Source organism: Chlorocebus sabaeus, chromosome 5, assembly GCF_047675955.1.
Source record: "Chlorocebus sabaeus isolate Y175 chromosome 5, mChlSab1.0.hap1, whole genome shotgun sequence".
Classification (NCBI taxonomy): domain Eukaryota; kingdom Metazoa; phylum Chordata; class Mammalia; order Primates; family Cercopithecidae; genus Chlorocebus; species Chlorocebus sabaeus.
The window spans coordinates 13,005,333-13,149,511 of record NC_132908.1 but is presented as its reverse complement, the minus strand read 5'-3'; the positions used below and the strand labels follow the sequence as shown (position 1 = coordinate 13,149,511).

Below are 144,179 nucleotides of genomic sequence, written 5' to 3'. Positions count from 1 at the left end.
CCATCCACCCACCCATCCATCTACCCATCTATCCAACCATCCATCCACCCATCCATCTACCCACCTATCCAACCATCCATCCATCCATCCATCCATCCACCCATCCATCTACCCATCTATCCAACCATCCATCCACCCATCCACCCACCCATCCATCCACCCATCCATCTACCCACCTATCCAACCATCCATCCATCCATCCAACCATCCATCCATCCATCCATCCACCCATCCATCTACCCACCTATCCAACCATCCATCCATCCATCCATCCATCCATCCATCCATCCACCCATCCATCTACCCATCTATCCAAGCATCCATCCAGCCATCCATCTACCCACCTATCCAACCATCCATCCATCCATCCATCCATCCATCCATCCATCCATCTACCCATCTATCCAACCATCCATCCACCCATCCACCCACCCATCCATCCACCCATCCATCTACCCACCTATCCATCCATCTACCCATCTATCCAACCATCCATCCACCCATCCACCCACCCATCCATCCACCCATCCATCTACCCACCTATCCAACCATCCATCCAACCATCCATCCATCCACCCATCCACCCACCCATCCATCCACCCATCCATCTACCCACCTATCCAACCATCCATCCATCCAGCCAGCCAGCCATCCATCCACCCATCCATCTACCCACCTATCCAACCATCCATCCATCCACCCATCCATCTACCCATCTATCCAACCATCCATCCACCCATCCACCCACCCATCCATCCACCCATCCATCTACCCATCCATCCACCCATCCATCCAACCATCCATCCACCCATCCATCCATCCACCCATCCATCTACCCACCTATCCAACCATCCATCCACCCATCCACCCACCCATCCATCCACCCATCCATCTACCCACCTATCCAACCATCCATCCATCCACCCATCCACCCACCCATCCATCCACCCATCCATCTACCCACCTATCCAACCATCCATCCATCCACCCATCCATCTACCCATCTATCCAACCATCCATCCACCCATCCACCCACCCATCCATCCACCCATCCATCTACCCATCCATCCACCCATCCATCCAACCATCCATCCATCCACCCATCCATCTACCCACCTATCCAACCATCCATCCACCCATCCACCCACCCATCCATCCACCCATCCATCTACCCACCTATCTAACCATCCATCCATCCATCCATCCATCCACCCATCCATCTACCCGCCTATCCAACCATCCATCCATCCACCCATCCACCCACCCATCCATCCACCCATCCATCTACCCACCTATCCATCCATCCATCCATCTATCCATCCATCCATCCATCCATCTACCCACCTATCCATCCATCCATCCATCCATCCATCCATCCATTCATCCAGTCAGTATTATTTCTTTTAGTTATGCCATGAACTTCAAACACTGCTTAAGAGGACCATGTTATTGTATTATCTTCCACATATTATTATTAACCTAAAATTAACACTAATAATGATTACTGTTTCTCACCTCCCAGCTTGTGCTAGATCCTTTATACTTATTTTCTAATTTAAACCTTCCAGTCAGCTCAGACTTGTTAAGTAATATATTCAAAATCTTACAATCAGTAAGTAGAAAAGCAAGCCTTGAATCCAGGTCTCTCTGCCTTTCAAAGTATTTGATGGTTTATCTCAAAGAGACCAGGAGCTTATGTTCCTTCCTGCCTTCTCAGCTTCATCCAAAAATAGCCCAGCCAGGGATTGGACAAGAATAATTAATGCATGGTCTCTCTTCTAATGAAGGGAAAGAATCCATTGCTTCGCAAAACCCTCTTGGCCCTTTATATAATAAAACACCCTCTTCCTCTGTGTACACCACTGCTCTTAGGAAGAGATACGGAACATGATGAAGGGCATGGCTTTGGAGCCATGTAGAAGTAGGTTCAAATCCCAGATCTACCATTTACTGCCTGGTAACCTCAGGCAAGTTACCAAACCTTCTAAAGTTTTTCAATAATGGAATGACAACAATGGTGTCTATCAATTAGATCCATGTTTTGACAAACATTTTTGAATACTGAACGCTGAGCTTGCCATGTGCTTGACACTGGTGATACAGCAGAGAGCATGACACACATGGTCCCTGCCTGGAGCCCATGAGCTAAGGGAAAAGGCAGATATTAATTAAATAATCATACAAATAATTAACTATACTCATAGTAAGTGCAAGAAAGGAAAAGTATGGTATGCTACAAGAGCACATTGTGAGGGTACTTGAAGAGGTGACTTTTACCCTGGGATCCAGAGAATGAGGAGTTGTTAACCAAGTCAAGAGGTGCGTGAAACACCTCCCATACAGAGAAAGCATCAGGTTTGGATGTCCAGGTGTTGAGTGTGTTTGGAAAGCCAAAGACGGTCAGTGTGGCTGGATGAGAGAAGATGGCCAGGGTCGGGGGCTGGTGAGGGTGTGGCATAGAGCAACGCTTGGACATTGGGTGAGTGCAGGAAGAAAGAGAATCTAAAGCTGGATTACAAGTTTTCATTGTACTCAAATTGCAAAAGCAATACTATCAAAGACAATGGTAATGGCTAACTTTTGTAGAGGCTTTACTATGCACTCGGCACTTTTCTAAGAGCTTTACATATATAATCTTAGGTATTTATCCTCACAACACAGCAAGATGTGCACTGCTGTTATTTTAATTGTCAAGATGAAGAATATTTAGCTGGGCAGATTTAGAAACTTCACTAAGATCACTGCTGGCCAGTTTCAGAGCAGGTGCTTGAACTCAGGCTGTTGTGGCTCCAAATTCAATTACCATGGCTTTATATTGTCTTTTTTGAAATGAAGAATCACCACAATTCCTAACACTATCTCTATGAATATTGCTTATACTTCTCTTGTTCCTTCTTCCCTCCCTCCTTTACTCCTTCTCTCTTCTTCTACTTCGACTTGTACTACTTCTATTTCTATACTTTCTACTGCAAGTTCAGCATTGCTAATCCAAAAATCCAGAATTTGCAATGCCCCAAAATTCATAACTCTTTGAATGCTGATATGAAACCGTAAGTGTAAAATTCTACATCTGGCCTCACATTATGGATCATAAGTCAAAACTTTGTTGGCCGGGCGCGGTGGCTCAGGCCTGTAATCCCAGCACTTTGGGAGGCCAAGGCGGGTAGATCACGAGGTCAGGAGATCGAGACTCTCCTGGCTGACACAGTAAAACCCTGTCTCTACTTAAAAAACAAAAAATTAGCCAGGCATGGTGGCGGGCACCTGTGGTTCCTGCTACTCAGGAGGCTGAGGCAGGAGAACGGTGTGAACCCAGGAGACGGAGCTTGCAGTGAGCCGAGATTGTGATACTGCACTCCAGCCTGGGCAATAGAGTGAGATTGAGTCTCAAATATAAATAAATATAAATAAATAAATAAATAAATAAATAAATAAATAAATAAATAAATGAGTTTTGTGTTTAGCTTTGGGTCCTATCCCCAAGATATCTTATTATATAAAGGTAAATACTCCAAACTCTGAAAAAATCTGAAATCCGGGGGCAGGGTGTAGTGGCTCATGCCTGTAATCTCAGCACTTTGGGAGGCCGAGGAAAGCAGATCACGAGGTCAGGAGATCGAGACCATCTTGGCTATCATGGTGAAATCCTGTTTCTACTAAAAATACAAAAAATTAGCCAGGCGTGATGACGCATGGCTGTATTCCCAACTACTCGGGAGGCTGACGCAGGAGAATTGCTTGAACCCGGGAGGCAGGGGTTGCAGTGGGCCGAGATCACGCCATTGCACTCTAGCCTGGGTGACAGAGTGAGACTCTGTTTCAAAAAAAAAAAAAAATCTGAAATCCAAAATATTTCTGGTCCCATGCATTTCTGATATGGGATACTCAACTTGTATTATGTCTATTATGTCTACTACATTGACCACTTCTACTATGTCTACTACTACTATTTGTCCTATTTCTGCTACGCCTACAGCTATTTACCAAGGTCATGACTTTTTCCCCAGTGCTTACAAGAGTTGAACTTTTAGTCACTGACCACGGATATAAACCTGACTTCCACACAGAAGACCTAGATGAGACATTGAGACAGAAGACATTCTCAAATTGACATTGATTAGCATAAACCTTACTAAGCTAAATACAAGGCAGTATCTTAACATGTATGTAATATGGTATTTTCAATACCAAAGTGAGAAGGGTGACTGTTTATTTTACATAGTCTTGTTCTTGTCCTATCTACCATGTCCAGTTTAAAGGTTGCTGTTCTGCAAAGCACATTATCCTTAAATCTAAAGAGCCAGAGTATTCCCAGACCTGATGTTTTCTACCCGTCTTTTCCTTCATTTTTCCAAATAGTTACAGGGCTTTAATGCTTCATTTCAAAAAGGAAAAGAAGCAGTCCATGACTTTTCTCTGTCCAAAAGCCTGTGCTGAGTACAAGACCCCGGGAGAGAGAAAATGCTGTCATAATACAATTATCTTGTGACTAGGATATTGGAAGGTGCCATTGCAGAGGTTAAATGATGTAAGATGAGTCCTTACTCTGATTCATACATATGATTTGGATATTACAAAGCATCAAAAATTCCCATTTGAGGTGGGAAAGTGGGGAACCTTTGATCCCTACTGGTTTCATAATGTATCACTTATAATAACATATATTTTGAAAGCTTTTAGAACAAAATTTTTATTAGAAATAAAAATACAAAAAATACAAATATTTTGAAAATATAAATGAAGTTAGTCTCCCTCCCACCTCATTTCCTCGTTATCCTCCCAGAAACAACCTCTATTAATGGTTTCTTGTCTATTTCTTTAATAGATTTTCTGTACATGCATAAGCATCTATATGTAAATACATCCTTAATTTTTTTTTACACAAAGGGCTAAACTAAGCACATTATGCTGCATCTTGCATTTTTTCACTTACTATTTCCATATAATTAATTCAGATCTACCTTAATCTCTTTTTTCTTACAAAAAGGTGCATACCGTCCTCTACAAAATGGGACAGTTTTGACCCACTTCAAAAATTCAACAACTTTCCTATTAATGGATATTTGGGTTGTTTTCAGTCATTCACTTTTATGAATGATGTTTCATGAACTTCTTTGTGCATGTATATCTTTCTGCATTTCTGCAAGGATAAAGGTAGGCTAAATTCCTAGTGGATCATAGGATACATACCTTACAGTTTGTACAGTAGCAGCAGAATTGCCTTCCCAGAGGCTGCGCTGGTTTACGCTGTAAACCAAGTATATCTGAGACAAGTCTCAATCAATTTAGAAAGTCTATTTTGCCAAGATTAAGGACACTTCTGTGACTCAGCCTCAGGAGGTCCTGCCAACATGTGTCCAAGGTGGTCAGGGTACGGCTTGCTTTTATGCATTCTAGGGAGACATAACACATCAGTCAATAAATGTGAGATTTACATTGCTGGCCGCGCTCGGTGGCTCATGCCTGCAATCCCAGCACTTTGGGAGGCCAAGGCGGGCAGATCACCTGAGGTCAGGAGTTCAAGACCAGCCTGGCCAACATGGCGAAACCACATGTCTACTAAAAAATACAAAAATTAGCTGGGTGTGGTGGCGGGAGCCTATTGTACCGGCTACTCAGGAAGCTGAGGCAGAGAGAATTGCTTGAACCTGGGAGGCTGAGGTTGCAGTGAGCCAAGGTCGCGCCACTGCACTCCAGCCTGGGAGACAAGTGCGAAACTCCGTCTCAAGAACAACCAAAAAAAGATTTACATTGGTTTCATCTGGAAGGGCAGGACAACTCAAGGTAGCGGGGAGGGGTGTTGGGAGGATTCCAGGACATAGGTAGATTTAAACATATTCTGATTGGCAATTCTGAAAAAGTTATTATCAGTAGAAACAATGAGGTGTTGTGGAGACCTAGGTTTTATCATGCAGATGAAGCCTCTTTGTAGCAGACTTTAGAGAGAATAGATTGTAAATGTTTCTTATCAGGCTTAAGGTCTGTGTTGGATGGGGTATAATGAGGAATGTCCAACCTCTACTTCTCATTATGGCCTGAACCAGTCTTTCAGGTCAAACTTTAGAATGCCCTGGCTGAAGCAGCAGTCCATTCAGATGGTTGCTGGGGGCCTTTCAATTTTATTTTTGGTTTACAACACATTTGCCATTTCCTCATGCTCCCACTGACATTGTGCATTATAAATATTTTAATGTTTTCCAGCCTGTTGGGTGAAACTTAGGGTCTCCTTGCTTTAATTTGCATTTTTTCATTATTGGAGAGGTTAGTCATCTTTTTAAATGTAAATGAGCCATTTGATTTTTCTCCCCCTCCCATAGCCTACTACTTGTTTATGTCCTTTGCTGAGTTTTCTACCTGGATGTTGGCCATTTTCTTATTCTTTGAAAGTCATTCAGTGAAAGAAATAGATCCTTTTTCTGTCATTAGTGTTGCAAAAGTATTATTTTTCAGCTAATTATTTTTCTTTTGGCTGGATAGAAATGTATTTATTCTGATCGATTCAAATTACCATAATAGTTTCTAAAGGATAGCTAATCCTTTGGATTTTTTTGCCTAATATCCTCTTAGTTATTTAATGAATTCATTCAACACATATGTATTGACCACTTACCATGCACCAGGCACTGTTTTTGTTGCCAGGAATCAAGAAGCGAAAAAATAATCACAAATCTTTGTCCTCTAAGAGGTAGTGAGAAAAGTGAGACAACCAAAAAGCAAGAAGAGAAAACTATTGAATTTTAGATGGTGATAAATGCTAAGGAGAAAAGAAGGCAAGTGAAGGAACAGTTACGCCAAGAGGTGGGGGTGGTGATGGTGGGTAGGTGGTGGTGAGGACTAAACTCTGACCTTTTTCTTCTCTTGCCCAGATTCCTATCTAAGCAGCCTGAGAGTCACGCCCTACAAACCATAAAGTCTCATCAGAGGGTTTTTATTTCGCCATGTATAATGTGGGTCACTTTCTTTTTTATTTTGAGGTGGAGTCTTATTCTTGTCACCCAGGCTGGAGTGCAATGGTGTGATCTCAGCTCACTGCAACCTCCACCTCCTGGGTTCAAGCGATTCTCCTGCCTCAGCCTCCTGAGTAACTGGGATTACAGGTGCCCACCAGTACGTCCAGCTAATTTTTGTATTTTTAGTAGAGACGGGGTTTTGCCATGTTGGCCAGGCTGGTCTCGAACTCCTGACCTTAGATGATCCGCCTGTCTCGGCCTCCCAGAGTGCTGGGCTTACAGGTGTGAGCCACTGTGCCAGGCCTAATGTGGCTCAGTTCTCAACCTGAGTGTGGCATAACAGCTTATGACAGATTAAGAAGGAAATATATATATATATAAAAAAAAGATATATATGTATATACACATATGTACACATATATGATACATATATGATAAAGACATATTAAGATATGTATGTGTATATATGTATTTTTAGAGATGGGGTCTCACTATGTTGCCCAGGCTGGTCTTGAACTCCTGGGCTCAAGTAATCCTCCCATCTCGGCCTCCCCAAGTGCTAGGACTACAGGCATGAGCCACCGTGCTTGGCCTGGAAATAAAAATATTTTAATGCCAAATATTTTATCTTCGTCATATCTTGAAATAGTCCTGCAAAGCTGACTGATGGGAATGGGGGTGGAATCTACCTTCTATTAGAATCCCCTTCCTTTTCTTTCCTTTTGCTGATCCAGGAGATAATCTACTCTGATAAAAAACATTTACAGGCTATTCTTTCTGAAGCCTACTGCCTGGAGGCTCCACCTGCCTGATAAAACCTTGGTCTCCACAGCCCCTTATCATAACCCAGACATTCCTTTCTATTGATTGTAGGTCTTTAGATAGCAATTTAACACTTTCAACCAATTGTCAATTAGAAAATCTTTAAATCTACCTAGGACCGAGAAGCTCCCCACTTCAGTTGTTCCATCTTTCCGAATGGAACCAATGTACATCTTACATGTGTTGACTGATGCCTTACGTCTCCCTAAAATGTATAAAGCCAAGCTGCATCCTGACCACCTTGGGCACAGGTTCTCAGGATCTCCTGAGGACTATGTGACGGGCCATTAGTCATTCACATTTGGTTCAGAAAAAAATCCCTTCAAACTATTTTATAGAATTGGACTCTTGTTGTCAACAGTGACAACTGCAAATTTTGAATTTTAAAGGCCAATCTCACTGTAAAGGTGACATCTGAGTAAAGCTCTGAATGGGGCAAGGACATGGTCCACATGATTCCCTGGAGGAAAAAGCATTTTGGAAAATAACAACAAATGATAGCAACAGCAAGGTAGCCAGGAGGAATTTAAGTCAGAGATGGGATGAGGGGGAGGGCAGCTTATTAGACATTGGGAGGTTGGTTTGGCTTTTCATCTGAATGCAATTAGGACCATAGGAAGGGTATGAACAGAGGCATGATGACTTACATTTCACAGGATCACCTGGCTACTGTGTAAATATCACACTTCAGAGGAGCACGGACAGAAGCCGGGAGACCAGGGTGTAGCCTATTGTTTAAATCCAGGTGATGGATGGTGGTGATGTAGACCAAGGATGGAGAAGATGCTGGATTCTGAATGCATTGTGAAGAAAGAACAGGATCTACTGAAGAATTGACTTGAGATATGACAGAAAGAGAGGAGCCAAGCATGCCTCCAATTTTGGTTGGAGAAATGGAAGAATGGTGTCGGCATTTAGCGAGATCGGCAAGGAACAGATTGGAAGGTGCATGATTAAAAGTTTAGTCTTGGGCCGGGCGCGGTGGCTCAAGCCTGTAATCCTAGCACTTTGGGAGGCCGAGACGGGCGGATCACGAGGTCAGGAGATCGAGACCATCCTGGCTAACATGGTGAAACCCCGTCTCTACTAAGAAATACAAAAAAAAAAAAAACTAGCCGGGCGCGGTGGCGGGCGCCTGTAGTCCCAGCTACTCGGGAGGCTGAGGCAGGAGAATGGCGTGAACCCGGGAGGCGGAGCTTGCAGTGAGCTGAGATCGGCCACTGCACTCCAGCCTGGGCGACAGAGCGAGACTCCGTCTCAAAAAAAAAAAAAAAAAAAAAAAAAGTTTAGTCTTGGAAGACAGGTTTTAAGTGCCCGTTAGACATCAAGGACAGATGTTGAATAGGCAGCTGACTATTTGGGTCAGAAGTTCAGGAGGGAATTCCAGGCTGGTGATAAAATCTGGGAGTTGTTAACTTCAAGATGCTGTTTAAGGACCTGACGATAGGTGAACAAGGAAGTAAATATAGATAGAAAAGAGAAGTGCAAGAACGGAACCCTGGGACCTTCCAAACGGTGGCAAGAAAATCGAGTGTGTGGTCTACGTGGAAAGGTGAGCAGGAAACAGCGTACCAGGCAGGGAGACCAGCATGTGAAAAGTCCCTGAAGTGGGGAAGAGCATGGTGTAAATCAAGTTTGTAAACCAATGGCTGGCAGGCTTCATCTGGCCCACTAATGTGTTTTGTTTGGTTCTATAGGATTTTTCTTTTTTTTAGTGGAATTAGTTGTCAATACTTGAAAATTGAGGCCGGGCGTGGTGGCTCACGCCTGTAATCCCAGCACTTTGGGAGGCTGAGGCAGGCAGATCACCTAAAGTCAGGAGTTCAGGACTAGCCTGGCTAACATGGTGAAACCCCGTCTCTACTAAAAAATACAAAAAATTAGCTGGGCATGGTAGCATGCATCTGCAGTCCCAGCTACTTGGGAGGCTGAGGCAGGAGAATTGAACCTGGGAGGCGGAGGTTGCAGTGAGCTGAGATCATACCACTGCACTCCAGCCGGGGTGACAGAGCAAGACTACATTTTTAAAAATCTAGATATTTTCCATCTTTCTGTCTCTCTCTCTCTCTCTGTCTCTGTCTCAGACAGGGTCTTGCTCTGTTGCCCAGGCTAGAGTTCAGTGGCATGATCATAACTCACTGCAGCCTTGAACTGCTGTGCTCAAGTGATTCCTCTGTATCAGCCTCCTGAGGAGCTGGGACTACAAGAACATGCCACCATGCTTGGCTTTTTTTTCTTTTTCTTTTTTTCTTTTTTTAGATACCGGGTCTCCCTATGTTGCCCAGGCTGGTCTCAAACTTCCGGGCCCAAGAGATCCTCCTGCCTTGGCCTCCCAAAGTCCTGGGATTATAGGTGTGAGCCACTGTGCCCAGCCTTTTTCTCTGAAATAATCAGTATAATATCGGAAATGCTGGCCTCACATTATTCACAGAGCTATGATGGGCCATTGCAAAGTAGCTCCTGCCCATTTAGAAAGCATCTTGTGGTTTGCTGCAGGAGTCTTCCCGGCCTGTCTTATTGATTTGTAGTATCAGTTGGAAAAACTATGTCCCAAAGCCTACACATTGGAACTTCTATCCCTATGTGCCCCTCCTCAGGCCACCTCAGGACAAGGTGTTGGTAAAAATGACATGCTAAAGCACCCTGTGACCTGGTGTCAGGAGGCCTGGGGTCGTGTGCTGATTCTGTGAATTATCGTGAGCCTTGAGTTAGTTCTATAGTTAAGATGACCAACTGCCCTGGCTGGCTCAGGACTTTGGGGTTTCCCAGGAAACGGGATTTTCCGGAAAATCTCTAAAATGAAAACAGAGAAAGACCCAGACAAACAGATGAGCTGATCACCCAAACTGTCCTCTTTCAACTTAACACCCACCCAATCCTTCATTTCTCAAAGTTTTAATGCCAGGCATCAAAACTCCTTGTGTCTTCCCTGAAGACACTGACATGCTCTTTAAAACTGGTTGAAGATGAAACTTGCAATAGAAAATCAAGGCTAAAATCTGAAATCAAGACTTGACAGTAATGAAAAATTACAGAAAGACTCTGATGATCCTGGTATTATTATTATAGCTATAATAGTGATAGATAAGATTAGTTGAACCCTTCCTATATGCCAGACCCTAAACTAAGCATTTTGTATGCATTATCTCACCTAACGCTCAGATGAGCCCCATGAGATAGTGTTTCATCAGCTCAGGCTGCCATAATGAAATATTACTAACTAGGTGGCTTATAAACAACAGAAATTTATTGCTTACTGTTCTAGACGCTGGAAGTCCGGTATCAGGGTGCCAGCATGATTGAGCTCCGGTGGAGGCTGTCTTCTGGGTTGTGGACCACTGACTTCTCCCTGTTTCCTCAGGACACACACTTACCCCAAATCCCCCAGGTCTAAATTCCCTGACAAAGACCTTTCCGCGTCTGAGAAGTCAGGGCCCAGCCAGCCCAGATGGCAGAGAGCAGAGAGAACAAGCAAGCTCTGTTTTGACTCTTATAAGGCACTAATCCCATTTGTGGAGGCCCCACCCTCATGATCTCATCTACTTCTAATTACCTCCCAAAGGTTCCACCTCCTAGTACCATCACATCCAGGCTAGGCTTTGACGGGAGAGACACTAACATTTGCTCCACAAGAGCTGGCAGCTATTGTTATCCCCCACAGAGATGAAGTTGGGTCTACTCGTGAAATGTTACAGAGCCAGTTAAAGACAGAGTCGGGACTCAAACCCAGGTCTGTATGTCTACAAACAGTGTCCGCACTGTTTTTTGCCATTCTAAATTGCTCCTTTCTTGACCAGGTGCAGTGGCTCACGCCTGTAATCTCAGACTTTGGGAGGCTAAGGCAGGCAGATTGCTTGGGCTCAGGAGTTTGAGCCCAGCCCGGGCAACATGGTAAAACCCCGTCTCTACAAAAAAAAAAATAGAAAAATTAGCCGGGTGTCGTGGCACATGCCTGTCTGTAGTCCCACCTACTCAGCAGCCTGAGGTGGGAGGATAGCTTGAGCCCAGAAGGCAGAGGTTGCAGTGAGCCAAGATCGTGTTGCTGCGCTCCAGCCTGGGCAACAGAGCCAGACCTTGTCTCAATCAATCAACCAATCCATTCATCAGTCAATCAATCAATCAATCAATCAATCAATCAATGTGTTGCTCTTCTCCTATGAGTGTCAGAAATCCAAACACACTTGTTTATGTGGCTGATAATTGCCTGGATTGATTGCCTGATGAACAAAGTACTTAGTCTGCAAATCCTCCAGGTCCAAATTCCCTGACAAAGACCTTTCTCTGTCTGAGAAGTCAGGGTCCGGTCAGCCCAGATGACAAGCCACCTCATTCTACTACATTCTAGTTAACTTGTGTTGTCATGAGTGGTTTAATATCCTGGCAACAGTAACCCTGGCTTTTCTTATTTTCCCCTTGTCTTCTGAAATTTGGAACCAAATGAGAAGCTGTTGGGGCTTATTATCCAAACCTCCCTCATCTACAAAGCAGAGACAGGGATCAGAGTGAGCCCACATGATGGCAGGTGCTCCCTTTAACTGGATGTAGATTTAATGAGGCCTCCGTGTGACACAGGCAATGAGAGCACGCTGTTTTCTGTTGGGCCTATGCAATGTGCTTCCCTTCTCCCGTGGTCCTGCAGTCCAGGAGAAGGAAACTGGTTCCTGCTCCCTGGAGCTGAGCTGTGAAGTAGTTCAAATGATGCTGAGTCCAGGGATGAGCCTCTGAGCTATTTTGTGGGAGTCATTGACAACTCACGCGGAAGCCAAAGTCGTGTGCAAACCTTGTCAGGCCTCTGAGCCCAAGCTAAGCCATCACATCCCCTGTGACCCGCACGGATACATCCAGATGGCCTGAAGTAACTGAAGAATCAAAAAGAAGTGAAAATGGCCTGTTCCTGTCTTAACTGATGACGTTACCTTGTGAAATTCCTTCTCCTGGCTCATCCTAGCTCAAAACCTCCCCCACTGAGCACCTTGTGACCCCCGCCCCTGCCCACCAGAGAGCTACTGCCTTTGACTGTAATATTCCATTGCCTACCCAAATCCTATAAAATGGCCCCACCCCTATCTCCCTTTGCTGACTCTCTTTTCCGACTCAGCCCGCTTGCACCCAGGTGAAATAAACACCCTTGTTGCTCACACAAAGCCTGTTTGGTGGTCTCTTCACACAGACGTGAGTGAAAAGCCTAATCAGAGATACAGAGGCATGAGAGTCCATTCTCGTTTTGGGGATTCTGACATCCCTGGAGACCCACGAACTCTGATTCAAACCCCTCTAGTGAAAAATGGGCCCTGGATGGTTTCTCCCTATTGGTGCTACCTGGATGCACCTCTCTTATTTACCCATGGCTTTGGGTCTTTGCAGCAGGCCCATGCCTGGCTCCAAATTTTCCTTCCATCACTTGGTTCTCATTCGCGTTTCAAGAAATGTCACTTTTTCAGGGAAGCCACTCCCAATTCTTAGATTATGTTTAATCCTTTTCTTGCAGGATAACACACTATAGCTGCTTCTTTTTTTTTTTTTTTTTTTTTTTTTTGAGACGGAGTCTCGCTTTGTCACCCAGGCTAGAGTGCAGTGGCCGGATCTCAGCTCACTGCAAGCTCCGCCTCCCAGGTTCACGCCATTCTCCTGCCTCAGCCTCCCACGTAGCTGGGACTACAGGTGCCCGCCACCTCGCCCGGCTAGTTTTTTGTATTTTTAGTAGAGATGGTGTTTCACCATGTTAGCCAGGATGGTCTCGATCTCTTGACCTCGTGATCCGCCCGTCTCGGCCTCCCAAAGTGCTGGGATTACAAGCTGCTTCTTCTTAATACCCTTCCCAATAGTTAATTTGTTTAATGTCTCTCTCTTAATAGCCTAGAAAATTTTATCAAAGAATACTTTTCAAAAAGTGAAAACCATGACTCCTATGCAAATATAAATTGAACACATGCCAAGATTTTATTTCATTCTTTAGTGAAAGAATCGGTACAATGGTGAAACTTGTTCAAAGAGCAGTTTGAAGAACTGGGTATTTATAGGCATTTTGTAAAGAAGAATATTAGGATAAGATTGCTAGGTTAGATACAAAACTGGGCAATGTCCTACAGAGAAGTAAAAGTGTACCTGTAGAGCCGTCTTTTCTACTTCACAGGACTCTACAAGAAGAAACATAACTTCATAGTATTTGGTTTCTAATCATAGACTAAATAGCAAAGCCAATGCAGATATATTTTCTAAGAGAGTTAAATAATCCTTGAGTGAACGGGACTATTAGGCAATGGCCAGGCATGATATTGAGGGTCATGCTGTGTTTTTTGGCCTTATTTCTAAATTCTGGATAATTTTTTTTTTTTTTTTTTTTAAAGACAGTCTCGCTCTTGTTGCCCAGGCTGGAGTGCAGTGGCGCTATCTTGGCTCACCGCAACCTCCACCTCCCCAGTTCAAGTGATTCTCCTGCCTCAGCCTCCCGAGTAGCTGGGATTACAGGCACCTGCCACTATGACTGGCTTATTTTGTATTTTTAGTAGAGACGGGGGTTTCTCCATGTTGGTCAGACTGGTCTCGAACTCCTGACCTCAGGTGATCCACCCGCCTCGGCCTCCCAAAGTGCTGGGATTACAGGCGTGAGCCACCATGCCCGGCCAATTTTGGATAATTTTTTTTTTTTATTGGTCATTTTGTTTCAGGTAGATAGGCAGAGGGGCTCTCCCCACACCCACTAGGAGTGTCAGGTGATGGTTCAATGATGATCACGTTGCCTCTCTAAAAATGATAATTCAGAAGCCCACCAGGGCGCCAGGGAGAGGCCATTTCCTGATGATCCACAGCTATTAACATTAAAGCATTAATTGAACGCAGATGTCAAGAAGAAAAACATCCGGGCATACACACTAAGAGACAAAACGGTGAACTATGACGTTCCAGTGACACTCCCCCAGAAACAGGGAAGAAAGCCTCAGATGGGGGCGTGCATAAAACTTCCTAAACACACCGCGTGTGCTCAGTTCCCGAGTGGAAGGAGGACACTGCGCATGCGGGAAGCCCACCCTCCTGGAAGAATCACGGGAAAGGCGAGCTTATGAAGTCCGAATATCAAGGTGAGACAACCTTCTTTTCTCCTTCACCTTCATGTGCCCGCTTGGGGCTCTTCCAAGTGTACCTTCCTTTCTTTCCTGTTCTAAAGCCTTTTTAAATAAACTTCTATTCCTGCTCTGAAACTTGCCTCGGTCTCTTTTTCTGCTTTATGTCCCTCAGTTGAATTCTTTCTTCTGAGGATGCACGAACTGAAATTGCTGCACATCCGCATGGATACGCTGCTGGTAACTCAGGGTAACCTGGATCTCTTCCACCACTGACGATGTGGTCAGGGTCTTTTCTAAGATGCGGCTCTAGCATCTAACCCAGCGCTTGGCATAGAACTTTTGCTGTGATCAGGATCTAGTAGAGAAGTTGTCAACTAGTTACTGAAATCAAAGAATACTATGTAGCAAATGAACTTGAAGCCCAATTTTTTAAAAATTGAATTGAATGAATCAGGTGTGACTCAGGTTTATTTTCTTTTATATATGACATACCATTAAGGTTTCCCCTTTGAACTTTGTTTTTCTCCTTATACCAATGCATGGTGCTGTTTTCATCACCTGTCCATCTCTCCAAAACTAAGTGGGTTTCCTGCAATTCAATTCACTTCTGATACAAACGTCCTGGCATTGGTGTCATACTCCACTGGTTTCAGGGCATGGTCCCAGAAACTGCCCCTACTTCAGACACCAGTTGCAAGCATCAGGACTCCAGTTACACACACTTCTGTCCAACTACAAATTCAGGGGTTCCCTCAACCCCCCATCAGGTTTGAAAATTTGCTAGAACAACTCACAGAAAGTAAGACAATATTTTACGTACTATTGCCAGTTTATTATAAAAATACAACTCGTCAGGTGCGGTGGCTCATGTCTGTAATCCCAGCACTTTGGGAGGCCGAGGTGGGTGGATCACGAGGTCAGGAGATCGAGACCATCCTGGCTAACATGGTGAAACCCTGTCTCTACTAAAAAAAAAAAAAAAAAAAAAAAAAAAAAAAAATAATTAGCCGGGCGTCATGGTGTGTGACTGTTGTCCCAGCTACCTGGGAGGCAGAGGCAGGAGAATCACTTGAACCTGGGAGGCAGAGGTTGCAGTGAGCCTAGACTGCGCCACTGCACTCCAGCCTGGGCGACAGAGTGAGACTCTGTCTAAAAAAAAAGAAAAAGAAAGATACAACTCAGGAACAGACAAATGGAAGAGATGCATAGGTCAGGATATGGTTGGCGGGGGGCACACAGCCTCCACACCCTCCCCAGGTGCGCCACCCTCCCAGCACCTGAATGTGTTACCCGTCAAGAAGCTCTCCGATGGGCAGTTGTGGTGGCTCATGCCTATAATCCCAGCACCTTGGGAGGCTGAGGCAAGTGGATCACCTGAGGTCAGGAGTTCTGAGACCAGCCTGGCACACATGGCAAAACCACGTCTCTACTAAAAATACGAAATGAGCCGGGCACGGTGGCAGACACATGTAATCCCAGCTACTCGGAAGCCTGAGGCAGGAGAATCACTTGAACCCAGGAGGTGGAGGTTGCAGTCACCCAAGATCATACCACTGCACTCCAGACTGTGCAACAGGGCGAGACTTCGTCTCAAAAAAAAAAAAAAAAGAAAAAAAGCTCTCTGGAACCATGTGGTTGAAGAGGTCTAATGGAGGTCTTCTTATGTAGACATGATGATTAAATCATTGGCCAAGGGCAGTTAATTCAATGTCAGCACCTCTTCCCTCCCTGGGAGTTGGGGCCTGAGGCTGAACATTCCAAGCTTCCAATTATTAAGGTTGGTGCAGAAGTAATTGTGGTTTTCACCAATAAAAATAATGGACTAGCCCCACCCTAAAGCTGTCTGGGAACAGTAGTCACCTCATTGGAAACAAAGATGCTCCTACCACCCTAAAAAGGTTTCAGGAGCCCTGTGCCAGGATCTGGAATAATGATCAAGTATCTTTCTATGACACCACACCCTTTTTCTTGATAAACTTTGGAGGCTTCACCATTAAACTGGTGCCTACTCCCTCACTAGTAGTGCTCTGTCTTCTGCATACACTATAGTTTAATGCTGTAGAGATCAGCATTAAACAATGCAGTAAAGCTTTTCTCTTCTTATTTGTGACCTAGTAGTTTTCATTGGCATGGTTGACTAAGATAGCACAGCAAATATTTATCATTTTTATCTACTCAACAACCATTCTTCCTTCTCCTGGCAGCAAATGCTGCATTTTCCTCTGGGTAACCACATCTCCTCTATTTTTAGTCCATGTGATTCAGGAAGGTTTTTTTTTTTTTTTTTTTTTCCAGATGGGGTCTCGCGCTGTCACCAGGCTGGAGTGCAGTGGTGCAATCTCGGCTCCCTGCAACCCCTGCCTCCTGGGTTCAAGCAATTCTCGTGCCTCATCCTCCCGAGTAGCTGGGATTACAGGCGTGCACCACCACGCCCAGCTAATTTTTGTGTTTTTAGTAGAGACGGGGTTTCACCATGTTGACCAGGATAGACCTCGTGACCTGCCAGCCTCAGACTCCCAAAGTGTTGGGATTACAGGCGTGAAGCACCAGGCCCGGCCCCAGGAAGGTTTTATTCCATTCTCACCTTCAGCAGTAGCCAAGAATTCAGGCACAGACTATCAGAGCACAATATCCCCCTGGACTCCTAGATTTAGGGTTGGGCATGTGATTTGACTTGGGCCTATCAAAGCCTTACCCAGGACTTTGGCTGGTGCTACCAAGAAACAGCTTTTGTTTTTTCTTACAGGGATGCTCTGCTTTTAATAATATAAACCTGAAGGGTTTGGCGGCCATCTTTGCTGTCTAGTGGCCTGAGAATGAGGCTATTGAATGCTGGCTCCTCAAAACAACCTGCTAATAAGACCAAGTTGAGTTGAGTTTTACCATGAGAAGAAAGAGTACTACCTCGATAGAGTCGTAGTAACGTCTCAGAAGAGGAAGGACAAAATAGAGATATTTATTGAGATTTTGGAGTCTGATGTAAAGTGGGACTTTGATGTTACAACTTAGAATTGGTAAGGATTGCAATATAGTAGTTAAGGATTGGTACACACAGGGAAATGAGAGATATGAGATGAGCAATTCTTAGAGTCTTGGCTATAAATCATTGTTTAATGCTGTCCATTGGAGAATTGATAGGTCTTTCATAAAGTTCCTTGAATGAACAATCAAGTTATTTGAGACTTTGATCTTGCTGGGCAAGTGTTTCCTGGAACAGTAAAATTATGTTGATGAAAACGGTAGAATAGTAAGTTCATGTTAATGTACACAGTAAGCTGTGAGTGTAGATAACTTTAGTACTTAAAGTCAATATAGTGGAAAGCAGAAAGAAGAAAGAAACAGATTCCTGTTGGCATCATTTGAATTTCTGAATCCAGACATACTGTAGCCAGAATGAGGGAGACTGAATCATTCCTTCTCTAATACACAATGTGTATATGAATTACACATTGATTGGGCGTGGTGGCTGTAAGCCCAGCACTGTGGGAGGCCGTAAGCCCAGCACTTTGGGAGTCTGAGGTGGGAGGATCATCTGAGGTCAGGAGTTCAAGACCAGCCTGGGCAACATGGTGAAACTCCGTCTCTACTAAAAATACAAAAATTATCCAGGCACGGTGGCGGACACCTGTAATCCCAGCTACTCGGGAGACTGAGGCAGGAGAATCACTTGAACCTGGGAGGTGGAGGTTGCAGTGAGCTGAGATCATGCCACTGCATTCCAGCCTGGGCAACCAACACAAAACCCTGTCTCAAAAAAAAAAAAAAAAAAAAAGGAATTACATATTGCTCGGGCGTGGAGGCTCATGCCTGTAAGCCCAGCACTTTGCGAAGCTGAGGCAGGCAGATCACCTGAGGTTGGAGTTCAAGACCAGCCTGGCCAACATGGTAAAGCCCTGTCTCTACTAAAGATGCAAAACAATTAGTCAGTCGTGGTAGCATGTGCCTGTAGTCCCAGCTACTTGGGAGGCTGAGACAGGAGAATGGCTTGAATTCAGGAGGCAGAGGCTGCAGGGAGCCGAGATTGCACCACTGCACTCCAGCCTGGGCAACAGAGTGAGACTCCATCTGAAAAAACAAAAAAACAAAAAAACAAGAATGACACATCCGTCACCTTTTCTGTGCAACCACAGTACCTCCTAATAAATAGGATGGATTTTATTTCCGAACTCCACTGATGTGGCCCCAGTTACAAGATTCGTCGTGGCCAACAGGATGTGAGCAGGAGTGATGTTTGCTAGTTCCAAGCAGAGACCCTAAAGCATTTCCATTTCCATTTGCCCTTTTATCTCCTGTGATTAGCCATGAAATGACCCTATCCAAGTTGCCACTGTCTCTCTGGGTGGGAGCCAGACTGAAGACCCATGGAGCACTCAGAAGCAACCAGAAGTCCTGAGTCCAGCTTGGTCCAGCCAAGCCAAGGTGTCCCATGGATCTAAATGTTTGATGTTGAGAGATACACAAGGAGGTTGGTTGATACACATTAAAACACGACTAATATTTAGAGTTCACTGCTGGCGTTTTTTGGTATATGATCCAATAAATTCTCCATATTACTTAAATCAATTTGATTTGGATTTTTGTCATTTATTAACCAAAAGAGTTTTCTCTATTGATGTCTTTTTATGGCAGTGTATTGCTTTTGGCTCGCACAAGCCTCCAACACATCCCAGGTCTTTCTCATGGGAACCACAGCCAAGCCAGATCTTCTCCATTCTCTACTTGAGCAATTGATTTTTAAAAAGGTAACAGTTATCCTGGTTAATGCCCATCTTTTGGCTTGTCCCCAGTGTTCCAGTCTAGTGAGATCTTTCTCAATTGGATTCCTTCATTTTCAGGATTAGCTGTTCCACTCCGAATTTTGTCAAATACAAATTGGATCAGCCTGACCACTAGAGCTTCCTCCAAGCCCTTAATCGATGTAATGATCCTGTGGCATTGCACTAAAGACTGACTTCTAGGCTGACCACCAAGAACACAAATTATCATTACTCAGGCAGATGTTCTAGATTAAGGCCCACAAGACAGAAATATCTTTCAGTCCACATTTTGCCATCATAATGATCTCAGAGAAATCAAGAGATATTACATAGGAGTGGCCTGAAGCTAACTATGTCCTAATAATGTTTTCTAAATTTATCAGCAAGGGGGCAATCCACTTTTCAAGTCAGTGGGAGGGAATTAGTAGGTCTCCTGCCAAAAACAAACAACAAAAAACAAAAAACCTGCCCTGTTCCTGAGTTCCAGTCCTGCACATATGTCAACCATTGACCTTAAGTGAGTCACTTACAGATCTCCTCCAAATCTGTAAAGACTTCTTCAAACCCAAAGAGAAAGGCAGTTTGAAGCTTTTATTCAACGCACATTTGCTTCCTAGACTGATTCTGTACGTTTTAAAAACTGGGGGAACAAACTTCACATCACAATTTCCATAATACATTCATTAACCTAGTGATTATTTCATTGCATTGCAATTTTCCATTCAGTTGTATATTTGCTCTACTTGTCTCTGGGCTTTTTGAGAGCAAGGATTAAGTTGATGTTGTTATCAAAACAACTGACATTGTTTCTGACACACAGTAGGTACTCAGGATGTATTTGTTTGGTTGAATTAATAGAACTCATTCTGAAGCCGTGGGGTGTGTGTGTGCGTGCGTTGTGTGTGTGTTGTGTGTTGGAACAGCTAGATAGTGTTCATCATTAGCCTGAGCATTGGCTAATGTTAAATTTAAATTAAAATATGCTCTTGGGTGACTACATCTTCAATTTCATGGTTGATTCCTTTGTGATTGACTTGTTAAACTAAACTAGGAGTTGCAAACTGAAATACCTGGAGGGGCCAGGAAGGAAACAGAATAAATAGTATGATTAGGGGAAAACTGGAAAATACTCAGCAGTCTCTCAGGAATGGATACTCTGTGTTGCTAGATCTACCTTTTCAGAATTAAACAAATATATATTATTTTAAAATGTGCTTTTAAAAATGCAAACATTCATAACTTTTAGATTTTTGGTTAGAGATTGGAAACTCTGAAACATAATTTGTAAAATAGTATGTGGGCCAAATAAAATACACTCAGGTTAGATCCAACTCAGGCCATCAATGCAAGAAAGAGAGTTCAATTTGTTATACGCAAAATGATATTTTAGTTTGCAATGAACATTTAATTTACAATGAACAACCTTGAGTAATATGAAATACCGTGTTTACTGTTGAACAGTACAAGCTTAATTACACGGCTAGAGCAAGACTCTGTCTCAAAAACAAAACAATACCAAACAAAAAAACCCACAATGTAATTATGGTGCAAAATTGAGGTGCCCTGGAAGTATTTGGCAAAAGTGCTATGGGAGCCAAAGAAAGAGGGATGAGTTTCTTCTTGGACAGTCAAATAAGGCCTTACAGGGGATGTACCTTTGGGGCGTTGGATGTTGACTTAGTATTCCCCAGAGAGGAAAAAAGAAGGACATTCCCAGCCCATAAAAGTGGGCAAAGGTTATGCACCTTTTGCGTATGTGCTTTCCTCTGCTTGGCATGTCCTTTATCCTAAGTAAAATAACTCAGAAACAGCAATTCAAATGCTGCATATTCTGACTTATAAGTGGAAGCTAAATAATGAGTACACATGGATACAAAGATGAAAGAAACAGACACTGAGGACTCCAAAAGTGGGGAGGGTGGGAGTTGGCAAGGGTTGAAAAATTACCTACTGGACACAATGTGTACTATTTGTGTGATGGGTTCAATAGAAGCCCAAACCTCACCATTATGCAATATACCCACGTAACAAGCCTGCACTCGTACCTCGTGAATCTAAAATAAAAAATAAAATAATCCAAAAAAAGAAATAAAATATAAAAGACAAAATAAAATAATCTACAATAAAATGGAAAATTAACAAAAGGTGCATACATATGACAGAGAGTAGTACGTTTGCAACAGGGTAAGGTTAGAAAGGTTGGAGTGGCAGGTACGTTGGGGAGAGTGTCAGGGAGTTGGGAATAAGATGGGACCTAGATTAAAGCCCAATTTGGAAACTTGCTAGAATAAAGAAATGGACTTCATTAATTGGGTGGCAGAGAATCCCAGAAAGCTAATAAGAGACACTTGGTCAGATCTGGTTATGCTCTTTCCTCTGCCTGGAATGTGCTTAGTGAAATAACTCACAAACAGCACATCAAATTCTGCATGTTCTCACTTATAAGCGGAAGCTAAACAAGGGACATCCATGGACACAAAGACAGAAATAATAGACCCTGGGGCTCCAAAAGGGGGATAGTAGGAGTTGGTGAGGATTGAAAAATTACCTACTGGATACGATGTGCACTATTTGGGTAATGGGTTCAATGGAAGCCCAAACCTTACCATTACGCAATATAGATAAATAACATTGTCTTTGGAATCAGGCTTCCCTGGGCTGGGATCTCACCTCCACCGTTGACCAGCATGTGGGACTTTGGGCGAGCCATTTCCTTTCCCTAAGCCCTGCTTCCTCCTCTGCAAAGTGAATATGATAATCTTACATAACCCACAGATTTATTGTGAGGATTAAATAAATTAATCCATGTGGTGTGATTAGAGGATCAGGATGTAGTTGAAGCTCAATTAATAATTATTCTTTTTAGAGTGCACAGGGGTAGAAAGTGGCTTAAGATTGAAGGCAGGATGTCAGTTTTTATTGATTGATTGATTGATTGATTGATTGAAGACAGAGTCTCATTCTGTTGCCCAGGCTGGGGTGCAGTGGTGTGATCTTGGCTCACTGCAACCTCTGCCTCCTGGGTTCGAGCAATTCTCGTGCCTCAGCCTCCTGAGTAGCTGGGATTACAGGTGTGTGCCACCACACCTGGCTAATTTTTGTATTTTTAGTAGAGATGGGGTTTCACCATGTTGGCCAGGCTGGTCTTGATCTGCTGACCTCAAGTGATCCACCTACCCCAGCCTCCCAAAGTGCTGGGGTTACAGGCATGAGCCACTGCACCCGGTCAAATTCTTGTAATTTTTTTTTTTTTTAGTAGAGATGGAGTTTCACCATGCAGGCCACGCTGGTCTTGAACTCCTGACCTCAAGTGATCCACTCGCCTTGGCCTCCCAAACTGCTGGGAATACAGGTGTGGACCAGGGATGCTAGATGAAAGGAGGTAATGAAACATGACAGGAACATGATCTGGCATGGCGATTGGGTGATGGAGAGAAGATGAATTAGTTCCTACCTAAATTGAATTGACTCAAGAAGTTTAAATTCTCCAGACTCCTGGCAGCAAAAGATCCAGTTCTCCAAAAAGAGGAGCCACCCCTGGGTTTCCTACCCTTTTCATCTCTAGACAGTCCCACGGGGCAAGATTCCACCAGCTACAACCTCCTTGACAGTATGACCCCACCATGTGAGAGCATTTTGTTCAGAAAAAGTTAATTAAATGTGGATCCACCATAGGAAATTACATCTTAATCTCATTCTGCTTTCTGTTTCCCTATTCCTTTCCACAGTTTGACTTCTGTTCTGAGAAAGAGGGGTTACAAATGACCTGCTTCAAGATCCAATAACAATTTAATAGAGTTGAGATTCATTAAGACAGCGCTGATGGCGACTGAAGTATCTGGAAGAGAGAAATGGCCCAGAGGATTTCAATTCTCTACCAGTTTTCTGATCTCAATTTAGGAAGCAGAATTAAGTTCTGGAAAGCTCAGAACAGAACAAAATAATGGAACGATTGACTTTTAATCACTGGTAGAATCATGGGAAGTTGGTAGACTCCTAGCCTTATCATTTTATTCTCCCTTTTAAAAGGACGTTTCTGTGTTAGTAACAAACGGCCTGATGTGGATGCTATTTTCTTTCATTTAAAAAACATATTTGCCGGGCACAGTGGCTCACGCCTGTAATCCCAGCACTTTGGGAGGTGGAGGCGGGCAGATCACCTGAGGTCAGGAGTTTGAGACCAGCCTGACCAACATGGAGAAACCCCGTTTCTACTAAAAATACAAAATTGGTCGGGCGTGGTGGCAGATGCCTACAATCCCAGCTACTAGGGAGGCTGAGGCAGGAGAATTGCTTGAACCTGGGAGGCGGAGGTTGCGGTGAGCTGTGATGGTGCCATTGCACTCAGCCTGGGCAAACAAGAGTGAAACTCCATCTGAAAAAAAAAAACAACAACAACATACTCATGGCCTGGCATGGTGACTCACGTCTGTAATCCCAGCACTTTGGGAGGCCGAGGCAGGTAGATCACATGAGGTCAGGAGTTCAAGACCAGCCTGGCCAACATGGTAAAAACCCATCTTTACTAAAAATACAAAAATTAGCTGGGTGTGGTGGTGGGTACCTGTAATCCCAGCTACTCGGGAGGCTGAGGCAGGAGAATTGCTTGAACCTGGGAGGCAGATGTTGTAGTGAGCCGAAATCGCACCATTGCACTCCAGCCTGGGAGACAAGAGCGAAACTCCATCTCAAAATAATAATAATAATAATAGATAATAAAAAACATATTCAGAGATATTTTTAAAATATTTGCTATGTACCATGACAACGTCAGGTATCAGGAATACAAATCTAGACCAGGCAGTCATGGAGCTTACTTGTAGGGAAATTCAGACAATGAAGAAAGTACTAAGCAAATTGTGACCATTACTAAAAAAAAAAAAAAAAAACTTGGCAACTTCTTGCTTAGCTAGAGGAAATGGTTCCCAATTTGAAACCCCATTCTCAGAGTTATTTGTCTTTTTTTCCTGGATTGTAAGCACATGGGGCAGCCAGACAATTTCACGTCCATCTCTGGCCATTTTTGAAGCTGACTTAAGTTGATTAAGAGCCATGAGTTGATGACCCAAGGCTATTTCCTTTCTTTCACATCCAGGAAGTCAGTGCTCAGGAGAAGAAAAGAGAAACCTTCTTCGTTTTAATTTTTCTATGGCTAGACCAAGTTTAGTATTTTAGGACATTCCGGAAGAACTTTAATAACAGTACTAAAGGAGAGATTAGGAATGTGGGTCCTGAAGTCAGATTTCTCAGGTCCAGACAGTGGCTGTACCACTTACTAGCTGGGTGATCTTTAACCATTCCATGTCTCTGTTTCAAAATGTGATAATAGTACCTACTCCTTACGGCTGTTATGAGAATTAAATAAGATGATGATGCATATGAAGTCTCAGCAAAGTGTCTGATACATATGACACACTTAAGAACATAATATTGCAGATAAAAGGAGGCAGGAGTGTTGTATTACCAAGCTGGTTTCTGAGCAGCAGCAACTAGAAACAAGAGGTAGTCCTTTCATGTGCAGCTTGGCTAACTCCTAGCCATATGAGCCTGGGCAGTTCAATTCCCTTCTCTAAGCCCCAGGTTCCTCCTCTGAAAAGTAGGGATTAATGATGACTGTCTTTCTGGGGCTGTAGTTAGAATATAAACAAATAGGCCAGGCATGGTGGCTCACACCTGTAATCCCAGCGCTTTGGGAGGTCGAGGCAGGTGGATCATGAGGTCAGGAGTTCGAAAGCAGGCTGGACAAGATGGTGAAACCCCATCTTCAGTTAAAAAAAATGCAAAAATTAGCTGGATGTGGTGGTGCGTGCCTATAATCCCAGCTACTCAGGAGGCTGAGGCAGGAGAATCGCTTGAACCCAGGAGGCAGAGGTTGTAGTGAGCCGAGATCACGCGACTGCACTCTAGCCTGGGTGACAGAGCAAGACTCCGTCTCAAAAAATAAAAAAGAATATAAACAAATATATGTAAAACATCTAGCATAATAGTCAGTCCCTATCATGGTCCTTGATACACGGTGTCATCATCATCATCATTCTTTGATTTGGTTGTTGTTTTTGCTACTTGGCTGGCTTTTGTTATTTTGATCTGTTGTAGGCTTTGTTGCCTGGAAGCAGAGCTTGCAACAGAAAATCTCATGCCAGTGTTTTATTAAGGGCATGTGCTCTCTGGACAAATGAGTAATGCATTAAGGGAAGCAGAGGAGGCAGGACAGGAAGGGAAGTAAAGAAGTGGTTTCAGGTGAAGTTTGGACTAAGCCTGATCTCTTTGGAGCATGAATTATAGCACAGAGTTTGTCCTACCCAGAAGCCAGGTAGCTGGGCTTAATACAGCCATACCCATCAGACATGGGTTACTGGCCACTCTCAGGAGAAGGACATAATTCCCCAGGCACAACTGGGTAGAAGGCTCCTATCAATAGCAAGTGATTCTACAGAGAAGAATGCAGTAGGGTCTATGGATCAGGAGCTAGAAGATGGATGTACTGGCCTTGTGTTGAGGATCTGGGCAAGGCACTGGCAGCATCTACTGCCCTTTTTTTTTTTTTTTTTTTTTAAGCTGGAGTCTCACTCTGTTGCCCAGGCTGGAGTGCAGTCGTGCGATCTCGGCTCACTGCAACCTCTGCCTCCCAGGTTCCAGTGATTCTCTTGCCTCAGCCTCCTGAGTAGCTGGGACAACAGGCGCTCACTGCTACGCCTGGCTAATTTTTTTTATTTTCAGTACAGACGGGTTTTCACCGTGTTGCCCAGGCTGGTGACGAACTCCTGACCTCACGATCTGCCCGCCTCGGCCTCCCAACATGCTGGGATTACAGGCGTGAGCCACCGCTCCCGGCTACTGCACTCTTTCAGTACAGTCTGATTTTCTCTCGGGAGCCCCTTACCTTACTTTCAACCAGACCCCAACCCTGGAGGCTTGTGACCTGGGACCTGGACAAAGAGAGTTTGTCCCAGTTTGTCCAAGCTTCAAGATATCAGAGAGCTGATGCATATGGCGTCACGAAATTAGGAAACCGTGTTGAAGAACGAATGTTGCCTATTAGAGGGACTCTTTTAAATGTTCAGGATGCTCACAGTCTTTGCCAACTTGAATGTCCTTGGAAGCTCCAGTCTGGCTGTAAGGAGGTGATGAGAAGCTCTGCGTGTTAGAGGCAATGAAGATTTGCCCATCCACAGTCATCGGTTCAGGGATGATCATGTAACCTAATGAGAATTAGTGAGATATAAGGAAACTTTGCTAATAATATTGAGAAAGAGCTACAAAGTCATTTCTAAAAGTATTGCTAGCAATTATTAGCCAGTGGGCAACCATGGGGCCTGAGATAGAAGCCAGCCAAATAGACAGCAGACACAAGAGAAAGAGAGAAATAACGGGGTCCCCAGATAAGTCCCTGGATCAAGATGTGCCTGAAGTTTAACCTTACACTTTCAATTTTTTTCTCTTTTGCTGAATTCATTGAGCTGAGAGTTTTGGGTACCTGCAACAGAGCCCTGACTGATATTATTTCTTTTTTTTTTTGAGATGGAGTCTCATTCTGTCACCCAGGCTGGAGTGCAGTGGTGCCATCTCGGCTCACTGCAACCTCCACCTCCTGGGTTCAAGTGATTCTCTTGCCTCAGCCTCCCAAATAGCTGGGATTACAGGCACCCACCACCATGCCCAGCTAATTTTTTATTTTTAGTGGAGACGGGGTTTCACCATGTTGGCCAGACTGCTCTCGAACTCCTGACCTCAGGCGATCCACCTGCCTTGGCCTCCCAAAGTGCTGGGATTACAGAGATGAGGCACTGCACCTGGCCTAATATTATTTCCCCAAATGAACCCAGAAGCACTACATAAATGAGAAGCAGTCAATCAATGTATAGAATCATTGTTGTTATGTATATAAAGTCGTCTTTTGACTGAGTGAGCAGGGACATTCAAGCCAGTGCGGCTTTTCTAATTGGGTTTTTATTGTCTCACATAGAGAAGTACATTAGTCAGCTCCAAAGACATAATGCTGCCCCTAGCTCTAAAAAAAAATGTTTTCCAGCCGGCTTTCCCTGACAGCAGAGGTCTGGGTTCTAGCAAAGTGACCTTCAAATAAAATGGCCGTTGAAAGGCTGACAGCCCAAACCAGTCCAGAGAAAGGGATGAAATCACCGCTCAAGGAAAGGCAGGCAAAACTGGAGTGGGGTAGACAAATGGACAGCATCTTTATGGACAGAAGCTGTTCATCAACAAAATAAAATCATTGTAATCCACACAAACACACTTACTGATAAGGTGGAATGCATTGGTCTTGGTTATTATTAGGATTATGTAAAAGGTTTATTGTCTTTTCATTTACATTTCTTACTCTTTTTAAGAAAACTGTATTTTCTGTACTAATACAGTATACACTTGTGATAGACAGAGGCAGAGAAATTCTAGGCAGACAGGGGCAAGTCCCCAGCAAAACCCCATCTTCCAGCTGAAAAGGCTGAAACCTGTGGCCCAAAGTGAGAACTTCCAGCCCCGTGTACCTGCTCTCTCCCAATTGGTTCTTTCTGAATCATGTCTTTTTACCAATCGAATGTTGCCTTTTCCAGAACTACCTATGGCCTGCCCTACCCCCATCTTTTGCCTATACAGACCCCAGACTCTGTTGGCAGAGAGAGAGAGAAGCAGCTGGACAGCGAAGAGAGGCAACCTGACTTCAGAGATGGTGGTTGGATTGACAGAGAAGCGACTTGACTTCAGAGGAGAGCGATCTGCCCTTCCCGTCCCCTCTCCAGCTCCCCTGTCTTCTGAGAGCTGCTTTCGTTGCTCAATAGGTTCTTGCATTCACCATCCTTCAATTTGTCTGCATGACCTTATTCCTCCTGGGCACCAGACAAGAATTCAGGGCACACCAAGTATGGATACCCGAAAAGGCTTTCACATTGGCCCTTTGCCCTTGCTGACCGAGGGCAGCCACCCCATATGATGAGACAAAGGGCCCACTGAGCTGATCACGCACTGCTGTCTGCAGACAGCAGAGCTAAAAGAGCATTGTAACTCACCCTCTGGGGTCTTGGGGTTGCAGGCACCCGCACCTGGATGCAGCCCGTGGGGCCTGCATGGAGTTTGCTCCTGCCAGTGCGAAAGCAGCTGGCCGGTTCCCGTGCTTGTTCGCCTACACTCCCTCCCACAAGGGGTTAGGTGGGGCAGGGTGAGTAAACAGGGCACCCCATCGCGAGTCCCATGAAGAGGTCAAGAAAATATTCTGCATCACTTACGTTGCCCACTGGCCTCAAAGTGGAAGATCTCACAGCTATACACATGCAGTCACAAAAGAGACAGCTACAAAAATCTGTGGCTACAAAAAAGGTGTTTTAGTAAGCCATTAACAAATTTCCATTAGAATGAGCTTAGTTTGTAGCCTTTCCAGACAAAAGAACATCTTTCCTGTGAATCAGTTTTAAAACGTTTGTAATGCTTTTTCTCTCAGTTGAAGGATTTTTCCTGCTTAAGAATGGGGATGCCAAAGGCAATTTGGGGGGATGTTTCAAGAAATGAGCCACAGGGGGAAGACTTTTGAAGAGGGGCAGCCAAAACCAGTGGAGTGATAGATAAGAACTACATAGATAACTATATAGATAACTATATAGTTCTTATCTATGGGAGGGAGGGAGTGGGAGGGAGTGTGTAGGCGAACAAGCGCAGGAACCGGCCAACTGCTTCAGCACTGGCAGGAGCAAACTCCGTGCAGGCCCCACGGCAGTATCCACGTGGGGATGCCTGCAACCCCGAGACCCCAGAGGGTGAGTTACAATGCTCTTTCAGCTTTGCTGTCTGCAGACAGCCGTGTGTGATCAGCTCAGTCGGCCCTTTGTCTCATTACATCTCATCTATCTATATAGATAGATCTATCTGTATATCTAACTATATAGATAGCCAAGAAGGAAAAAGGAACCTGTGGATGAGCCAGTGTAGAGAGAAGAAGGGGAGGAACAAAAGGGTGAATATGGGTTCCAGTTATGTTGGGCCTGCCTGCCTGACTGATTAGAGCAAACTGGCTAACCATGGCCAGCATGTGGTACTCCAGGCGGGGGCTGGTATAGCCAAGATATATATTAATAATTTCTTCCAGCAGCATTTTCCAGAGTGCAGTTCAGGGACCCCCTACGTTAGCATGTTCTTAGACCTTACCTACTGCCACTTAATCAGCATCTCTGTGCATGGAACTGGGGTTTCGATTTTTTTTTATAACGTTATTGAGGTGTAATTTACATATGGTAACTTTACAAATTTGAAGTGTACCATTTAATGCATTTGGACATTATCATGCCTCTGTAAAATTATTGCCACAATCAAGATCATGAGCGTATACAGGACTCTCAAAAGTTGCCTTGTGTCCTTTTGTAAAGCTGCCCTCATCTCTATACCTTTCCACTTCTCCTATCCCCAGATAACTATGGATCTACTCTGTCTCTCTGTATCAGTTCATAATTTTCTAGAACGTTGTGTCCACAGATTAATTTAATATTAATATATACTCTTTTGTCTGATTTATTTCAGTTAGCATAGTTACGGTTAGCATCTATTGAAATTTACACAGATTGCTGTATAATAGCGGATAAACTTTTTTTGCTGAGGTGTCTCCCATGTTATGGACACACCACACTTTGTTTATCCCCCAGTGATAGACTTTTGGGGTGTTTACATTTTTGGGCTATTACAAATAGAGCTGCTTTGACCATTTGCATACGTATCTTTCTTTGTGTGGACATATGCTTCCACTTCTCCTTGATGAATACCTAGGAGTGGAATGTTTAAATTTTTAAGGAACTACCAAACCATGTTCCTAAGTGGTTGTTAACATTTTACATTTTCGCCAGTAGTGTATGGGAGTTCCAATTCTTCCACATCTTCACAAAAACATGGTATGGTCTGTCTTTTTAATTCCAGTCATTCTATATGAGGTTAGCGGTATCTCAGCGTGGTTTATTTGACATTTCTCCAATGACTAACAATATTGAGAAAATTGTCTAACCTTACTTAACTTTTGTATATGTTCTCTGGTGAAGTGTTTGTTCAAATATTCATATTGGGTTGTTTGTCTTCTTCTTATTGAGTGGTAGAAGTTTTTTTTTTTTACATATTCTAGATAGAAGTTCTTTGTCCTGTGTAGATACAGGCAAGTATTTTTTCCCATTTGGTGGTTTTCTCTTCATTTTCGTTGACTCGCTTTGGCATATTTGTTACAAATCAACTGACCATACCCATGAAGATCTGTTTCTGACCTGTCTTCTACTCCACTGATCTATCCTTTTGCCAATACTACACTGTGTAGATGACACTCTCTTTATAATAAGCATTGAAATCTTGTAGTGCAAGGTCTCCAACTTTATCGTTCTTTCGCAAAGTTGTTTTGGCAATTGGAGGTGCTTTGCATTTCCATATAAACTTCATTGGTGGCTGTTCAATACATACAAATAAAGTCTGCTAGGATTTTGGATGTGTGTTGACTTTATAGATCAATCTGAGAATTGACACCCTAGCAACATGGAGTTTCTCAATCCATAAACACTGTATTAGAAGAAAATCCTAAAATTGATGTGGACCCATAAGAAACCCAGAATAGCCAAAGCCATCCTTAGCAAAAAGATAGGAAAAAAAAAAAAAAACAAAAAAAACACAGTCTATCTCTCCATTTGTTTGGGTGTTCTTTAATTCCTCTAAGCAATACTTTGTGATTTTTAGTGTATAGTGCTTGGATAACTTTGGTCAAATTTATCCCTAAGTATTTTATAGTTTTGATGCTATTGTAAATACTGTTGTTTTCACAGATTTTAATTTCCATTTTTTCACTATCAGGATATAGATACAAAATAGATGTTTTAGAAATAAGTTGACCTGGCTGGGTATTGTGGCTCATGTCTGCAATCCCAGCGCTTTGGAAGACTGAGGTAGGAAGATCAGTTGAAGCTAGGAGTTTGAGACCAGCCTGGGCAACGAGCGAGACTTTTACAAAATAAAAAGAAAAAAATATTGGCCTAATATCTAGAAACCTTGTTAAATTTACCCATTAGTTCTAGTAGCTTTTTGGTAGATTCTGTAAAATTTTCCTCATAAATGTTAATGTCTGTGAATGAAGATAGTTTTATTTTTTTCTTTCCAATATGGCTGCCACCTCCTGTAATTTCTTTAGTAGATACAAGGCTATTCAAGTTTTTACTCCCCTTTGAGTGAACTTTGGTAGTCTGTGATTTTCAAAGAATTTACACATTTCATCTAAGTTGTTGACTGTGTTGTCATAAAAGTGTTCATAATATTGTTCCTTTATTACCTTTTCAACGTTTATAGGAACAAGAGTAATGTCCTCTCTCTCATTCTTGATACTGATGATTTACATATTTCTTTTTTCTGATCAATTTTACTAGAAGTTTATAATATATATATATATATTTTTTGAGAAGGAGTTTTGCTCTTGTCTCCAACTCCTGACCTCAGGCGATCCACCTGCCTCGGCCTCCCAAAGTGCTGGGGGATTACAGGCATGAGCTACCATGCCTGGCAAAGTTTATAAATTTTATTGATCTTTTCACAGAACCAACTTTTAGTTTTTTAATAATTTTTTTTCTACTTCACTGATTTGTGTACTTTTCTTTACTATGTTTCTTCTGCTTTGGTTTAGTTGGCTCTTCCTTCTCTAGTTTATTCAGGTTACAGCTGATATCATCGATTTGATATCTTCTCTTCTAATAGGTGTTTAGATCTATACATTTCTCTTCGAGCTCTCCTTTAGCTGTATTCCACAAACTTTGATATCTTTTATTTTGTTTGATTCAGTTCAAAATACTCTGTAGTTTCTTTGAGCAATTTTGTTTTAGTTAGAAGTTTGTTAGTTTTCCAAATATGTGGAGATGTTACAGGTATCTTTTTTGTTACTAATTTCTTTTCATTATACAATTTAATTCAGTTGTTATCAGATAATATACTTTTCATCAAATCTATTCATCAAAACCATCTATCTAGTTTTTATGGCCAGGGTACAGTCTATTTTGGTAAATGTTCTGTGTGTACTTGAAAAGAAGATATATTCTGCTTTTGTTGGCTGGAGTGTTCTATAAATGTCAATTTGTTCAAGTTGGTTCGAAGTGTTATTTCTCTTATTCTATTCTATATCCTTGCTGATTTTCTGTCTACATGTTTTATCAATTGTTGAGTGAGAGCTTTTGAACACATTCATTACATTTGAGCATTTCTCCTTTATGTTTTGTCAGCTTTTTATTCATGTATTTTGAAGCTTTGTTATAACCTGCATCCACGTTTAAAATTGTTATAACTTCTTATTGAATTGACTCCTTTATCACAATGAGTTTACCCTTCTTTTTCTCTGGTAATATTCTTTGTTTAATATTGTTACAGCTACTCAGGGTTTTTTTTTTTTTGGTTAGTGTTAACCTTGTATATTTTTTCATTTTTTTACTTTTATCCTGATTGAGTATATATATATATATATCTTTTTTTTTTTTTTGAGACGGAGTTTTGGTCTTGTTGCCCAGACTGGAGTGCAATGGTGTGATCTCAGCTCACCACAATCTCTGCCTTCTGGGTTCAAGCGATTCTCCTGCCTCAACCTCCCGAGTAGCTGGGATTACAGGCATACACCACCACGCCTGTCTAATTTTTGGTATTTTCAGTAGAGACGGGATCTCTCCATGTTGGTCAGGCTGGTCTCGAACTCCTGACCTCAGGTGATCCACCCGTATTAGCCTCCCAAAGTGCTGGGATTACAGGTGTGAGCCACCACACCCAGTCAAGTATTTAGATAAAGGTGAATTTTTGTAGGCAGGTTTCAGTGGGATTTTGCCTTTTTAGCCAATGTGATGATCCGTGTCTTTTAACTGGGGTACTTAACCCACTTACATTTAATATGATCATTTACATAATTGGAGTTAGATCTTCCGTATTGGTATTGGTGTCCCATTTATTTCCTCTTTTTCCTATTATTCTGCCTTCTTTTGGTTTAAATGAGTTTTATTTGTGATTCCATTTGTCTCTTTGTTAGCTTGTTAGTGACAACATTCTGGATTTCCTTTTTAATGGTGGCCTTCAGTTTATAGTATATATTCTTAATTTATCATAGCCTACCTTCAGGTAATAGTATCCCATATACCATCTCCATATAATATAAGAATCTAGGCTGGGCACAGTGGCTTATGCCTGTAATCCCAGCACTTTGGGAAGGTGAGACAGGCAGATTGCTTAAGGCCAGGAGTTCGAGACCAGCCTGGCCAACATGGTGAAACCCCGTCTCTATTAAAAAATACAAAAATTAGCTGGATGTGGTGGTGCATGCCTGTATTCCCAGCTACTCAGGAGGCTGAGGAAGGAGAATTGCTTGAATTGCTTGAACTCCAGAGGCGAAGGTTGCAACGAGCCAAAATTGCGGCACTGCACTCATCTGAGTGACAGAGCAAGACTCTGTTGCAAAAAAGAAAAAAATAAAAAAAAAACAATAATAAAAAAAGAATCTAACTATAGAATATTTCCATCTCCCTTTGTGCTACTTTTGTCATATAATTCTACATATATTATAAACCCCATAATAAATTCTCATTATTTTGTCTTTAAAGAGATTTTGAAAAATAAGAAAAGAAAAGCAAAAGATAAGAAAAATAAGAGAAAATAAATATAGAAAGATAAAGAAATAAAATAAAGATAAAGAAATATAGAAAAATAAGATCAGAAAAGCATCGGAAATGGTAAATGAGCTTTGTTCTGGGACGTAAATTTACCAGTACACAGTTTGATGCTTTCTGGGCTCACTTTTAAGTTTTGCTAAAGAGGTCCTTTAGTCCGGGGCTAAATGTATAACTGTATAGGCAAATATTTGCATATACATTTACCATTTCTGATGCTCTTCACTCTTTTGTGTAGATTCAAATTCTTCTGCTATCACTTTTATTCTGCCTAAAATAATTTTCTTTAACATTTCTTTAACTACAACATTTCTTGTAGTATGGATCTGGTAAATTTTTTCCGCCTTTGTATCTGTAAGAAGGTCTTTTATTTTTGAAATACATTTTCACTGCGTTTAGAATTCAAGGTTAACAAATTTTGTTGTTGGTGGTGTACTTTAAGAATGTTGCTGAACAGTCTTCCGGCTTGAGTTATTTCCACTAAGAAGTCTCCTGTTATTCATATCTTTGACCCTCTGTACATCTTTGTTCTGTTTCTGGTTTAATTTTTTTTTAGTTTCTCACTGGTTTTAATAATATGATAATGACATGCCATTGCATCATTTTTTTCATGATTCTTGTGTTTCGGTTTCATTATATTGCTTGATATTCTTGGTTTATAGATTTCATCAAATTTCAAACTTTTAGCTATTATTTTTTCAAATATATCTTTTTTACCCCCATTTTTCTTTTGGGATTTTAATTACACATTTTTTAGGCCATACAAATCTGTCTCTCGGTGAACTGATGCTCTGCTAATCTTCTGTCTTTTTTTCCTCTCTGATTTTATCTTGAATTGTTTCATTTCTGTCTTTAAATTAACAAATTTTTCTCTCTGCTGCATCTACATTCACTAATCGTTCCATCTAAATTCACTAATATTTTCCTCTGTTGCCCCTCTGTTGCATTCCCTCTTTTCTTTTCTAGAAGTTTGAGTTGGGTCTTTTAAAATGTCTCCTCACTTAACATATTGGAGCTTTTCTATGTGGAATATAGCAACAATAACCGTTTTGTTTTCCTTGTCTGCTTGGTCTCTTATCTGTGTCTTTTGTGGTTCTCTTTCTATTGAATAATTTTTTTTCTCATTATGGGTGATATTTTCCTACTTCTCTGTATGCCTGGAAATTTTTATCACAATCAGCCACTTTGAATTTTCCCTTGTTGGGTGCTGAATATTTTTGTAACCCTATAAATATTTTTGAGCTTTGTTCTGGGACATAAATTTACTAGTACACAGTTTGATGCTTTCTGGGCTCATTTTTAAGTTTTGCTAAAGAGGTCCTTTAGTCCAGGGCTGACATTTCTACACTATTAATATGATACCCTTTTGAGTACTCTACCTCATATCCCATGAATTATGAGGTTTTAACTCCCCAGCTTACAGAAACATAAACTATTCCTGGCTATATGTCAGCTTGGAAAACTGTTCTGAGGTTGAACTTTTGACAGGACTCCAGAGGACTTTTAGGCACATCTAGCTGGGAACTCTGTCCTTGGAAATCTGAGGATATTGACAGAAACCCAGAGGTGGTCAGGACCAGAACACTAGTTAAGAAAGTTAGTAGACTCCTAAGCTACTTTCTGATCTAAGGAGCCTCAGGTCTGTGGAAGTTGTTTGAATGCTATTTTATTCAAATAGGGGGATGAGGGTTATTTATCATGTCGTTTCCAGTAGATTTCTGTTTTAAGCCCAGGTGTTAGATAGACTTCATGAATATAGCACGTGAAGTGGCTTAGATAAGACTGCAATAAGCTATTCTTATTGCTCATACAGTCAATCCTTCCTGTTAAGCTCTTGAGGACCTGCGTTTAGATGGCCTGGGAGGCTGGAGCCACTGGACATGCAGGGACCAAAGGAAAGATTGTGAATTTAGGAATATGCCGTTATTAATACTTCCCACTGCATATTCAGCTTATGCACAGAGCGACCCCTGATCATCTGCTTCACAGTGAAGACAACCTCTTGCGAAAATGGCTAATTAACTTGCAACTGAACTACATGCTCTGTAGGCCGCAGGGTCCATTCCTAGACCTTTATTTACCCACCAAACTCAGATATCATTCTGGAACGACCAATCTGTACCCATTATCCCATTGTCTCCACAGGTCTTAATTACACAAAGACAACAGTTGATAAGGCAACTTGTCTTATTCCAATGTATTAACATTAAAAATGCATTAGAATTTTATTTGCAACTTATTAAAAATGTATTTGATCGTAAGATCCATGAAAGTAAGGATTTTGTCTGTTTTATCTACTGTTATATCTTCAGAAGCTAGAGTGGTGCTTACCGCATAGTAGATGCTTAGCTAATTGTTGTCGAATGACTGATTTTTTTAAAGTTACACAACAGCTCATGCTAATTGTTGCAAGTCAAATAACACAGAGTGATATGTAAAGAAATTCAATAATTAGTCTCCCTAAACTCCAAATTCCACTGCTCCCAAATTAGATAGCCAATGTTTACTTTTGGTATTATTTATCTTTTCTCATTTTTCACAATGCTCAGACAAAAATATGAAAAATACACATTTTCATTGTTTGTTCTCTTACTTATTTATTTCTTCTTTTCTCTTTTTTCTTTTATTCCTTTCTCCTTTCTTTGCTTTTTTATTTAATACATTAAGGAAGTATATTTATGCTGATGAATCTCAACCCTGATTGTACATTGGATTCACATGGGGGGTTTTCAAACAATTCCAGTAATTGAGCACATCAAAGACCAATTGAACCACTTTGGGCAGAGGCATTTTTCAAAGCTCTTTAGATGAGTCTGATGTATAGCCAGGGTTGAGAGCCCCTACTCTGGACCAAATATACACAGATATAACTCATCCATTTTAATACCTGCGTAATAATTCATAGTAAGGGTACACCAGGATTTATTTACCTGCTTCTGTATTCATGTTGTGCCTGATTTCTTTCCTTTATGCTCTGTAGTTTGGTGCAGATGGTTTCATTACTAAACTGTTTTCTCCAAGAGTCATACCTTTTATCATTTTATGATCTCTCATTTTGAAAAATGTATGCCTTTGGCCTTAAATTGCATTCTGTGTGATGGTACTGTTACCAATCATGCTTTCAACTGTTGCTTTTGCATTTTCCCCATGCATCTTTAGCTGTTCATTTATTCAGAAACTTTTGTTGTAACTTGTTTTGGGCATAAACAGCATATAGCTGGAATATTTAAAAAGCCGTTATCTGAAACTCTTTGCCTTCTTATAACAGTATTTGCATGTTAAAAAATAAATCCAAAAGTACCATAAAAGTCTTCAAGCCTCAAATTAATAGAATCATGGTGGGGGTTTAGGTACCACACCAGCTTGACAGGGGAGCAGGATGACCACCCCTCCCCACTCTCCCAACCCTCTCAGTTCTCTGCATATGCCACTATCATATAAGGCACTTCTTATTGCAAACGCAAATTGCAAATGTAAACTGTTTCTTTCTGAACTTTATCAGTTTTTCCCTCCTAATTTACAGGAGGCTTAAATTATTAGCACTTGTCTAAACAATGCAGTTTCCCCTGGTATCTCAGAGGAAGTGTTGCCGATGACTTTCAAATGATGTCACCTCTGAAAGCGCAAGTTCAAAGCACTCACTTCATCATGGGCCGTGTTAAGAAAGCATTTGAATAATTCAGAGTGACCCACAGCTCCAACACATTTATAGAAGTGCAAATGAAGAAGAAAATCAGAAACTTCTTCTCTTGTCTGAGGCTCTTAAAACTCTTTGTATTCCCTAGATACTTGACACGTCACATCCATAAGCATGGGAAGGGATGCAGAAGTACTCTCCTAAAGGAGCTGAAGCATCAAAATCTCTCCAGGATCTCCTTTTATCATATCCTCAGCAGCAAATTAAGTATCTGTGGGGAAATTATTAACTGCTTGCCTTATCTTTCAGGAGCTCTACACAGTAACATTTATTAAATACTTAGTGCCAGGCACTATAGTAAGCACCTGAACACATTATTTTAATCATTGCCAAAACTCTATTAGGTAAGCCCTGATAGTTTTCCATTCTATAGATGAGGAAACTGAGGCTCAGGGAAGTGACATCACTTGCCAAAGTTGACCCAGCAAGGCAGACAAGGAGCAGAGATTTCACCCCAGGTCTGCGTGAGTTCATCCCTTTACTCCCTATGATAACCTAATTCAACATGACATGAAGGACCCATCATGATCTTGAAACCGTCCCTGAGAAAACTTTATAAAATTGATGAAGTGGGTTGGATGTGGTGGCTCATGCTTGTAATTCCAGCACTTTGGGAGGCTGAGATAGATGGATCACGTGAGGTCAGAGTTCAGAGTTTGAGACCAGCCTGGCCAATATGGTGAAACTCCATCTTTAGTAAAGACACAAAAATTAGCCAGGCATGGTAGTGCACACCTGTAATCCTAGCTACTCAGGAGGCTGAGGCAGGAGAATCGTTTGAGCCCGGGAGGTGGAGGTTGCAGTGACCTGAGATCATACCACTGCACTCCAGCCTGGGTGACAGAGCCAGACTCTATCTCAAAAAGCAAATAAATAAATAAAATAAAATAATAAAATTGATTAAGTGGAAAAAACAAAATTCACCCAGGCTTGCAGCACAATCAGCAGTAATCATTAAGGCAGCTTGCCCTTTGGTCCGCTTCCTTGTAGTTGGTTACTGTTTACTATCCTTGTAGTTTATTGCTGTTGCTGTAACAGACGTTGTCACAAGATCCTTTGTTTCTTTTCTGTTCTATAGATACAAATCTAAGACATTGTAAAAAGATAAGCATTTTGCTCGAGTTTCTCCTTTAGGTTCCACTTAATAAAACTACCCACACCAGCTGGTCTGAAGGTCTCAGCAAAGAGATGACTCATAGAAGATTACAGTTTACATATCCTGATCATTTCATCCCCCTTACCCCAACCAATTGACAATTCCAATTTTCTACCTCCTTGCCCTTCATGATCCTAAAAACCCTTGCCCAGAAATTCTTGAGCAAATTGGTCTGAGACTTGAGAATTCCTTCCATTTCCTTGTTTCAGGTGGCCTTGTGATTATTAAAATTTTCTCTGCTGCAAATCCTACTGTCTCCGTGTATTGGTCTATTGCTGCATAGTGGGCTTATGAACCTGTTAGTCCTATAACAATCTGGTCCCTGCCAACTGCTCCTGTCTAATCTGGGGCCCCAGCTCCCCTTGCAACCTGTGCTCCAGCCATACCTCATGTCCCCCTAATATGCTTTGCTGTTTGACCCTCCTGTTTCCTTGCTCACACTGTTCACACTGCCTGGAAGTGACCTTTGCACTTCAGGAAGAAGTGTGTCGTGGTTCTCATGCACTTTACAGCATCCTGTGTTTCTATATCTCCATCTAAGGACAAGATAATGCAACATTTAGTATTTCTAGTAATATCATTGAGCTTCTGTTGTGTCCAAGACACTGTTGTAGGTGCGAAGGATAGTGCAACACATAAAACAGACCAAGTCCCTGCTCTTGTTGAACTTACATGAGCTTTGAGTCAGAAGGTTTAGAGTGAGGTTCTAACTCCCTTCATGATCCCCTTAAAAATCCTTGCCCAGAAATTCTTGAGCAAATGGATCTGAGACTTGAGAATTCCTTCCATTTCCTTGCTTTGTGTGGCCTTGTGATTATTAAAATTTTCTCTGCTGCAAATCCTACTGTCTCAGTGTATTGGTCTATTGATGCATAGCGGGGAGCAATGCTTTCTAACTCCCTCTAGGTTATGAGTTCTTTGAGGGCAGGGACCACATCTCACTCATCTCTGTATCCTAAACACCCAGTATTGTGCCTGGCACACAGCCGATGCTCAATAATAAATTAGATGCTCTCCCCCAAACTTTTTCTTTCTCTCCACTATGATAAAAACAACCAAATCCTTCTGATCTGTCACTTCATTCTTCAGACACATAGGAGAGGCACATTTATTTCTATCACCATATTGGCTTTCACTTATATTGTTGGCCTTCAACACTGAATTGTCTGTAACACCTGCAAAGTTGTGGGCATGCTTGGGCTTCCTCTCCAGAAATTAAGGAGACCGGCAGGGCATACATATGTTTCCCTGGAGCTGATTCCATCTGATTGCTCTGCTTCCAGAAGGTTTAATCATATGCAAATGGCAAGTGGATGGGTAGCTTCTATCAGTCCCATCTTGAGCAAAGTGGTAGCAATGAGAGTGATCCACCATTGATCCTGTGCTAGATGCCAAGCAATGGGACTTCAAGCAATGATGAGGGCATATCGAAGCATGCTGTTTCAATACTTGCAGCAGGGCTTGCAAACTCAAATGTGCAAAGGGACAAACATAAGTGAGAGAAGTAGCCCAGAGAGAGACTGTGGCAAACAGGAGAATGCGGCGTGTTTCGAGGGTGCAGCCTCCTCTCGCTCCAGCCAGCTATTACCATGTGAGGTTTCTAGTCTGTTGCTGCTAGACCTTTCGACTTTTCAGTACTACTGAGAAATCTGGATCTGTATAGAAAATCTGAGTTTTAGCGATGGCTAGTAATTCTAAATTTTTAAAAAACCATGGTCCAAATAAAACACATTCTTTGGCATGATCTGGTCTGATTTTGCCAGTTTTCAATTTCTGGTTTAGATTTTCACACAGACCTAAGGGGTAAAACCAATCTGGGTTTGAATTCTCGTTCCATCACATGTTTTCTGGGTGACCTTGGGCAGGTTGTTGACTATCTCTGAGCTTTAATTTCTTTATCTGTAAAATGGAACCTCACTCTAAACCTTCTGACTCAAAGCTCAGGTAAGTTCAACAAGAGCGGGGACTTGGTCTGTTTTATATGTTGCACTATCCTTCACACCTACAACAGTGTCTTGGACACAGCAGAGCCTGGATGATATTACTAGAAAGACTAAATGTTAAGTTATCTTGTCTTTAGTGTGACGGCTATGACAAGCAGAGCCCCAGGTAGTGTCAAAATAGGATATGAACAAAACAGCCCATTATCAGTTAGGATTCATTCCCTTGCCAATGATAGAAACCCAACTCAAAACAAAAAAAAGGACATTCACTGGCTCAGATAAGGCTCCAGACTTCAGGTATGGCTGAATCCAGGGGCTCAAAATTGTCTTTCCCATCTTTTGACTCTATTTTCCTCTGTATTGGCTTTAGTCTCAGACAGGATTGCAGTAACATGATTGCTGGCACACTGATTCTAGATTTTCCCAGGTATAAATTCCTGCCCTTTCCCATAACAGGCCCAGTTAAATTCTCATTGGCTGTTACGGGGTTACATGTGCATCCCTCACCCAATCCCTGTGGCTGGAAGAATGAGATGCTCTGATTGGCTGAGCCTGAGTCACACCCATACCTGATTCAATCGGTCCCTCCAAACCATGCAAATTTAGCGCCCAGGAGGGAATGACTCCCTAAAGGAAGAAGAGAGAATAAATGCTAGTGACAAAAGAAGTGTCTGCTCTGGAGCCCACATCTGTATACTTCAGGTCTATAAACAACCCCACGTTACCTTGCCTTTAGAGAGGTCTTGTATTTCTCCCTTCCTAGAGGTGGAGATAGCTTCAGAGGGATAGATACCAGAGCACACATCCCACCATGCAGCAAGCTCAGGGCTGCTTTGGCTCAAGGCTAATGAGGCATAGGGTATTTGCAGATCCTCTCCAGAGAGGTTGCAAAACACAAGAGAAATTTAATAGTATCATCAAGTAATCACACCACACACTGGACTTTTTCAAAAGCACTTCTTCTTTCCTTTGATCCTGTTCTGATGGATAATGCCCATGGTATTTGCTGCGACCTAAATCCCTCACAAGACTGCTGGAGAGGAAAACTGCATCGTAAGAGAACAGCGGTCCTGAATATCAAATGTAAGGGGCCAATTATTCCTCTTCCTTGAGACCCCATCCACCCGGCTTGCATATTCATAGGATCTCAAATGCAGATGAGATGGCAGCTGCTGATTAAAATCAGCTCACTTTGTTGTGGGGAGATCTGGGGACTCCGGGGAGACCTCTTGAAGCTGATCAGTGGTGAAATGTCCTCTTCAAGGGTTGTTCTGTTCCCTCCCAGTGTGGTCCTGTGGAATAATAAAAAATCTGGGTCTTTCAGCTTGGAGAAGCAGACGCTTGCCCTCTGGCTGGGTTGTGTGGGGTTTGAAAGTCTGGATATAGATTGAGTAGGGCAGAACCACATTTTATCTACTGCAGAACTGTCCTAAATTAGATCTTTCCCCTTTTCAAAGACATGGGAATGGGAATGGAATAGATATGGGGGTCTGTGGCAATTTGACTTGGAAGGTTGCTGGAACCATGGTGTTTACTCTCTGGGATGATCTAGGGCAGTGTTTCTCTAATTTTAATACACACACACCTTACCTGAATATCTTGTTAAGGCACAGATGAGGTTTTAGCAGGCTGGGATGGGGACTGAGATATTGCATTTCTTACATGCTCCCAGGTGGTGCCAACACTGATGATGTACAGGCCACTCTTTAACTACAAGGGTGTAGAGCAATGGTTTCCAAGCTTGAATGTATATTACAATCACTTGGAAAGCTTTTAAATATCAGAATGCCCAAACTACACTAAGATTAGTTAACTTAGAATCTCTGGGTGGCACCCAGGAATCAGTTTTTTTGTTTTGTTTTGTTTTGTTTTTTTTTTTTTTTTTTTTGAAACAGAGTCTTGCTCTGTCACCCAGGCTGGAGTACAATGGCACAATCTCAGCTTACTGCAACCTCTGCCTCCTGGGTTCAAGTGATTCTCCTGTCTCAGCCTCCTGAGTAGCTGGGATTACAAGCACCCCCCACCATGCCGGGGTAACTGTTGTGTTTTTAGTAGAGTCAGGGTTTCGCTGTGTTGGTCAGGCTGGTCTCAAACTCCTGACATCAAGTGATCCACCCACCTCGGCCTCCCAAAGTGCTGGGATTACAGGTATGAGCCACTGTGCCCAGCCTACAATCCATTTTTAAATATCCAGGGCCCTTGCATATAGTGTCATGATTGTTGAATGAATAAGTGAATGAAACTGAGTCATTGCAACCCCAGCATTTAACCATGCAACTGACCAATAGGAGTCATTTAACAAGTGTTCCTAAAATGAATGAATGAAGGAGTAAATGCCAAACAAAACATTAAAAAAGTGGTTATTCATACCTGGGATATGTCAAGGGGCTACTCTAGAATATAATTCACTTTCCCCCTTGCAAGCAGCCATGCCCAATTACCTACAAATACTTCCCAAAGTGAGGGTTAACATCGTACTCACTCTTGGTAAGGTATCAGGAAATTAATTGCTCTGTTTCTCAAGAGCATTTCTGTGCAATAATAATTAAAAAAATAAAATAAAAATAAAAACAACTCCATCCACCATAGCAATGATCTATTATTACTAATGAAAACAGGTGTCTTAAATGCCTTTTCACATTGAGACATGAATGGTTCATTATCATAGCAGGCTACTATCAATATCCAATTTTTAGTGGGATGTTGAGATCAAACATAATGTGGAGGATAGCGGGGACACACAAAGGGAACAGGAGTTTCCCGGATGCTACTCATTAGAAGAAATTTGCCAGAGAGGCAGAGGTTGACAAGCATTAAATAAGAAGCAGAGAGCTTCTTGGAGATGCAGAATATTGCGTAACTGAAAGAAGTATACAATATCAGTGTAGAGGAGATAAAAATCTCTTATTCCAAAACTTTTTTCATGGAGTGAAATGAGCTCAATCAAGCCATTGTATCTGAACTCGGTTTCTGTATCTGTTGAGAATCAAAGAAAGCCTAAATTTATTAGGCTACAGAAGTCCTTTTGTATAAAAGATATAGAGTTGTCATGGGGAAGTCACCGAAAAAATGGAAAAAATGGGTTAGTGTCGTGTCTGGCATGTGCCTGGAGGTCAAGATGATTCAATTCTCCTATTTCTCCCTTAAAGATCTCTTTAGCTCCCAATTTCTGTGAACTTGTGATAATAAAGGTGGATCAGGTATAATGGGTACCTAAGTACTGCATAAGTTAGAACTCTGCACTCTTCTCCCTATACTTCCTGTTGCAATGCATACTGGGAGTTAGAACTTATGAGCGGATGCAAGAGCAACTTCAAAACTTGGCTGGGATGACTCAAGACAGAGTCTTAGCCGGGCGCGGTAGTTCACGCCTGGAATCCCAGCACTTTGGGAGGCCGAGGCAGGCGGATCCCTTGAGGTCAGGAGTTTGAGACCAGCCTGGCCAACATGGTGAACCCCATCTCTACTAAAAATACAAAAATTAGCCTGGCGTGGTGGCGGGTGCCTGTAATTTCAGCTACTCGGGAGGCTGAGGCAGGAGAATCGCTTGAACCTGGGAGACGGAGGTTGCAGTGGGCCGAGACCATGCCATTGCACTCCAGCCTGAACAACAAGAATGAAACTCCGTCTCAAAATAAATAAATAAATAAATAAATAAATAAATAAATAAGACAAAGGCCCCATGTGTTCAGGGAATGAGCACATTTATTTTGGGACATTGCAGACTTGGCATGTTAGTTTTAGCTGGAAATGGTGAGATGGGATCAATATTTCCTCTAATTTTGTTTCTCAGGGATACCATACTATAGTTCCGAAGACGCAGTATGTAGCATTCATCCTACTAACAATACAGCCAGTAAAATGTTCCCCTGAACTTTGTGATTTCCACCACATGCAAGGAGCTGTTGTGCTACGAAAACTGTTCTGCTATCCTAACGCTCTTCCGCTCTTAGCTTCCATGACCTCATGCGTTTAAGGAATATCACATACTGCCTCTCTCTCCTGAGAATTTCGCAACGGAAATTGACATATTAATGCAATGAGAGTCCTATAGCAGAGAAACACGATTAACACCTTTAATATGAAAAAATGCTTTACATTCCACCAAACGAGTGTTCTGCAGAGCATGTTTTAAGAAACATTGGTTTATAGCTTTACTTTTATTTTTTGGTTTCCCTATCAAGTTTTCAGTTCTCGTGCATTTCTATGAGTATATTAATAAGAAACCTAGCTGCGGAGGGCAATTTGTTTTAAGTCCATCCAACAGTCTGGTGGATTTAGCCTTTCTTCTCCGTAGCAGGTGAGTCTGGAAGGTTTCCAATCATAGAATCCTTCTTCTGCCTCCAGTGCCAGGTTGCTAGATAAAAAAGATAAGACACCCAGTTGAATTGGAATTTCACATAAGGAATGAATCTTTCTTTTTTTTTTTTTTTGAGATAGAGTCTTACTCTGTCACCCAGGCTGGAATGCAGTGGCATGATCTTGGCTCACGGTAACCTCAGCCTCCCGGGTTCAAGAGATTCTCCAGCCTCAGCTTCCCGAGTAGCTGGGACTACAGGTGCCTGCCACCACGCCCATCTAATTTTTGTATTTTTAGTAGAGATGGGATTTCAGCGTGTTGGCGAGGTTGGTCTCAAACTCTTGGCCTCTGGTGATCTGCCTGCCTCAACCTCCCAAAATGCTGGGATTACAGGCGTGAGCCACCGTGCCCAGCCAGGAATGAATCATTTTTAGTCCATACTTATACTGCATTTTTGTTTACTAAATCAGGCCACCCTATCATTAGGGTGGATGTGCATTCCAAGGCTGGCCAGTCATAGAACCCAATTTCTCTGATTCATAATACTTGTTCCAGGGGTTTCTGCCCTAACCAAGCTAGGTTAATCGGACAATTTCCCCTGCAATTCCTGATTAGGCGCTAGAAGGAAAAAGGATTTACTTTTCATGTCACAAAGCTGCAAGACTGTTAGTCAGTGTCTGAGGACAACCACCTTCCCCTCAATGTGGAGAAAAGTTGTCTCTGGAAGGTGAGGACGAGGCCATCACCTACAGAGAAGCAAACCAGGAGTTAAAAAGAGACAGAGCTCTCACAGTCTCAATGATGTCCCTGGATCCACTCCTGCCGAAAACTAGTCCTGTCTTTAATTTGCCAGCTATACCAGCCAATACAGCTGTCTTTTCCTTTTTTTTTTTTTTTCTTAAGCTAATTTGAATTGCAACCAATATGGAAACATTATCTGGCACCTCTTTTCTGCTGTCACATTCCTACACACAATTTAACACTTATTTACCATCTACTCTATTCCAGGGCTTGTGCAAGCAATTCCCCTAGTCCACCACCTGGCACGTAGGGCCACTCATGTCACTACCTTGACCTGCATGGCACCGCAGACTCATGGAGCCAGCACTTCCTCTAGGGACTGTTCCACCCTCAGCTCCCCACATCTCACCATTCTGAAGTCTGGACCTGAGCAGAGTCCTGAAGGATCAGCACGCTTTGGCACAAACCCCAAGTAAAAGTAGAGGAAGTGATTTTGCTGTCAACCCTCTCCCTCCTGATAGCTATCAAAGGAACATGGAGAGGTTCCTGCCCACAGCTTGTTTCTCACTTAGAATGCTTCACAGTGGAGTAGCTCTCTGACAGCAGCACGAGAATGAAGTTATGGGAGTCTCTCTGGGGTATTGTAATGGATGTGGGGCCAAGTCTTCCTAGTTGGAGATGCTGCAAGTTATGTAAGAAATGCAGAGTGCCTTGTGGGAGGAGGCCACTGATTCTCTCAAAGACAGTCACTGGAAAAAACCAAACCCTTCTAATATTCTGGGACTAATAACCGTCAAAGTGTTCATTGAGTGCACATTTCTGTCCCTAGTGTACATGTGATATTCAAAAAGGTGTTAAAGCCAGGCGTGGCGGTCCACGCTTTTAATCCCAGCACTTTGGAGGCTGACTGAGACGGGTGGGTCACCTGACGTCAGGAGTTTGAGACCAACCTCGCCAACATGGTGAAAACCCACCTCTACCAAAAATACAAAAATCAGCCAGGCGTGGTGTTGGGCGCCTGTAATCCCAGCTACTTGGGAGGCTGAGGCAGGAGAGTCGCTTGAACCCTGGAGGTTAAGCTTGCAGTGAGCCGAGATTGTGCCACTGCACTCCAACCTGGGCGACGGAGAGAGATGCTGTCTCAGAAAAAAAAAAAAAAAAAGTTGTTAAGAGTAAATAACACGGAAGCAATGTTTTTGTTCTGGGACTGACATGGCACTGACATAGCCTCTTCTCTTTTCTTTTTTGCTTTTTTTTTTTTTTCTAATGTAGTGCATTTGAACAGATCTCTTTTTTCATGTATCTTATGAACCAACTGTTGTGAATTACCTGTGAGCTATTTTTGCGGATCAGGATTAGAAGTTTTTCACCTCTGTATCACTAGAACCTACCATGGAGCCTGGAGCAATAGTATTTATGGAGCAATAAATTCTTTAAAACAATTAACAATTTCTCAAATCTCTGTTCCTGTATTGGAAGTCCGTTGGAGGTGTCTGGCCTCATACGCGTATATAGTGTGGAAAACTATTGTTTCTTGGTATTCATTCCCCTCTCCCTTCTTTCTACCATCCCTGAATTTTGATAGAAGATTCTTCAGGTGCTGATACCAATATTTAGCTGCAGGATTAGAACATGTGATCCTGCTCAGCCAATCAGCAGCTTCCACCCTCTTGGCTATGGTGATTGGTTCAGGGGTGACCACATGACTTATGCCTGCGCAATTACAGTGAATCGCAGGTGAGAATCTCCAGGTGGGAATTCTGGACCATAGAAACTCTTTTCTTCTGGATGCTGTGTTGGGTAGATACTAAACCTTAGACTCCTGTACACAGTTTGCTAGTGAGAGAAGCTATCTCTAGGAGAGATTTACAGAAAAACAGAGCTGCAAAACTGCTACCCCAATGCTATTTTCAATCACTGGAGCAAACCACATCTGAAATTCTCCCTAATTCTGGACTTCTCTGTTGCACAAGTCAATGAATTCTCTCTCTTGTTTATTTTAAAGCAAGTCTGTTTATCTTTTCATTACTTGGAACATGAAGTCTTGACTGACACACAGAGCTCCTCTTTCTTCCCCATTAACTTTTTCCTGAGAGAGCTACAGCTGAAATTCAAGTCAGCCTTTCCAACTGATGTGATTGACTTTCGCTGAAGGTGCAGTCTGCCTTTTCATCTTCTAGGCATATCCCCTACCTTTTCTGTAATCCATCCTGTCAGCATTTATTGAACACCCACTCTGTTCTAAGCCCTGAATCAGATGCTCTGAGACATCCCAATAATAACAAAGATCATGTCTGTAAGGTGCTGAAAATATAGTACAATGGAGTGAGCTCTGAGCCATAGCTTAAGAAGTCCATGCTCAGCGGGATGCGGTGACTCATGCCTGTAATCCCAACATTTTGGGAGGCCGAGATGGGAGGCTTGCTTGAGACGAAGAGTTTAAAACCAGCCTGAGAAACACAGAGAGACCCTGATTCTAGAAAAAAAAAAATATAAAATTAGCCAGGCATGGTGTCACATGCCTATAACCCTAGCTACTTGGGAGACTGAGGTGGGAGGATGACCTGAGCCCAGGAGTTTGAGGCTGCAATGAGCTATGATTATGCCACTGCACTCCATTCTGGGTATTCTGGGTGACAAAGTGAGAATGTCTCTGGAAAAAAACAACAAAACTAAAAACAGAAAAAATAAAAAAAATTCATGCTTGCTTTGACCCCAGTTTGCTGTGTGATCTTGGGCTAATCACTATCTCTCTCTGGGCTTTAGCTTCATGTCTACAAAATGAGGGCAGTGGTTGACAGTTGTCTAGAATCCTTTCTAGCATTCACATCCCACATCTCTGTGTGCTAATAATTTAAATAAACTCGATACTGTGTCTGGTCAAAATAGATATTTTCAGGCTTATTTATGTCACCAATATTTGTTAAGAGTGTACTGTATTCTAGGAGCTAGAGAGAAAGTGGTGAACAAAACAGAACAACACCTACTTTCTTGGAGCTTACGTTGTGTTGGGAAAGGCAGATAATAATTATCTTTGTAAACTATACAATCGGTCTTCATTATTCCCAGACTCTGTATTTGTGAATTTGCTTACTTGCTAAAATTTATTTGTAACCCCCGAATCAATACTCACGGCACTTTCACGGTCACTCACAGACATGTACAGAGCCCTGAAAAATTGTAATCAGATGATGAAAACATTTCTAGCTTAGGGAAAACAGGGCAACACTCTGCCATATTGTTTCAGCTCTCATGTGATAAAAATATACCTTTTTTTGCAGTCTATTTAGTGCCATATTTGTCACATTTGTGTGCTCTTTCTTGGTGACTTTGCTGTTTAAAATTGTTCCCCAAGTAAGCTGTGAAAGTGCTACCTCGTGTTCCAAAGGCTGTGACATGCCTGAAGAAGGACATACGTGTGTTGGATAAGTGTTGCTCAGGAATGTGTTATTGTACTCTTGACTGTGAGCTCAGTGTTAGTGAATCAACATATGTTACATAAGATGCCCTTAAACACAAATACACAAAAAACAAGGTGATGCATTGATTGATGGATGAAAATGTTGTGGTCAGAGGCTCGCAGGAACCCAACCGTGTATTTCTCTTAGGAGCCATGGCTCAGAATTGACTAATTGGGAGTTGGTGGCGACTTTACTGAAAATAACAAGAAGTGACTATGTATAATGTCACTTTCTTGTTATTGATAAATAAGCCTGAAACTCTCTATGTTTACCAGACACAGCATCAGGCTTACCTACATTATTTGCACACAGAGATGTGGGATGCAAATGCTAGAAAGGATTTTAGAAAATTATCAACCACTGCCCTCATTTTGTAGATGGGAAGCTAAAACCCAGAGACAGATAGTGATTAGCCCAAGATCACACAGCAAACTGGGGGCAAAGCAAGCATGGATATGGTAAGAGCTGTAGAAAAATGCAAAGCAGGGAAGCAGAAAAGGAAGTTTATATTTTATTATTTTCAACTTTTAGTTTAATTTTATTTTGCTTTGGAGATAGTCTCACTCTGTCGCTCAGGCCAGAGTGCAGTGGCACAGTTACAGCTCACTGCAACCTTCAATTACCAACATCAGGTGATCGGAAGCCTGTAGTTTAAAAGGATGTCAGAAAAGTGTGTCCATGCAGAGGACAGGGCAAAAATGAAAACCCTGTGGTGGGAGTGTGCTTTTCATGTTTGAGGAACTGCCTGAGGCTGCGGTGACTGGAGAGGAGTGAGCCAGGGGGACAGTGGGAGAAGATGAGATTGATGAGATGGTGAATCTTGAATGACAGACCTGCACAGTCACATTCATCTCCTTCCTGGGTAGAGGTTGCTGGGAGTTTGAGAGGCTCTTTCTTGTTGCAAAAGTCCTTGAACTTGAGCAGTAAATTATCCTCAAAGTTCCATTAGTGCACCTTGGCGTGGTTCTCTCCTCGGACACCCTGTGCCATGTTCCTCCTGAGAAGTGGCTATAAATAACCTGAGATTCTGCTGCCATCAGGGAAACAGTGCCTGGAGTTGTCTCCCGGACACATTAATAACCACCCTTTTCTTGCCCCCAAATTAATCTTGTTATAAGGCAGCTTTGCCACGGGTGTCTTCTAATCATCGTTTAATCCCAGCACTCAAATGTCCTGTTATTCACCAGACTGAGCTTCTCCTTCATGGCCTCAGAGGGACATTGGGTTTGGTTGAAATTCCAGGCAAATACCTTTTCCAGACACATCCATCGCATGGGAATTTGCACATTGTATTTTTGGTCTAATTATCTGAATTCATCTTTATGATGGATCCATGATTATATGTAATTTGGTCAAATTTTGTGCAAAATCTCAGATTCAAAGAGAATGCAAGAGATTTGAATTCAAGTTTTTCCACGTCCTTAGGGGAGAGGAAGGAAGAGGGAATTGACACTTGTTGAAGAATATTCTGTTTATTCACTTATACTTCATTCATTATTTCAATATTTATTCAACACTTATTATGTGCCAGGCACTGTTTTAAGCGCTTGGAATAGACTAGAGTACCAAACGTTACACTCCCAAGAAAGTTACTGTCACCCCTCAGTATTGGAGGGGATTGATTCCAGGACCCCAGCAGATATCAAAATCCACAAATGCTCTAGTCCTTTATATAAAATGATGTTGTCTTTGCATGTAAACTATGCATATTCTGTATACTTTAAATCATCTCTAGATTACTTTTAAAACCTAATACAATGTAAATGCTATGCAATTCTTTTTATACTGTATTTTAAAAATTTGTATTATTTTTTGTTGTTTTATTATTGTTTTTATTTTTTATTTTTCAGAATATTTTTGATCTGTGATTGGTTGAATCTGAGGAGGGAGAACACACAGATACAAAGGGCTGATTGTTTATTCATCAGTTAAGTGAAAAGTGGAATGATACACGAGTTAAGGCATGGGACTCTGGAGTCAGACTGTGTTCAAATTCCAACTAACCCTGGCGCCTACTAGTTGTACGACCTTGGGCAAGTTATTTAACTTTCCTGTGCCTCCGTTTCATCTGTTAAATGAGAAATAATAAAAATACCCGAGTCGTCACTTACTTAGCAGAGTGACTTAATATTGAACATGTTTAGTACAAAACTGATTGATGGTGTTTGGTGAGTGAAATAAATAAACACACATCCTGAAGGAGGAATTCAGGGAGATTTAAAGGGTGGAATAGGAAATTGGCTTTATCTGGTTAAGCTAAGTGGTTTGCATAGCTCATCTCATCTATATCTGTATAATCTCAAGTTCGATCACATTTTCTGTCTTTTGCTTTTCCTAACAAATGAGGAAACTGAGAACCAGGAGTGTAAGGTTGTTGACCACCGAGCATGTAGAGTAAGATCTGAGTAGCAGAGTGAGGAACTGAACGTAGATAAGATTTGATTCTCCAAAGTCCTACCTCCCCAGGCCAAACTGCACTGTGGGGCTGGATAGTTATTTTACCTGTAAATACAAAATACGTTTCCCCTTCCCTCCACCTAAGTAACATTGGACAAAGGGCTACAGGAAGAGAACAGGGGAATATCAGTCTGTCTAACAGGTAGTCTTAAAGCTCGGTGGGGCCAATACTTACATTATGCTCCACCGTGACAAATGACCACAATGTTTGCTTGCACTTTGGGTGGAGTGGGGAACTTACTACCTCCTCAGGCAGTCCACCTTATTTGCAGACCTCTGGGCCTGTCTGAAATGCCTGTTGTGAAAGTTCTCTCTCTCTTGCTCATTTTTCAACCACTTCGATTCCTTGTTCATTCACAATTGTTTCTTCTCATGTAACCCTCATGTATCCTTTGTTTTCCTGGTATTAAAGGAACTACCAAATGTTCTCAGATTTAGGTGGAAGAGTGTGTTCTCTTTCCTCTTTTTTTGGAAAGCTCTGAGGGTGGTTATACCATCTTTATTCATTATCCAAAAACACCTCTATATGGAAGTCAGGGTTAATGTTTATAAGCCCAGAAAAAATGTTGTGTTCATGATACAGAAAAAATGTTGTGTTCATGATACAGTTTTGTACAGGTAGATGATTTTAGGGATAATAATAGTTAAAATCTATGAAGTCTTTATGATAACCAAGCACTGTACTAACAGTCTATGTAGGTTATCTGCTCACTTAATTCTCCCGACAACCCTAAAGACTTTGATTAGCTCTGATTAGTAGATGTGGAAATTAGGGCTGAGGTAAGTCAAGTTCCTCATGTAATAACATGTTCTAAGTGGTAGAGCCATCTTTTTGAACCCATGCTATCTGACTCCACTGCCCGCTTTCTTCACCATAAGACCACAGCTTCCCTGGCTCATAAAAGTTTTAATGATGTGCTATAAAAATACTGTATGGACTGTAAATTGCTACATTATTGTTAGCAAGGCTAATAGTTTGTTTCTGTGCCTAGCGACATTCTTGGCATATGATGAATACTCCATAAACATTGAATGAATGAATGAATGAATGAATGAATGAATGAATGCAGGGATGGATGGATAGATGGATGGATGAATAGCTGAGTGACCTCATGCATAGGACTGGTACAGCCTCCTGTGTGGCTTTTAAATTTTGGTTTTGAAAAAAAAGTCGCCCGAGTGGTGGCTCACGCCTGTAATCCCAGCAATTTTGGAGGCTGAGGCAGGCAGATCGTGAGGTCAGCAGTTTCAGACCAGCCTGACCAACATGGTGAAACCCCATCTCTACTAAAAATACAAAAATTAGCCTGGCGTGGCAGCACATGCCTGTAATCCCAGCTACTCAGGAGGCTGAAGCAGGAGAATCACTTGAATCCGGGAGGCAGAGGTTGCCATGAGCAGAGATTGCGCCGTTGCACTCCAGACTGAGCGACAGAGTGAGACTCCAACTCAAAAAAAAAAAAAAAGTCAATTTCCCTTATTAACCTTCAAAAGTAATATTGAATATCCAAGCCTAAGTTGTTGGAATAGGAATTTTGCAAACACCGTTGGTAACAGTAGCCTTGACTTTGGGAAACTGGGAGCAGCTTTTGGATTCCAGAAGCCTGTAATGACTCTCCTTCCCCACCATCTGCATCAACGTAACCTTGGTAATTCCCAGATCTTCTCTTAGGTGCAACCTGGGGCATTAAGAAAACAAATGTGAGGGCTCTAGTGTCAAAGAGTTTTACTGCTATTTATTTTTCATACATTTATTATAAATGGGGTACTTTAAGGAGCCAATGAGCTGTGAATCATTTACATACTCTCAGAGCTCATTCATTTTTTCATTGGCCCAGCTACGGAATGAGTGTGCGTGGGGGACATTAATTTTGCTAGAAGCAATGGCAGAGTGCATGCTGCTTCATCCTCCAGACTATTATATCTTGTAGGACCTGGTGATTCAGAGGTGGGAGGTCTGGGGAGAGGTGTAGCTGGATTTGGAACCAGTGTGCCTGTAACTACTCAAAGTTATCAATGTCCCCAGGGATAGCAGTGATGGTGTCAAGGTAAGGTCAGGAGTACAAGCATTTTAAGTGGCTGTATTCATAGGTCACCAATGCCATTTAAAGAGTTTACTTGGAACAGTTGCACCATGAGCTGAAGACGTCCCCCAAAGGAGGCTTCTAGAAGGAGGAAGATACAGTATTTTAAAGTTAGGGAGTGTTCGGGTCCCAGCTCCAGTGCTTACTTTCTTGATTTTTAAAATTCCACATCAGTGAGGATATCAGAATCTGTTCACAGAATCTGGCTGAGGTAAAGTGGTTTCATGAAAACAATATGCTTCTTCAGAATTAGTCAGAGTGGCATTCAAATATTGGCTCCGCCATTTGCCAGCTGTGAGTCCTTAGGCATAATTTTTTTTTTTACTTTCCTGAGCCTCAGTTTCCTCATCTATAAAATGGTCATGGGCGTATCTAACATTCAGGGCTGTTTGAGGACTAAAGCAATAATGCATGGAAAGCTTCTGGCATGGACATGTTTTTCAAGGTTGTGTTTCATGCTTTCCTTTAGTTCCCCTTATAGGTTACCAATGCATAATGATAAATCCTCTTGTTGTTGTTTTGAGACAGGGTCTCACTCTGGTGCCCAGGGTGGAGTGCAGTGGCATGATCTCAGCTCACTGGGCTCTGCCTCCTGGGCTCAAACAATCCTCCCACCTCAGCCTCCTGAGTAGCTGGGATCACAGCTGCACACCACTATGCCTGGCTAATTTTGGTATTTTTTGATGGGGTCTCGCCATGTCACCCAGGCTGGCCTTGAACTCCTCGACTCAAGTGATCCACCCGCCTTGGCCTCCTAAAGTGTTGGGATTACAGGCCTGAGCCACTTAGCCTGGCCGATAAATCCTGGTCTTAGTTAATACTAATTTCATACCAGATATCTGGTGTTTGAAGTTAATAGAAAGTCCAACTCAAGTTGCCTTGAATGCCAAAAGGGATTTATTGATTTGGGTAAATGAGTATTCCACAAGGAGATATGGCCTCAAATGGGATTTGATCCAAGGCACAAGGATGTTCCCCATCTCTTCTCTCCACCTTCTTCTTTTCTTCCTCACTGTGAAAGCAACGCCCCTCATGATTCAAAATGGCTGCCAGGAGCTTGCAGGGGTCCTTCGTATTTCCCACATGTTCTATTAGGTGCAACCTGGGGCATTAAGAAAACAAATGGGCTGGGTACTGTGGATCACGTCTGTAATCTCAGCACTTTGGGAGGCCAAGGTGGGTGGATCACCTGTGGTCACGAGTTCGAGACCAACCTGACCAACATGATGAAACCACGTCTCTGCTAAAAATACAAAAATTAGCTAGGTTTGGTGGCACATGCCTATAATCCCAGCTACTCAGGAGGCTGAGACAGGAGAATTGCTTGAACCTGGGAAGCGGAGGTTGCAGTGAGACAAGACTGAGCCACGGCACTCTAGCCTCTGTCTTAAAAAAAAAAAAAGAAAAGAAAAAGAAAAAGAGAAACAGAAACAAAAAAGAAAACAAATGTGAGAGCTCTTGTGTCACAGAGATTTTACTGTGATTTTTTTCATTAATTTATAACAGAGTATTTATGGCAAAAATAAATACGGACTCATAGCATATAAGTCCTCTGTTTCCTTACTCCCATGCTGTTCCCTGTAGTTATCTCAGGTAGACATGAAATATTTTTCTTTTTTTTTAAATCTCTAGCAAATAGATCTCCTATCTCACTGGCTCACATTGTATCAGTTTTGAACCAATCAGAATGGCTTCCTGGAGTATGTGGCTTGGTTTAAGCCAATCAGAGCCCACCCCTGGAGGTGAGGAAGAGACTCTGTATGTAAGAGGCAGAAGATGCCCAGCCAAACCCTTTGCTTTTATTACCATGAGGAAAAAGGAATAGATGCTAGTTAATTTTTTTTTATAGCTTTTACTTTCTCCCCAAAATAGAGTAAGCATATTCTCCCAGAACACTCATAGTTGTGGTCTTGTGCTATTTTAGAGGACCTGGTGCGTGCTAGATTTTAATAGGATTTTATTTGTAAACCTTTACAGCCATGACTGGTTTATTTTCGGTCATAATGAGATGAGGATCATCATCTGGTTTGGATTCTGATGTTTCTGGGCCTCCCCAGTTGGAAGATTTTATGCAGCCCCTGTAATAGTGGAAAATATGCTCAATTGTAAGGAGTTAATTGGCGCTAACTAAAGCACAGAGAACAATTTGGTGGTGATTCACAGGGAAAGGATGGTTAAGGTTTAACAATGAAGTCACAAGAAATTTTCTTTAGAATTCAGTTGCACGATTTTTTTTTTTTTTAAATAGCAGCTCAGTTATTCAAAATCATTGTGCCTGGCTCACAAGCCAGGAAATGCTCAAATGAAAGCATGTGTTTCGGTTCTGGAGTTCCAATGTAATCTTTTCTCTCTGCTAGGGTAGTGGCATTTTAGACCTGGTGAGCACTTAGGCTTTAAGTCACATGGATACAAGATCGAATCCCTGCTCTACCTTTTTGGTAGGTGGGCCTCCGTTCTCTCACCTGTAAAATGGAAGGGATTAGTGGTAGCTACTGCAGAGAATTGTGGTAAAACTTAAAACAGATCATGTAAAGCACAGTGCCTAGCATAGAGTGAGAGAGAGCGTTCAATAGTAGTTGCTAATATTGGAAGTGGTAATAGAAGATGGTGGAAAAATATGTGTCATCTTAGTCGAGTAATCTACCCTCTTGGCGCCTCAGTTTCTCCACTTATAGAATGGGGAAATGAATAGTCCTACTTTATGGAGTTGCTGGGAAGAGCAAGTGAATTAAAACATATCATTCAATGCTTGGCACATAGCAGGTGTTCAGAAAGCAGGTTGTGGCCCAGTGGTTCTCAGTCAGGGGTGATTTTGTCCCCCAGGGGTCATTTGGCAATGTCTGGAGACATTTTTTTGTTGTCACGAAGGATGGAGGGTGCTACTGGCATCTAGACTGTAGAGGCCAGCAATGTGGCTCAATATCCCACAGTGCACAGAACGGATCCCCACAACAAAGCATTATCTGGTCCAATAGATCAATAGCGCCTGACGTTGAGAAGCTCTGCTATAGTCAACAGCCTGAACATGGTCATCTTTTGCTCCTTTTGTGGCTTTTGTAACTTCTGCTTCCCACAGAGAATTGCTCCCTTGGGACAGAGGCCAATTATTAGAAGTGAAGAGAGCTAGCCTGGCCTTGTGAAGTGGTTCTGGCTGTTCTCACTTAAAAAAAAAAAAAAAAAAAAAAAACGTTTAAAAATAAGGCTTAAAATAATCTCATTATTCTAAAGCACCCCAGGTTCCACCACCCCCTGAGCTGGTCTTTTCAAAGCCAACCTGGGTTTAAATAGCAGCTTCATCTGTTGTGACCTTGAGCAAGTTGTTACTGTTTTGACTGTTTTTATCCTCACTTTACTCAACTGTGAAATGGTGATATTAATACATTTACCCCCAGGGTTGTTGCAGGGATGAAATGAGTTAAGGTAACAAAAGCACTTGCCACAAAGCCCGACGCCATAGAAGGTGCACGATGACCACTGCCATGTCTTGGTGGTTGCTGCCCCTGAAATGGCATTGTGACACCTGTCCTTCCTACCTGGGTGGAAGCTTAAAAATACAAACAGAACATAGGCAGGAAGGCATTTCCCCCAAAGTCAAAGTAAATCGTACATGGAAGGATGTTGTTAATATTAATTTGTGGGATGATGAGGAACCACCGGGGAGACTCCCTCTGGTGAGGATTTCATGAATTTCAGGAGTGCAGCTCCAGCTCCCTGCAGAGCCTAAGCTCCTCGCTCTTGGTTTCTCTGCAGAGAGGAACACCAGACCTCTCATTCTGGAGAAGCCTGCATCTTATTTTCTGACTACTTCACTTATTCCACCACAACCGATTTTCTATTTTCTAGCGGAGAAAACACAAAGCAGAAACAAAATGCATCCCCAACTCCACCAATTGTATTTTTTTTTCGCCTGGTCATTTAGGAAAACAGAATGAAGCCCCTTGGTGTCTATGTTTGTGCACAACAATTGTGTCTGCATGCTCTGTGTGGGGAGTAATGATTGTATGCATGTGGTATGTTTCTAAGTACTTATGTACATGAATATATGTCTGTACATGTGCCAGTTACATATGCATCTGTTTGTAAGGGCTTGTGTCTTTATATGTATGTGTATCTCAGGATTTATATGCAAGCCCCTATTTGTGTGCTTTGTAACTTACAAGTAAGATATATGTATGTGAATATATCATTCATGTACTCATTCATGTACTCATGTACTTATAACCATTCATGTACTCATGTACTTATAATCATAAATATAACATGTGTCGGGATGCATATGAATACTCATACATGTGCTTATAGGCAGGTGTGCATGTGAATATTTGTGCATGTGCTGAAGGTTGTGAATATAAGTTTGTGTTGGTGCTTATGTGTATTTTAGTGAATAGCATAAATGACTGTGCATCTGGGACATTTGTGTGTGTAGGAGTGTATGTGTGCATGTGTATGTCTGTGTGTAAGAAAGAAGAGCAAAGATCTTCAGTAGATTTTTATCTTTGTGCCTATCACTTCTTTTTTTTTTTTTTTTTTTTTTTTTTTTTTTTTGTGACACGGAGTCTTGCACTGTCACCCAGACTGGAGTGCAGTGGCGCAATCTTGGCTCACTGCAACCTCCGCCTCCCAGGTTCAAGCGATTCTCCTTGACTCAGTCTCCCAAGTAGCTGGGATTACAGGCACCCACCACCATGCCGGGGTAATTTTTTTGTATTTTTAGTAGAGATGGGGTTTCACTATGTTGGCCAGGCTGGTCTCGAACTCCGGACCTTGTGATCTGCCCACCTTGGCCTCCCAAAGTGCTGGGATTACAAGTGTGAGCCATGGCACCCGGCCTGTGCCCATCACTTCTTGAAGAAGAATGTGTTCTTCCCACAAATCAACTTGGGAAAGAAGCAGGGACAGAGATATGTCCACGGAGAGGGAAAAATTGTATTAGTCACTTGTTCCTCCTCCCTTCGCAGTGAATACTTACTAACATTTTAAAAACTGAGTATGCATTAAAAATGTGGTGGGGAAGCTATTTTTAAAAGCTTCCTCGTGTATCTGACTTTCTCAGGAAGACCTGGAGTTGAAGGGTCCAGACTTTCACCTACAGAATCTTGCTTCGTTTACATTTCAACAAACTGCACATCCGAGAGAACGTGCTGGAAATCCCCGGCTTAGCTGTGTGTTTGCTGACCTATGGTTAAGAGTTACCACTTGGACAGTTTTTAAAATGATGAGGAGGACATTTTGCTGGTGCCGGAAGGAGAAGTCAGTGGACTCAATTCTGTTATTTTAGAAAGTTCAAATGGTAGAAGGTTGAGCTGGCGAAGCACTTACGCGTCATCTAGTTTAACTTTCTTTCTGCATGGATGAGTAAAACTGAGTGGGAGAGTTTCTAGGGGCTGGAGATAGGGCCATGAACAAAATGAACAAGGTCTTCATGGAGCTTAAACTATAGAGAGGGAGATGTGAATGCCTCATCTCTCATCCCATCTGGCCCAGCCACACTCTTTCTTTCCATTGTTCCAACCTCTTTCCTGCCTCGGGGGCTTTGCACTTGCTGTTGTTCCCTCTTCCTAAAATATTCTACATCTTCCTGGGGTCCCTCCTTCTCATCATTGAATTCTCAGCTCTAATATATATACATATATATTTTTTTGAGATGGAGCCTCACTCTGTCACTGAGGCTGGAGTGCAGTGGCGCGAACTCGGCTCACTGCAACCTCCAACTACTGGGTTCAAGTGATTCTCCTGCCTCAGCCTCCCAAGTAGCTGGGATTACAGGCACCTGCGACCACGCCCAGCTAATTTTTTTGTATTTTTAGTAGAGACGGAGTTTCACCATGTTGGCCAGGCTAGTCTTGAATTCCTGACCTCAAGTGATCGACCCACCTCGGCCTCCCAAAGAGCTGGGATTACAGGCGTGAGCCACCACACCCGGCGGTCTCAGCTCTAATATTAACACTTCCTTGTATACACAATCTAAAATAGTCCCCATCACTCCAACCTCTGCCACTGTCTTCACATGGCCCTTTGTCATGTGTGTCTTTCTCTGTGATGCTGCCATAAGCCAAGGGACACCTGGAGCCACCAGAAGCTGGAGGAGGCAAGAATTCTGCCCTTGAGCCTTAAGAGGGAGCGTGGCCCTGCTGATGCCTTGGTTTCTGACTTCTGGCCTCCAGAACCGTGAGATAATGTATTTTCATTGTCCTAAGCCACTGAGCTTGTAGTCATTTGTCACAGCAGTCCCAGAAAACTATACCATGAAATGATTGCCTAGGTGCAAAGGGATGAGCACTCACCATGCACCAGGCACTGAACTTTCACAACCATCTTGACATGGAATCATCAGGAAGCTCCTATAGGACAGATAACATCATGTTACAAGGATATTCACTGGGTTCAGGGTCCAAATTCCAGTATGATCTCACCTCACTTTTTACCTTAGTCATGTTAGCAAAGACCCTCTTTTCAAATGAGGACATATTCTGAGGTCCTGGGTGGACATGAATTTGAGGGGCAACATTAGACCCAGTATACACCGTGAACGAAAAGTCCTGCCCTCATGTCGAATATCCTTTTGTCCTTTATTCGGTGAGTTTATTATCCTCTCTGAGTGACTGATCTGCTGACATGGATGAGTTGCCATAAATCATACTCACTCTTTTGAAGACTCTCCCTTTTCAACAAGAGTTTAGTTCATCGGTGATTCAACCCTCCACAACCTTGTGAAGGAGATTCTGTCCCCAAAACCCCACCTCTGAGTGTGTTCATAGAAACAACACAGTGTTTAGAATCAGATATTTCATGCGTTTTAACTGTGTGCTCTTTTCTTAGAAGAGGCATTTAAATGTTGAGGTCCTCAATTCCTTGCACTCTAAAATGGAGATTCTGATAATAAATTCTGGCTGACCACACAAGACTGTAAAGAGGACCAAATGCTTCGTAAATGGTTTGTAGACTGCAACAAAACTTTGTAAACTGTTAAGGCTGGGTTCGGGCAAAGGCGGGGGTGCACATTTTGTGGGGCTATATATGGATTTCTTGGCTCTCACACAGTTTTTAAATATCTTAATTTAAAATTCTTTAGGCTGGGATCCCATTCTCCAACTCATCATGTACTACATTACTCTGTTTTTCTCATTCACCTTTTTGCTTGGATTCCGGAGCCACTACTGTTTATGGCCCCTGGAGATGAAACTGTCATGTCTGGGACCAATAACCTTTACTCTTTGATCGTCATCACCAGAGCCTGCACCCAACAGCATGAAGTGGCTCCTGCTTCTGCTCCAGCCAGAAGGGGAAACACAGATGCAAAGTTATAATACAGAAAAATAACACACAGCTTGTTGCCACTGAGTTCCCCGTTGATTTTGCTTCCCAAAGATTCCTGAGGAATCTGGACACCTGGGTAGAAGGTCTGTTGAGAAGCCACAAGTGACTGATGCCAATGAATACAGGGCTACTGTCCTCCTTTGGTCAGCCTGCATTTTAGTGGTTGGGGATGAAAGCCACAGTGTTGGAAAGAGACAGCAAATGAGATGGTGAGAGCCTGGAAAGATCAGAAGATAGTGAGGAAATATGCTTTAACAAAAATGGGGATAGCAGTAATAATAATAAATATTAATGATCACCTACTTGAACCAGGCACTGTGATTTACACTTTACATGCAATTTTCTCACTTAATGCTCACTATGGGAGCATCATTACCCTAAATTTCGGGATGAGGAATGTCTTACTTTGGATTCCCCAAACTTAGGTTCTGAAGAAAATCCTAAGATAAGGATTCAAGTCAGGTATTTTAGAGATGATCCCAGGAAAAAACAGTAGGGGAGTGGAGAATGAGACAGTAAAGAGGAGGCAGAAATAAAGTGTATATTTTGAAACTCATTGCAGTTGAGAGCACCTGAAGCTTAATTCCACTGGGAAAATTTCTGAGAAACAGTGAAGGCCCTAAACCTCGGAGCTATCCCTGTGATGGGAAAGGGAGTTGGGGGATTTATATACCAACTCTCGATAGTCCTTGGCTGAGGGCTGCACTTCTAGCCTGCCAAATGGGTGGACAAAGTGCTTTGGTGCAAAGAAAGTCCTCAGGCATTGAATTTGGAGTTGCAAGTTAGGTTGGTCTGCATTGAAGTTATAAGATTGAAGAAACATGAGGGAGCACCAAGAATGGTCTGCTATAGGAGGTTCACGTGTGTGAGTGTGTGTACGCACGTATGCACATGCATATATCTGTGTATACATATACATAGTGTGTATACCTATACACTGGACACTGAGTTGAAAGGATTTAAGCACTGGACTGAAAGTAAGACTGTTGCTTTTGGAGTCTTTGTCATGAAGGCAGACATATGCAAGTGTATGTTCATCACAGTATTCTATTCACAATAGCAAAGACATGGAATCCACCTAAAACATCCATCAACAGTGGACTGGATAAAGAAAATATGGTACATATATACCATGGACTACTATGCAGCCATAAAAAAGAGTAGGATCATGTTCTTTGCAGCAACATGGATGAAGCTGGTGGCCGTTATCCTGAGCGAATTAACACAAGAACAGAAAACCAAACATGTTGTGTTCTCATTTATAAGTGCCTAAACACTGAGTACACACACGACCACAAAGAAAAGAATGATAGACACCAGGGCCATCTTGAGGGTGGAAGGTCGGCAGAGCATGAGGATTCAAAAACCATCTATTGGGTTCTATACTTATTACCTGGGTGACAAAATTATCTGTACATCAAGCCCCTGTGATATGTGATTTGCCCATGTAGATTGCACGTGTACTCCTTGAACCTAAAATGAAAGTCAGAAAGTAAAATCAAACCAAATCATGATTTTATTAAAAATAACAGCAAAAAATATTAGATTAAAAGCCCTTAAATTTCCAGTGATACTTATCACATGACATGCTAACATCAGTAGAATGCATTGGTTAGGGCCAAGCATGGTGGTTCACACCTGTAATCCCAGAACTTTGGGAGGGCCAAAGCAGGAGGCTTGCTTGAGGCCAGGAGTTCAAGACCAGCTTGGACAACACAGTGAGATCCTGTCTTTATATATATATATATATATATATATATATATATATATATATATATATATATAAAATTTAGCCAGGCGTGGTGGTACACGCCTGTGGTCCCAGCTACTCGGGAGGCTGAGGTAAGAGGATCTCTTGAGCTTGGGAAGTCAAGGCTACAGTGAGCTGTGATCATGCCACTGCACTCCAGCCTGGGTGCCAGAGTGAGACTCTTATTTCAAAAAAATAGAAAAATAATGCATTTGTTGCTGGACCTTATCCTCGCTAGATAATCTCTTCTGACCCTCACCATGATGCCGAAGACCCTCACAGAACATTGGGACTCATGTTCAGAACAGGCTCCTCAAGTGATCACCTTCTAATTGTCAAAGTTCTGGCTTTGCAATGAACTCACTGAAGGCATTCTGTTTCTCAATGTGAATCTACATCCTTTTCTTATCATCTCTTTACATATTTCTCATCCAATAGTGTATCTTTTTAATCCAAAAAAGATTGTGTTATTAAAGTTTTGTGTGGAGCTGTGATTGCCATTCTTGGAACTGAAGATGCAATCAGGGGAGAGAATTGATGCCTCATAATTCAATGAATAGATGTGCTTCTGTGGTAATTTCTTCAGTAATTACTTGTGTAAACTATGTGTTTCTGTAATTGAAATGCTACAGTGTGGGGCAATTTATCAAAATCCATAATTTATTATAGCTTTTTCATCTTGTTTCTTGGTTTCTCTGCTTGTCCTCATTAGAATGTTGTCTCCTCACCACCACTTCAGTCCATCATAACCATTTAGACTAGGAAGCAAAAACATACATTGCCTTTGGAAAAAAAGGTTCTGATGAACTTAGTTGAAAGTTTAAAATCCATTTTCCAAAGGACACAATTGTTATTTTTCTTTGCTGTATGTATTTTATGACAAGCTCTAAGATGTGATTTATGAAATGGCTTTGAAGAGATTGTCTACCTCAAGTGTTTGGATAATAATGCCATTTTTCTTTTACTGTTACCAAGTATTCTGTGTGTGTCATGTTTATAAAAGCCTGAGAAAGGAGGCAGGGACTAGAATGTGTATTTTGCCAGCAGAGGACACGCAATTACAGAGCAATTTGAGAGAAAACCTGTCTCCTGACCTGAGCTACTGCTTTGAGGCCATGGGATCACGAGAGGGGACAGCTTTTTAGTCCCATTCCAAGCCCATGCTAAAGCTACCCCAGTAAACTGAGGAGCTATCCTTGGTTTTCACGACTGTTTCTAATGGATCACAGAAAACAAGCAAAGTAGTTTGCGGTGTTTGAGGATCCCTAAACTCAAAAACAATAGAAAGAAAGTTTAGAGAGACTTCAACAGTCTAATATATTTTTAAAACAAAATTTACTTATTTTATCATCATCAAAATCAAACACAGAAAAGATGAAAAAAGTAGAAAACACCATTTTTCTCCTCTGTCCAGAAGATAATTTACTATTAGTACAATATCTGACATAGTTTTTTCTAGTATTTTTTCTCTGCATAATTTTTACGTTACTTAATATCGTTTGATATTGCATAATTTTATAATTTCCCCATGGCATTCAACATAATCAGAAACATAGGTTTAAAGTTTTCTTGAGGTTTCTCAGATATAATTTACATGTGGTAAAATTCATCCTTTTTGGTGCATAGTTTTATGAATTTTGACAAATGTGGACCATAATCAAGATACAGAATAGTTCCACTGCCACCAAAAATTCCCACATAAACCTTTGTGATTAACTCTCATCTTCATCCTCAGTGTCTGATAACCACAAATCTTTCTTCCATTCCTCTAGGAGTACATCAGTTAATGACTGCATAATACAACAATAAGTAGTTACACCATAATTTTCCAAATTATTACACCCCTATAAAATATTTCATTTATTCTAATTTTTTAAAAATATGTTTTTCCCTTCCCTTCCCTTCCCTTCCCTTCCCCTCCCCTCCCCTCCCCTCCCCTCCCCTCCCCTCCCCTCCCCTTCCCTTCCCTTCCCTTTTCTTTTCTTTTCTTTTCTTTTCTTTTTCTTTTTTGAGGTGAAGTTTCATTCTTGTCACCTAGGCTGGAGTGCAATGGTGTGATCTTGGCTCACTGCAACCTCCGCCTCCCAAGTTTAAGTGATTCTTCTGCCTCAGCCTTCTGAGTAGCTGGGATTACAGGCACCTGCCACCATGCCCAGCTAATTTTTGCATTTTTAGTAGAGATGGAGTTTCACCATATTGGCCAGGCTGGTCTTCAACTCCTGACCTCAACTGATTTGCCCCCACTAGGCCTCCCACAGTGCTGGGATTACAGGCGTGAGCCACCGCACCTGGCCCTTAAATTTTGTTTTCTGGTATAAATGATACTGCACTAAACATTTTTGTGCATATATGTTTTCCAGGATTTTAGGTCATTACCTTATTATGGGATTCCAGAAGTGGAGCTGGTATGGCAGAGTTATGAAACATATTAACCCTGACTCAAGAACCAGACACCAAATTAAGATCCTTGATGCTGAAAGTCCAGAGAAACCAGTACAGGAGAAAGACTGTGGAATTTGGAGTAGTAGGACAACATTAGTGTTGGATCCCAGCATTTCTGATCATACCACTATTCTGTTTAGCCGTTAATACCGTCTCAGTGACCCCAGAAAAGATGTAACTGTTTGACAGTTAAAATCTTTTATTGGCCGGGCACGGTGGCTCACGCCTGTAATCCCTGCACTTTGGGAGGCCAAGGTGGGCAGATCACGAGGTCAGGAGATCGAGACCATCCTGGCCAACATGGTGAAACCCCGTCTCTACGAAAAATACAAAAATTAGCCAGATGTGGTGGTACACACCTGTAATCCCAGCTACTCAGGAGGCTGAGGCAGGAGAATGGTGTGAACCCGGGAGGCAGAGCTTGCAGTGAGCCGAGATCGTGCCAGCCTGGGCGACAGAGTGAGACTCTGCCTCAAAAAAAAAAAATCTTTTATTATCTGACTATGCCTATTTCCACCCCCGATCTATATCCGTAGCTATATCTATGGTGTATTCTATGTGCCTTGTACTTGCACATGGTGCAAGCTTCTTTCATGGTTCCTGTCTTTGTACATTTTTGTTCTTCTTTCTGAAACACCTTCTTTCCCTTCCAGTGTCTTCTTTGCTAGTCTTTTTAACCATATTCCCCAATGCCGAGATGTGCTGGGTGTCCTTGCTTTGTGTGTTCACAGTTCTTTATGCTTATCTCTATGTCAGGGCTCATTCATTTGTTCTTATACTCCACAATGATATATTGAGAGTTGACAATGTTCTGGGTACGACAGACATGGCAGCCAATGAGAGAGACAAAATTCCTGTCAAATGAGAAATGCTATTCTCACTGGGGAGCAGAGGACGCTGCAGCAGAGATCTAAATAATGAAAAGAAGTAGCCACAGGGATATGTAGAGGAAAAGTTATTTAGGCAGATAGAAAAACAAATGCAGGCCAGGTGCAGTGGCTCACGCCTGTAATCCCAGCAATTTGGGAGGCCAAAGCAGGTGGATCACCTGAGGTCAGGAGTTTGAGACCGGCCTGACCAACATGGTGAAACTCCATCTCTACTAAAAATACAAAAATTAGCCAGGTGTGATTGCACACACATATAGTCCCAGCTACCTGGGAGGCTGAGACATGAGAATCACTTAAACCCAGAAGGTAGAGGTTGCAGTGAGCTGAGATCACACTGCTGCACGCCAGTTCAGGCAACAGAGCGAGACTCTGTCTCCAAAAAAAAAAAAAAAAAAAAATATATATATATATATATATATATGTGAAATGGTGTGGTTAAGAGACATACAGAGATAGAATACACTAGAATGTGGGGCATTGTGTTGTAAATGGTAAAAAGAAATGGGATGGTGGTTGGAGGGAGATGTGGTATTAAGGGAAGTGTTCTTAAAAATGAGAGTGACCGTAGCATGCATATACACTTACAGAAATAATCCACAAAGAGGGTAAAATTGATGCAGAAGAGATGGGGGACAATCGAAGCAGTGAAATCCTTGAGGAAGCAAGGGACTTTGCATAGGTGGAGGGGTTGGCCTTAGATAGTCCAGCCAATATAACCGGGAAGGTCAGAATCAGTCCCCACAGAGGCTTGTGTATTTGGTGGTGGGGGTGGGGTGATGAAGAGGTCCTTATACAAGAGGATGGTCATCAATTTTCTAAGGATTGGAGAAGCATTGGAGGTTGGGAGAGAAGACACCAAGTAGTCATCTTGGAAAAACAGAAAGGCAAACTTTCTAGGGAAACAGTGGAACTTTTCAGCAGGACTGTGGTCATAAGGGTAAGGAGAGGTCAATAAGCTTGGTGTATGTTTTCTCCAATCATTCTGAGCTGCCTAGGCTTCAGGCACAGAATGGTGAAGTTCTGGGTTTAATCTAGATGTAGCTTGGCTGGGGAAACAAAATGGAGAGGAGATAAGAGCGTTAAAGGTGTCCCCAAGTAAGATGATAAGAGTGCTTGACTCCAAATCTAAACTGTGAGGGGAAGAAAGTAAGAGCAGACAAGAGATGATGAGTAATGAGGTAGTCATGGGGGACCATGGATTAGATGTCTCATTGGTGGAGAAGAATGAGCAGACGAAGGGGCTTCACCAGGGTGAGCTGGAAAAATAAGAGGGTGTAATTGGACAATGAAATGTTTAGGTTTGAGATCTTGGGTCTGGTGCACTCAAAGTCCTACAGAGTAACGAGGTAAGTAAGGGGCTGAGGTGGGGCAGAAAACCAGACTTTTGGAGGTAGGGGGGAAAAGACCTGAGAAGCGAGGGGATTGGATGGATAATTTATGTGGATTTAGACTCACGAGGATGGAAGACAGGAATAGCAGTGGACAGGAAGACAGCGATCCAGGTGCTGGAATCTTCAGGGAATCAAAGAGTGAGTGTCTGGCAGATCAGCAGGAGACTTTGAAAGAAGGATCTGTGGATGGGGAAGGTTTGGCATGGCCTTGAAAGAAACTGAAATTTTGGAAGCAGGAAGGAAAAGAAATGGTCAGGAGGCAGCCACATGAAGCAACAGGGACACTTTCCTAACTTTTGGCACATGAGGAAAAGAACAATAATTGTTCTCAGAGGATAGTCATATTTTAGTTAGCGCACACACACACACACACACACACGTAGTATTATTTCATTATACTGGCAAGAAAACTGAGGCTTAGTGAGATTAGGCAACCTGCCCACGGCCGTGGGGCAGCAGCTTGGATTCAAGCCCAGGTCAGTCTGAGTCTGGAACCTCTGCTCTGGTTTGGTGTGATTTGTGGCTCTGAACACCATGCTCCATTCGGTTTTGCCAAAGTTTACTTCCTCCAGCTGTGTTTCCTCTGCTCTTAGCCCTGTGTCCCCCTCCTTCCAAGGTTATCACCTGAGGTTACCCGGAAGCTGTGGACATTTGCAGCCTGATCCAGGGTTGGGCTTGTCCCAGAATCTTTGAATTTGTTCTTGGGGGTTAACAACCTACACAGGGGATTCACCCTTGACTTCTCCTCCATGCCATATTCTATTCAAAGCAGGGATAAGTTGGTAATGACAGCTGGTTTTCATTCTCTTCGTGCCGACAGGGAGATAATGAGTCAAATCGGCCCAGGTTATGAAATGAAGCCCTGGAAGGGAGTTATCATTAGACTCCTTAGAGGGGAGAGCAGAAAAGGGGATTAAAATTCAAGTGGTAACTGCCGATTTGGTTGGCATTCAATATCCTTAAGGCTTTCTTCTTCATGTCACCACTAAATGAGACAAAGCAGGCAGCTGGTAAATGGGAGAAAGGTAAGAAAGTGCTTGAGTACTGTGATAATTCATCTTTAATAGCTTTCATTTAGGCTCTGCGCCACACACTGAACATGAATTGTTCCAAATCCTTATAATAATTTTCAGAGGTGAGTATTCCCTGCCCCCCACCATTTCACAGCTATACAATTTAGTTCCGGTGGGATTACCCATCTTACTTGAGATTGCTCATACGTCTCTGACTCCAAAATCAGCCACCTCTCCACCTCATGGTGATCGCTCCTCGGGGAACCTGCTAATTTGCCTTGACTTTGTTTAGCAGCTAGAGGGAGAAAGGGAGGCCAAATCAGAAGGTCAAACCAAATTTCTTCACCATCTTCCTTTTTCGTATCATGGACTCTAGTACTTGGCTGCCTGCGTTTAAATATCACCTACCAGCTGTGTGACCTCAGGAAGATTACTTGACCTCTCTGAACTGCGTTTTCCCCATCTGTAAGATTGGGGGAGTTATTGTGAGAATTAAATAATTTAAATATGGTAAGCACTTAAGATTGTGTCTGGCACATAGGAAGTGTTAGCTGTTGCTTTTATTGTGGCTGCTGTTGTTTTTATTATTGTTAGTAGTGATGACAATGAGTATGATGGCATTTGTGTTCAAAGCTAATCATTTTTGGTGCCCTTATTGGGGTCCCAGGTTTGACTGGGACAAGCGATTTACATGTGGTAACTTAATTAACTCTCATCAATTAGGATACTTTTGGATACAATAATTGAAATTGCAACCCCAGCTGACTTAAATGAGAAGTTATTCATTACTGCCTTCGACTGGAAACTCACAGGTAAGGCAAGTTTCAACGGAGGTTGATTCAGGGCATCAGTGACGGATACAAGGCTCCAGGAAGCTCTTTTTATCTTTCTTCTCTGCTTTACTCAGTGTTGGCTTTACCCATAGGCTGGTCATGAAGTGGGTGAAATAGTCCGAGGCATCATGTGGAGATCAGACACCATTCAGAAATGGAAAAGAGACTCCTGGAGAAAACTTTTCCCAGAAGTCTCTAGCAAGCGCCCGTTCTTGTCTCATTGGCTAAAGTTGTGTCACATGCCCATTCCTGAACCAATGGAGGGAAAGGGATTTTCTCCAGACCAATCAGGTCACCCTTGGAGCTGAGGGTCGGGTTGGCCTCCCGCAAGCGTCTGCCAACCTGGGAATGGTGCTGTCTGAAGGAAATCACGCTTCTTCTGTAAGGAAGGAAAAAAGGGAAGTGGTTCTGGGCGGGCAAAAACAGGGTGCACTATAGGTAGGTGGTGGTGTCACAGTCAACCCAAGTACCCCAGTAAGGGCACAAAAAATGATTAGCTCTTATCACGGATGCCATCATACACATTGGCATCACTACCAACAATAATAGAAGCAACAGCAGCCCCTATAAAAGCAACAGCTAACACTTCCTATGTGCCAGATACGGTCTTAAGTGCTTATCATATTTAAATTATTTAATCCTCACAATAATCCCATAAAACAGAAGTCATAATCATCCCAATCTTACATATGGGGAAAATGAAATTCAGAGAGATCAAGTAATCTCCCTAAGGACACAGAGCTGGTAGGTGATATCTATCTATCTATCTATCTATCTATCTATCTATCTATTTTTTTTTTTTTTTTTGAGACGGAGTCTCACTCTGTCGCCCAAACTGGAGTGCAGTGGCCGGATCTCAGCTCACTGCAAGCTCCACCTTTCGGGTTCACGCCATTCTCCTGCCTCAGCCTCCCGAGTAGCTGGGACTACAGGCGCCCGCCACCTCGCCCAGCTAGTTTTTTGTATTTTTTAGTAGAGACGGGGTTTCACCGGGTTAGCCAGGATGGTCTTGATCTCCTGACCTCATGATCCGCCCGTCTCGGCCTCCCAAAGTGCTGGGATTACAGGCTTGAGCCACCGCGCCCGGCCTATTTTTTTTTTTCTTCAGACGGAGTCTCACTCTGTCGCCCAGGCTGGACCGCAGTGGCGTGATCTCGGCTCACTGCAACCTCTGCCTCCCGGGTTCAGGTGATTCTCTTGCTTCAGCCTCCTGAGTAGCTGGGACTACAGCTGTGCACCACCATGCCTGGCTAATTTTGTTGTCCTTTTAGTAGAGACGGGATTTTACCATGTTGGCCAGGCTGGTCTCGAACTCCTGACCTCAAGTGGTCCGTCCACCTTGGCCTCCTGAAGTGTTGGGATTACAGGCGTGAGCCACTTCACCCAGTTGGAAGGTAATATTTAAATCCAGGCAGCCACGCACTAGACTTCCAGAAGTCTGTAGCAAGCTTCTGCTCTTGTCTCATTGGCTGCAGTTATGTCTCATGCCCATTCCTGAACCAATCAAGAGAATGGGATTTCCTCCTGCTCACTCAGGGTACCTGGAGCTGAGTGTGGGTTTGGCCTCCTACAGGCATCTGCCTACCTGGGAACGGCGCTGCCTGAAGAAAATCATGCCTCTGTGAGGAAGAAAGAAAGGGAAGTGGATACGGGGGAGCAAACACAGGATGCCCTATAGGTCAGTGGTGTTTTTTCTGTTTAACGAAGAAGGAAACTGTTGGTGGAAAAAAACTAACTCTGTCACATATTGTAAGGAGGTTTATTCTGAGCCAATATGAGTGATTGCAGCCCAGGGAAAACACAAACCAAAGTAGCCTTGAGTAAGTGGTCCCAAGGCAATCGTATTGTAACTTTGTGTTATACATTTCAGGGAAGCAGAAATTACAAGCAAAGTCATAAATCAAGGCATGGAGATTATGCATTGGTCCCAGAATGGTGGGATATCTTGAAGTGGAGGCTTACAGGTCATAGGTGGGTTTGGAGATCGTTTAATTTGCAAATGATTAAAGGAACAAAGCTTTGTCTAAAAACTTGGAGTCCGCAGAAAGGAATGTTTAAGTTAAGATGAAGTCTGCTAATCGTCATGGCATGCTATGCCAGGGTTGGGTTGCAAGAGCAAGACACAGTACAATCCAGACTGACCTGTTGGGGTGCGTGACTTAACTTTTGCCTGGCATGGATTTAGGTCCTGTTTATCATTCAATATCTATTGCCATGAATTATCCATTCTGTCAGTCTTATGATTGCTATTTGAACATTCACTCTGGTTAACTGTTGTGTCTAAACTGCAAAACAAAGGGATTGTCATGAGGCATGTTTGACCTCCTATTCTCTCACGGTGGTGACTCAGTTTTTCAGGTTTTCTCTGGGGTCCCCTTGGCCAAGAAGGAGTCTGTTCAGGCAGTTGGGGAGCTTAGGATTTTATTTTTTATTTACAAAACTGGGGGTCTGAAAAGTTAAGCAATTTCACAGGGTCGTCAAATCAAAAGTAGAATTTGCCCCTGACTGTGTCTGATCATAACGTGCATGTTCTTTAGGGCCACACTAAAGCTTTATGGGGTATGGAAAGGAGTTATGACCACCCCTTTTACTGAGCACATGCTAAGTGCTAGATAGTACCTAGGCACATTACAAGAATCTTATTTAATTCCTTAATCAACTCAATTAATTAGGCATTTTAGGTCTATGTTATAGTGGGGGCATTAACTGGGGCTGGGACAGGGGACATGGCTTGTTGCAGGCCACTCATCTAACGAGAAGGCAAAGCCAAAATTTAAACCCTGATCTGTGTGGCTCCAAAGCCCCAATTTTTTTCTATGACCTCAAAAAAAAAAAAAAAAAAAAAAAAAAAGTCATTCTTTCTTTTTGGGATGCATATGAGGAAAAGTCATACTTTTAATGAGGATCCTGACTAATTTCAATTCAGTAACCCAGTTTTTAAAATAATTTTTATTTTAGAATAAGACACGTTCAGAGTACACGCTCCAATGAACTTTTTTCTTTTTTTTTTTTTTTTTGAACTTCAAGTTCTGTGACCTCTTCTTTGCACTTTCCTTCACTGAGAACTTTTAAAATAAAATATCTTAATTGGCTGCTCTGATGCTTTTTGGGTTGCAGGGAGTCAGAAGTGTGGAAATGGGCTCTTTAGGTTATACGATGATATGTCTACTCTTCCCCAAAGCAAGGGGAAAGGAGAGGGGATTATGATCACATAAAACCCATGCATGCTTGGGTCTGTGATCTTGCTGGGCAAGCTCTCAGAAGCCTCTTCTCTTTGTTCCTGGGGATCTAGTTTTAAGACAGGGAAAATAATTCTGATTAATTGAGGCCCCACTGAAGTGCCAGGCAGTATGCTAGTGTTTAATTTTCCCAACAGTCACATAAAATATTGGTATCCTATGTGCAAATGAAAAACTTGTGGTTCGCACAGGTAAAATAACTATCCAAGATGACGCAGCCTGTTGAGTAAGAGTTTGGAGCTGCCCTCTGTCTGACTCCAAATCTTAGATTTTTCTATCATGTTTCCTGAATTGTAAATTCCATTCCCATAGAGCACCTGCCAAAGTCTTATACTTTTTTGAACTCCTTCCCCATATCCTACATATGGTCATATTAATTTAAGTTCCTTTGGTTGCCAGTAACAGAAACTCATTCAGACTTGTGTAAGCAAAAAGGGGGAATTTATTATAAGATACTGAGGTTTCTCACTGAGCCCAAGAGCAGATCTGAGTGTCAGGGGCAAACAGAGATAACCAGGAACTCAAATTTTATGTGGACTTTTTCTGTTATATGAACTTCTCTGAGTGTATTTGCTTCATTCTTCTTGCTCACTGCAGACTAGCTTCCTTTACTACCTACACACATAAGAAAAATACTGCTGACACCTCTACCTTATATTTATATTTAACTACACTAGTCACCTGACTATGCAGAAAATATTTTCTCTCTCAGTTTCTCCTATCTCTTTCTCGTTTTCTCTCTCTGCCCCTCTCAACTCTGGGCTCCCAGGGAAGAAGTTAATTAGCCTGACTAAATCTTGTGCATTTATTTCTAGCCCAATTATCTGCGTCTAAAGACTGGGAGTGGTGCTGTACCAAAATGGCGGCTCCCACTAGAACCTTGTAGATGGAAGGAGGAAGGCATTCTCCAAAAACGGTGAGGGAGATTCCAGAAGTTGTGGTTGTGCTGATGGACAACCTAATAGCTCTCCTTTATAAGAAAATTTGTAATAGTATGTATTCATGATGAGGATCCAGCGAATTTCATGTAAAACCCTTAGAACAGTGTTTGTTGAAGTAAACACTTCATAACCTGGAGCAGGTTATAGTATTAGGTAATCAACAAGCTTCATTTGTTCCTTTCTTTGCGCCCAGATGTGGAAAAGAATGGGTTGCCATTTGGGGTGGAGAAAAAGTCCTTGTATGAGGTCAAAGGGGAAAGGGCATTTCCGTCTTCTTAGAACTAAAATTGGTGCTTGTCTCTAAAAAAAGAAGTCATTCGGTTATGGGAAGCTCAACTATCTGGGGACTTTTTCTCCTTTCTTTAAAACAGTGTCCTTCACCATAGATGTATGTTTGGATCACCTGAGGTGCTTTAAAAATACATAACATTTAGGTTTCATCCTCAGGAGTGGAGCCCATGCATTAATTGGTCTGGAGTAGGGCCCATGCATTAATTTTTCAAAAATGTTCTAAGGTGAGTCTGATATGTACAGAGAGGGGAACCACTGATTTAAAATGAGAAGCAGGCTGGGCCTGGTAGTTCATGCCTGTAATCCCAGCACTTTGGGAGGCCGAGGCAGGCAGATCACTTAAGGTCAGGAGTTCGAGACCAGCCTGGCCAACGTGGTGAAACCCCGTCTCTACTAAAAATACAAAAATTAGCCAGATGTGGTGGTACACACCTGTAATCCCAGCTACTCAGGAGGCTGAAGCAGGAGAATCACTTGAACCCGGGAGGCAGAGGTTGCAGTGAGTTGAGATCATGCCACTGCACTCTAGCCTGGGCGACAGAGTGAGACTCTGTTCCAGAAAGTAAAAAATAAAATGAGAAGCAGTTGGCTGAGGACCTGAGCCAATTCCGAGAAGACCAGAGACTAAAAAGCCACATGATCACAGGCAGACAGAGAAGGCTTAGTTTGCCAACAATGACAAGGCTCCGGGGTGATGTCCTCAGGAGGTATTGTGCTAAAGTCTTTGATGGTTCTCTTCTGGATGAAGACCTGTTTTGATAACTACAAGAGAAATAACTGAAACTCAGGTGGATCTTGTTAGTGTTAAGTACACTCCTACTGGCTTCAGTTTGCTCTCCCCTTTTAATTCACAGTCTCCCATTTGAAATGGTATCAAAGTGTATTAGGAAGAGCTCTCAAAGACCAAAAGTGATAGGATAACAGGTTCAAGTGGCTGATTCTGATATACAGCCAAACGTCAAGAGCAGAAGGAGAACATATGCTTGCTGCACTGGTTTACACCAGGGAGGGCCACCTCAATGTCACCATTTGCTCACTTTCTAGACAATTACATCTGTCCTGCCCAGGCAAGGTTGACGACCACACCTTGAATTTGTACAACACTTTGCAGTACCTGAATCTCCCTCGTAAATATCTCAGTGTCCTCCAAAGTGTAGAATGTGAACCACAGGAGATATAGATAATTTTAGCTGATACCCGGAGATTTTTAATAGTTATTTTAATGCATATTATGGAAAACATAATTAGCAAGTAAAAATGATGATTTTTACAGATAATTTCTTATGATAAAGTAGATAATTAAGATTTTTTTCCCACTTATTTTTAGTGAATTGGTTTAAAGAAGTATTAATTTCAAGTGGTGGGTGGATGTGGTAAGTAATTATAATGTGTTTTGAGGATGATCAAACTTTGGGATTGTTATTTCATTATTTCTTTGAGTCACCAACAATCCAGCGTAAATAAAATGTCACTTGTTCTTAGCTCTATTTCATAGGTTAGGAAATTGAGGGTTCGAGATTTTAAATAAGTCATCCAGTTTTTTGTTATGGGCTTAAATTCATGTCTTTTTAATGTAACTGCAGGCTTTTTTCCACTCCCAGACTCTTCGACAGAAAGTCTAAGACAGAGCCTTTCTTTTCCTAGCAAGTGAGAGACGGCGTCCGAGTCATTTGCACTGTCTCTACTGCCCCTTTCCAGGATTAATAATATGTGTAGCTCTGACTACATAACAGAATGGATTAACTCAGTGGTTCTCAAAGGGTGGTTCCCAGGCTAGCATCATCAGCACCACATGCAACTTACTAGAAATGCAAATTCTTAGAACTGCCCTAAAACCAGTGTCTTGGAAACTATGGGGATAGGGCCAGAAACCTCTGTTTTATCAACCCCTGGTATGATTCTGATGCACACTAAAGTTTGAGATAGTTTGAGAACTATATTGTGGTTCTCAGTGAGGCGTCGATACCCTACCACCCCACCCGGGAGACATTTAGCAACGTCTGGAAACATTTTGGGTTGTCCCAACTGGGGCAGAGGGTGCTATGGGCATTTAGTGACTGGAGACCAGGGATGCTGCTGAGCATCTATAAAGGCACAGGACAACTCTGTGTAATAAAGAATTATCCCGCCCACTTTGGGAGGCCAAGGTAGGAGAATTGTTTGAGGCCAGGAGTTTGAAACCAGCAACATAGCAAGACCCTATCTCTAAAAACAAAAAATTAAATAATTAGCTGAGCATGGTGGGACTCACCTATAGTCCCTTCTACTCAGGAAGCTGAGGTAGGAAGATTGCTTGAGCCCAGGAGTTTGAGGCCATAGTGAGCTATGCTCACACCACTACACTCCAGCCTGGGTGACAAAGCAAGACTGTTTCAAAAAAATGTTTTGACCCAGCCCAAAATGTCAATTGTCTTGAGGTTGAGAAACACTACACCAGACTAATTAATCTGGGCTTGATTAGCGTTGTGGTTCAGCCAATGGATCTATCTTCAAGAGGCCGAAAGTAGTCTTGAAATCACTGCTTACTTTTGCCTCTGATTGACTGGGTTGCATACTTTTTATTTGTCAGTGCTCAGATATATATGGCCAGTGGGCAAACATCTTCTCCAGTCTACTTGTGGCCATATTTATGATTCCTAAAATGGATATCAAATTATGGTCAGAGTTGATGGTGAAGTCCAGCCCAAGAAACCGGGACAGCCGGGGGCAATGTGTGAGACTTGTGTTTGTTGCAATCTTCCTTATCTGTCTTGGCACTTGAAACTTCAAACTGTGTCCTGGATGCTAAGATTCCACCTTTCAAGAAAAGAATGCATAACCAGGTCCCAGTTAATAAGGCAGTATAGCATAATGGTTAACAGCATCATTTGACGTGGGAGGGGGTCAAATTCCTTGGCATCAAATCCCAACTTCACCATTTCTACACTGTGTGACTCTAGGTAAATTCTGCACTTTCCTGAGCCTCAGTTTCCCCATCTGTAAATCAGGGTGATAATAATAGTAGTACTTTCCTTTTAATACTGTTATGAGGATCAAAGAGGACAATGCATACAGAGCTCCTAAAACAGTCCAAGAACTATGGAAAATGCTTGCCATCTGCTACTTTTAATTACTATTTGATACGGTTTGGATGTGCGTCCCCACCTAGATCTCATGTTGAATTGTAATCCCCAGTGTTGGAGGTGGGTCCTGGTGGGAGGTGACTGGATCATGGATCATGAGCGTGGTTTCTCATAAATGGTTTAGCACTATCCCCCTTGCAGTCCTCACAATAGTGAGTTCTTATGAGATCTGATCATTCAAAAGTGCGTAGTACCTCCCCCCTCACTCTCTTTTGCTCCTGCTTTTCCATGTGACATGCGTGCTCCTCCTTCACCTTCCACCATGTTCGTAACTTTCCTGAGGCCTCCCCAGAAGCAGATGCTGCTATGCTTCCTATACACCCTGCAGAACCATGAGCCAGTTAAGTCTCTTTTCTTATAAGCTACCTAGTCTCAGGTATTTCTTTATAGCAAAGCAAAAATGGCCAAATACGCTATTAGTACTCTGTACTGTCTCTTTGGGTCTTCCATCTTTTATTTTATTTTATTTTATTTTATTTTATTTTATTTTATTTTATTTTATTTGAGATGGAGTCTTGCTCTGTTGCCCAGGCTGGAGTGCAGTGGCAAGATCTTGGCTCACTGCAACCTCCAACTCCCAGGTTCAAGCGTTCCTTGTGCCTCAGCGTCCTGAGTAGCTGGGACTACAGGTGCCTGCAACCATGCCTGGCTAATTTTTGTATTTTTTAGTAGAGATCAGGTTTCACCATGTTGGCCAGGCTGGTCTGAAACTCCTGGCTTCAGGTGATCTGCCCGCCTTGGCCTCCCACAGTGCTGGCACAGGTGTGAGCTACCGAGCCTGGCCTGAGTCTTCCATTTTTTTAAATGACAAGTATATCTTCTTAATGCTCAAGAAGAACCCTTGATACCCAGTTCTTTGGGGAGCACTGATCTCCTCAATCCTCCCCAAAGCTGATACTCCATGTTGCTTAACTATAATTAGCCTTTTCTCTCTCCATCCCTGTAATATAACAAGTAATGAATTGCATCATATTCCCCCTGTTTCTAGGATTTAATTCTGACCCTGGAAGGCGGGTGCTATTACCAATGGGGATGAGTCAGGTGTCTGGCTGTAAACTAGCTGCCCTAAATCCTAAAGAACTAATTTAAGGTGATGGGTTATTAGCATCAGGGAAGACACTTTCAAGGAAGGGATAGCTGTGGCCTACATTATAAGGCTTTCACTGCAGCTTTTATAAGGTCAGCCTAGACCAGGTTAATATGGCTTTCAAAATAATAAAGAGGGAGAATCAGAATCTGTCTGCTCTTATTAAGTCTAACCCTTGCCTGAATATTAAAATAAGTAGAAATAGGCACAGGTGGAATGACAGCTGGCCTCCAGGTCAAACTAGGGAAAAGGAAATCAGGGTGGGAGTCCTCACTGACGGTCGAGGAAGCAAATGAGGTCAACATCATTAATAGTAAAGCATCCCCAGTTTGTTTCCAGATGATCAAACCACTGAGGGGGAGGGGCTGATGGGGGCAACTCTGAAGATGTCATTAGGATGAAAACTGTTCAAAGTTCTTTTTCTTTCATGGTAACTCAGAAGTATGCCAAAGCTCTCCCAACAGGCTTCCAGCTTATACCATCCTCTACCTGATGTAAAAAGCTTCTTTCTGCCTTTACATCTGAGCATCACAGTGGAAAATCTTCTCCAAGTTAAAACCAAACAAAAGGGGAACTCTCACACAGATACCAATGCAGCACTCTTGCTAACAATGGTCTCCTCTTACATGGGATTACAGGAAAGCAGTTCAAACAGTCTTCAGATTCCATGGCTGGTGGGGACAGAGTGTGGGGAATTCGAACTTTCCAGGACGTGCCTGTCAGGTTCATTGTTGTTGTTTTAGAGTTCCGTTTCTGGACCACAGAGGATCTTTCAGGGTATGTGTGGGCATCAGGCAAAAATAATAAAGTGAACTGTTAAATAATGAAGTTACCTACAGGAGGAGCTTTTTCTTAAGTGTTGTTATGAGCTACCCTACAAGGACAGCACTGATGGATGGTGACTTCCATTTCAGAAGTTTGTTAAATTTTTCAGGGGCAAGTGATATTTTGGTGACTCATCCTAATAACAGTTGTAGGGGAAAATTTGCTAAAGGTTAAGAGCATTGAACGTAAGACACATGAAACAGTTACATGGCAAAGAATCTAATACATCAAGTCCTGTGCTAGGAAAAAGGGCAGTGACTCTCAACCTTGGTTACGTATTAGGATTGTCTGTCACATTCAAAAACAATCTGCTTTTAAAAACCCACTCTAATGCCAAACCCTTGACTAATGAAGCCAGAACCCCTGGGGTTTCTTCAAGGCATCTGCATTTCGTAAATCTCCCCGGGTGATTTCATTGTGAATTCAGGGTGGAGAATCACTGACCTAAAGTGACAGAGTTCAGTAGGATAAAATTGGCTCCCTCAAGAAAACAAGCATAGTCGATTGTGTAAATAAATATGTGTGTGTGATACAGGGCATTAGATGCAGATGGTAATGTGTACTGTATAAGGTATAGGGGTTTTGGAGAAAACAAAATGACTAATTTTCCTTGGGAGGATGAGAAAATGTTTCAGGGAAGAGATGATGTCAGAATAATTTTGTAGAAGATAAAGGATTTTACCAACATGGTGAGCAGGGAAGAAGATTCAAGGGAGAAGAAAGCTCACATGTTCTGCACCTAATTAGAGAAAGATCAGGAAGATGTTGGAAATTTTCCACCCAGTAATGATCAGGTGTGGAACAGTTTGTACAGAATGATCACACCTAACCTAGAAGCTGCTCTTCACTGATGAGACATCAGTGGCTAACCAATGGAGCCCAGAGAATTGAAACTGAGAGGTGGAGGGTAGAACATCCACAGAGGTGCCCTTCCTAGGTTAACAGGAGAGTGTTCTGAGTGTTCTCACGACAATGAAATGATAAATGTTTAAGGTAATGAATGTGCTAATTACATGATTGGATCATTGCACAATGTAAGCATGTGTCAGAACATCACACTGTACCCCATAAATGTGTGCAATTATTATATGTCAGTAAAAAACAAGATGTGACAGGGCATTGGAAAACAGCTAATCTCTTGCACTGGTAATATCTTTCAAAGCATTTATCATCACTTAATCGACTTCTTGTGGCTTCAAGCCAGCAGGACACAGACCCCTTCCCCTCCACATACATATGCCTTTACTCTTCTCCTTGGCTCTTCTGCTGAAGAATTTTGTCTTTGTGATGATGGACTGCTTTAGGGGCTTTCCCTCCCCTAGAACGTTTTAGTTGCCCAATCACCATCAGTGATGGCAGCTCTAGCTTTTGTTTTGGTACCATTGATCTGTGTGCTCACTGACTTGAGGTTTGTACGATTAGCAGTGGGGCAGAAGCTGTTTCCTCTTGATGTGGGTTGCTTCATACCAACCTTCCCACATCACGTGGGTGACATTTGTTGAGTTGCCTGTCACCAGCATTATCCCAGCATCCAGTTATTCCTGGTTCTTACAGACATGGCTCTTGCTGTGGTTCTCATGGCCCTGGAGTTTCTGGGCCTTCTTCCGTCTGGATGGGTGCCATGGACTGAGATCAGAAAGAGAGCTTACTGTTTTTTAGGTTGCAGTAAATTTTCATGAAGGGGTGTTGATATGGTTTGACTGTGTCCCCACCCAAATCTCATCTGGAATTGTAGTTCACATAATCCCCAAGTGTCTTGGGGGGTGGGGACCCAGTAGAAGGTAATTGAATCATGGGGTCAGTTACCCTCATGCTGTTCTCATGATAGTGAGTGATTTCTCAGAAAATCTGATGGTTTCATAAGAGACTCTTCTCCTTTTTGCATGTCAGTTCTCTCTCCTGCCACCATGTGAAGAAGGACATGTTTTCTTTCTCTTCTGTCATGATTGTAAGTTTTCTGAGGCCTCCCTAGCCCTGTGGAACTGTGAGTCAATTAAACCTCCTTCCTTTATAAATTACACAGTCTTGGATATTTCTTCATAGCAGTGTGAGGACGGACTCATACCTATGTTACAACTAATAAAAACAAAGATAGCTAGAGCTGTAGCTACTGAAATACAATTTATAAAGACATGGTGCTTGGTGTGAATTTTGAAGATGTGGTGGGCATTTTGGCAATGGTATTTATGTTTGGAAACACTTCTTGAAGCACCAGTGAAGCCATCTACCCATCACCAGCTGAGTTGTGAACAGACCCATTCATCAATTCACATCTCATCAATTGCTACGGTTCATAGTGGAATTACCCATAACAATGCTACAACTACAATAATTAAAGGAAATTATTGAGGCTTACTATGCCTTCAATATAACAACTATTATAAGATATCTTTGATTATTTTCTGCCATTTATACTCTATTTTATTTGATGAGTATTATTCTTAATACTCATCATGTTTTACTTGCATCTTTGTTTACTCATGTAATTAGGATATTTTGAAAACTTTAGAGGTTTCTTTTCTTTCTCTTTTTTGTGATAAATACTAATTGCTATAATGTGAATTTGTCTCCACAAAAGCATATATTGGAAACTTAATCCCTAATGTAACAGTTTTGGGAGGTGGGGCCTAATGAGAGGTGATTAGCCCATGAGTGCTCTGCTTTCATGAAGGGATCATTGTGGAAGTGCGTTTCCTGTGAAAGTTCAGCCCCTTTTTTTCTCTCTCTTATCCTCTCTTGCCCTTCCACCTCCCACCTTGGAATGATGCAGCAAGAAGGCCTTTGCCACAGGCTTGCCCTTTGATCTTGGACTTCCTAACCTTGAACTGTGAAAAATTAATTTCTGTTTGTTATAAATTGCGTAATCTGTTGTCTTCTGTTATAGCAATATAAACTGGACCAAGAGTGTCATTTCGATACATCTTTAGAGGAAGAGGAAACACAGATGCTACCTTAGGAAACAGAAGCGTGTAGAATGGGGATCATCCTGGGGAGACAGAGGAAGAAGCAGCTGAAGTCCCATTTCTGCCATTTCAGGTGGGTTGGGAAGGAATAAGTTAGGAGCTCGATGGAGCAGGTAGTAAAACGCATGCGTCTTAAACTCTCTGGGCTGAAGTGCAGGGAGGGGAAATCAGCAAGAGAGATTGAGGAAAAAGATGATAGCAAAAACGAGGTTTTTCTAGTCCTGTTTCCTGCATCTGAGAGGAGAGGGATTTGTAAACGATGTCTCCCATGTCAACATGGGGTGACTGCCTTAGAACCAGGTCGGCAGCACACTGTGGTAAAGTCTAGCTAGTCTGAGATAGCATCTTGAGCCTCCTTTGGCTCCTGTGGGAATGGAAAGAGCCAGAATTTTTCTGAAACACGGAGAGCATTTGGAGGTTAGCTGAGAATGGTTAGGAAGTTTGCCTTAGGGGTTGCTGCACCAGAGGCAAAGCGATCTGTGGTAGTGTGTTGCGGGGCAGCTCCCCTGGCCTAGGAGATAAGTGGGAGTGGTCAGCCTCAGAGGGATATACAGCTTAGGGAGAAGCAGGGAGAGAAGTATCACAGGTACTGACTGGGCTGGGAGAGCACAGAGCGCAATTCGCCAGACACTGGCTTCCTCCTTGACTGCCAGCAGGTGCTCAGCAACCCGGCAATAAGGGGCATTGCCATGGAGACCAGAAGAGCAGGGATTCTGTAAATGGTGCCTGCCTGGGTGGAAACATGAAGGACATTTATTCTCCACCTTGCATGGTGGGAAGAGGCCAAAGCCCTGTTCACACCCACTAACCCTCCATTAGCTCTGTTGTTTATGTGGGCTGAGGATTAGCTTAGGCAAGACACCTGCTCTGCAGAAGGGGATGTCTCCATGTAAAACTTTCAAAGGTTTTTGAGCAGCCTGCCATGTAATTGGGAGGTAATATAGCATCTGAGGTCCTTCTCTTTTCTGCCACCATAATGCCATGTACTTCCACCTCCAGATCACCGTCCAGATACTCAATGAACAGGACGTATAAGGAGAGGGGGAGAAAACTGGGAACACTGGAAAGAAACTGAATTGCCTTCAGGGATGGCTTAAAGTATGGGATCATACTGAGTTAACTTGATGAAACAAAATTTGAATTTTCACCACTACCCCTCAGGACAAGGATTTGTGAGGATTTTCAGGTTAATTCAAGAAATACAAGTGGTGCGCTGTCTTTGAAACCTGGTTATAATGTGCACATTTGTGACCTAACCATATTCATTTCCTAGGATGGCCACCAGAAATCACCACAAATTGGATGGCTTAGAATAATGATTTGTTCTCTCATGGTTTAGGAAGCCAGAAGTCTGAAATCAAGGTATCTTCAGGGTGGTTCCTTTTGGACCCACTGAAGGAGACTCAATTTCGTGCCTGTCTCTTAGCTTCCGATGGTTACCAGCAATCCTGTGTGACCCTGGGCTTGTAGATGCATCACTCCACTCTCTGCTTTTGTCTTTGTGGCCTTCTTCTCTATGTGTGTCTCTGCATGTTCTCTTCTCTTCTTAGAAAGATACCAGCTACTGGATTTAAGGCTCACCAGTATGACCTCAACTGAACTAATTATATCTGCAGACATTCTAAATTTGTGGATAGACGTGACTGCGTGGGGGATACCATCAATTCACCACATCAGTAATACATATTTATTTCCTACTCATTACCCTGCAAATTCTATGAGGACAGTGAACAGGTCAGTTTTATTGACTATATTTGAAACTCACACCAGCATGTATTTATTGATTAAATGAAAGAATGAAGGGGGTGGCCTGCCCCTCCACACCTGTGGGCATTTCTCGTTAGGTGGAACGAGAGACTTGAGAAAAGAAATGAGACACAGAGACAAAGTATAGAGAAAGAAAAAGTGGGCCCAGGGGACCCGCGCTCAGCATACAGAGGACCCACGCCGGCACCGGTCTCTGAGTTCCCTCAGTATTTATTGATCATTATCTTTACCATCTTGGAAAAGGGGAAGTGGCAAGATAATAGGATCATCGTAGGGAGAAGGTCAGCAGTAAGACATATGAATAAAGATCTCTGTGACATGAATAAGTTTAAGGAAAAGTGCTGTGCCTTGATATGCATATACAAACATCTCCATAAACCTTTTTAGTGCATAAAGAGCAGCATAGCACGTCCCACCTTCAGCCCTAAGGTGGTTTTCTCCTTTCTCAGTAAATAGAACATAAAATCGGATTTTACACCGAGATGTTCCATTGCCCAGGGACGGGCAGGAGACAGATGCTTTTCTCTATCTCAACTGCCAAGAGGCCTTCTTTCCTCTTATACTAGTCCTCCTCAGCACAAACCCTTCATGGGTGTCAGGCTGGAGGACGATCAGGTCTTTCCCTTCCCACGAGGCCATATTTCAGACTATCACATGGGGAGAAATCTTGGACAATACCTAGCTTTCTTAGGCAGAAGTCCCTGTGACCTTTGGCAGTGTGCACGTCCCTGGGTACTTGAGATTAAGAGAATGGTGATGACTTTTAACAAGCATGCTGCCTTCAGGCACTTGTTTAACAAAGCACACCCTGCACAGCCCAAAATCCTTTAAACCTTGAGTCACCACAGCACATGTCTCTTGTAAGGACAGGGTTGGCGGTAGGGTCACAGATTAACAACATCTCAAGTACAGAGCAAAATGGAGTCTCCTATGTCTACTTCTTTCTATATAGACACAGTAGCAGTCTGATCTCTCTTTTCCCCACAAAAGAATGGATGTGTGTGATCAGTTATGACTTTGTCTCCTTCCCTGTAATTTTTTTTTTTTTTGAGATGGAGTCTCACTCTGTTTCCCAGGCTGGAGTGCAGTGGCGCGATCTTGGCTCACTGCAACCTCTGCCTCAGGTTCAAGTGAGTCTCCTACCTCAGCCTCCTGAGTAGCTGGGATTACAGGTGTCTGCTACCACACCCAGCTAATTTTTATAGTTTTAGTAGAGATGGGGTTTCACCATGTTGGCCAGGCTGGTCTGGAACTCCTGACCTCAGGCAATCCACCCACCTCAGCCTCCCAAAGTGTTGGGATTACAGGTGTGAGCCACTGCTCCCAGCCACCTGCCCTGTAATTCTTCCACTCATCCCACAAATACCTTTTCAGTTCACCTTGGACCGAAATACTCTCTTTGGTCCTGATTACCAAGGACCTTAATCTCCAACTTCTTTCCTTCTTCCGTGGGGGTTTTCTCCAAAAACATGGTTTCAATCTTATAAAAAAATTTTTAAAATATGTTCTTTCTGCTTCTAGGACCAGGATGATTATGAGCCTTCATTCTGCCTCCCCTTGTATTTGTAGAGGAAGAGAGGAATCCTGCCTGTGTGCAAACATGGCGGACATTTATTTCCCATCTTGCATCACTGTAAGAAGCCAAAGCCCTGTTCACACCTACTGACTCTCCGTTAGCTCTGTGGTTTGTCTGGGTTGAAGATTAGCTTGGACAAGACACTTCCTCTGCAGAAGGGGATGTCTCCATGCAGAACACACAGAACTTTGAAAGGTTTTTGAGCTGCCTACCATGCAATTGGGAGGTAAGATAAGTCACAGGAAACTGACGGAAAATGGAAAGACATAGGTTATTCAGTCCGTTAAAGGCCTTGTGTATCTAATCGATGGTTTACCTTCTCTTCTCACAGAGTTCTTATGAGGATTAAATGACAATGTGTGAAACATGCTAAGTTCAGTGCCTGACATTTGATAGTCTCTCAGTATATTGTAGCTGTTTTTATTATTCCTAAGCTTGGATTTTTCTCGAATTGTTTCTTGTGTCATGTTTCCAAAATAAGATGGTAAATTCTTCCCTAGAGACTAATATTTTCTTCCTAATTAACTTATTAAACAAATATTTATTATGGTGTGTTTCTTTATTAAGTACTACAGGGAAGAAGATTTAAAAATAGATAAGACAAGGCTTCTTATCTATAAGACCTTGGTGTATAATGGGGAAAGTTGACAAATTTCACCGTTACAGTCATATGTAACTTGTTTGAGAGGCAAGGACTTTGCTGTCAGACATATCTGTGACCCTGGGTAAGTACAACACTTGTATGAGTCTTAGTTTTCTTAGCTCTAAAATGGGGATAATGGTACCCACGTAACAGATCTTTGTGAGTAGTGTTAGCTTTGCTTTAAAATGTCAATTACATTTTACATAAATTTAAAATATAAGAAAAAATCATGTATATACACCCATGTAGTTACCATTTCTGGTACTTCTCTTCATTCTTTCATGTAGCCTTAAGTTTCTGAGGCCATTTTTCTTCTGCCTGAAGAAATCCCTTTAATATTTATTTTAGTGCCATTCTACTTCTGATGAATCATTTAGATTTGTATGTCTGGAAAGTTCTTTATTTCACCCTTTTCTTATTACTAGACTTTATTTTTTTTTAGAGTAGTTGTAGGTTCACAACAACATTGAACAGGGGATACAGACATTACTCATATCCTCCTTGCTCCATCACCTTCACTTTTGAAAGATATTCTCACTGAGTGTAGAATTCTAAGTTGACAGACTTTTTTCTTTAGTACTTTAAAAATGCTACTCTACTTATCTTTTTGCTTGCATTGTTTCTCACAAGATTGCTATAATTATTTAAAAAATTTTCCCCATACCTGATCATCATCAGATTTTTAAAAAAATTGTCTTTGTCATTCTTGTTTTTGCTCCTTTTTACGTAATGTGCATTTTTTTCCTCCAGCTGCTTCTATAATTTCCTCTTTATCACTGGTTTTAAGCAATTTATTTATGTTGGGTATTGGTGCAGTTTTCTTCATGTTTCTTGGATCAATGGGTTTATAGTTAGCATAACATTTATAAAATTTTTGGTCATTAAATATTTTTCTGTTACCCATTCTCTGGGTCCTCTAATCACATATGTATTAGGCCAATTGAAGTGGGCCACAACTCGCTGATGCTATTTTGCTTTTATTCTTTCTTTTTTGCCTCTGTGGAAAATTTCTATTGCTGTCATCAAATTTGCTAATCTTCTGTAATATCTCATTTTCTGTTGATCCCCTCCAGTGTAATTTTAACCTCTGAAAGTTCAGGTTAGGTCTTTTATGTATCTTCCATGTCTCTACTTAATGTACTCAACTTTCCCTCCACATTCCTGAAAAAATTAGATACACTTATAATATTCTTTTAATATCCTTGTCTAAATAATTCTGCCATGTGTGTCATTTTCTGGGTCTACTTTGAATGATAGTTTATTCTCTTATTCTCTTATTGATTATATTTTCCGGATTCTTTGCATTCCTGTTAACTTTTCTCTTTTTGAAAATTTAATTTAATTGGCTGGGTGCAGTGGCTCAAACCTGTAATCCCAGCACTTTGGGAGACCGAGGCAGGCAGATCACGAGGTCAGGAGTTTAAGACCAGCCTGACCAACATGGTGAAACCCCATCTCTACTAAAAATACAAAAATTAGCCAGATGTGGTGGCACCTGCCTGTAATTCCAGCTACTCAAGAGGCTGAGGCAGGAGAATTGCTTGAACCTGGGAGGCGGAGATTGCAGTGAGCTGAGATCATGCCACTGCACTCCAGCCTGGGCGACAGAGCATGACTTTGTTAAAAAAAAATTATTTTATTTTATTTTACTTTACATTCTGGTATGTATGTGCAGACCATGCAGGTTTGCTACATCGGTATACATGTGCAATGGTGGTTTGCTGCACCTATCAACCTGTCATCTAAGTTTTAAGCCCCGCATGCATTAGTTATTTGTCCTAATGCTCTCTCCCTTTGCCCCAACAGGCCCTGGTGTGTGTTGTCCCCCTCCCTGTGTCCATGTGTTCCCATTGTTCAACTCCCACTTATGAGCGAGAACATGCGGTGTTTGGTTTTCTGTTCCTGTGTCAGTTTGCTAAGGATGATGGCTTCTACCTTCATCCATGTCCTTGCAAAGGACATGATCTCATTGTTTGTTATGGCTGCATAGTGTTCCATGGTGTATATGTACCACATTTTCTTTATCCAGTCTATCACTGATGGGCATTTGGGTTGGTTCCATGTCTTTGCTATTGTAAATAGTGCTGCAATAAACATACATGTGCATATGTCTTTATAGTAGAATGATTTATATTTTTGGGGTATATACCCAATAATGGGATTGCTGGGTCAAATGGTATTTCTGGTTCTAGATCCTTGAGGAATTGCTGCACTGTCTTTGATGATGGTTGAACTAATTTACGTTCCCACCAACAGTGTGAAAACATTCCTATTTCTCCACAGCCTCACCAGCATCGATTGTTTCTTGACTTTTTAATAATTGCCATTCTGACTGGCATGAGATGGTATGTCATTGTGTTTTTGATTTGCATTTCTCTAATGATCAGTGATGTTGAGCTTTTTCTCGTATGTTTGTTGGCTGCATAAATGTCTTCTTTTGAGAAGTGTCTGTTCATATCCTTTGCCCACTTTTGATGGGATTGCTTGGTTATTTCTTGTAAATTTGTTTAAGTTCCTTGTAGATTCTGGATATTAGATCTTTGTCAGACGGGTATATTGCAAATATTTCTCCCATTCTGTAGGTTGCCTGTTCACTCTGACGCTAGTTTCTTTTGCTGTGCAGCAGCTCTTTTGTTTAATTAGGTCCCATTTGTCAATTTTGGCTTTTGTTGCAATTGCTTTTGGTGTTTTCATTTTGAAGTCTTTGCCCATGCCTGTGTCCTGAATGGTATTGCCTAGGTTTTCTTCCAGGGTTTTTATGGTTTTGGGTTTTTCATTTAAGTTTTTAATACATCTTGAGTTAATTTTTGTATCAGGTGTAACGAAGAGGTCCAGTTTCAATTTTCTGCATATGGCTAGCCAGTTTTCCCAATACCATTTATTAAATAGGGAATCCTTTTCCCATTGCTTGTTTTCATCAGCTTTGTCAAAGATCTGATGGTTGTAGATGTGTGGTGTTATTTCTGAGGTCTCTGTTCTATTCCATTAGTCTATATGTCTGTTTTGGTACCAGTACCATGCTGTTTTGGTTACTGTTGCCTTGTAGTATAGTTTGAAGTCAGGTAGCATGATGCCTCCAGCTTTGTTCTTTTTGCTTAGGATTGTCCTGGCTATACAGGTTCTTTTTTTGGTTCCATATGAAATTTTAACTAGTTTTTTCTAATTCTGTGAAGAATGTCAATGGTAGTTTGATGGGAATAGCATTGAATCTATAAATTACTTTGGGCAGTATCGCCATTTTCATGATATTGATTCTTTCTATCTATGAGGATGGAATGTTTTTCCATTTGTGTCCTCTCTTAGTTCCTTGAGCAGTAGTTTGTAGTTCTCCTTGAAAATGTCCTTCATGTACCTTGTTAGCTGTATTCCTAGGTATTTTATTGTTTTTGCAGCAGTTGCCAGGGATTTGCATTCCTGGTAATTTTTGTTTAGGTATCAGACATTGTGATTTTAGCTTGTTGGGTGTTGGATAATTTTGTATTTCTATAAATATTCTTGAGCTTTGTTCTAAGATGCAATTAGGTTACTTGGAAACATTTTAATCTTTTGAGGCTTGCTTTTCTGTTTTGTTATGGAGACTAGAGCAGGCTTTAGTCTAGGGCTAATTTTGCAGCATTCTCCAGGCAATTCCCTTCTAAGTACTCTCCCCAGTGCCCTGTGTTTTATGAAGTGTTTTGCTCTGGCTGGCAGGAATAGGGACTTTTCCTGGCTGTTTTGAACTCTTGGGATTGTTCCTTCTGCCACTCTCAGGTGTCTAGGAAAAGTCCTAGACTTGGATAGTTTTTTCACATTAATGTGGTGGTCAGTATTCAGTCTAGGGCCTGAAAGGGCTTTCTTCAGATTTATCTCTCTCTCTCTGTCCCCACCCTCACCTTCTGCTTTTTGGTACTCCTCCCTGTGAACTACAGTTATCTTGGTCTCTCTGAACTTCCAGTTCTATCTCAATTCAGAGAAATTACTGGACTTTGCCTGAATCCCCCCTCCCTCCATATGTTGTAAATTGAAAACTCTTCCAGTAGTAAGTAGAGGCAATTTATGGGGCTTATCCAATTTTGCTTCTTTCTTTCAGTGATCACTGACTTGTACTCCCTGATGTCCAATATTGGAAAACACATGTTACCTTTATTGTACCCCATTTTTAAGTTGTTTCAGGTAGAGGAGTAAATCTAGTCCCTGTTATTTCATCTTGGTTTCAAGCAACAGTCTCTGTTACGAGAGTTAAATTTAAAATATGTGTGTGGAAAAATGCCCAATGCAGCCAGGAAATACGTAAACAATATTCATTTACTTCTCCTTATGTTGTGTTTGTGATCTTAAGCCGAGGTCTGTATTTATTCTGGGTATTTTCGCTTCTTTGTTTGAAATAATGCTTTGAATATCACAACTGTGTGTGAATTCCCTATGTCTAGCAGTACAGTCTCATCTTGGTGACTAATTTCCCAAAATAATTTATAGAGAAGGACAAAGGTCTTATTTCTGCTTATGAATGAGTTTATTTGGGTCCAACTACAATCTGTCTTAATTGATTGATTTGTTAGTAGTTACTCTTGATTTATAAATCATATTTGATCTTTAACCAAGACACATGGCTAATGTAGTGATGAACGTCCAAACTGGACCATGTGCTAAATTTTGCTTTCTCTGGTTATCTGTGCTTGGAGAAATCGTAATTGGCCTATGCAGGAAGACACATTTGTCACCTAGTGGCGAATACACAAATTGCAGGCATAGTTCTAACACACAGTTACCAACAGGTTCTACTACAGTGGTTCCCAAGCTAAAGTACGTAGATGACAAGGGTCCTTGATTGCAGAGATGACAGTTCTTAATCTAGTATCTTTATTTTACACACACACACACAAACCCAGAAAATTCACATGTATCAACAATAAACTACACAGAATAACTAAAGTGTCATTTATCATTATGTCTATGGGCTGGAATTATAAAACAAAAATAATGGCTCCTAGTTAGTAAGAAAATATTATTTTTTAATATTCACTTCTAAGCCTGGAAAAAACTGAAAGAAAAGCATTATTATCTACTCTTTTCAAGTGAGAAAAGTGAGTCACTGTTTTCAGCACAATGTGAAAACACTGGTTGCGACGAACCAGTAAGAAAATGTTCGGCAGTTACAATTTTACTTGATGTTAAGATTATGAGGATGAATGAATTATTACTTATTATAGATGTTTCTCTACCACAGTAGTTTGTTAATGTGATACAGTAAACTAGATCATTTTGGGATCAGACAGATGTGGATTCAAATCTCAGCTTAGCCACTAATTAGTTTTGTGATCTTGGGAATATTACTGCATTTATCCGAATGAGCCTCAGTTTGTTTGTTTGTTATTTGAGCCAGGGTCTCATTCTTATCGCCCAGGCTGGTGTGTAGTGGCATGATCTTGGGTCACTGCAACCTCTGCCTCCCGAGTTCAAGTGATTATCTTTCCTTAGCCTCCCGTATAGCTGGGATTACAGGTGCCTGCCACCGTGCCTGGCTAATTTTTTTGTATTTTTAGTAGAGATGGGGTTTCACCATGTTGGCCAGCCTGGTCTTGAACTCCTGACCTCTGGTAATCTGCCCACCTAGGCCTCCCAAAGTGCTGGGATTACAGGTGTGAGCCCCTGAGCCTGGTCCCAGTTTTTTACCAATAGATAGTAATAAGATCTGGCATCATCTCAGCACTTACTGTGCCAGCCACCATTGTAAGGTGAGGTGAAGGCTACTATTATTCCCATTTCACAGATGAGGAAAATGAGGCTTAGAGAGGTCACTTGCCCTAAATCACATGGGTAATAATAGGGAAACCAGGATTGGAAGCATGGCTCACAACAGTATCACATAAAAATAGACAAAATGACACCTATCTTAAAAAGTAATCAGTAAAAATTAAATGTCATAATATATTGTTTCTGACACATAGTGGGTCATTAATAAGTGATATTCCCCATTTTCTCAATGCAATCTCTTAAAACAAGGAGTCCGTGCAGAGAGACCTGATAATTTTAAAAATATAATTTTTACTGGTGAAAATACTTGAGATCCATGGGCAAATTCAAATTCAGAAAATGAAGGAAACTTTTAAGATACCTGAGGAATAATATTACTTTATGTGGGTTCCTTGCCTGAGGCTTTACATGGGTCTTCTAAGATAATCTTTGCAGCAATTATGAGGGGCAGGCACCGTCATCAGCACCATTCCTACTGAGAACTGTGCAGGACATGTCTGCCTCATTCAGGTTCATCTAGTAAGGGCTGGGAAATGGAGGCAGTCTTCAAATCCAGGCAGTCTGAGTCCAGAGTTCTGGCTCTAACCACTAAGCCATTAAGGCTCATCACAGCGCTTAATATGCCTTATTTTTAACTATTTCTTTCTTTCTTTTTTTTTTTTTTTTTGCATTTCTGACTGAAGCCAGCTGTGGGCTTGCTGCCGGAATTGTCATAATTATTCAAGAAGATGCTACCCCACTCATGGGTGCAGCATCCTATTTAAAGGTAATATCACAAGTTCAAGACAGGTTATGCAAATATTTCCACAGCACCTCCATTGTGTGATTACCCTCCTGCCACAGCCTGATTTCCAATTCCTGTTCACGAAAGCTAATTTGGAGCCAAGGAGGGTCAGATACACAAAATCCTGGAAATCATATGAGAAATTCCTTTTCCTCACAGGTTTATAGCAATTAAATCCTTGATAATGAATTGCTCATCAATTCCACAGGAGGTGGAAGTGATTGCCTCTGCAGGTAGCAATCATTTTGTGCAATTGCCACAATTATCAATCCCCTTCAGGATGATTGGAATTTAGAAATAGGAACCAGAAGAGTGTTAGGTTTTTCAAGACATGGGGTAATATTAGAAACCTGCCAATGAGAAATCATGTCTTTCTCCTCATGAAAGTTTCTTAGCAAGTGAACAGTGGTTAGAAAATACATCCACATTTCTAAGTCTCTTCCCTTAAAGAGTTTAATGCGTTGTATATACCGAAAAGGCTTAATGGATTTTGAAATCTACAATGAGTTTTATCTTTTCACTATTCCCATTAATTTATATGCTGACACGTGTACATCTCTGACATGTGTTAAAGTCTAAGTAATTTTTAATGCTGGCGATGGTACTGGAAGTATACACTTCCCATCCCACTCTGGAAAGGTAATTTCACAACACGCATAAAAAGCCTTAAAATGTTTAAACTCTTTATCCTTGTCATTTCTCTTTTGGAAATCTATCCTAAGAAAAAATTCAGACATTTAAAAAAAAAAAGATTTAAGTACTCAGTGTTATTTCTAATAGCAAAATATTAGAAAACACTTTAAAGCTCAATAATAGGAGAATAGTTAAATAAATTATGGTTCATTAAATGATGGTGCATTATGCAGCTATTAAAAGTCATGTTTTTGAAGAGTAGTTAATGACACATGGAAAATGTTCATTATAGAATGTCAAGTGGAAAAAATAAACACAATCATAGTTGAATAATAAGTGTAATGTAATTTTTTAATTATCCATTATGTAACTCTGAAATGTAGGTGTTTTTATTCCCGTATTGCAGAAAAGGAAACAAAGGCTCAGAGAATTTAGATGAGAGATAGAGACCAAGAGAAAGAAAAAAATGCTCGATGGAAAGACACAAAATGTATTGGTGGTTACCATGGAGAAGTGAGAACCAGATACAATCGGGTTCTTTATGCATGGTGGTAGTCTCCACCGTAAGTATGCATTACAGTTGGAATCAGAAAAGAATAAATATCATTAAAATAGTCTGTGCACCTAAGGCACGGATGGCTTTGGAAAAGAACTTTTTTGTTTGAGCTGGGCTGCATGAAGCAGGATTTACTACCCCAGTTCTAGCCTTCAAACAAGCACACTTGAGCACAATCTTGCTTGGCTGCTCTGGCCTCTGGGTAGAGGTAGTTCAGACACAGATATGCCCGACCTGAATCAGGGCTGGCAGTCTCTGTACAGCTGTCTCCTCTCACTGCATTTAATTTCCTGTTGCAAAACAAAGCATGTGGTAGTTTCAACCACACTCAGAGTTTTGGCACTAATTGCAGCATTTCTTAAAAGCATGGTCCAGGAACCCCCAACATTGGAATCACCTGGGTTCCTTCTTAATAACATTAATTCTTAGGCCTTTCAGACCTCCTGAAACAAGATGAGGATGGGAAGTCTGCATCTGGAACAAGAGCTCCAGGTGATTCTTGTGTACGCTAATGTTAGACAATCACTGCTCCAGGGGACTTTACCACTAAAAGAAAGAAAAGAAAGAAGCCAATGCTTAACCCAGTGAGAAGTTCTATAGGGCAGATATCTGGGGGCAGAAAATGCTTCTAATCACATCAGGTCAGCAACTTCCTACTAATATCCTGACTCTGTTCCTCGCCATTTGGGATGACCTTTACTTTGGGAAATTACTCTCACTCTCTGAGTCTCATTGTTCTTATCTCTGAAATGGGAGTAATAACAATAATAGTAATATAATAAGTATTATTATGGCTAGATCTACTCTATAGAACAAAAGCCAAAGTTACTCTTGCCTGAAATGTAAGTGTGCAGTGATCAATGAGTCCTCAAGTCAGACTTATATATATATACACACACACACATACACACATACATATATATGGTTGTTGTTGCTGCCGTTGTTTTGAGACAGGATGTTGTTCTGTTACCCAGCAGGGAGTGCAGTGGTGCAATCATAGCTCACTGCAACATCGACCTTCCAGTCTCAAGTGATCCTCCTGCTTTAGCCTCCCAAGTAGCTGGGACTACAGACACACACCACCATGCCCAGCTAATTTTTTATTAATACAATTTTTAATAGAGATGAGGTCTTACTATGTTGCCCAGGCTGGTCTCAAACTCCTGGCCTTAAGGGTTCTTCCCATCTCAGCCTCCCAAAGTGCTAGGATTATAGCACCATGCCCAGTGTCTCAAGCCAGATCTTTAAGATGGTGTGCAGATCCTCTATGACCCACTCTTTCTTTTCCCAGAAGCTCTCTGACACCATCTTCTACTCCCCTTTCTCTCACTTCATTCAGGGACTCCATCCTTTTCGTTTTTCTTAAATATGCCAGGCACACTCTCAACATAAGGCACTTGAATTGACTGCTCCCTCTGCCTGGCTATCTGCATGTCTAATTCCATCACCTCTTTTGCTCAAGTTATCTTTTCCATGCAACCATCCTCTTTGAAATTTCAACCCCTTCCTCATTATCATACTCCTAGTCTTTCCTCCCCTGCTTTTCTTCATTTTCTATTGCACTTTCACCTGCTAATATGTTATATAATTACCTCTGTATCATCCTTATTGTTGCTGTCCCCACCTCCCACACATCTCTGTTGGGATGGAAACCACACAAATCTAGGAGTTGTTGTCTTTTTGTTGTTGTTCTCTGATGTCCCCAAGCCCCTTGAACTGTGCCTGGCATTTGGCACATACTCAGGATATAGTTGTCGAATAAATGCCCAGGTGAAGGAATGAAAAAAGAACTTGAAAAATCTCCTCCACTCCCTCATTTACCAGGGAGATTGATAGTTACTTAAGGCAGAATGACTTGAATGTTCAGGGATTTACTTATTTGCCTCTTGTTTTATCTGGGGTTAGGCTAATTCCTCAGCAATCCCTATTAATCTCCCCTATTCTTCTTGTCAAAAAAGGCTTTGCATCTCTGAGAGGGACCTAGATATAGGTACAGATGACAGAGATAGGTACAGGCATAGGTACAGATGACTGTTCAACGGCGGGCCAATGAGCAACGATTTTGCCACGAATATTGTTTATGAAAAACAACAACAATCAAATGGCTCAGAAAAAGATGGGTCAACACCTCCCTTCCCAAAGACATGGGGGGACAAAGCTTTCTGCAACCTGCCCAGACCCAGGAGGCCATGATTTGTTCTGTTAAGACAAGCTTTAAGAATCACAGTCGTCTCACCCAAGAAGCCTCTTGACCTCATGAGGTTAATAAAATTTCCCAAGTAAGTAAAACCATGTCTGACTCTCTGCCCTTTCCAGGTCCCCCGGAAGGACCCTCAGAAAACAGAACTACTGACTTAGAAATAAAAATGTGAATAAAGGGGAAGTATTGTAGACTGTGAAACACTCCACATCTCAGCAGTGGGTGTTGTTGGCATTTTAATGACTGCTATTGCTATTATTTGTCCTCACCAATACACTTGAAGATCTCAGTAACTGTTGCTACTTCTTTGCTCTGAAGACTTTCCAATTTGCTCCAAATTGGACTGAGTGATATGATTAGCTCACATCAGCCACTTGTTAATCCGGATAAAAGACCAGCTTTCTTTCTCCATTACCCCAGGTCTCCGTGGAGGTGATCAATAAGAATATACGAAGCCCCCAGAAGGGCACCATTCCCAGGAGAGAGGACCAGAGGGCAGAGTCACAAAAAGTTTCTTTGCACTGCTTGGACTTCTTTATGCCAGACCCACTTGACTTTAATGATTGTTTTTGTCATTCTGCACAGCAAGGTGCAATCTATCTTTTCTGATATTTCAGAACAGGGTGCTCCCCTCTCATGCTTGGGTCTTTTTCAGATAACCACACTGGAATTCTTTAGCAATCACTTGCAGTGAGACGAACTGGAAAGCAGAAAGAGGAAAAAACGGATGACCCATGGAGTATTCAAACCACACCGAGCAGCCTTTCTCCAATTCCTGGCACGTAGTCACAGATAAGAGGGAGCTGAAAGAATCACATCTCCTTTGGAGCCTGAGGCTGTTATCTACAAAGATAGGGAAGTGGGATGGAAGTGGGGTCCCAACTGAGGAAGACCTTAGATCAAGGTTCTGATACTCTTCATCAACGTGAACTTGAGTAATTCGTTTAACCTTTCTGTGACTCAGTTTCTTGAATCACAGACGAGAACAATAATATTTCTTATAGAGATGATGTGAGTACTAGAGGTAATTGCTTAAAGATGTTGATACATAATGAGTACAGAATACATTATTATTGCATGGAGCAGTGCCCATTTGAAATCCTCTGAGGGCTGGTGGTTCATTTGTTGTGAACAGAACTCCTCTGTTTCTTAGTCCTTTATATTGCTGGTTATTTTTCTCCCTTAGGCAAAGATCTCCGGTGATGGTGACGATTTCCATAATCTTGTCACCTTAATTGCTGCTGTCACTGTAAGTATTGAAATTAATTTTGATTTCTTTTTGTTTCTGCTTAGCACTTCGAATGTGACTAATGGGATTATTTTTGGCTTTGGCTTGGAGCAGTTTTCCCAGGAGCTTGAGTGATGCTGGCCCGCGTTTTCCAAGTGAGGCCAACTTTCTTTACAGGGACCGTATGGGTTTTGGAAATCTCCGAAAAGAGAATCAGTTAGCTGTGGTCATTTCAGTTAAATGACACATAAATGGTGTATGCTTTCTGCTTGTAAATTCTCTCTTGTATATCTTAATGAAACCTCATGTGTTGAGCTTACTGCAACTTGGGTATTGCAATATAATGCTTTATGTGGATTATGCAACTCCTCATCAAAACTCCAAGGGCTAAAAGTCAAGGTCTTCACTTTACCAATCAGGAAACTAACTAGTAAGTAGCAAGACCAGGATTCAAACCTGAGCATGTTGCACTCTAAAGTCAATGCTCATTTTGACAAACTAGGCTGCTTCTGCAAATTTGCTCTGATGATTTTTAATATCTACTTTGAGGGTATTTGATTAAGGTAAATATGCCACCTGAAGGGGAGGCTTCCTTCTTTTTGATAATTTATATTGTGCTTGGCTTTCAAGGTTTATTCTCACTTACCTTCCCTGTTTATTCTATCGTGGGCTCTTTCCAACATGTAAAGCTACATCCCTTATTCCATTCTTGCCCCTCTGCAATTCATTATCCCCATAGCAGCTTTACTGTAAACATCTGGAAAACAGAAATCTCATTATATTACATCCACGCCTTAAAATCTTCAATGACTTTCCATTTCTTTTAGGAGGAATCTGTAGTGGATTAAATGTAGTTACAATTTTTTTTGGTCACTCCTTCCATCAAGAATGCTGGCCCTGTGACTTATTTCGATCAGTATAATGTAGCCCAAAAAAAGTGGTAGTGGCCCATCTAAAGCTGAGCCTTAAGAGACCTGCAGCTCTCAGTTTTGCGTCTTTGGAATGTTCCTTCTTAGAACCCAGCTGCCATGCTGGGAGGAAGCCCAAGCTAGCCGTGTCTTAAACATTCCAGCTCCATCCAATATCCAGGTGACTGCATCAGCATGACAGAGCCCGGGAAATGCTAACAAAAGAACCACCTAAGCAATTCATAGAATCATGAAAAAAATAATAAATTATTATTGTTTTAAGCCCTTAAGTTTTGGTGTGATCTGTTACTCACCAACAGAAAACCAAAACCAAATCCAAAAGCTTATCATGGCCTTCAAGACTCTGCATAATCTGGGCACCGCTGTATCGCTTTACTAGTATCAAGCCATTTTCCATATTACTCACTATGCTCCCAGCAAACTGGGCTTCTTAGAGATTCTTAAACACATCAACCCTTTCTTGATTCAAGACTTTTGCTTTATCATTCCACCTAGCTGGGACATTATTTTCTTTTTTTTTTGTTGAGACGGAGTCTTGCTCTGTCGCCCAGGCTGGAGTGCAGTGGCGCGATCTCAGCTCACTGCAAGCTCCGCCTCCTGGGTTCACGCCATTCTCCTGCCTCAGCCTCCGGAGTAGCTGGGACTACAGGTGCCTGCCACCTCACCCAGCTAGTTTTTTTGTATTTTTTTAGTAGAGACGGGGTTTCACCGTGTTAGTCAGGATGGTCTCGATCTCCTGACCTCGTGATCCGCCCGTCCAGGCCTCCCAAAGTGCTGGGATTACAGGCTTGAGCCACCGCGCCCGGCCGACATTATTTTCTTTATTCTTAGCATGGCAGGCTTCTATTCATCCTTCTGGCTTAAATAGCCTTCTTTTTGAGAACTGCCATGTCTTCCCTATTTAGTGAGTCACCCAACCCTGTTTTTTAATTTATCACTATGTTCTGATTGTTTTATTACTTCCACTGTTATAATTTGCAATTCCATATTTCTCTGTTGACTCATTATCTGTCTTTCCCAATAGATTTACTTTATTTTGTTTTATTTACTTATTTTTTTCGAGACAGATCTCACTCCTGTCACCCAGGCTGGAGTGAGGTGGCATGATCTTGGCTCACTACAACCTCTGCCTCCTGGGTTCAAGCGACTCTTGTGTCTCAGGCTCCCGAGTAGCTGGGATTATAGGTGCATACCGCCATGCCCGGCTAATTTTGTTGTATTTTTGGTAGAGATGGGGTTTCACCATGTTGACCAGGCTGGTCTCAAACTCCTGACCTCAAATGATCCATCTCCCTCGGCCTCCCAAAGTGTTGGGATTACAGGTGTGAGCCACCGCGCCAGGCCTGTCTTTCCCAATAGATTTTAAATAACACGATGGTAAAGACCAGCTCTGCCTTTTTAAACAATGGATATTTTGTAGCTAGTACTGTGCCCAGACACATGGTAGCTATACAATAAATATATTTGTTGAAGAAATAAATGATTGGTATGCCATGCATTCCAGCCCCTGTTAATAGGTTGCCTTAAAGTTATGCTAGGACTCTATCCCTGCCTTCCTAGGCAAAGGCCACGTCTGGCACGTGGACATTTTTCTCCCCTTGCACATTAGGCAGATGTTAGTGTGGGATCCTGCATGATAGAAACTCAGCCAGAACTTGTGAAATGCAGAGATCATTGGGTGTGAATCATCTGGCTTCCTTTCTTTTTGTCCAAATACTTCCGTGCTTTGGTTTATTTTGTAGGTGGGAATCTGACAGCTACATAGGCAATCTCTATAAATGTAACCTAAAAATATTATACTCTCTGCTGTATGAAGTATTTTAAAATATATTCCTTTATTTTATCCACCCATTCATTTATCTATCTATATCCATCCTTCCATCTATCCATTCATCCATCTATTCATTTATCTGTTCATTCTCTCAGCAATTTTTTTTTTTTTTTTTTTTTTTTTTTGAGACAGAGTTTTGCTTTGTTACCCAGGCTGCAGTGCAATGGTGTGATCTTGGCTCACTGCAACCTCCACCTCCCGGGTTGAGGCGATTCTCCTGCCTCAGCCTCCAGAATAGCTGGGATTACAAGCATGTGCCACCACGCCCGGCTAAGTTTTGTATTTTTAGTAGAGACGAGGTTTCATCACTTTGGCCAGGCTGGTTTCAAACTCCTGACCTCAGGTGATCCACCCTCCTCAGCCTCCCAAAGTGCTGGGATTACAGGCGTGAGCCACTGCACCCACCCTGTTTCAGCAAATATTTATTGAGCCTCTTTTATGTGCCAGGCACCATTCTAGACGCAAGCATACAATAGTCAATAAAGCAGATGTGGTCCTGTCCCTAATGAAGATTACTGATGAGTGGCTGGCCATGAAAAGACAAACAAAAATGTTAAAAGTATGTAATTACAAATGGAGAACATTGCTGTAAACTTAGTGAAGAGGGCGCTGTCATATGTACTGACATGCTCACGCTTGCCATGAATATATCACACCTCTTTCTGGCTTAAATGCCTTTCAAAGACCCTCCTATTGCCCTTGACATAAAATTCGTCTTTCTTATAGTCCTTTCATGGCTCCATCCTCCCTTTTCCCCTCTCTTTCCTAAATGACTTCTGTTGTTTCTGTTTTCACACATATTTTCACTTCTAGATCAGAGTTTTTCAACCCCAGGGCTAAGTAATTCTTTGTTGTAGGAGATGTCCTGAGCAGTGTAGAATGTTTGCAGTCTCCTTTCCTCTACCCCCTAGATGCCAGTTGCACTTCCCCCTACCCTCAACTTGTGACAAGCAAAAATATCTGCAGAAATTTCTAAATGTTTCCTGGGAGGCAAATGCACCGTTGGTTGAACACTACAGTTCTAGGTTAAGAGTATGGGGTTTGGCATTGGGAAGGTTATCCTGTCCTTGTTGAGCACTCTCTACTGTCAATCAGAGTGCACCTGTCCTCCAGCCAAGGAGTGGCTGCATGACTGACATTAGGCTCCTAAAGTACTTCCTCTCTGGAATTTATTCTTAGGTAAAACATTGGACTGAAAACAGGTGATCCATCCTCCTGCCGCTTCCAGAGGAATCTAGCTACTTAAAGTTTCCTGAAACTGCACGTTTTGAGTTCTAGTTCACCTGTCTTGGTGCTTCTTAAAACTGCCCTTTATTAATCCAGTAAGCTTCCTTTCTCCCTTAGTTAGAGTCAGTTTCTATAATTTATGACCAAAGAATAACTAACTGGCACATCCTCCTACATACTTAACAATTTTTTAGGATAGCAGTAGTTACATATTCCCTGTCTTTTTGTCTGTCTCTCTCTCCTGACCCGTTGCCCCTCCTTCCCTCCCTCTCCTGCTGCCTCCTCCTCCCTCTCTCTCTCTCACTCTGTCTTCTTCCTTCTCTCTCTATTGCTCTTTCTCTCACTTCCACTGCTGTGCCTGGAAAATCCTGCTGTTCACCTGGCCCATCATCCTTCAAGACCCAGATTAATTGCTATTTCCTTGCATTAATATTCCAGAAACTTTATGCTGGCTCTTCTATTTTCCCTGGGGGACTGTGTACATTCTTTGAGAGCAGCACCGTTTTAGTCTTTTCTCACACTGCTATGAAGACATAGCTGACACTGGGTAATTTATAAAGGAAAGAGGTTAAATTGACTTGCAGTTCTGCATGTCTGGGGAGGCTTCAGGAAACTTACAATCACGGCAGAAGGTGAAGGGAAAGCAAGCTTGGACCTTCTCACATGGTGGCAAGAGAGAGAAAAGTGAGGAGTAAAGGGGGAAGAGCCCCTGGTAAAACCATCAGCTCTTGTTAGAACTCACTCACTATCACAAAAACAGCATGGGGGAAACCGACACCATGATCCACTCCCCTTTCACGAGGTCTCTCCTTCAACACCTGGGGATTACAATTCAAGATGAGATTTGGGTGGGGACACAGCCAAGCCATATCAAGCATCTGTCACACCACGCTGCTATATTTGCTTGCTCATCTGTGTCCCTGCCGTGCAGCACTCCTTTGGGGTGAGGATCAAGCCTCTGAGGGCTGCATGTGTGACAGCGGGACCGGGCACACAGTTCCTGCTCAGCCATTGTTCTTTGCTTGGGTAAGTAGACGGATAGATGCACTGCCCCTGCGCAAGGACAAAAGGTCGGAGATTCATTCTCCTCTATGACTGACAGAAATTGTGCTGAACTGTCTCAGAATAAACCTTTCGTGGGTTTGCACTCCTATGTTCAAAGTGCCCTGGGCCAAAATCAAAGAGTTTATTCTTCCTGATGTGCAGAGGACAAACAGTACAAAGTCACTGTGACCTTTGAGATTCTGCTTTCTTCAAAAATAACATGTTTTTTTTTGTTGTTGTTATAAAACAGTACAAATGTATTATAGAGAATTTATATAATACAAAAAGGCATTAAGAAGAAAATAAGAATCACCCATAAGCCCAGAACCCAGAGACAAATGCTGGCTTTTTGAAGTACTTTCTTTCAATATTTTTCTCTCTATGTACTCACAATTTGTAGAGGTATTTATTTACATACTATTTTTGTTATATGCTTTCTCTCATTTAATCTTAAATAACACTCATTTTCCTTTATGTATTCTTACAGAGCACTGCTTTTAGAATCTGCATACTACTCCACCTTATAGGTAAGCTACTGTCGATTTAATCAATCTCTTTCTTTGCCAAAACTATGTCATTTTCCTATTTTTGGTGGGTGGTGATAAAATAACACTTTTCTTGTTCCTGCCCAACTTCAGAGCACAATGAGGTGTAGACACAGGAAATTCAGATAGGTGGGGATCAAACTGTCATCTCAGTTACTGACTGGTTACTGATTGGTTTCTAGTTTAGAGGATGCTGCCTAGGTGGAGAAACAGAATTCTGTGATACTACTGTACCCCAGAACTGGACAGGCTTATCCAGGGCAGGCATGAGCACTGCTGCCAAACCTCAGGCCTCCTGCTTAGGGGCAGACCTCTCATGTTATGTCTGGAGAACAGACCCGTAGATATCCTCTCAGCAAGAAGTCAGATTCTTTCCAAAAGGAGGTGGAAAAGGAAGGCAGGACAGGCCAGATCAGTGTCTGCTAAATTCACAAACCAGACTGACCTCTCCCCTTTCCTTGGCACAACCAAGGAGTAATATACCCTAGTGGATGTCTTCCATCTTACTGTGTTGGACATCTTTGAAAACAAATCCACGACTCTTTTCTTTTCTTTCTTTTTTCTTTTTTCTTTTTTTTTTTTTGAGATAGAGTCTTGGTCTGTCACCCAGGTTGGAGTGCAGTGGCATGATCTTGGCTCACTGCAACCTCCACCTCCCAGGTTCAAGTGATTCTCCTGCCTCACCCTCCCAAGTAGCTGAGATTACAGGTGCCCACCACCACACCCGGTGAATTTTTCTATTTTTAGTAGAGATGGGGTTTTACCATGTCGGTCACGTTGGTCTCGATCTCCTGACCTCAGGTGATCCTCCCACCTCAGCCTCCCAAAGTGCTGGGATTACAGGTGTGAGCCACTGCGCCCGGCCGTGACTACTTTCTTAAGGTAAATTTCTGGAAGAATTACTGTGTAAAGGAAATTGAATATTTTTAAGACTTTTGAAACTTAGTTCCAACTTGTTTACTACAAAGTTTACTCCAGCTGCAATGTATGCAGTTGACCATGTCACTGTCTTTTCACCAGCATTGAGGGGTAACACTTTAAAGCTGTTCTTCTATTTGTCTGATTTTTAAAGGCAGATTTTTTTTTTTTTAAATTTTTATTTATCTGAATAATAATGAAACTGATTTTCTTTTTTGTATCAATTTGTAATTTAGGGCCCTTTTGCTCTGCATCTTTGTCCATTTCTTTCTGCTGAATGTTAATATTTTCCCACGGATTCATACGCTAAATACATTAAACTTTTATCTGATATTTTTTAATTTGTTGTTTTATTTTGTTTGTAATTTAAATAGATTTGATATTGTCAAATTTGTTGAGTGTTTGCTTTGTGATTTTTTTCTATTGCTTACAAATTCTTCCTCTTCAGATGCAAAATCTTTAATGTTTTAAAATTTTATTCATGTATTTGCACTTATTTTAATCTGACTGGAATTTATTTTGGTGTGTGTTATAAGATTAAAGCTTATTTTCTCCTGTAACAAATAGATAATTAATTGTCCAGCACCATTTATTTTTCTTTCACTGGTAACTGGTGCATCTTTTATGTTTCATGTATCTGTCAACTTGTCTGCTACAATATTATATGTAGTATCTTATTAAAATTTTAATTTTCCTTTTCTTTTTTCTTCTTTTTTTTGAGACGGAGTGTCACACTCTGTCACCCAGGCTGGAGTGCAGTGGTGCGATCTCGGCTCACTGCAACCTCCGCCTGCCGGGTTCAAGCAATTCTCCTGCCTCCGCCTCCTGAGTAGCTGGGACTACAGGCATGTGCCACCATGCCTGGCTAATTTTTTGTATTTTTGGTAGAGACAGGGTTTCACCATGTTGGTCAGGCTGGTCTCGAACTCCTGATCTCATGATCTTCCTGCCTTGGCCTCCCAAAGTGCTGGGATTACAGGTATGAGCCACTGCGCCCAGCCCTTCTCCTTTTCTTTGTTGATTCCTATGATGATGGATACCTGGGTTGCTTCCATATTTGTTACCCAGATATAATCATTCCACATTGTAAACATGTATCAAAATATCACACTGTACCCCATAAATACATACAATTATTATTTGTCAATTAAAAATAAAAATAAATGAATAAAACAAAAATTGAAATATCTGGCAGGACAGGCTGTTCCTTTTACTTGTCCTGTTTTTCCTCGTATCTCTGGATCAGTCTCATCTACTTATATTTTCAAATAAACTTCCGAATAATTGTATTAAGCTTTGAAACAATCCTTTTTAGAATTCTGGTTAGCATTGAATTAAATGCATTAATTAACTTTGGAAGAAGTGACATTTTAATAATACTAAATTTACCTATTTAGGAAAATGGCATATTGAGCTCTTCAAATATTTATAGATAGATAGATATTGATGTATCTTCATCCCTTGGCCAAGATCGCATGTGTGTATTTTGCCCTTCAGTTCTGGATGTTTCGTTTTTATTTCTATTATTTCTACTGTGAATGGATTTTTTTTCTATTTTCTAATTGCTTTATGTCAAATACTACATAGGAAAAATGTAGACACACTGATTTTGTAACTCATCAGTCACCTCCAGACCATAATTATTATTTCCAATTTTTTCCCAGCTCCTTTTTTTCTAAGTAAACAATCATATCTTATGGAAGTAGTAATGAAGTTCCTTATTTTTTTTTTTCTCATGACCTATTGGATTTACTAGAAAATCCACAATGGGAATAAATAATAGTGGTTTCCTTATCTTATTAATAAATGAAAAATCTCCTTATATGATGTTGACCATTGACTTGAGATGGTTAAATAATTGTACTGAGGCACTTTCATCTTATTGTAGTTGTACTAAGTTTTCATTAGTAATGACTGTTGAGTTATCAAGTGCCTTATTATCACTTATGATTACCTCATTACCTTATTATTATTGTAACAACTTGGAAATTTGGTGGAGATGATTGAGTCATAATCTTTCCTTCTCAAAACTTGATGTTATGGAGGAAAAAAATGAGACCAATTTGATGTTTTCATCTTTCTAGGTAAAACATTTTTTGAGTTGTTTTGTTTTGTTTTCTGCCTGGCTACATGCAGACTATAAAAAGTTGATCTTTGAAATTCTGAAACCTTATCATGCATATTTCCAGACAGTGGCATTTAGTGTATCTATTTGAATTACAAATTCAGGTCATCCATAAATCCGGACAGTGTTTTGCTATTTTGTCTCTGTGATTATTGCTTTTGTCCTATTTTTTAGGATAGCTTTTTTAGAAACACCAGCTAGTGGTATGCTGGATCTGTATGTTTGGTTCTCCACATCTTTTATTTTGTCTCTATTTCATGTCTTTGATCTTTGACTCTGCATTCTGGGCAGGGTTTGTGTGTTTGTCCTACATACCATTGGTTTAGTTTCTAAAGTGTTTTGTACTGTTTCAATGTATGATTTAACTTTTCTATTACATTTTATATTTCCTTGACATGTTTTCATATCTTATCAGGTCATTTTATTTTTTGCCCTTCTTTTTCTTAATTCCCTTTTATAATATTATTATATACTTTTTCGTTTAAATGTTTACTTTTTTCATTCACCAAGTATATAAAATCAGAACTTATAAGTTCTTTTCAGATTACAAAAGTAACATATATTACTGCAGAAAGTTTTGGAAGTACAGAAAAATACACAAAAGAATATAAAAATGACCATTATCCCGTTAACCAGAAAAGAAAAATCACTGCCAATACAACGGAGTATTTTCTTCTAGTCAAAATTTGGATTTCTTTCTTTATAGTTCTTAAACGAAATTGGGATTCTTTGGTATATATTATCTTTCTTAATTTTTATTTGGAAATAATTATAAGAAATTGCGAAAATACGACATAGAGTTCCACGTGCATTTCACCTAGCTTCCTCAGGTACCATCTCGTGTAACTAGCAGAATATCAAAACTAGGAAATTAACCACTGGTAAAATATTGTTTCCTATACTACAGATCTTATTCAGTTTTCACCAATTTTTTACATGTGTTTATTACCGCATGTGTGCATATATGTATATGTGTATCATCCTGTGCAATTTTATTCCATATAGAGATTCATGGAATCATGACGACACTCAAAATACAGAGGTATTTCATCATCATAAAGGTACCCCATGTTACCCCTTTATATTTCCACCCCGTCTTTATACCTTGGCAAAAGCTAATAATATGGCTTCTCTGTATAGCTTTGTCATTTCAAGAATGTCACATATATGGAATCATACAGGATGTAATCTTGTCAGATTGACTTATTTTGCAAAGCGCAATGTCCTGGACATTCATGCAGGGTGTTGCATGTATCAATGTATAGAGAGAACGGAGTTTATATAACCATTGACGTGTTAAAGGACATTTGGATTGTTTTCAGGTTTTGCTATTGTGAATGAAGCTTCTATGAACATTCATGCACAGATAGGGATTTTCTAGTATTCACTGGTTTTAAATCCTCCTTTTTAAATATAGCATTCTGTTGTAAGCAAGTTTCTATGCCATTATTTAGTTTCTGAAAACATGGTTTATAATGGCTGTAAAATATTCTGCCATATGGACGTATCTCAATTTATTTAACCATTCCCCTATAAGTTCATGTTTTGTTTAATTTTATTGGCAGCATACCAGATGCTTTGTAGAATTTTCTTCTCTTTCTCATAATGAATTCTTTAAAATGTGTGTACTTTCTGTGCATTTTGTGTGCAATGTTCCCTTTCATTTATGATTGGAAGTTGTTTCTCAGATTCCAGGTTGTTGGTTTTTAATTTTTTTTTTCCTTCTTTTTAAAAGTAAGAAAACATTTAGGCAGTCTTGGTGTTTGTCTGTCAACACATTGGGTGGAGTTTTGGGTTTTTGGGGTTTTTTTTTTTAGTGTCCCTAATTGTTCACCTGTATCCTGTTGCATCCTCATCCCTCAGACCTTTGATGAAAGGCTGATTAATCTATTCTGCTGTTAGCCAGACTTCTGAAGCCTGGTGGCTATATATTGGGTGTGGGCAGGGGAGAAATAGTTGCCCCACTGATGATACAGTGAGAATTTAGTCATGGATTATTTAATATGTGTCTAGCTCTCATCTCAGCAGCACCAGTGCATTAAATCTTACCCAGCATACACTGTTCCTACTACTATTTCTCTATCCTTCTTTCTTACCACTTCAGTTCTCACATCTTGCATCTCAGGTTGCAATAAGCATTCACTGTTCACTCTTCCTGTTGCATCCTCCACCATGTCACAACTCCAGCCATCAAAATCTCCAGACCAGAGACCAGAACCTGAAGGCCCTTGGGGTAAACTGAGTCTGGAACTTTCATCTGGGATCTATGGTCTCCTCTGAATCTCTGCCCAATTATTTTCCTGGTGTAATATATGTATTGATCCACTCACATGCTTTGAGACCCTCTGTGTCTTCTTGCCTTCTAGAAGGTGCCAGGCAAAGGACTTAATACATAGAGGTACATTAAATTTTACCTAGGGAATACTGTTTCTACCACTCTTTCTCTCTACGTCGTTCCTCCCACTTCAGTTCTCACATCTTGCATCATAGGTTGCAATAAGTATCCACTGTGTACTCTTCCTGTTACATCCTCCACCATGTCACAACTCCAGCCATCACAATCTCCAGACCAGAGACTGGAACCTGAAGGCTCTTGCAGTAAACTGAGTCTGAACCTTTTATCTGGAAACATGGACTCTTCTGATTCTCTGCCCAATTATATTCCTGGTGCAATATATGTACTGATCCACTCAAGCTCTTTCAGACCTTCTGTGTCTTCTTGCCTTCTATAATGTGCCAGACAAAGCACTATAGAGATGCATTAAATCTTACCCAGGGAACACTGTTTCTACCACTTTTTCTCTCTATCTCGTTTCTCCCACTCCAGTTCTCACATTTTGCATCTCAGCTTCCAGTAAGCATCCACTGTTTACTCTTTCTGTTGCATCCTCCACCATGTCACAACTTCAGCCATCACAGTCTCCAAGTGAAAAGTAGTAAGAAAGAGAGGATTTGGGGCATTGGGTCAATAAAAGAGCCATGACCTCATTAGAATGTGCCTCCTACCTATCAGAGTCCCATGTGTCTCAGGTATCAGGGGTCATGAAAAACCATTACCTTTTCCCTTCCCGGGCTTGCTCTTCTGCCTCAGGTAGCCAAGAGTGAATTCTTCACAGGAATTTTGTCTGGAGTCTAGCCAGTGCTATTGCAATCCTGCATCTTGGTGTGGTTTGAAATTATTTTAACAGAAATAAGGCACTATAAAATATCAGGTGCCTCTAGATTTCCACCCTCATTACCCAGAAATCTGTAATAGCTTTGTGATCTAAAAGAATGGTATTGGGGGGCAGTGTCTTATTCTTCTCCAACTGATGATGAGTGTCATCTCTGAAACACTTCATTGTTTAAAAAGCACTTTATATGCATTATCTCAGCTCATTCATCCAGTTTCTGAGCACCTGTTATGTGCCAAGCAATAGGGACACAGAGTGAATGACACATTCTCCTCTCCCCCACTTTTCCCCCTTAGAACTCTCCAATAGCTTTACATAACGCTTAGAATAAGAATTCAGATCCATCCTCTTGCAGCAGGAGCTGGCCCTTTCTAGCTCTCCAATCTCATCTCTGCACACTCTGTTCATTCTCCACCTCTCTCTAGCCACAGAGGCCTCTGGCTGTTTCTCGAACATACTAAACTCCTTCCAACCACAGAATCTGCTGTTCCTTTACCCAGCAATGCTCTTTTTTCATATTCCTATAACTCGCTGTTTCTTGTCATTCAAATCTCAGCTTAAATGTCTCCTGCCAGAAAGGCCAAAACATTGTGCTTTAAATGATCAAATACTGGAAACAAAAGCATTCTGCCCCAACGAAAGCATTGTTTGTGATGGCTGCCATCAGTCCATGAGCTGATCAACAATGAGGAAGTTTCCCACTCTGAGTCAGACGCTATGTTAGATACTGTGGATACAGTGGTGAATGGCTGACATGGCCCCGGCTTCTTGGGGTCTACATGCTTTTGGCAGCCGACAGTCTTCAAACGGACAAGACCTCAGCAAAAGGTGGGCAGTAGAGCTGAGATAAGATGATGTCAGCCTAAAAAGGATGCTCTAATGCTCTAAAAATCCCTTGCCAAGAACACCCATTTGCTTCCCCCTTTTGATTTCTAATCTGCTCATTTAGGAGCTCAGATTCTGAAGTAAAAAGGATTAATTTTCGAAGTGACCTAGAGGCTCTCCAAGAACACCATTAATCTTACCTATTTAGGAACATGGCCCGCCTCCCAGCTCCAATTCCAGGAGTGATTCACCTTATTTAAGTGAGAACACAGAGGCTCCAGCACAGTGTCCCCGGTGTTTGCCCGCAGAATGTTGCTGAGGAAGCTCTGTTTGACGTTTGCTTTTCCCTTCCTTGTGAGGAAATTGACTAGGGCTGGTTATCACGGTGACACCGGAAGCAGAGAGCCTTGCCTGATGCTCCAAGGGAAGCTTTTATTTTTTCTTCCTTCTTGGTGCAGGAGGAGTGAGGTGGGTAGGGACAAAGGTGGGTTCTGGAATCTAAAACAGGCAGATACCTCTATTCAAAAGGCCACTACCTCTGGTTTAAAATCCCAGCCCTTAGCTGGGCTTGGTGGCTCATGCTTGTTATCTCAGCACTTTGGGAGGCTGAGGCAGGAGGATTGCTTGAGCCCAGGAGTTCAAGACAAGCCTGGGCAACACAGAGAGAACCCTCTCTCTACAAAAAAAAAAAAAAAAAAAAAAAAAAAAAAAGGTAAATGAATAAATATTTTAAAATTCCAGGCTAGGTGCAGTGGCTCATGCTTATAATCCCAGCACTTTGGGAGGCTGAGGCGGGCAGATCACTTGAGATCAGGAGTTTGAGACCAGCCTGGCCAATGTGGTGAAACCCTGTCTCTACTAAAAATACAAAAAAAAAAAAACCAGGCCTGGTGGCGTGCACCTGTAATCCTAGCTACTTGGGAAGAGGCAGGATAATTGCTTGAACCCTGGAGGCAGAGGTTGCAGGAACCCAGATGGTGGCACTTCACTCCAGCCTCAGTGACAGAGTGAGATTCAGTCTCAACAACAACAACAACAACAAAAAATCCAGTCCTGTTATGAGTAAGCTAGGTAATCTCAACAGGTTACTTAACACTTGTTAGCCTGAGTTTCCCCATCAGGAAAGTCTCTGAAAAGTTTAAAAAAAAAAAAAAAAAAGGCTCTGAAAAGTAAACAAACTTATTCCTTGAAGTGCTTATGACAATATCTGTTATACAACAAGGTAATCAGTGTTTTCTAGTTTTGTGGCTACTGGCACCATCATCCTCGTTACCATCATCGTCATCGTCATTATCACTATTTATCACCAATGGATTCCCAGTCGCATCTTTGTAGAGGGGAAAAGCCATGGCAAAGAACAAAGTTCAAATTCTGACTTCACTGTTTCTGAGCAAGCCTGTTAATGCATCTTTCTCAGTTTCTTTATGTAAAGAATGGAGACAATAGAGTCTATTTTTCAGTGTTTTTAAGATTCAGTGAACATAGTTACATGAAAGTATTGGGTATATTGTAAGTGCTTAACACAAATTAGTTGAACCTGAACTTCAATATACATCTTGCAGCAATATGGCCTTTGATTTTAGGGTTGCTTCCTCTGCTAAAACTTGAAAGGGCCTTTATAATTAAAGAAAAAAATAAGAACATTTCCCTCTCCCAAAGAGTGGAAAGCAGATAATATATTACAACCTGTTTGAAATCAAGTTAACCTTTGGTTGGTTTATCTGGCATGTAATATTGTCATCACCACAGGATAGTGTTGGGCAGTCAGTTGGCCAATCAGCAGACATTTGTTAAGCACCTTCTAAGTGCTAAGTGCTTTGCCTGGCACACTACAGAAGGGAAGAAAACACAGAAGGTCCCAAAGAGATTGAGTGGATCAATACATACATGGCACCAAGAAGAAAATTGGGCAGAGAATCAGAGAGCCTAGCCTGTAGTTTCCAGATGAAAGACTCAGACTCAGTTTACCCAAAGGGCCTTCAGATTCTGTCCTCATTTACTTTTTTTTTTTTTTTTTTTTTTTTTTTGACAGGCTCTCACTATGTTGCCCAGGCTGGAGTGCAGTTGCACAATCATGGCTCACTGCAGCCTTGACCTCGTGGGCTCAAGTGATCTTCCCACCTCGTCCCCTCAAGGAGCTGAGACTACAGGTGCACACCACCACGCTTGGCTAATTTTTTTTTTTTTGTAGAGATAGGGTCTCTCCATGTCACTTAGGCTGGTCTCAGGCAATCCACCCACCTCAACTTCCCAAAGCGCTGGGATTACAGGTGTGCGTCACTGTGCCTGGCCCTCATTTCCCACCATTGTTCGACAAACACCCAACGTCCCAGCCAGTATATTGTGTTGTGCTCTTCCATGCCTCAGTAACTGCTCCTGCTATGGCTTCTGCCATCATCATCTGTTCCTAAACTTTCTTTGCCTCTTTATCTTCACAAACTCAGCTGCAGCCCAACGTCTCCCAGGGATGCCCTTTTTGACTTACTGTCTTGTGTGATTACTATATTCCTACCATATGAAATTGACATCTTTTAGGTTAAAGTACTTGAATATTGCCAATTTTGTTCGATTTAACCAGACCCCTAGTATCCCATGCATGCTTCTTTTACACTGTGCGCTGCAGAGGCAACACAGGCAATGGCGTACAGAGATAGGCTCTGGAGTCTGACTTCCTCGGTCCAATCCCAGGTCTGCCACTTATCTGCCTTGTGACCTTGGGAATGTTACTTAACTACTCTGTGCCTCAGTTTCCCCATTTGTGTAATGAAGATAATAGAATCTATCTCATAGCATTCATGGGGGATTGTAGTTGTTTGTTCTCACACTGCTAATAAAGACATACCTGAGAGTGGGTAATTTATAAAGGAAAGAGATTTAATTCACTCACAGTTCCGCATGGCTTAGGAGGCCTCACAATCATGGTGGAAGGCAAGGAATGAATGAGAGCCAGTGAAAGGGGAAACCACTTATAAAATCATCAAATCTCATGAGACTTACTCACTACCACAAGAACAGTATGGGGGAAACTGCACCCATGATTTAATTGTCTCCCACTGGGTCCCTCCCACAAGATGTGGGAATTATGGGAGCTACAATTCAAGATGAGATTTGGGTGGGGACACAGCCAAACCATATCAGGGACCAAGTGAGAAAAAAATATATACACATACAGTTATACATCACTTAACAACAGAGATACAGTCTAAAGAATGCATTGTTAGGCTGGGTGCGGTGGCTCATGCCTGTAATCCCAGCACTTTGGGAGGTCGAGGATCACCTGAGGTCAGGAGTTCAAGTCCAAGCTGGCCAACATGGTAAAACCCCTCCTAAACTAAAACTACAAAAAAATTAGCTGGATGTGGTGGCAGGCGCTTGTAATCCCAGCTACTTCAGGAGGCTGAGGCAGGAGAATTGCTTGAACCCAGGATGTGGAGGTTGCAGTGAGCAGAGATCATGCCATTATACTCCAGCTTAGGTGATAAGAGTGAAAAAAAAAAATAGGAATGCATTGTTGGGTGATTGGATCATTGTGCAAACATTGAAACTTTTACGTACGCAAACTTAGACGATATAGCCTACTACATATTCAGGCTGTATGGTACAGCCTATTTCTCCTAGTCTCTAAATCTGCACAGCATGTGACCATATGAAATACTGTAGGCAACTGTAACAATGGTAAGTATTTGTGTATCTAGACATATCTAAACATAGAAAAGTACAGTAAAAAGAGAGTATTATAATCTTATGGACTATTGTATATGCAACAGTAGTGTATATGTAAGAGGGTACTTATAGAATCAGCTATTAGTCATGAGAATAAAGAAACCTTCATATGAAAGCTTCCCAGATGATAGAGAAAAATGCAGCATTTATGTTGAAGTATGACAGAGGGGCAATAACAGTTGAAAATTTATAACTAAAACTTTGTCCTTAAATAGACATTTCACATTCTTTGACATAAAATTATAACTAATTCCTTTTTTTTTGCAATTTTGAGGAATTTTGATATCCTTTACCATATATATTTAATTTGGAGGAAAGAATGATCAGGAGGTAAAGCCATTAGGGGCTCAGGTGGGAAGAGCAGGGAAGGATTACTGTGGAGGCTGAGTTCACTGGCTAACAAACCTCCCTGGTGGTCCATTATCTTCTTGAAACATCAGATTAAAGGGTTTGAATGAGCACTAGCATTTATTACTTTGGGTGTGAGTCAAGTTCAGGTATTGACCTTGTTAAAAGTTATCTTTGGTCTCACTGAGTGAGATTCCTTGCTTTAAAAGAGATTCTCCTTTCTGATTCCAAAGTGTCCCTGCCATCCAGCACTTTCCCAAATAATTGCATTGGCCCAACCCAAACTATCTTGGCCTAAATGCACATGGAGCCAGTCCTCTCTATCCACGGGTTACATGTTGCAGATTCAACCAACCACAGTAGGAAATATCCGGGAAAAACAGATAACAATATAACAATGAAAATAATGCAAACTTAAAAACAATGCAGTATAGTAACTATTTACATAGCATTTACATTATATTAGTATTATAAGTAATCTAGAGATTATTTAAAGTATATGGAGTGATAAAGTTTGGATGTCCCATCCAAATCTCATGTTGAGTTGTAATCCGAAATGTTGGAGGTGGGATCTGGTGGCAGCTTTTTGGATCTTGGGGACAGATCTGTCATGAATGACTTGTGCCATCCCCTTGGTGATAAGTGAGCTCTCTGTCTGAGTTCTTGCAAGATCTAGTCATTTAAAAGTGTGTGGCAACCCCACCTCCTTCCTGCTCCCGCCGTGTGAGACACTTGCTCCCCCTTCATTTTTTGCCATGATTGTAAGCTTCCTGAGGCCTCACCAGAAGCAGATGCCTATGTGATGCTTCCTGTACACGCTACAGAACTGTGAGCCAATGAAATCTCTTTTCTTTATAAATTACCTAGTCTCAGGTATTTCTTTGTAGCAATGCAAGAATGGCCTAACACACAGAGATATGTATAGGTTATATGCAAATATTATGCCATTTCATATATGCGACTTGAGCATCTGCAGATTTTGGTATCTCCCAGGGTCCTGGAACAAATCCCTCTCAGATACCAAGGGATGACTGTAGAAGCAATGAAGAAAGAGGTGGAAATCATTCATTCAGGAAAGGAACCTGAAAAATGGGCTGGCAACTACTTAGCCTAGCCCGGTGCAGAACCAAGAAGCAAATAACCTCAAGAGAAAGAAGTGGGCTGGGTGCGGTGGTTCACACCTGTAATCCCAGCACTTTGGGAGGCCGAGGCGGGCAGATCACCTGAGGTCGGGAGTTCATGACCAGCCTGACCAACATAGAGAAACCCTGTCTCTACTAAAAATACAAAATTAGCTGGGTGTAAAAATACAAAATTAGTTGGTGCATGCCTGTAATCCCAGGTACTCATGAGGCTGAGGCAGGAGAATCACTTGAACCTGGGAGACGGAGGTTGCAGTGAGCTGAGGTCATGCTATTGCACTCCAGCCTGGGCAATAAGAGCAGAACCCTGTCTCAAAAACAAAAAAACAATTCTGACCAGCTTCAAACTGAGGTTTCCATGAATCCCTCCTTGGGTTTCTATCACTTACAACCAAGAGTCAGCATCCTGGTGGCAGACTAACATCTATCAACTTGGTTTAACTTAGTATTTTGAAATAATTTTAGACTTGCTGCCAACTCATTTTTACTCCATATCATTTCTGATTTGATTTTGCCCACTTATAAAATGGAAAGAAATATTTTCTGGAACCAACCATTCTTTTTTTTAGTAGAATGCGTATAAAAATCTCCTCTACAGCCAGGCATAGCAAATGCTCAGTGGGGATCTGCAATAATCCTCTCTATACCTTCTTTCTCTCTCTTTTTTTTTTTTTTGTTTTTGTTTGTTTATTTGTTTGTTTTTTTGTTAATTTACCGGAGCATCTCACAGAACTCAGTTTATTGTAAAGGATATTGTAAAGGATCCAGAGGAAGAGACGTGTAGGATGAGGTATGGGAGAAGGGACACAGAGCTTCCATGCTCTCCCTGGGGGCCACCCTTCAGAAACCTCTGCATGTTCAGTTATCCAAAAGATCCCTGGACCCAGTTCTCTTATGTTTTTAGGGAAGATTCATGACCTCAGTCTTCCTTTTCCCAGGGTATAAAGCAGGACTTTCTCTGGGGAGTGTTGGTCTTAAGACCCACAGTCAGAAAGACTGGAGAAGGATTAGAGTGAGAGGAGGGCTGGGGAAAGTCAGAGAGCTTCTGTTTCCTGATGCCTGGCACGCCCGACATTCTAACAAAAGACTGGAACAAAGGCTATGGAAGTTAGGAGCCAGGGATTGTGGTCAAAAACGAGTCAAATACATATCAAAATACCACACCCTGAGTGAAGCTTATTTGTGACCTGCTCTCTGCGCCCTTGTATCTTTTCAAACTTAGAAAAAGTTCTCAGAGTAATGCTAGGCAGCAAATATTTTGTTTCCTTCCAATTTCTGTAAAGTGTTTGGTTCTACTCTGGCCTCGGGGGTGCATGCCAGTATCTCTGAGTCATGAAACCATCCCTTAAAAAATGAGAAACTGCAACCAATCCAGCCCTAAATGATTCATGGTACCCAACATACATATTTATAGGCTACATCCAAGAGTGAAATCCACTTGAGGCTCTGTTGTTCACACCCCCACGCATCTGCAAGCCTGTATCAGGCACTTGGAAGAAGCAAAGACCCTGCCACTTTATTCACCCACATGTGTCTGTGATGGGGTTTGAACTCTCAGTGAACCACCACCATCCCCCAGAGCCAAACTCTAAGTGCCCATCTGTGGAAGCGGAGGTCTGAAATGAGAACTCTGCTCTTGGCTCCCACTAAACATTGCTCCAGATCGTTTTTCTCTGAGTTACATCTCAGCGTTGGGGCACCGGCCACTCTCTCCCCTTGAATATCGCATAAGGGAAGCATTAGCAGTAGAGTTAGATGGATCTAGGTTGGAGGATCTGCTCCTACGGACTCTGCGACCTTGGACACGTCTCTCTCTGTTTTCTTCTTTTCTTTTTTTTTTTTTTTTAGGGACAGGATCTTGTTCTGTTGCCAAGGCTGGAGTGCAGTGGCATGAACAGGGCTCACTGCGGCCTTGACTTCCTGGGTTCAAGTGGTTCTCCTGCCTCAGCCTTCTGAGTAGCTGGGACTACAAGCATGTGCCATCATGCCCAGCTAAATTTTTTACTTTTCTGTAGAGATGGGTCTTGCCATGTTGCTCAGGCTGGTCTTGAACTCCTGGGCTCCAGTGATCCTCCTGCCTCAGCCTCCCAAACTGCTAGGATTACAGTCATGAGCCACCACACCTGACCTTGAAGTGTCTCTTAATCTCTTTAAGACTTAGTGTCCTTTCTTTAAAACGGCGCTATTAATGACATAACTGTTATGAGAAAAGGGTGACAGGATTTAAGGAAACCCACATGGCATGGTGAATACCCCTGGGGTAATAACAGAAGGCAGCTGATACATCTCTAAGCCCGTAAGGGCAAGAGAAAGAGGGGGTTACTGGCATCCAGAAAAGGCAACTGTATGGAGAAGGCTGCAAGACAGGCCCTAAGGTCTTCAGTAGATACAGTTAACTCACCCACGGTGACTTGGCAGGGAAAGAGCCAGCAGACGAAACACCTGGACTGCATTTTACCCTCTTCTCTGACTTCTGCTGATGCCTCCCAGTGGCTGAATCCATCTAGAAGCTGGAGAGCAAGAGGAACTATGCAGTCTGTACAGGTTGGCATTCCAGCACCAGGGCAGGGATGGAAAAGCACAGATGTGGATCTGGAAGGGTCAGTGGAAGACATTCAGTCCAAGTACCCGAGAGAGGAAGGAATGCATGTAAAGAGTGCTGTGTCAGTGGTTGGCATGTGATAAGTGTTCAAAAAATATTGGCCCTGATTGTTCAATCAAAGTGTGTACAATGAGAGACCTACCATATTGTGATTCATTTCCACTTCAATTTTGACACTCAATTTCATAGAAATTTGGGGGGAAGATAGCTTCCATTCTCAGTGTTATTTGCTTTGCAGATTTGCAGATCCTCATCACCCTGGCAATGACCTCTGATACCTTTGACCTTTCCTCCCAGAAAAGGTATTCATTCATTCATTCATTCATTTGTTCATTCACTCAACAATAATTTATCCAGTAGCGTCTATGCGCTGGGCATGGTACAAGATACCAAGGACACAGTGGTAGACATAAGACTGGTCTCACATTGATTACTGGACAGAGACACATAAGCCATCAATTACAAAACAGCGTATGAATGTGAGACGGAGAGAGGACAAAAGGCTGTAGTGGAAGCAGAGAGGATGCACCTCTACAGCATGGTTGAGGACAGCCTGATACCATCACTGCTAAACTTAAGAGTGAATGAGTAAAACATACGGTCTGATGGAAGGAGTATGTTGTAATGTTTGCTAGCATAGTACAGTGACTATAGTTAACAAAATGGGTAGTACTTTTTCCAAATAGCTAGAAGACCTTCAATGTACCCAACACATAGACATGATAAATATGATAAATACTTTGGTGATGAGAAAAAATGCAAGAATGTCATGAAAATTCTAGAAAGTACACAGATAATGCTGCCTGGTCAAAAACAAATTGGAAATGAACACTCAGGGGTTCACCAAGAGTAGAAGCTTTTCAGAAAGGAAGATGAGTCTTTAATTGTGAAGGTTTGAAACTTAGCAAAAGCTGTTGTTCAGCCCCAACTCTGGTGTCTTTCCAACTCTTTGGTGTCTTTCCAGCTTTGTGATTGGGTGTGTGTTTAAATGAGTAAGATTAGGGTGGTTCCTAATTGCTTATAGAAAAAAGGCTTTTGTTTATATGCTGAGCACATTCTTTTCTAACTAATTAGCTTGACTAAACTGAACAGAGACTTGTTTCTGACCCTCCCAAGGCAATTAAGCATGAGTGTTTTATCCTGTCTACAACCCCTCCACCGCCTTCTGAGTTCCTTCTGCCAAGGAGTGATTTGTCGGGGATGGACGCACATATAACTTGTCTTCTAGCAAAGGTGTCACTGGTTTTAGGAGCTCTACTCTTGACGGTTTTCTTGCACCATTCTCAGCCCCTTATTTCTGGCCGCCTATGAAAGAAAGCTTCCAGAGCAGCTTGGATGAGAGGCCGATATGGTTTGCTCCAGAGGGTGCAAAGCATGGTGTGGTAGAAAAAGCACAGGTGAAAAATGGCAAGACCCTAGGATGGGGCATGCTATTCCCTATTCCTGTGTCATCAGGGAATAGCAGAGGAAAAATGGAAGTGGGGTTGCCCTGACCAATTGTTCTGAGGTAGATACGCAAAGAACCTCAAGGTTCTGAGTGACCAGCAAGATGCACGCTGACACAGTGGGGAATGCATTCTCTCCCTGTTCCTCAAGCCTAGAGAAAGGGCAACCAAGTATTTCCTACATTCAAGAGAGGCTGAGAGTGACTGAGGCCTGGAGTTGTCCTGGCTTTGACCAGATGAAATAGAGCAGTTCTCAGGAGGAGCTGGCCCCGACTGCTAATGACGTCTTCAGTATGATGTCAGTCCACATGCCCCAGAACTTAGCCTCAACCCCTTGAAAAAAGAGAGGATAAAAACCCTAAATAGCCCAAGCCTTGTTTTCTCTGCATGTTGGAATTGAGGCCCAAAACAAAAATTAAGGCATTTTAGAGAATAAAAAACCCCATTACACCTCACACCAAGCAAAACATGGGGTCCAGAGAGGGAGGCCTCATGGTCCAGTCTTTGCTGCTAGTTAATAGCTATGAGATCCCATTTTTCAGATTACAAAACTGAGGCCCAGAGAGGTTAAGTAGTGTGCCAAACCCAATGCAGCTAGAAGTGGCCAAGGCAGAATGGTAATTCAGGTCAGTCTGGCTCCTAAACCGTCTTGTCTTAATAGACACTATTCTATCTTCGGAGAAGAACATAGGAAATGGAACCAGGAAATGGAACTCCACCACTGTTGGTCCAGTTTTCACACACGTGGGAATCCCTGGCAAAGGGAATAGAAATGAACCAGCTTTACCAAACCACCAGCAAACCTGACAATTGTACTGCGATGGCATGGGCTGCATGACGTCATTTCTGATCGTGTCTCTGGTCTCCCTGTTTTCCAGTTAATCACATCCTCATGCAGCTGTGATCAAGGGAATGTGACTGCTGCAAACCAGCTCGTGATTGGCATATTATGGAGTTAACAGGTGAATAATGAAAGTATATATATATTAAATAATTAATTGCATGATGAAATGGAGGGTTCTAAATGATACAGGTGATTGCAGGTTACCTCGTGGAATATAGAATATTTTTAGCAAGTGCTTCAGTGACATCTCCTAGAGTCAGTTTATTGGATTTTATAGAGAAAATTTGCAGCAACAAATTCTGGGGCCCCTTGTATCAGCCTCAGCAAAATCAAGGCAGTATGTGATACAGGCTGAATAAGAACATCCAAAGGATGTCTTTATCTTAGTACCCAGACCTATGAATATGTTACCTACATGGCAAAAGTGGCTTTGCAGACATGATGGAATTAAGAATCTTGAGACAGGGAGATTATCCTGGATTATCCAAGAGGGCTCACAGTAATCACAGGGGCCCTTAAAAGAAGGAAGCAGGAGAGTTAGATTAAGAGTCAGTGAGAGGAATGAGACAGAGGAAACAGATAGGAGCCGTGCAGGACCATAAGCCAAGGAATGTGAGTAGCTGCTAGAAGTTGGAAAAGGCAAGGAATGGGATTCTTCCAGTAGGAGGCCTTGCTGGCACCTTTATTTTCACCCCATGAAACTAATTTGGAACTTCTAAACACATACAGACCTGTAAACATGACAGACTTGTGTTGTTTTAAGACAAAGAGTTTATGATAATATTTCACAGCAGCAATAGGACACTAATACAATGTGTTACCTGCAGAAACATCAGATGCACTAATGGTGGATCTGAATCGCCCAGGTGGCTTATTGACTACACACCCCCAAGTACCACCCCCAGATATTAGGATTCATTAGATCCAAGTCCAGTCATCGAGCCTGCATTCTTAACATCCTTCCTTTTCCAATTATCTAGGTTGTACCGATGTAGAAAGGCTAATACTCATGTAAGGAGATGAAATCTAGAAAGATCTGTTGTTTTTCAAAAGGTGGGTGAAGGTTTATAGAATATGTTAGGCAGAAGTACCAACTAAATCATAAATAAATTATTTACAAAATCCTACACTATTAGAGTGGAACAGACCTTCCAGGATGATCTAATTCAATGCTTGCATTTTACAGCTGCAGGAACTGATGCACAAGGAATTCCAAGGTTTCTAGTGGGTAAACTATAGAGTTCAAGTCTGGCCCAAAGGAGTCCAGAGCTATAGGACCCTAAGAATTAGGTCAAAAGGGATTTGACTTAAACAACAGGGAAAGCCTGGTTCTTAGGGTGTAATCTTTTGCTTTGTGAAGACACCACTGATTTGCAAGTACATATTTTTTTCTTAGGATTCCAGACAGCTCAGAGCCAAATTAAAAATCCTGTTTTCATGCTAGCATGTCATCTTATTGACTGTACATTTACATCTTATCTTTTCTCTTGGTCTCATCTTCCTCTTCTCTTCCTCCCTCATTCTCTCTCTCTTTCTAGCTCTCTCTCCCCCTCTCCTTCTCCTTCTCCCGCTCTCTTATTTCTTTCATTTCTCTGGCTTTAAAAAAAGGGCTCTATTGTTACATTTTATAAATTCTTACAGGTCATCTTGGTAATGAAAAGAGGGGTATATTTTTAAAATTCTCAGAGCAGTCTCTTAAAATATGGGATAAAGGCATTAAAATAAACCTTGAGCATAAAATGACTATAGGGAGTCCTCCCTGAACTGCTCCTGCAGTAGGATCTGGGAGAAGACAGGTTTCTCAAGGTTTACAGCTCAAACCCTGGTAGACCAAAACTCTAAAATGGGGCACGTTCTCAGAGATTCCTACAAGAGTTTGCATTTATGTGGAAAAAAATAAAAGAACTTGGGAATGTGTATGTGCGTGTGTGTGCATGTGTGTGTGTGCAAGTGTGTGTTGGAGATAAAAAAGGATGAGAGCACTCAGAAGAATAATTAAATTTTTTTTTCTTTACAAGGCAAAAGTTTTCAAGGGCCTAACCCAGTAGAGTTCCCTAAACATGACTCTATAACTCCATGAAGAAGCCCCCAAACTCTCAGCACTGAGAGGTGAGCTTTGGAGGCAATATTTGAAACAGAAAACATAAGAAACAGGAGGATGCCCCTCAGTGACTCAGGATCTCTTTTATGTGTTTTGAAATATACACAGACAGCAGATGCTGTCAAGACCCCGACATGTTTCCCCTGGCAGCTTCCTTTTTCAGTTAAAGAAACAACTGGATGGAAGACAGACAGAAAGGATTTCAGAGGAAAACGTGATGTTGTTCAGACAAAAGAGGATCCATGATCAGAAAGTAGCAGGTCCCCAGAAAATAAGAGGGGGGAGAAAACCAACACAACCTAGCCTTTTGTTTATTTTATTTATTTTCTGAGATGAAGTCTTGCTCTGTTGCCCAGGCTGGAGTGCAATGGTATGATCTCAGCTCACTGCAACCTCCGCCTCACGGGTTCAGGCCATTCTCCTGCCTCAGCCTCCCAAGTAGCTGGGATTATAGGTGCCTGCCACCATGCCTGGCTAATTTTTGTGTTTTTAATAGAGACAGGGTTTCACCATGTTGGTCAGGCTGGTCTCGAACTCCTGACCTCAAGTGATCCAATTGCCTTGGCCTCCCAGTATTGGGATTACAGGCGTGAGCCACCGCGCCCGGCCCAATCTAGCCTTTTAAGGTGCAGATTTCAGTTGGCAGTCTGCATTGGGAAATATTTTTGTTTCGTTTTGGAAGAATGAAAGGAGAGAGAAAAAGTGTAGTGCAAAGAGGTTTTGAAATGACTTGCCTTTGGGGCCAGGCTGGGATCTCTTTCTCCAGGCTCACCTCCTCCCACCCCCTTTTTCACTTTATGGTCCAAGCACATCATAGTTCCCTGCACTTGCCATGTTGTTTCAAGCCTCTGTGATTTTACTTGGATTGCTTTGTCTGCCTTAGAATTCTTTTTCTTTTCTTTTGCATGGCAAAATCCACTTCCTTTTCCTTTTTCTCTGTCACTTCCTCTGAGAGAGCTTTTCTAATAACTTTTGCCCAGTCTATGTAAGGTACCTTCCCGTGTGACCCAACAATGTCCTGTGCCTCTGTCATGGCCCTAATTCTACTGCACTGAAATAATTGTTTATGATTATATTTTCCAACTAGATGGTGGGCTCCTTGTAGACAGGGAGATCTATTACTCATTTTTTATTTCTCCAGTGACAAGTGCAGTGCCTGACACATTGTAGGGATGCAATAAGTGTTTACCAAGACTCCTGCAGTAATCACCAGTGAATCCATATGGGAAGAGTGTTCAAAAGGAAAAACAAAAACAAAAACAAGAACAAAACTAGGAGTGCTTGAGGCTGAGTGACAAAATTCAAGCAAAGAACAAGATGGGCTAAGTGGGATGGGCGGGAGGGTCTGTACAGTCCTGATCCTTGGGTGTCCCCTTTCAAACACCAGGAAATTCCATCAGACATCACATAAACCAAAGTATGAACTTTGACTTACCATGACTGACTTTGAATTTCAAATCCTCCTAATCACTTTAACAATGCAGTAAAATATCCTCTGAAACACCAGGGGTTCAGTCTAGGTCCTGTTATTCTCTGTACAGAAACCCAACCACTGAGACATTGATTATTGCCAAGGAAGAAGGCTTTAATTGGGTGCTGCAGCTGAGGAGATGGGAGGTCAGTCTCAAATCCATCTCCCTGACTGACTAAAGTTAGGGGTTTACATAGTAGGAAAGAAATGTAACTTGGGAGGGGTAAGAAAGCAATCAGGATGAATAAGTGGTCTGGCTTCTCATTGCCTGGATGTGATGATCTGGTGAGTTTCAGCTCTTTGACAGTTTTTGAGAGGCTGGGGCAGGGGAGCAGGGATCCTTTCCTGAGGAAGGAACTCAGATAAAACAAATCTAAGCTTCAAGCTTTAAGACTAGAAGGGTCAATTTATATGTTTACTGGGGAAAAAAAATGTCGATGTCAGGGATCTCCCCCAACCCTCAGGCCACAGATGGGTGATGGTCTGTAGCCTGTTAGGAACTGGGCCACACAGCAGGAGGTGAGTGGTGAGCAAGCAAAGCTTCCTCTGTATTTACAGGCGCTCCCCGTAGCTGGCATTACCACCTGAACTCTGCCTCCTGCCAGATCAGCAGCAGCATTCAATTCTCATAGGAGTACGAACCCTATTGTGAACTGCACATACGAGGGATCTAGGTTGCCTGTTCCTTATGAGAATCTAATACCCGATGATCTGTCACTGTCTCCCATCATGCCCATTTGGGACTGTTTAGTTGCAGGAAGACAAGGTCAGGGTTACCACTGATTCTACACTGTGGTGAGTTGTATAATTATTTCATTATATATTACAATGTAATCATAATAGAAATAAAATGCATAATAAATGTAATGTGCTTGAATCATCCCAAATCATCCCCCAACAACCCCGGTTTGTGGAAAAATTGTCTTCCATGAAATTGGTTCCTGGTGCCAAAAACGTTGGGGACTATTGGTCTATGTGACTATTGAGTTGGTTTCAATTCCATGAGGGACCATGACTGTCTTGATCACTCCTATTTCTGCTGTGCCTGACACATATTTGTCAAATGAATAAATAAATACATAATAAATGAATGTCATGGGCTACCTGTGTGACCTTTGGCAAACTTCGTAATCTCTTTCATATATAATTGTTTCATATATATATATGAAACATATATATTAATATATATATTAAACATACATGTATATGCTTCCTCATTTATGGCATGGGGATGATAATTCCTTAGTCAAAACCCTAACAGCAATCTTTGATTCCTTTTTCTCATCGCCTGTAAGCCAATCCCTAAATAAGCTCTGAGAACTCCACCTCCAAAACAGTCCAAATTCATCTCCATCCCTTCATCTTTCCTATCACCCCATCCCAGCCAAGTCCTTTCATCTTCTGAATGGTTGCAAAGCTTCCTAATTCATTGTCTTGCTTTCAGTCTTTTCCCCACCCATAATCTATTTATTCACTAAAGAAGAGCCAGATTGATTTTGTAAAATATAAAACAAATCACAGCCCTCCTCTTAGAATGGAACAAAACTCCCGACCTTGGTTTACCCAGTCCTTCATGGCTGTGCCCCTGTCGGTACCTACAGCTGCATCCCCTTTCATCTTCAATCCCTAAACACACAGGACCTTTTTGCTGTTTCTTCAACTCACCACGATCTTCTCAATTCAAGGCCTTTTGCACTCGCTATAACCTCTGCCTGAAATGCCCTGATTTTCACATGATTGTCTTATTCTTGTCATTCAGACTTCTTACCTTAAAAGGCACCTCCTCAGAGAGGCCTTCCCCAGTGAGCTGCTCTAAAATAGTCACTATCTTTATCACATCAGATGATTTAATAATCTTCAGAGATTTGTTCACAGTCTTCTATTTTTATTTTATTTATTTGTTTGATGTTGCTGGTCTCCCTCACCAGGCTGTAACTCCATGGATAGAAAGTACCTTGTAATTCATGGCTAGATCCACAGTACCTAGAACAGTTCTAATAATTTATAAATATTGGTTGGATAAATATATAAATCCCTGCATCTTAATGTAGTTTTGAAGATTAAATGGTATAATTCACGTAAAGCACTTCTTAACCCACTATCTGACACGTACATAAGATGCAACAAATGTAGTTTCTTAAATCATTTATTACTTTGCATTAAATAAAAAGTTCTCACCTTGAAGTTTCTATTTCTATATCAATTCTGTCAAAACCACTGGGTGTTGAGATGGAGGAGGTCCTCCAGGCAGAATTGATTTATTTCTGCTTTCTATGTTTTGAGTAGCGCTACACGCCAATATTCTGCTACCTGTAGAGGAAAGAAGAAGAGGGATGTAAGTCAGGATTATGCTCAACTGCAAGTAAAAGAAACCAAGAAAAGATGATTTAAACAGGCAAGGGGTATTTTTTTCTCACACAGCAAGAAGTCAGTCTAGGGCTTATACCCAGAGCCCTTCTGTCTTCCTGCATCTTCATCCTTCTTTTTAGGGCTTCTGAGTATGGCCACATATACTGCACGTTGCACAGCATCAGGCAGTGGCACCATTCACTTCTTACTGTATATAAATAGCACTATCTGGTATTATATGATATATGTCATATATGTATTTCTGGTTGCAAGATTGATGTTGCATCTCCAGGCATTGCACCCAAATTCCAAACAGTAAAAAATCAGATGCAAGAGTAGCTCTGTTATTTAAAACACACACACACACACACACACACACACACACACACACACACACAACTTTCCTGTGGCTACTGCTAGATTTAATGAAGTCCAGAGAGGTAAGACTTAGCTGAGGAAAACTGCTTCCCTGAACAATATCAAGTTTTATTACCTAGCAAACAAGTGGGAGGGATAACTATTAGGTAGGCAATTGGCAATGTCTTCTAGAGAAAGCCTGCATTAGATAGTTGACAGCTTAATGAAGAGTGTTGGTGTGACAAAAGAAACTGAGGAAGGGTGGGTATTTCAGGGACTCTGGGAAAGGCCAGAAAAAGGAAAAATCAGTTATTCAACTCAGTGGGCCAAACCCAAGAAGGCATGTTTAATCACGAATTCCAAAGGGAACTTTGATAAGAATTAAAATCAGTCACAGTTCTGCTTCCAGTCAACATGGATTAACAGGGACTAGATTTACTTTCTCACCTGAAACAACCCCCCTCAAAAAATTAAAAAAAAAAAAAGAAAAGAAGTAAAAGGAACGAAAAGAACAAAGAAAGTAAACCGTATCAGACATATGAAGTAATGACTTTAAAGAGAAGTATCTTGCCTCAGCAGTGGAAAATAGCCCAAATTAGCCCAAGACTGACCACTGTTCTAGTCCTGCCTAATAAATATTAAAAGCAAAATCTGATAGAATAAAACTTTTCCAAGTCATTTAACTATGCCCCATAACAAAACTCAAGAATACTTACAGAAATAGAAAGATATTCAGAATCCAACAAGGCATAATTTACAATGACTGGCATCTAATCAAAAATTAACAGGCATATAAAGAAGCAGAAAAATATGACCCACGGTGAGGAGAATAATTAAATAATCGAAACTGATCCAGCACTGGCCTAGATGTTAGAATTAACATGCAAGTACATTAAAATAGTTATTATCACTGTATTCAAGATATCAAAACTTTGAATAGATACATGGGACACAGTAAAAAGACACAGACATTCGAGATGAAAACTACAATGCATGAGATTTTAAAAACAGTAGATAGAATTAATGGGAGATTAAATGTGATAGAAGAAAAGACTTGAAGACATAGCAAGAGAAACTATCAAAAATGAAATTAAAAGAGAAAAGATCATTTAAAAATTTTAGCAGAAGCCAGGCGCGGTGGCTCACACCTGTAATCCCAGCACTGTGGGAGGCTGAGGTGGGCGGATCACGAGGTCAGGAGATTGAGATCATCTTGCTAACACGGTAAAATCTGTATCTACTAAAAATACACACACACACGAAAAAAAAAGAGAAAAGAAAAGAAAAAGAAAAAATAGTTGGGCGTGGTGGTGGGCGCCTGTAATTGCAGCACTTTGGGAGGCCGAGGTGGGCAGATCACAAGGTCAGGAGATTGAGATCATCCTGGCTAATACAGTGAAACCCCATCTCTACTAAAAATACAAAAAAATTAGCCAGGCATGGTGGTGGGCACCTGTAGTCCCAGCTACTCAGGAGGCTGAGGCAGGAGAATGGCATGAACCCAGGAGGCGGAGCTTGCAGTGAGTCAAGATCGAGCCGCTGCACTCCAACCTGGGCAACAGAGCAAGACTCCATCTCAAAAAAAAAAAAAATTAGCAGAACGTTAATAAGCTCTAAATGAAGGGATGAATTCAAACAGGCAAATACATGCTTAATTAGATTCCCCAAATGAGGGGACAGAGGAGACAATATTTGAACAAGAGTTGCCAGAGCCAAAATTTCAGAGCTAGTTTAGATAGGAAATTGTAGTGAAAGCAAATTAGAATAAGCAAGGGTAGGTGACATCACTTCAATTTTTCACATCTGTGGGCCAGCAAGTGTATGTTTTCCAGATCAATGAGCCCACTTAAACAGTCAGAAGCAGGGCATGAAAACACAGCACTAAGCTCTCCTTTTCTTTTCAAGAAGAGTTTGTGCATATCTGCTCCCATAAAATGGAACACCCTCCTCTAGACCATCTCATTCTTCAGAAACAGGACACTTTCATGCAGAGCTTGGGTCACTCACTGACCCTTCCTTGCCTTGTCTTTGTGATTCTCTGTGAGTTACACTAAGAAGAACAGGCAATGGTCAGTGTTTCTTTGTCCTCTCCTTGTTTTTCTTGCTATAACACTAGCTGACCCGTATCAGATATTCTGTGTAAGGAATATCTTAGATTACTGTGACTTTTGCTTATCTGTGGCTGTGTTCTCTAAGGCTGTTGTGTTACTCAGGGTGGGCTAGGCTTTGGTGCGGTTAAGCAAAAACCCTAAATTCCAGTGGATTGACACATGAAAGCTGATTTCTTGCGCACTCAAAGTCCATTGCAGGTCAGGTAGCTCACTGGGGCAGTCCCTTTCAAGTTTGCTCAGGGATCTGATCTGCTTTCTTCCTGTGGTCGCCTCAATTGATGCGTTCCAGGGTTGTCACTGCGGGGGAAGCAGAGAGGGCGAGTTGTGCAGAGACTTTTTCCACTTCACCTTGGAAGGAACACACACTCATCTACTTTCTAGCATTTGTCAACGCTTATATTCCCATGAGGAAAAAGGGGAGAATCGGATCTAGAAAAACATGAATAATTTAAAAGAACGGTGTTTCCTAAATTATGTACATAGATTGCAAGTTTGTGTGGATGTTAATAAATTAGCATTTTAAAACATTTAAAAAATGTTATACAATGTAGCAAGAACTTGTGATGGCCACACCGCGTACCTTCAGTCCTCCCTATTTCAGCACTGCCGTGGCTGACAGTTCCATGCTCCATTGCCAGCCCCCTATTAAGGGTGTGTTGCGTTTTCTCTCCATCAGCTGATCAACTTAGACCTACACAGAAAAACAAATAATAAGTGATGTGAGTCCGTGGATAAATGCCTCAGCCTTTCTATCCTCCAAAAGGACAATTCTGTGATGCATTCTAGATGCGTCTTTAGGGTTCCAGCAAGACTGAAGCCCAGTTGTCCACAGCAGTAACTGATTCATTAATACACTTTGATTGGCTGTCCTCCTATCCTGCCTCACTTTTCCCACTTCCTCACTTCTCTTTCCTGAAATCTTCTCTCAGTGAACTAACTGTGCTGAAGTCCTTGTCTTAGGGTCTCATTTTCGGGGCAAGAAAGCTAAGATTTATGGTGTTTTCTTGCCCCTGAAATGAGATCTTAACACAAGGACTTTAGCACAGTTCAACGCGTGGTGAAATAAATGTGGAAGATATTGGGTTAACTGTGTTTGGTTAATATGTTTTCTTTGTTACAGAATTTTCAGAGCCTTTAATGTACGACTCTCTGATATGCTTTGGCTGTGACCCCACCCAAATATCACCCTGAATTGTAATAATCCCCATGTGTCAAGGATGGGGCCAGATGGAGACAATTGAATAATGGTGGCGGTTTCCCTCATATTGTTCTTGTGGTAGTGAATAAGTCTCAAGAGATCTGATGGTTTTATGAAGGGCAGTTCCTCTGCACAAGCTCTCTTACCTGCTGCCATGTAAGACGTGTCTTTGCTTCTCCTTTGCCTTCCACCATGATTATGGGGCCTCTCCAGCCATGTAGAACTGTGAGTCCATTAAATCTCTTTCCTTTATAAACTACCCGGTCTCGGGTATGTCTTCATTAGCAGCAAGAGAACAGACTAACACACTCCTCATACATTAAATTCTATAGATATTAAATTCAAAAGAAGAATACCGAAATTAGAGTTTCTCTATCTTGGATTGTTAACTTTTATTCCCCAAAGCAACTTTCAGAATTAACACCTCATAACACACATATGAGGTATGCCTAATCTAAAGTTTTTATAACTTTTCTGATTTTTTTTCAAATCTCCTATTCTGAGAAGCAACTTTTCTTATTTTTGAATAAATAAAAATATTAAAAAATTTTAAAGGTGTAGAAGAGTAAGTAGGGGAAAGAAAAGGTTTTAAAAATGCATAAAAATATAAGCACCTCATTTGGTTCCATCAAGAAGGGAGAACTGGCTACAATATTCGTGCCTAGCCCCAAGAAGGAGATGTTCAGTAGCAGATTCCAAGAGGTGACAATAAGTGGCCAAACATTTCCTGAGAAACTTCATACAGCTTCTACTGGAGGATGGTACCATGTACTCTTTAGTTGAAAAGAGCAAACTTCCCACCCATCCCTCCCCTTAATTACTGTGCTGAATGGTGAAATTAAACCCGGCAGGTAGATACCTCCTATATCGATTTCTGAAGTTATCTCATACTCTGGTTAATTGTGTCAGCCTGTAGAGGCTGATTAGCATAATTAATCTTACCCTGTGATTACCCCAAGGAGGAAGATGTTCTGGATGCACAGGTGGGATGTGGTGAATGAGTGACTGTCTCTGTCTCCAAGGGGCAAAGAAGCATGGGTGGGAGAAGGTTTGAGAACAAGAGACAGAGTCATTTAGGTGAACATAGAACTGGATTTTACAGGACAGAAGAAGATGAGATGATAGGCAATCTGTACAGGTTGAGGTTCAAAGGCCAGGGTGTGCCCACCCCACATATCTTTATGTATTTGCAGAGTTCCATTTCTTTCTCTTTCTCTTTCTCTCTCTCTCTTTCTCTTTTTTCTCTTTCTCTCTTTCTTTCTCTCTGTCTCTTTCTTCCTTTCTTCTTTCTTCTTTCTCTCTCTGTGTCTCTCTCTCTCTTTCTTTCTTTCTCTCTTTCTCTCTCTCTCTCTTTCTCACCTTACCTTACTTTCCTCTTTTTTTTTTTTTCTTGGCAGAGTCTTGCTCTGTTGCCCAGGTTGGAGTGCAGTGGCATGATCTCAGCTCACTGCAACGTCCACCTCCAGGTTTCAAGCTATTCTCTTGCCTCAGCTTCCTGAATAGCTGGGATTACAGACACCCACCATCACACCTGGCTAATTTTTATATTTTTAATAGAGATGGGATTTCACCATGTTAGTCAGGCTGGTCTCGAACTCATGAGCACAAGTGATCCACCCGCATCAGCCCCCCAAAGTGCTGGGAGCCCCCCAAAGTAAGCCACAGTGCCTGGCCTCTTTTTTGTTGTTGTTGTTTTGTGTATATAAAACACATATATAGTTTTATATACACACATATAAAAAGCAATATTATATATTATATAACAAAAAAGAATACATATATATATATATATATATATATATTTTTTTTTTTTGTAGAGACAGGGTCTCACTATATTTCCCAGGCTGGTCTCAATTTCCTGACCTCAAGCAATCCTCCCACCTCTGCCTCCCAAAGTGTCGAGATTGCAGGTGTGAGCCATACACCTGGACTCTTACTTCTGGTAGGGCTTCTTTGAGAATCAGTCTACAGATTCACCTCCTAGAGTTCTCTTACTACTTGGTGCAGGAATGGGCCTCCTACTAGTTCTGAGTAGAGCAAGATATTTAGGATAAAAGGGTAAAAGCAAATAAAAGAGAAATATAGGATAGAATTAGAGGAAGAAATGAAAGTATGAAAGTATTACATTTAAAAATTTGGAGGTAGATGGATGCTTGGTTAAATGGATAGATAAGTCTATGCATCACATTTATATCTATGGTTATTGGTTATAAACATATGAGAAGGAAGAAAAAGCACAGGTACCCCGACTCCCACTTGGCTGTATGAGTCTGAGCAAGTCAGGTCTCCTCTCTGAACCTCATCTCCCTGCCCCTCTCCCTGGGCACCAATAATCCGGGTCCAGAACTCAGCCAAGAGTCATTGAATCAATGGAGATAAATATATTTGGTTTCCAGCCACAAGCTTTCTGTGGAGTGGATCTATTTTTCCCCCTTTAAAAGGCCTCTTGAAATACAAGAACATCTTTTAAAACGAGATCTTGCTGCAGATTGATAGGTTCCAATATTAGATGAGAAGGGGAATAAAACTATATCCATTTAAAATCTGACAGAAGAACAGGAAGAATAAAATCCTCTCAGTCTAATGGCAGGACTGAGATGAGTTTTGTTGTAATATCCGTTGCTGTTAAGTTTTTCAGTTCTTTCAAAAGGAGATAAAACACCATGAAGGATAGCGATATGTACAATGGGTAAATTTCAGGAGCACTCACACATGAAATTTGTGTTGCAAGTATTCCTTCCTGAATTGTTTCCACTTTTTAACTACAGGCTTCTAGTGGAGACAAATGAACCTGGTGTTAGGTGAATAGGAGAGAAAGCAAGAAATACTGCTGGTGGCCCAAGATCCCACGTGGGAGGGGGCGAAGGACTGAAATGAGGCAAGCTCAACATCTCACTGCCCCTTGGCTCCATCCAACAGGCAACTCTGGAGAATATCAGTAGAGATTTATTCTCTAAATCATGGATGGGCAAACTGTGAGTGTCAGGGTTCTTCAGAGAGATGGAAACAATCAGATATATGAAAGGGGATCTATTAGGGGAAGTGCATCACAGGATCACGGAGTTGAAGAAATCCCACGATAGGCCACACGCAAGTTGGAGAACCAGAGAAGCCAATAGTGTGGCTCAGTCCAAGCCCTGAAGCCTCAAAATCAAGGAAGCCAATGGTGCAGTCCCCAGTCTGATTCTGAAGGCCCTAGAACTCCCAGGAGGTGGCTAGTACCAGCCTCAGAATTCAAAAGCTGAAGAACCCAGAGTCTGATGTCTAAGGCAGGAGGAGAAAAGTGTTCTGCTCTGGGGCAGTGGGAAAAAGAGAGAAAAAAAGGGAGATTCCTCCTTGTTCTGCCAGGTTGTCCCAACTGCGCTCCCAGGAGATTGGATGCTGCCCCCCCCCCACATAGAAGGCGAGTCTTCCTCTCTCATTGCACTAACTCACAGGTCAATTTCTTCTGACAACACACTCACAGACACACCCAGAAACAATGCTTCACCGGCCATCTAGGCACCCTTCAATCCAGTCAAGTCGATACATAAAAAATTAATCAGCACAAGCCCACCCTTTGTCAATGTGGCAGCCATATGCATCTCATTAAACCATGCTGAATTTCCAAATAAAGATCAAAACAAGGTCATAATTCCACTTAAGATGATGCAACTATCCTGAGTACAACCAAAACCGCACTAATCCCATTCCCAGAAGAGGAGGGAAAGTTCCTGAGTGACATTTACATTTCTCATGATATCCTATAACTTAAATAGCATGATGTAAAATTAACAATGCTTAAGTGCAGATACAAAGTCAGTAAACCTAAATACTATAATGTAAAATTAACAATGCTTAAATGCTGATACAAAGTTAATCAACATTATGTTACATGATAAAGGAATAAGAGAAGAAAGAAAACCAAGATATTTGCTTAATATATGTGATATATGCACAAATGTATTTTTAACAAAAGAAGGGGGAATACTCATGACAGTTACAATCCTCATTTTTGAAACTGGTTATGTGGTTGTGGCTGACATTTATAACTACCTTTTTTTTTTTTTTTTAAACTACCCATTCTATATTGCCTTTGCCTTAAATAAGCAACTCAGTTGGTCATGGCTTGTTACTTGGTGGGATGACCCAAACCTTCATTCCTAAAGAGTCTGGGCCATTTGTCGTCCCACTTGGATTGAGATGTTGTAGTTTTTCACTGACCCTAATCACAGGGCATGGTAATTTTAAGAGATGCCCTAATGGATCTCCTGTATTCCACGCACACTCTTCCTTACTGCCATTGTGGAGCAGTATTTAATTTCCCCTCGATTGTCCAGATCAATCTTCCTAGCCAGCACCATCACAGTCTTCTTAGCCTGTTGACTCAGAAGCATAGGAGCCCAAAGTGGCCACATGGCAGTCTTAGCTCCCAGTTCAATGGGATCATTGTAGTGTTTCCTAGTAGAAGCATTTCTCCCTCTGGAACTAAGACCTCTACGCCAGCAGAACATAACATTATGGGAACAGGAAGCACGTATTTTGCTACTTGGTCACTAGGGGTAATGGTGAGTGGTGCACATCTCCCAATCCACTCAAGCCAATGCCTAAAATTAGCCATCACACAAACCTTTTCCGTAAAGTGGCAGATTGCAAATCATGTGGGCCTTTCAGGCCATGCAGTCTCTGTTACTACTAGCCAACTCTGTGGCTATAGCATGAAGGCAGTCGTAAGTAATATGTACCTACATTGATTTGCCTGTGTTATAATGAGACTACTTATCAAAACAGGCAGTGGACACATTTGACCCATGGGCTGTAGTTGGCTAGCCCCTACACTAAGTCATTGCTGCAGCTTTTTCTTTCTGGAGAGGCAGAGGGGAGACAGAGAAAGGTGCATGGAGTCAGACAGATGGGGGCTTGAACCTGGATCTGCCTTCAAAGGTATATCACCTTGAGATAAATGAGGCTCTGTGGAGATTTGTTGGCTTTTTCCCCTAGCATCCTTCCCTGAGGTAGCAAGACAACAGGTTTTTTTTGGGGGGTGGGGGATCTACTTTTATCCCACTCTCATTCTAGGTGGTTCTAGTGACAGGAGCTCCATTCCTGAATCCAGAGACAGATCATGTGACCTGGGCCATGATATCTACTTCACACCATGCCCCTGGCTTCAGAAATTGGCTCAAGATGGACCCATGGCAAAATCAAGTTATTCAGGGCCAAGGGGATGTATTCTAAGGTCTTTGTTTGAGTTTTAAGGAAAGCATGCTGAAGTAACCAGGTCTAGAATGCTTAGGAGCAACTACTTGGGATCTATAAATGAGGCCAACACAGGGCCCAGCAGAGCCAATAGAGAGAGAGAGAGAGAGAGAGAGAGAGAGAGAGAAACCAAGGCCTGATGTCACCATCTGAGCCCTGGTGACAGCTGTCCTTCAAGTCAAATCTACGGGTGGAGTTTTCAGTTTCAAAGACTAATAAACTAATTTCTTTTGCTTACAACAGTTTGAATTGGGCTTTTAGTCATTTGTCTCCAAAAGTATCCTAATCCACAGAGATGTAGTTTCCTCATCTGTAAAATGGGAGGAATGATGCCTACAAGCTGCAGTGTGTTCTCCTGAGGAATACATGAGAAACAGTATGTAAAGCATTTATCACAGAGGATAACACACAGCTGAGTGCCTGTAGTGACTGCTGTGGTTTGCCATGAGATCTCGTTTTTAGGATCAAAGCACATATTTCTTAAGCTGTTGAGGGTTTTGGCTGCTGAAGACGCAGAGCTCAGTCCTCACCCTTGTGTATGCCTCCTCCAGGAGAAACCCACATTGAATAACTGATCAACAGAGGCGTGAAGATGCCTCATTCCCATATGTCACTGTGAAACCATTCTGATGGGGTGTTCTGGCTCCACAGTCTCCTATGGTACCATTTGATATCTTTGTTCTATGTTGCAGTTCAACTTCTCCTTATGCCCAATCCTGTGATTCTCATGCCCTTATGGGTATTGTTTCTCCCCAGTCAACCTGGCTTAAGATGATGCCTTTTAATCTCCATGCTCTAAACCTACTAGAGATCCTACCCTGGTGGACGAAATTTTGTTGGACTTTTCCTTTGACCTCCAGGTCTGCCAAAATGAACCTGCCCCAGGTTCAACTTCATTTGAGGTATGATTTCAAGGGTTATTCTGTGCTTCAAAGCAGCAGTCCTCAACTAGGGGTGACTGTGTCCCCAAAAGACATCTGGCAATGCCTGGAGGCATTTTTGGTTGTCAGAGTTTGGGCAGAGGGCTGCTGGCATCTAACAAGTAGAGGCTGAGGATGTTGCTAAATGCTCTGCAATGCACAGAAGCAATGCCACAGCTCTGCAATGCTCCTTCCTCCACCTACCCAGCCCCCTACCCCCAGAATAGATAATTATTTGTTCCAAAATGTTAATGAGACAGAGGCATAGAAGCCCTGCGGTAAGGTTAATGGCAAATAGTAGCCTTTTCTTTGATAAAAGGTATGTTTTACGATGAGGTCTCCATTATTCTTCATAAGAAAATCTTTAATCCACTAGGCCCCTAAATACCAACATTAGAAAAAGCTATCTATCTGTTTCAGGGTTATGGAAGTCTATCTAGATGTAGGATTTAATGAATTACTCATGTCTTTATTTTTCTGAACTGTAAAAGGGGGCAGGGGATAGAAATAGAACACACCTTGGGAATTTTATGAGGACCAAAGGCTATTAGTTATGCAGATCCCTTAGCAGAGTGCCCAGTACTTAATAAGCACTCAACTTCAGCCACCATTATTATTTTACTGTATAGTTGTCGTAGAGGTAGTAGCAGTAGTAAATGGGGAAATTTTCCAGTTGCTCTATTTAGGGAAAACAAATCAGTGGTTTTGGGAAAGAGGGAGGCAATTTCAGCTTGGACCAAAACAAAATCAAGATGAAATTCCAAGAAGGGGGCTTTAGCTTTAGACAAGGAAGTCTGGTTCAGGCTCAAGATGCAAAATCAAAATACACATTCAAAGCATCTGAGCACTTAGGCTGATAGGGAGAACCAGAGCTGGGGGAAATAGCACTAATTGTGGGGCTGCAAGGTTGTAAGTTCTGGACTGATTTTGGACAAAGCTTAGCAGCCATCCATGAGATACCCATGGTAAGACAGGCCAATGAAAGAATGGTGGCATCGACCAAGTGTGATTCTCAAACTCCTCCAACAGGTCAGAGAGGCCTTGGCAACATCTCCCTGCAGATGAGGTGATTATGCTTTAAAGCTATCCTTAGTTAAATCCTAAATGCTAGGTAACACACTTACCTGGAAAGTTTCCTCCAATTCTCACACTTACTCTATAAAGTCACAGAGTTAATCTAATTATGCCCATTTTAAAGATAAGGTAACTGAGGCATGGAAAGCTTAAGAGATGAACCTTCTGTGTAACTCTCATGACACACAAGTAATGGAATGAGGAGAAAGGATGATGGAGTTTGAGTCTGAGAGAGCCTGGATCTTTCTATTAATTAGCATTCCCTTTGGGCATAAGGTAACTAGGAAAAAAATTTTTTAAAGAACAACCCTGCCAACTAAATAGTGAAGTAATTAGATGAAAGTCAATATTAACAAGCTTCTGCAATTCCAGGGAGCCAATGGCAGGGATTCAGAAGCCTCTGCCACTTAGCAATTTTGTAGACTTGTGGCCTAAGGGGAAGGGATATGACACAGGAATCGATTCTTTGCCAGCTGATTAACCCATTTGTTCAATATTTCCTGAGCAGTCCTGTCCCAGCCATAATCATGAGGATGCTGCCAACTGGAACCGATGAAATAAAGAATCTGCTAAGGAAGCTCTTTCTTTAAGGAAACAGAGCTTCCTGGTTTGTACCTATCTATGACTTACAAATGCTATTTTTTCCTTCTTTTAGACCTTGGCTGCCAGAAGCACCAAACCAAGATCAAGATCATCACTCTCAATAGGTGACATTTAATTCCTTCACTTCTGCAACTGAGAAGGCAATAGAGCTCCCCAGCAACTCTTCAAAGAGTAGGTGAGGCCCTCCAGCCACAAAAGGAATCTTTCCAGACTCTTTTCTGTGTTCCACAACTTTCAAGGACTCTTTCTCCTCTAAGTACTGTTGATTCCACCTGCCTGCTCCCTCTCCTGCCCACATGGTCCTCTCCCTCTCCACACCTGCTAGTTAGTTCCCATCCTCACTTTCCTCAGGACTGAACTATTGCAGTAGCTTCCTCGCGGGACATGCCATGCTCATTCTTCCCAATCTATCCTTTACACGAAAGCTATAGTGAACTTTCTACACTGCTTTGTTTGTTTGTTTTTCGAGACAGGTTCTCACTCTATCACCCAGTCAAAACAGAGTGCAATGGCACTATCACAGCTCACTGCAACCTTCGCCCCCCAGGTTCAAGTGATCCTCCCACCTCAGCCTCCCTAGTAGCTGGGACCACAGGCATCTGCCACTACACCCAGGTAACATTTTTGTATTTTTATTTTGTATTTTTATTTATTTATTTATTTTTTAAGACAGAGTCTCCCTCTGTCACCCAGGCTGGAGTGCAATGGCGTGATCTCAGCTCACTGCAACCTCTGCCTCCCGGGTTCAAGCGATTCTCCTGCCTCGGCCTCCGGAGTAGCTGGGATTACAGGCACCTGCCACCACACCTGGCTAATTTTTGTATTTTTAGTAGAGATGTGGTTTCACCATGTTGGCTGGGCTGGTCTCAAACTTCTGACCTCAGGTGATCCACCCGCCTCAGCCTCCTAGAGTGCTAGGTTTACAGTTGTGAGCAACTGCACCCGGCCAACTTTTTTGTATTTTTAGTAGAGACAGGGTTTTCATGTTGGCCAAGCTGGTCTCAAACTCGTGACCTCAAAGCCATCTGCCTGCCTCTGCCTCCCAAAGTGCTGGGATTACAGGTGTGAGCCACGGCACCTGGCCTACATTGCAGTTTTGCCTGTGCCTTAGATGGTCCCAGTACAATAGGATGAAATTAAGCTCATTAACAAGACATAATATCCTCTGAAATCTGAGCCTCGCCTAATCCTTCACCCTCATCTCTCACACCTCTTTTCTTCAGGCCTCCGTATTGAGTGATCTGTCAGTTTCCTGAACTCTTTTATACCTTTATACATGCTGTTTCTTTTGTCTGAATTACTTTTGCTTCCTTCTCCAAGCCAAATGAGATTAAATAAGTGGTTTGACTCTATTTCTTTATTTATTTTTAAAGAATTTTTTTTGGTAGAGCTGGGAGTCTCACTATGTTGCCTAGGTTCATGTTGAACTCCTGGGCTCGAACAATCCTCCCACCTTAGGTTCCTGAGTAGCTGGGACTACAGGTGGATGCCACCATACCCAGCTATTTTTTTTTTTTTTTTCTTTAAGCAGAGATGTGGGTCTCACTCACTATGTTGCTCAGCCTGGTCTTGAACTCCTGTCCTTAAGTGATCCTCCTGCCTCAGCCTCCCAAAGTGCTACACGAATAGATTAATAAGACTGGAAAATAGTGGGTATGCAACAATTCTTCTTTGTTGAGTGGGTGAATACTTCCTTAAGAAAGTAAGTCTATAACTTCTTTTTTTTTTTTGAGATAGAGTTTCGCTCTTGTTGCCCAGGCTGGAGTGCAATGGCAAAATCTCGGCTCAATACAACTTCTGTCTCCAGGGTTCAAGTGATTCCCCAGCCTCAGCCTCCAGAGTAGCTGGGATTACAGGCGTGTGCCACCACATCCGGCTAATTTTTTTGTATTTTTAGTAGAGACAGGATTTCATCGTGTTGATCAGGCTGGTCTCGAACTCCTGACCTCAGGTGATCCACCCGCCTTGGCCTCCCAAAGTGCTGGGATTACAGGTGCAAGCCACTGTGCCTGGCTGTAAGTCTATAACTCTTTAGAGAACCAATAAACCTGAAGGGCTAGCTGTCTTCGGTTCAGTCGCCAGGACAGTGCCTCAGCCAGTCTTTGAGGACACTAAGAGTTGCCCTAGAGGGGCGAGGTTGGGAGAGCTGTCAGAACTCCAGGCTTGAGTTTCTGTTAACATTATTGCCACCTCAGCAAGGGTGCTGCCTTCATTTGCCAAAGATGCTTGGGCAAATCAAAACTGTCTTGTTGCTCTGTTGTCTATTGGATAAATGACATGTTGAGAAATAGATTACTGCCTGAGAGAGCAAAAGACACAAGTAGAAAGCTGAAAGTGGTTTTAACAAGGAGCAATGAAGGACAAGGATGGGTGTGCTCATGCCATAATGAGCAGCTGGTTGGGAGAAGGTGAAGATTCTGGAAGGCAAGTCCAGTGTCTCTGGATGTGGGGAAGGATTTGCCACAAGACCTAACCATAGTATTCTGCATCATTACAAGTCCAGAGCAGCTGCAGTCGACCTAGCACAAGTCACACCAGAGATTCTGCCCATAATATGGATCTCACTAACCTTGGGCTGTTTTACAGTTAGATCCACGGGTCCTCATGAACACCCTAGTTCTAAGACATCCTACCGATAAGCTCTATCATATCTTTTTAAGCATCAAACAAGTTCTACGTGAACCTATCCATATGTGACAGGCACTGTGGTTGTCCCTAAAAACACAAACTACTAGAAAACTCATGGGCTTTGGAGGAGTTAGACATTCTTGAGTGCCAGGCCTGATCCTGGCATTTACCAACTGTGGGACGTTTGTCAACTCATGAAACTTCTGATCTTGGGGTTCCTCATCTGTAAAGTGGGACTAATATGATGGATCTCGGGGGATTGTTGTGAAGATCAGAGAAATAAGCATAAAGTTTCCAGCACACAGTAAGTGATCGATACATACTGAGTCTTGATATCATTATGACGTGACCCCGATGATACCATTCTTCTCCTTGAGGTGTTCATGGAACAGACCCATTCTGAGGTTGCATGTGTGTGTGTTGTTTGTATATTATATAGACCCCCATCTCCCAGAGGACAGGGACGATATTTGTTCTTCTGGTATTTGCCATGAACCCAGGATTGATGGGTATGCAGTAGACACTCAGTCATTAAATTAAATATGGAAATGGGTATGTCCATTAAATATGGAAATTGATATGTTTAGGGATAATATTAATAACCATATAGGCTGGGCATGGTGCCTCATGTCTGTAATGCCAGCACTTTGGGAGGCTGAGGTGGGAGGATCACTTGAGCCTGGGAGGCAGAGGTTGCAGTGAGCTGAGATCATGCCACTGCACTCTAGCCTGGGCAACAGTGTGAGAACTCCTCCCAAAAAAATATTCATAACCATATAAAGCTTGATGCTGACTATAAAAATATCTAAGGACTCATGCACACTTGTTTCTTTTCCCATACCCTTTATCTCAAGGCAGAGTAGCTTCTAATGGCCTGATAACAGCGCGATGCCTTTTCTTTTGCCCTTTGCTTCTAAGTTAATTGTGTTACAACCCTTCCATTAAGGTCTCCAGACATGATATGCAGGGTCAATTACAGCCTCCTGTTAGCAAGAGCCAGGCTGGAAAAGGTGAAGAGAAATGCACAGTTCCCCTTCTGTGATATGTATACTTTACTCATCCGGTAAATAATCTCCAGTGATATCTGTTTTTGAGGTGGGTCCTAGAGTGCCCAATAATTTGACTAATGCTTATTTGGAATAACAAAGGTGATAAGGCCCCCCTGAAAAATAAAAGCATTAAAAATAAATAGGCTAGAACATTCCAGGCAAAAGGTAATAGTTATTCACTACTGTATCTTGTTTCTACTGATACCACTCCCTTTGTATCCTTCTACCCTTGTCCTGTGCATGGTGACGTGGGGGGAGGAAAGTGGTATTGAGATATCTCCATACTACCCTCCTCATACCACCTTCCTCCCCCCATGTCACCAGAGGGTGAGTGGATGTTTGCTTTATAAAGATTTTGTCAAAACCCTCTTCACTAAGTCAAGGCTACACCAGGGCTGCACGTGACTTGTAAGGTAAGGGCACATGTTACGAATATCTAGGAATCTTCATTTGGAGTCTCAATAATTTCTTTCTAATTCTATAAAAGAATTTGGCCTGGCACTTTGGCTTACATCTGTAATCCCAGCACTTTGGGAGGCCGAGGCTGGCGGGTCATCTGAGGTCGGCAGTTTGAGACCGGCCTGACCCAACATGGAGAAACCCCATCTCTACTAAAATTACAAAAATTAGCTGGGTGTGGTGTTGCAGGCCTTGGGAGGCTGAGGCAGGAGAATCTCTTGAACCCAGGAGGCGGAGGTTGCGGTGAGCCAAGATTGCGTCATTGCACTCCAGCCTGGGCAACAAGAGTGAATCTCCGTCTGAAAAAAAAAAAAAAAAAAAAAAAGAGTATTATTGGAAGTCCACAATAAATGTTCAGATATTAAATGTTTACATTCAGTTTGATGAGAATTCAATTTTCACAAGTTAACTGAGCCTCTGTCATGAAAGTTCATCTATTTGAGTTTTATTCATTTTTTTTACATCCTCAAGATCTAATCAAGGTTACTCTGCTTCTTCTGCTTCTTCTCCATACGTCCACAGAATAGTGTTGTATCTTTGATCCAAATCTATTAGCTGGATTCTAAGTCTGGGTATCTCTTTCATCTCTTCAAGTTCATCATTTTGATTTGTTAATTTTACTAGTTCTTCAGCCATTATTGATTGAGTTTCTTCTAGATTGACAATATCTAGCTGTAAATGAGTAATTTCACCCTCCCTTAGCTTTATTGGAGACTGAAGGTTTTCAATAATGCTTAACCCTACTCCCATCCTTACAGCATCACAAAGATTGCTTCCTTTTGCTCATACAGACATTGGTCCAAATGAATGATCATAAGACTCATCCTGTGGTGTCTCAATCATTTTTATGATTTCCCATGATCCCCAGAGAGCCACAGTTGTTGGAAGGGGAAGATGACGCATGACAGAGTCAGTGTCCATAAGAGGTAATTCTTATCCTCGTTTGTGTTTCCTCCAGATACTGCTTGGTTTGATAGGTTGGTACATCAAACTTGGAATGTCTATTTTATCCTTCACTGTATCCCCATTGCCTAGCATGGTGTATACAGTATGGTGGGTACTCAGTATAGGTTAGTTCATCCACTCATTGAACAATATTGCAAATATTTGCAGAGCTTCTAGTCCATGTCAGATATTGTCACTGAGATAACTGAAGAAGGAAGGAAGGAAGGAAGGAAGGAAGGAAGGAAGGAAGGAAGGAAGGAAGGAAGGAAGGAAGGAAAGAAAAAACGAAGGAAGGAAGGGAGGGAGGAAGGAAGGGAGGAAGGAAGAAAAGGAAGGAAGGAAGGAAGGAAGGAAGGAAGGAAGGAAGGAAGGAAGGAAAAATATTTTACTATGGAAGAATTATTTTTAAGGTCTTCCCTAGAGAGGTCCTAGCCATATTTCCTATTTTTCATTTAATTTTCTTCTTGTTTCTCAGGTAAATTACCTGAACCTCCAGTTCCTGTTTGAGGACACTCCTAAGCATAAAGGGTGGCAACAGAAAGTTTTGGGGATTGTGTTTGTTGGTGACTGAGCAGCCAGTGCAAAGAAACTCAGTGCAAGTGGGATTAATCTTACCGATGGTAAAATGGTTCTGGGTAATATAGAAAGAACAACAGAGAACAAGCAGAAGGTGGAATGGTCAAAGGCTACACAGAGGTGGCGTCCACATGAAGAATCAGCCAAAAGGGAGTCATTGAAAACTTAGGCTGTGAGCTGCAAGTACGTGTGGGATTTCCCTTTCTAGGTGGTGCTATGGGGCACTTATGGCCGTGAGAGTCTGACGACTGTACAGTTAGAGGGAACACAGTCCAGGCAAGACTCCTCTTACTTCTGGCACCAACTGCAAGTTCAAGGGAGGGGAGCAAAACCACGCTCAGTTTTGATAATTACCTAGAAGGACTCACAGAACTCACCAAAAGTTGTTTTTTTGTTTGTTTGTTTGTTTTTAGATAGAGTTTCCACTCTTGTTGCCCAGGCTGGAGTGCAATGGCGCGATCTTGGCTCACTGCAACCTCTGCCTCCTGGCTTCAAGTGATTTTCCTGCCTCAGCCTCCCAAGTAGCTGGGATTACAGGCATGTGCCACCACACCCGGCGAATTCTATATTTGTAGTAGAGACAGGATTTCTCCATGTTGGTCAGGCTGGTCTCATACTCCTCGCCTCAGGTGATCCGCCTGCCTTGGCCTCCCAAAGTGCTGGGATTATAGGCATGAGCCACTGTGCCTGGCCACCAAAAGCTGTTACAGTTACAGTTTATTACAGAGAAAGAATACAGATTAAAGTTAGTCAAGGGAATAGGCCCGCGGGCAGAGTCCTGGAAAAGTTCCAAATACAAAGCTTTTGTGTTATCCTTTCCCCATGGAGTCGCGGATGGTGTTACTTTTCTGTCATCAACATCTGACGATAAGCATGGAGTATCCCCAGCTTTGGACAATTACCTGGGACTTGGTGTCCAGAGTTTTTACTGGGGCTTGATCGCACACTGCCTGAATGGCAGCTTCTTCAGAGTTACAGTTGACAACATGGTGCCGATCATTAGTCTTCAGCTTTTCTGGAGGTAGAATTGATAACGTGTGGCCCAAAGCCTCCATCATAAATCACATTGTTA

The 144,179-nt window shown here is 41.8% G+C and overlaps 1 long non-coding RNA gene across 1 annotated transcript; it reads right to left on the bottom strand.

The window, feature by feature from the left end:
* Positions 1 to 60,373: 60,373 nt before the first annotated feature.
* Positions 60,374 to 129,934, bottom strand: LOC103228573 (uncharacterized). The gene is made up of 5 exons (XR_495652.3): positions 129,762 to 129,934; positions 128,998 to 129,108; positions 125,779 to 125,910; positions 117,539 to 117,729; positions 60,374 to 62,873 (listed from the first exon to the last, which is right to left on the bottom strand). It is a non-coding gene; the product is annotated as an uncharacterized lncRNA (long non-coding RNA).
* Between the last annotated feature and the right edge of the window lie 14,245 nt (positions 129,935 to 144,179).